Source organism: Oncorhynchus mykiss, chromosome 20, assembly GCF_057628025.1.
Source record: "Oncorhynchus mykiss isolate SJ-2025 chromosome 20, ASM5762802v1, whole genome shotgun sequence".
NCBI lineage: Eukaryota > Metazoa > Chordata > Actinopteri > Salmoniformes > Salmonidae > Oncorhynchus > Oncorhynchus mykiss.
In genome coordinates, this window is record NC_143041.1 from 31,057,402 (window position 1) to 31,183,669 (window position 126,268).

At 42.9% G+C, this 126,268-nt stretch overlaps 6 protein-coding genes across 21 annotated transcripts in view; 1 reads left to right on the top strand and 5 right to left on the bottom strand.

Moving 5' to 3' along the window:
* wnk4a (WNK lysine deficient protein kinase 4a) overlaps positions 1–3,230 on the bottom strand; it is a 75,618-nt gene extending 72,388 nt beyond the window's left edge. For 4 of the 7 annotated variants that reach the window (XR_016489465.1, XM_036956075.2, XM_036956074.2 and 1 more), the window contains exons 1-2: positions 2,737–3,203; positions 1,724–2,397 (exon numbers count right to left, since the gene is read on the bottom strand). Coding sequence is in view for 6 of the 7 variants with exons in the window: in XM_036956075.2 (XP_036811970.1) it covers positions 1,724–2,397; positions 2,737–2,770 (708 nt within the window). In the remaining variant the exon portion in view is untranslated. Of the gene's footprint in view, positions 1–1,723; positions 2,398–2,701 lie in introns of all 7 variants that reach the window. The other 3 variants (XM_090212884.1, XM_036956076.2, XM_036956077.2) reach the window with 2 other exon arrangements.
* A 2,255-nt stretch (positions 3,231–5,485) lies between these two features.
* Positions 5,486–9,308, bottom strand: vps25 (vacuolar protein sorting 25 homolog). The gene is made up of 6 exons (XM_021576279.3): positions 9,090–9,308; positions 8,372–8,517; positions 7,620–7,673; positions 7,452–7,540; positions 6,621–6,696; positions 5,486–6,489 (listed from the first exon to the last, which is right to left on the bottom strand). The coding sequence occupies exons 1-6, from the start codon at positions 9,134–9,136 to the stop codon at positions 6,377–6,379; spliced, it is 525 nt and encodes a 174-aa protein (XP_021431954.1). The 5' UTR covers positions 9,137–9,308; the 3' UTR covers positions 5,486–6,376.
* Positions 9,309–11,290: 1,982 nt separating this feature from the next.
* LOC110499261 (rho GTPase-activating protein 27) lies at positions 11,291–41,372 on the bottom strand. Of its 6 annotated transcripts, none has more exons than XM_036956082.2 (19): positions 40,854–41,372; positions 39,486–39,663; positions 38,470–39,289; positions 21,376–21,840; positions 20,672–20,911; positions 20,335–20,415; positions 20,065–20,190; positions 19,523–19,609; positions 17,157–17,224; positions 16,921–17,008; positions 16,692–16,793; positions 16,312–16,410; positions 16,031–16,139; positions 15,758–15,886; positions 15,470–15,568; positions 13,815–13,892; positions 13,586–13,717; positions 12,779–12,884; positions 11,291–12,616 (listed from the first exon to the last, which is right to left on the bottom strand). In XM_036956082.2, the coding sequence occupies exons 2-19, from the start codon at positions 39,563–39,565 to the stop codon at positions 12,439–12,441; spliced, it is 3,087 nt and encodes a 1,028-aa protein (XP_036811977.2). In that variant the 5' UTR covers positions 39,566–39,663; positions 40,854–41,372; the 3' UTR covers positions 11,291–12,438. The 6 variants fall into 6 exon arrangements, with proteins under 6 accessions (XP_036811977.2, XP_036811976.2, XP_090069013.1 ...); XM_036956081.2 differs by having other exon boundaries at positions 19,523–19,612; XM_090212887.1 differs by lacking the exons at positions 38,470–39,289; positions 39,486–39,663; positions 40,854–41,372 and adding an exon at positions 35,157–35,306 and having other exon boundaries at positions 19,523–19,612.
* A 168-nt stretch (positions 41,373–41,540) lies between these two features.
* hltf (helicase like transcription factor) lies at positions 41,541–53,381 on the bottom strand. 4 transcript variants are annotated; one of them, XM_021576285.3, is made up of 26 exons: positions 53,244–53,381; positions 52,458–52,642; positions 52,111–52,277; positions 51,832–51,965; positions 51,640–51,689; positions 51,306–51,377; positions 49,481–49,672; positions 49,318–49,386; positions 48,974–49,028; positions 48,717–48,783; positions 48,533–48,627; positions 48,400–48,444; positions 48,273–48,314; positions 48,107–48,187; positions 47,858–47,967; positions 47,611–47,754; positions 47,385–47,520; positions 47,163–47,298; positions 46,758–46,937; positions 46,502–46,617; positions 46,208–46,392; positions 45,995–46,114; positions 42,644–42,756; positions 42,387–42,567; positions 42,222–42,302; positions 41,541–42,100 (listed from the first exon to the last, which is right to left on the bottom strand). In XM_021576285.3, the coding sequence occupies exons 2-26, from the start codon at positions 52,635–52,637 to the stop codon at positions 41,954–41,956; spliced, it is 2,898 nt and encodes a 965-aa protein (XP_021431960.2). In that variant the 5' UTR covers positions 52,638–52,642; positions 53,244–53,381; the 3' UTR covers positions 41,541–41,953. The 4 variants fall into 4 exon arrangements, with proteins under 4 accessions (XP_021431960.2, XP_021431959.2, XP_090069016.1 ...); XM_021576284.3 differs by having other exon boundaries at positions 47,151–47,298; XM_090212890.1 differs by lacking the exon at positions 51,640–51,689 and having other exon boundaries at positions 53,244–53,346.
* Positions 53,382–53,729: 348 nt separating this feature from the next.
* LOC118942056 (solute carrier family 2, facilitated glucose transporter member 11) lies at positions 53,730–74,093 on the top strand. The gene is made up of 9 exons (XM_090212896.1): positions 53,730–55,392; positions 68,714–68,781; positions 68,889–68,942; positions 69,071–69,135; positions 69,275–69,312; positions 72,574–72,653; positions 72,736–72,798; positions 72,965–73,015; positions 73,189–74,093. Exons 1-9 carry the CDS (start codon positions 53,877–53,879, stop codon positions 73,240–73,242), a joined length of 1,989 nt encoding a protein of 662 aa, XP_090069022.1. The 5' UTR covers positions 53,730–53,876; the 3' UTR covers positions 73,243–74,093.
* Positions 73,687–82,141, bottom strand: LOC110499263 (protein phosphatase 1G). 2 transcript variants are annotated; one of them, XM_021576287.3, is made up of 11 exons: positions 82,041–82,141; positions 81,496–81,629; positions 80,915–80,984; positions 78,234–78,319; positions 77,881–78,010; positions 77,325–77,770; positions 76,845–76,964; positions 76,358–76,592; positions 75,113–75,242; positions 74,908–75,007; positions 73,687–74,770 (listed from the first exon to the last, which is right to left on the bottom strand). In XM_021576287.3, exons 2-11 carry the CDS (start codon positions 81,604–81,606, stop codon positions 74,582–74,584), a joined length of 1,617 nt encoding a protein of 538 aa, XP_021431962.1. In that variant the 5' UTR covers positions 81,607–81,629; positions 82,041–82,141; the 3' UTR covers positions 73,687–74,581. The 2 variants fall into 2 exon arrangements, with proteins under 2 accessions (XP_021431962.1, XP_036811980.1); XM_036956085.2 differs by having other exon boundaries at positions 81,889–82,063.
* Between the last annotated feature and the right edge of the window lie 44,127 nt (positions 82,142–126,268).

Here is a 126,268-nt window from a genome sequence, read left to right on the forward strand (position 1 = left end):
GGAACTCGTACACTTCTGAAAGCTCCATTAAAGCTACAAAAGAGTCAGCGTTCAACCGTAACATGTGATAACAATTCAACAGAACAGGTGCACCGTAATGACATTTACTCTCATGTGTGGCCAAACATTACTTACTGAAAGCCACGCCCCTACTAAGCCAAGCTTCCATTCTTCCTTGTTCTCCCCAATTTAGTGATACTACGATCTCGTCTTGTCGCTGCAACTCCCCAACAGGCTCGGGAGAGGCGAAGGTTGAGTCATGCGTCCTCCAAAACATGACCCACCGAACCGCACTTCTTAACACCCGCTCGCTTAACCAATGTCTCAGAGGAAACACTGTTCAACTGATGACCGAAGTCAACCTGCAGGTGCCCGGCCCACCACAAGGAGTCGCTAGAGCACAATGAGCCAAGTAAAGCCCCCCTAGTCAAACCCTCCACTAACGACGCTGGGAGGCCCAAGCTCAGGAGGCCCAAGCTTCCAGTTTTCTGATCACCTGGGTCATATCTTAATAACCCAGCATCAACAAACCAACCATGCTCTTTTTAAAAAACAACCCAACTAAGTGATCCAATCCCTGCTACCCAGCAGTTGGGTCATCCTAACACCTAACCAAGTATTTTTTTGAGCGTGAGCCCTGAACTCAAATAAGCCCTTATGATATACATATTATATTTTGTTAAATTTGAATGATAACATATTCACTTTGCATCTCACTTGGTGAAGTCCATAGGACTGAAAATGAATGTATGCAACCATATCCGCGAGAAGGCCCAGTGCACTACTTTTGTGAAAAAGTAGTGCACTGGCTACGTATGTATGCAACAAGCATGTCTCTGTCACTAACAAATTAATGAATGAAAGGCAAGGCATTCTGGGAAATATGCAAATAAATGTTTACACTAAGCAATGTGTTAATTCAATACTGTTCAGTGCCTAAGTACATTTCCTGCAATTGTACACATTTTGCCATGGGGCAGAGTGAATCTTTTCCAATTTTATATCAAATTTCCTGCAAATCTACTAATTTTGCGATGGGGCATAGAAAAAAAAGTTTACAGCTAATTTCCTGCAATTCTACACATTTTGCCATAACTTATGCCATGTTAATGATATCTGAGTGAGAGTGACTAACAAAATCAATGGGGACTCCATGGAGGTCAGGGCTCCTGGGCACGTGCCCTGCGTTACCGGTCGGTAATCGGCCATGTTTACTTCAAGTTTAGATAGCTGGCTAGACTAATTTATCAAACTAAAAATTGTTAACTGACATGGCCATTTGAGTGACTGTCAGTGACTAACATAACAAGATAAACATTGCTGAGGAAAACCAAATGTAGAACTTGCACCTTGTGTATTCTACTTTTCTAATTCTCAACAGTAACAGTTGTTTCAAAAAAAAAATGGGGGGGGGAGGCTCCCTTGCTGCCTGGGGCCCTAAGTGACTGTTTATGTCCTCCTGAGTGCCGCAGTGGTCTAAGGCACTGCTTCTCAGTGCTAGAGGTGTCACTACAGACCCTGGTTTGATTCCAGGCTGTATCATAACCAGCTGTGATTGGGAGTCCCATAGGGCAGTGCACAATTGGCCAAGCATTGTTCTAGTTTGGCTGGGGTAGGCCATCATTGTAAATAAGAATTTGTTCTTAACTGACTTGCACATGCTTTCAGTGTTGATTTAACACTGGGGAATTTGCTGTGTGACAAAAAAATGTCTGTCACTCACCTGCAGCTCGCACCATGCCACTTCCACAGTAGTCTCTGTGTCCAGTCCTTTATAGACGGTCTTGAACGATCCCCTCCCAATCTCAATGTTGAATTTCAGGTATCTTCCATCAGGTGAGGTGGCCACAGCTTTGGTCTCAATGTCCTCCCTCTCCTCCTGTTCACATTTGCTTTCATACGGACTGCGTGACAACACTTTGTGTGCTTTATTTTGAACAAGCTCATTGTCTGAGTCCGAGCTGGCATCTTGTGTGTTGGGGCTCGGGAGCGAGCTCCAGTTGTTGTCCAGCGGGGTGACGGGGTCCGAGACTTGGGTACAGGGGGGCGTGCTGCCGGTGATGCTCGCGCCCGGGCTGGAGACTGGAGATGGAGACGCCGGTGGAGTATCCGTTTTGTCGTCTTCTTCTACTCTGACCTCGTTTAACGTTAAAATATTCTCCGCTGACCAGGACAGAGCCTTTGAAAGCGCCCCGCCATATAGTTGTGGGTCAATGTCCATGTTAATTTTGTGAAGCCCATAAGAGTTTCTCCTGGTCCCCAAATTGTAGGTCAGTGGCATCGACGGGACTCTACCAGATAAGCAGTCGTCGTTTAGGTCGACGGAGAGGCTTGGGAAACCGCGTCCAGCTATTTCAACCTCCACTTGTGACATTGTAGCGGTTCTTATTCCAATTTCTAAGGATAGAAAATATATATTTTTAAACCCGAAATAAGAAAATCAAACCGGGCCGCTACTTTACTAAGACAGCATGCTATTTTACACGTCTTTCAGCAATGTATGCTATTTTACGATGTAGCCTAGTTTAAACGTTCGAGACATTAGCCTACTTGTGGAAAATAATGGTAAAATTAACTTGTGGCACGTAGCCTATTGGAGTACACGAGCTGTAAAAAAAGTACTTGTGGCACATAGTTTACAAGACAATTTTTAAATATTTAGGTTACTGTCAAAAAACTATTCTCAATTGAAATAGCCTACCTCAAAATGTGTTCAAATTCGGAAAATTCACATACTTCTCAGATAACCCGGGAAACCCGGACCGTCCATTGCCCTTGTACGTGTGAGTTGTCAACCGTATCTCTAGTAAAGAAGGCAAAACCGCTGTCTGTATCAAGAGGGTTGTTCGGATCGTGCGCTCACAGACCCGTGTGCGCTTTCAACGACGCCCCCATAGACAGTCTTCTGTAGCCTACCTGGACAATATCCTCTTCTTAAATAACTGACTTCATGAGATATAAATCCATTCGTGTGTATATAGCTTTTTTTTCTTTGGAATAGTTGGTAACACTATTTTCTTGTTCTGAATTAAGAGAAGTGGACAATAAATAAGCACGTCAATTACAAGACTGGTATCAATTCAATTTCAATTCAAGGGCTCTCTCTTTCTATGTACATTTAAGAAGTTAGGCTAAACAAGCCATTTGACAAGAAAACACAGTTTGAATTGAATTCCTAACAGAGCCCAAACCTTAGCTCTGCTACTTTTAATTAGCTCCCTACAGGAAACATGACTTGGATTATCTGGATTCGTGCCATGCCCTCACAGGCTCCCACAGTCCACCACATAGGCACAAACAGCGTGTTCGGGCAAATTACAAGATGTGCTATTCTGTTAAGGTTGTTGTTGTTTTTGTTACAAACTGGATCAAACTGATAGCTCATATGACCAATTATGTATTCATAAACTTTGTTTGAACTCTATTTTCAATAAGGAATGCATGAATGTGAGAGGGCACAACATGCTTCTGGCAACTCATTCTTCCCTCGTGGAGTTGTCCTTATTCAGTGAAAGAAAGTCAGAGTTATGTGATGTCCCAAACAGCAGTCTATTCCCTATAGTGCACAAATTTTGATCAGAGCACCACTACATAGAGAATACAGGGCCATTATGGATGCAGACAAAACAATGTGTGCCTTGATGAGAGTGGGAGAGAGACAGAAAAGGGAGAAAGAGAATAAGTGAGAGCCTGTAGAGGGAGCTTGACTCTAGTCGGCTGAAACAAGACACTTGTTATCAGTACGGCCACAGTTAGCCACACCTGTCACACAGACATGCACTACAGGGAGTTATCAGCAAACACACACAAGACTCCCTCAGCTCAGCTGAACCAAGGACCAAGCCTATGGAGACATACCACGTTTTTATTTTATTTTTTATTTAACCTTTATTTAACTAGGCAAGTCCGTTAAGAACAAATTCTTATTTACAATGACGGCCTACCCCGGCCAAACCCTAACCCGGACGACGCTGGGCAATTGTGTGCCGCCCTAAAAATGGTTAAGTGTGTGTGTGAACTGTCAGCTAAGCTTCCTGCCATCCAGGACCTCTATACAAGGCGGTGTGAAAGGAAGGCCCTAAAAATTGTCAAAGACTCCAGCCAACCAAGTCATAGACTGTTCTCTCTGCCACCGCACGTCAAGCGGTACCGATGCGCCAAGTCTAGGTCCCAGAGGCTTCTAAATAGCTTCTACCCCCAAAACATGACACTCCTGAACATCTAAACAAATGGCTACCCAGACTATTTGCACCCCCCCCCCCCCCCCTCTTTATGCTGCTGCTACTCTGTTATTATCTATGCACAGTCACTTTGAAAACTCTACCTACATGTACATATTACCTCGACTAACCGGTGCCCCTCCACACTGACTTTGTACCGGTATTTTTTGTATATAGCCTCGCTATTGTTATTTAATTTTTTGATACATTAATTTATTTATTTTTCTTAAAACTACATTGTTGGTTAAGGGCTTGTAAGTAAGCATTTCACTACAACTATTGTATTCGGCACATGTGACAAATAACATTTGATTTGAATTTGTGAGGTTCTCCAACCCAGCTGGTGACTGCAATAAGTAGCTCACCAGAGTAACAGCCCAGTCAGCTGTCTGTCTAGTGATTCCTGGGAAATTAGTAGCAATATGGTTGTGTAAGCTATATCTTACTTGCAATAGCTTGGTTACCTAGAGTCTCTGGGCTTGTTCTGATCTACAAATCACTGAGCATTATAAATAACCACTCATTATTATTTGTAGATCAGTCAGTCAGTCTCAAACACAACCTTTAGTATTGTTTTAACAAAATATTAGAAGTTGCAATGTTCTTTCCTATATAAGACTGGTGCACGGCAAGCGTACCGGTGCGCCAAGTCTAGGACCAAAAGGCTCCTCAACAGCTTCTACCCCCAAGCCACAAGACTGCTGAACAATTAATAAATTCACCATCACCACCCCCCCCCCCCCCCCCCCCCTTTGTGCACTGCGGCTACTCGCCGTTTATTATCAATGCATGGTCACTTCACCCCTGCCTACATGTACAAATTACCTGTACCCCCGCACACTGACTCAGTACCGGTGCCCCCTGTATGTAGCCTCATTATTGTTATTCTTATTGTGTTGTTTTTTATTATTACTTTTTATTTTAGTCTACTTGGTATACTTTTTATTATTACTTTTTATTTTAGTCTATTTTGAAAATATTTTCTTAACTCTTCTTGAACTGCACTGTTGGTTAAGGGCTTGTAAGTATGCATTTCATGGTAAAGTCTACACTTGTATTTGGCGCATGTGACAAATAAAATGTATTTGATCATTCATAAAGGTGTAGTAAACGTGTAACTGTATTCCTCTTTGACACTAGGGGGCACTATAATACAACTAATTAATCCAAGATCCCCAGAGCAGAGATAATGTAATACATGTTACCACTATTGACATATTAATTTAATATACAAAATTGATTGCCACTTGTAATAACTCAAATTAGACCTTGACATGTAGAGAATTGTCCTCATTCATAACTGCTAGTAGGACAACATTTCTCTCCTATTTATTTTCTTTCAGGATTCCATTGGTAAAAAAAAAAGGATGAATACAGAGACAGTGTACAGGAGTGTCATAGGTTATGTACTAAGGGTTTACAGCAGTCAGTCTGTACATGAGACATCCAGCACCATTATTACAGCTGAACTAAATCAGGATTCTAATACTCCCATGTGTGTCCTCTTCCTGGGAGGTTTTAAAACTCCCCAAATGTCTCCAGGGTGTCTTGACTGGGATTTCTTGAAGATTTTTGGAGGTAAAGAAGAACAGCAATACAGCAGAAGTCCATACCACCACCACACCTAATTGCTGCAAGTAGATTTGTTAATAATCGGGAGGTTAAGAATAAAAACAAGTTATAAATACAAAACAGAAGAAAATAGTAAGGGAAAGACACAGATTGTGGGGAAAGTCCCACATCAAACATCCCAGGTGACTACCACAGAAGTCTAAATAAAGTCACCTCCTAAACTGCTCCTGCAGATGGAATTTACTAGCGAGATTGGTTCCCTTCCAGTAAGAAAATGCTTTAAACTTAGGTGAACCAAATAAGGCAACTACCTAAACCAAATAATGACTATTATTATCATCAACCACTTAGATTGGGTGCTGAGGTGCAAATAATAGCCTTTTAAACAGCGCAACCCTCATTAACCTGGTCCCAGATCTGTTTGTACTGTCTTGCACCTCATTTGTCACGCCAATGACCACAGGGAGTTGGCAGGACAGCACAAACCGATCTGGGTCCAGGCAAGCAGTACTCTCACAGCCAATAAGGATGAAGGTTCCCAATCTGAGTTGAGCACTTGATCAATCCCACAATGCAATGTCTCTTCAGAAGAACTTGACCCCCTTCCCGTCGTCCATGGAGATGACCTCTGCCTTGCCGTCCATTTGCAGGGCCTGCAGCGAACGAATCAGCATCCAGTCTTCCAGCCCATGGAATTCTGGGGAAAATGGGTTACATCTAATTACATTTGCTGTACAGCTCAACAGAAGGCATAAAATAGTGCAGATGTCTTTAGGTACTAAAGAATAGAAGGAAATATGTCAGAAATGCACATATCTGTTGCTGTACCTTCGCTTTCTGTGTCGTCACCGTTGGCGAGCTCGTAGAGTGTAAACACTGTATTGACCATACCGTTTTTAGAGACCTGAAATGATAGGGAACATGAGCTCCTTTCATCAAGAAGTATCAACAGAGTACGGATGACACAAGGATTTAGACTATTACTTGCTGGAAAACTACATCATATCTTCTATAATGATGCTACATTGCATGATTCTTCGAACAATGTAAAATGAGCTATAGGCTACACCCCAGTGGTGTAAAGTACTTAAGTAAAAATACTTTAAAGTACTACTTAAATCATTTTTTGGTGTGTCTGTACTTAACTTGACTATTTATATTTTTGCCTACTTTTACTTCACTACATTCCTAAAGAAAATCGTGTACTTTGTACTCCATACATTTTCTGGACATGCAAAAGTACTCGTTACACTTTGACAGGAAAATGGTCCAATTCACTTATCAAGAGAACATGCCTGGACATCCCTACTGCCTCTGATCTGACGGACTCACTAAACACAAATGCTTTGTTTGTAAATTATGCCTGTGTGTTGGTGTGCCCCTGACTATCTGTAATATATATATATATATATTTAAAAATATATATTTGTGCCATCTGTTTTGCTTACTATAAGGAATTTGAAATGTTCTACTTTTACTTTTGATACTTAAGTATATTTAAAACCAGATACTTTTAATCAAGTAGTATTTTACTGGGTGACTTTCACTTTTTCTATTAAGGTATCTTTACTTTTACTAAAGAATGACAATTGAGTACTTTTTCACCACCGCCTATATAGTGCATTACTTTAGACCAGGGCCCATAGAAGACTTACTCACCCACTGGTAAATCAGCTTCCCCCATTCCTCTGGCCTCCTCCACATGACTAGACACCGCGTCTTGTTCTTGTCTAACCATTCCAGGTTCCCTGCAAACAATATCCAGTTCAATTATTTTTGTCAGAATAATTATCAATATCCATCCTTCAATTAAAGCTGCCCTGTTACCTTTTTTCCTCAATTCCTCAAAAACAATTAGTATGGCCTCCATTGATAGTTTTCCTGAAAGATCAGTTAAGGTTTCTGAGGAGAAACATTAAGTGGGTATAATTTCAGAGAACATCCTTATTATATTTCACTAGCCTCAAAGTCTTATTTATTTATCCCTTATTTTACCAGGTAAGTTGACTGAGAATACATTGTCATTTACAGCAACGACCTGGGGAATAGTTTCTGGGGAGAGAGATGAATCTGCCAATTGGAAGCTGGGGTTTGATTAGGTGGCCATGAGGGCCAGATTGAGAATTTAGCCAGGACACCAGGGTTAACTGCCCTACTCTTACGATAAGTGCCATGGGATCTTTAGTGACCACAAAGAGTCAGGACACCCGTTTAACATCCCATCCGAAAGACGGAACCCAACACAGGGCAATGTCCCCAATCACTGGCCTGGGATATTTTATTAAGGGCAATGTCCCCAATCACTGCCCTGGGAAATTTGGATATTTTGTTTAGACCAGAGGAAATAGTGCCTCCTACTAGCCCTCCAAAACCACATCCAGCAGCATCTGGTCTCTCATCCTGGGACCAACCAAGACCAACTCTGCTTAGCTTCAGAGGCAAGCCAGCAGTCTGTGCAGCTGTCCAACAACAAATAACAAGACAGTAGAGCAAGAAATGGCCTCCTGTGATTTATTTGGTTTGATCTATGAAATACGTGTCAGTAAGTGAAACTCAGAACATGGTAGATAAAAGGATACTATCAATATTCTTGTGGTTGAACACAGGGCTCTCTTGGGCTTCCATGATGTCCAGAGTGTAGAGCTTGTGATGGCGGCAGTAGGACAGTGCGAGGGAGCACCAAGCTGCAAGCTGTTTCTGTCTGGTGTCAACATTGGGCTGTAACCTGTCAACCACCAAAAGCAACCATTACTGACATCGCACCAACTTATATTGATTGACAAGTACCTACCTACCTGTAAGTCAAGCGCTAGAAGTAGCTAGCTATGTAATCACTCACTAACGGTTATCCAAGTTTCATTTTGTTTGAAAGAGATGTGAATAATAATCATAAACATTAGCTGCGAACACGACCACATCCTACAGTATTTGTGCAAGTTAGCAAATTGAATGTACATTCAAGATAATTTACAGTAGCTAGCCACGGATTGCAATACGTCATAACATTCGCTAACTAGCTTTAATGATAAACTAAGTAGCTACAACGTCAATACGAATGACTATCTATCTAGCTAGCTACATGTTGAGAAAATCATTGCCATTGCTATCATTCATATGTTCGCCGAGTGGCTAACGTTAGCTGATCCACATCACTAGCCAGCTAGCTTCAACTAGCATTATTTTTTTATTTTTTTTAAATAGGTCAACAAGTAACTAACGTAATGCAATGGAATCCACACAACACAATATTTGTTATACGTGGGTATCACCATTTAGTTGTGAAAATGGTTAACTTACGTAAAAAACGGAGGAAAATTATATTGCCAGGGCCACTCAAAACTCATTGCAAAATGATGTAAACACAAGCTGACACCCGGAAGTGCAAACTCTAAATCGTTCCCTACTAGAAAATCATATCACACCATAGAGATAGATAGAGGACTCCTCATTGTATCTGTGCCATTATAGTTTCTAACCGAAGAGGCACAACATCGCGAGACTTCCGGGAACGCTTGCAAAACAGACCAGGGTAGGGTTTGGGGATAGAGAAGTCAATGAGAGAAGTGAAACATTCTTCCTTAGTTGTTCATTTTCTCGAAATCTAAAGGCACAGCCTAGATTCGAGCCAATGTCTTAAGTAGTTCGGCTCTATCCTCGTGAAAGTGACAAACTGACATGTTTTCATTTCCGTCAAAAATAACTTTTTATGGAAGGAGTGCCTTTGATTTGACGGCCTGCACATGCGCAGTTCAGCGCGAGACGACCAAACACGCATGACATCGCATACAAGTGTGATGGGGGATTCAACTTTCTTTGGAGAAACCGTACCCATTACATTAGGACAACTGTTGTAATGAACACTTATGAGAATGGTGGACTGAATTTTCTGGACTTTACTACTTTAAATAATACTTTTAAGATCAATTGGATAAAACAATTCCTAAGAAGACCCACTTCTATCTGGAATTTTATTCCTCATCATGTCTTCTCTACTTTTGGTGGCCTTAACTTCATGTTGTTTTGCAATTATAATATTGACAAAGTTCCAGTGAAACTTTCTGCTTTTCATCAGCAGGTTTTCTTGTCATGGTCCTTAATTTATAAACACAATTTTTCTCCACACAGATATTATATATGGAATAATCGGGATATATTGTATAAAAATACCTCTCTGTTTTTAGAATATTGGTTCCGAAATAATATCCTATTGGTGAGCCAACTGGTAAATGCAGAGGGTCTTTTACTCAGTTATAAAGAATCCCTTATCACTACAAGGTCCCTGTAACACCTAAAGATTTTGCAATTGTTTTAGATGCCATTCCCTCAGGTGTTGCTATGTTATTCAGGAACATGTCAAGACCTGACCCTCAGAGCCTACCTTCGGTTGACCCTGTTGACTCATTAGTAGGAAAGATTTGTTTCTCTTTTGGTCCATTCAACAACAGAGCGATACGATCCTTGTTTCAGCAGGATGTTGTATGTCATGCCTTATTGGAATGCATTTATTGATAATATCTGTTGGGAAAAAGTTTGGATGTTGCCACACACATACCTACTTGTTAACAAAATTAAGGAAGTTTCCTTTAAAATTATTCATAAATATTATCCTGCCAACCACTATATGAAGAAGTTTAAGGAAAACATCAACTCAAATTGCTCCTTTTGTAATGACCACCCAGAAACAGTTGTGCATCTTTTTTGGCATTGTATGCATGTAAGAAAACTGTGGCAAGACATCAGTAGGTTTATAATTGAACACATTTATGAAGATTTGACACTATTGTGGAGAGATGTACTGTTTGGATTCTTTACATACAATATAAATAAGCGGAATCATTTTTATGTAATTAATTTCATTATTCTTTTGGACAAATTTCATATACACAACTGTAAATTTACAAACAGAAAACCACATTTTCGTACCCTACAAAAAGAAATTGAACTGTATTTTAAGACGGTTAAATGCTCTACTAACAAAAAAGCTGTTAGAATTGTAAGTACATGCATGTCCCTTAAGGTCCTTGTGTAATTGTAATGTGATATTGTACCCCCTAGCTCGATTGTCTATTATTTGTAATCTATGTATTCTTGTGTTCCCTCATGTGCTTTATGTATTGATTTGATATTAATTAAAAAAAATATATAATAATTTAAAGTGTGATGGGGGATTTCCTTTTGAGAAGCAATTTTAGGCTATCTCCATTTTGAAATAGTACATTTTCTTCACGATTGGCGGATCCCTCCTGATGACTCGGTTGGACGTGACTCCAATAGGGTCACCAGGATCAGGGAATGAAGTTGGAAGTCCCACCCATTTGACTACATTAAAATGGTGAAAGCCCTCAATCGCGATGCCCATGTTTATACGGCCTTTTGGCCACACAGGCCTCTTTCTTTCACACACATCAGTGGATAAGGGCCGGGCTAAGTTACTTTACGCAATTAACAATTTGAAACAATAAATGTTGACAAAGCAGTGAGTCATGTTAGGTGACATATTTTTACAAAGTTATTTTATTAAAGGAACATGTGCATTTTCAGTAATTTACAACATAAATATGCTACTTGATTTCTATGTACAGAAAAAAAAACAAATGTTATGCTGCTCACAACTGTCTAACTATTCATTTAGGTCTGGCCTTTTCCAGCTCTATTAATGCTACTAAACTTAATGAAATAGCATAGCCATATGTCATTATCATTCTGTGTGTTCATTTACAATGAGGCTTTGTTTAATTAACACTAAATGTGCCTATTTAAAAAAGGTGGCATCTGATTATCCAGTACAAAATCTAGAGAGGCTGTGCAAGGGAAGTTGGTGTCTAATTCATAGCAGGTTTTGGGTAGTACATATTTGATATATTTCTATATTACAGTTACAAAATGTACATTGACTGAATAAGACATTATTAGCATAACACAGGACTTCTAGGCTATTCAGAAACATGATATACAGTAACCTCAAACATTTCAGTAACTTTTAAACATTTTGATTTCATCTTTAAAATGCATCTAAAAGGGTTTGTTTGATCGTGTGTAAAAACAAAGTATCAAAGCATCTTCAGGTTGCTTTGCGAATTGGGGTGTTAAGATAAAATCATGTTATTGTGAATTAACATTTTTACATGAAAGGAAGATTTCAAAGTAGGCCTATAGCAACAAAAAAATGTTTTGAGACTGTACATAAGTGATGCCATAAGGGTGTGTGCTATTTTACATAATAAGGAATGCAGTGAAGAAGCAGAAATTCAGAGAACAATCTGAATTGGCAAATGAATATCCAACTAAGATATTAGAATAAATGCAGTGCAAATATTTGACATCGCTTTCAACTAGGCCTAATGCAAGCAGCTCCTCTATGGCTGCCTCCCAATAATCTCTAATTTCTCCTGAAGTGTGCACTTGTTCACTTCCCTTCATGATTTGAAAGGACATGACTGTTAGGCCTATATGTAAACCCCCTCTTGCCCATGCCTACACCAACCCAATGCTTTTAAATTTGTGGGGAATAGTGAATGAGTGCACACCTCAGAAAGAGACTATTTGGACGCACCCTCTGTCCGGTGGTGAGTGTGTGCTTTTTCTCCTACTGCAATATTACTTAAATTGATCACTGACCTCTGACTGACAGAGGCTTATGATTGTTTCAACTGGAATGGAAGAGGTATTCATATTCGTTCAGGACTAGCTCCACTATCTGGTTCTGGAAAACCATGTGCATGGCGATGTTGGCTGACTCCATCTCTGGCCGGAGCAGCGTGGGACCAAAGACGATAGCCACGTTCTGCACAGTCATACGGTTCTCTTCTCCATAGTTTATCACTCTGAGAGAGGGTGGATAGAGAGGGAGAGAGCCGAGAGAAGCAGAATACTTTACGTTATCATAATATCATCAATCAAATAGGGCTCTGGTCAAAAACAGAACTCTTTATAGCAAATAGGGTGCCATTTGAAACACAGGAAAAATGTGATTGTGAAAGACCTACTTGCGTAAATGGCTGAAGAGGAGTTCCATGGTGTCATGGTTTGGCCGAGGGAGAGACTCCACAAGCTCTCGCATGTAAGACACTTTGAGAGTGTAATCAACAGTTCCTGAAAACAAGACAAGATAGAACAATAAATGGTACACTAATGTATATCTCCAATAGTTCATAAAAAGGGAAGTGGGGGGCCTCCGAGTGGCGCGGTGGTCTAAGGCACTGCATCGCAGTGCAAGCTGTGCCACTAGAGATCCTGGTTCGAGACCAAGCTCTGTCGCAGCCGGCCGCGACCGGGAGACCCATGAAGCGGCGCACAATTGGCTCAGCGTCGTCCGGGTTAGGGGAGGGTTTGGCCGGCCGGGATGTCCTTGTCCCATCACGCTCTAGCGACTCCTGTGGCAGGCCGGGGGCATGCACTCTGACACGGTTTCCTCCAACACATTGGTGTGGCTGGCTTCCGGGTTAAGCGGGCATTGTGTCAAGAAGCAGTGCGGCTTGGCAGCTTCGTGTTTCGGAGGAAGCACGCATCTTGTATGGGAGTTGCAGCGATGGGACAAGACTAACTACCAATTGAATAGCACAAAATTGGGGGGGGGGGGGGGAAGGTGTAAAAACAACAAAAAAACAAAGGGAAGTGGGGTGGTAAACATGATTAGTCCTTCCTTGATAGTGTAGTAATAGCATAAATACACTGGGTAAGAAAACTGAGGTGTCAGTGTGGGGCCAAAACCTAACACAGTTTCAGGCTATCCTACACTGAGTGAGGAACGTGACGTGAAATTGTGGGGCCATGGCGTCTGGCCTGCTGCTTACTTATGGCCTGGATGAAGTGGCTGAAGTGGCTGAAGGGGAAGAGGGGTTCAGGAAGCTCCCTGAAGAAAAGCTTCAGAGCCCCAGTGATGACGTGGGTGTCCTCCCACTGGCCATCCTCCAAGTCCAGTTCCTCTGTAGAACAGAATCGCATCACACAACAGAGTCAAAGAACAGGACACACAAATACAGACACAGACACACATACAGAAGGTAAAGAGATGGGCATTACCATGATCTGCCTTGAAGCGTAGTTTCTGAATGACAGCTAGGTTCCCACTGACTCTGTAGAGTCCATCCATGTCCAGACCTGTGAAGACAGACACACATCAGCATTGGGTTCAATCAACTACTGTGGTAACTTTTTTCCTTTTACTGTATATATTGTGCTGAGTAATACACTGCTATTTCAATGTCACTACTGGCATTTAGTTGAAGCATAATACATTAAAACTCAGTTTTTCACAGTTCCTGACATTTAATCCTAGTAAAAATCCCTGTCTCAGGTCAGTTAGGATCACCACTTTATTTTAAGAATGTGAAATGTCACAATAATAGTAGAGAGAATGATTTATTTCAGCTTTAATTTATTTTATCACCTTCCCAGTGGGTCAGAAGTTTACATACACTCAATTAGTATTTGGTAGCATTGCCTTTAAATTGTTTAATTTGGGTCAAATGTTTTGGGTAGCCTTCCACAAGCTTCCCACAATAAGTTGGGTGAATTTTGGCCCATTCCTCCTGACAGAGCTGGTGTAACTGAGGCAGGTTTGAAGGCCTCCTTGCTCGCACACGCTTTTTCAGTTCTGCCCACAAATTTTCTATAGGATTGAGGTCAGGGCTTTGTGATGGCCACTCCAATACCTTGACTTTGTTGTCCTTAGGCCATTTTTCCACAACTTTGGAAGTATGCTTGGGGTCATTGTCCATTTGGAAGAACCATTTGCGACTAATTTGCGGCCGGTTGGGATGGTGTTATTCGGCTTGCAAGCCTCCCCCTTTTTCCTCCAAACATAACGATGGTCATTATGGCCAAACAGTTCTATTTTTGTTTCATCAGACCAGAGGGCATTTCTCCAGAAAGTACGATCTTTGTCCCCATGTGCAGTTGCAAACCACAGTCTAGCTTTTGTATGGCGGTTTTTGAGCAGTGGCTTCTACCTTGCTGAGCGGCTTTTCAGGTTATGTCAATATAGGACTCACTTTACTGTGGATATAGATACTTTTGTACCCGTTTCTTCCAGTATCTTCACAAGGTCCTTTGATGTTTTCCTGGGATTGATTTGCACTTTTCGCACCAAAGTACGTTAATCTCTAGGAGACAGAACACATCTCCTTCCTGAGCGGTATGACGGCTGCGTGGTCCCATGGTGTTTATACTTGCATACTATTGTTTGAACAGATGAACGTGGTACCTTCAGGCATTTGGAAATTGCTCCCAAGGATTTATTTAAGATTTTCCCATGATGTCAAGCAAAGAGGCACTGAGTTTGAAGGTAGGCCTTGAAATACATCCACAGGTACACCTCCAATTGACTCAAATTATGTAAATTTGCCTATCAGAAGCTAAAGCATAAACATAATTTTATGGAATTTTCCAAGCTGTTTAAAGGCACAGTCAACTTAGTGTATGTAAACTTCTGACCCACTGGAATTGTGATACAGTCTATTATAAGTGAAATAATCTGTCTGTTAACAATTGTTGGAATATGTACTTGTGTCATGCACAAAGTAGATGTCCTAACCGACTTGCCAAAACTATAGTTTGTTAACAAGACATTTGTGGAGTGGTTGAAAAACAAGTTTTAATGACTCCAACTTAAGTGTATGTAAACTTCCGACTTCAACTGTAACATAATCATCATCACTGTGATTACTAATCATTACCTCTCTTTTCCACTGCTCGGATACATTTCTCCACAAAGCTTGGGATAGTAGTTTTCTCCTGGGCACACAGTGCAGCCAGATGACAGCCAAACACATTGTCTGAGGGAAGGATGATGGATGTTGTTTACCCGTATCACAACAGAAGATATGTACAAACTCATTCCAATCTCAATCTCTCTGGATAAGTAACATAGTCGTGACAAATCCTGACAGTAAATGTAATGTAGCCTGATTTGGAGCAAGTTCGGCATGTGTAGCATTGTAGGAATGAAGACCCTATGAGCCCACCTCGGATGTAACCCTTCTCCTTGACGGACTGCAGCGTGGGTCGTTTCAGGAGGAACTTGATCAGCTTGGTACGAACCTTCTTCTGATCTGTCTCTCCCCCAGAGGAGGTGGCCGTGCTCGGTCTGGAAGCTGGGGAGGGGGGGGGGTCAAGGAGATCAAAGAGGAGAAGGGGGTTAAACAGCCACGAAACATGAGCAATTTGACCTGGTGGAGGCTATTGCAGCTGAAACGTCTGCTATTTGAAGCAGGAATAGTGTAGTTGGGAGAACTTACACATCCTCCCCTTGTCCAGGGTGCCTGGTGACCTGTCATCTCTGTCTGTACCGGAGGACTTCTCACTGATGTCCCCGTCCTCCTCCTCAGATTGGTGATGATCCTGGTCCTGCAATGTCATTGGCTAACATGCATGATGTTTGAACCAGCAGCCATTAAGTTAACCGTCCTAAATTGACCTTGATCAGGGAGTTTTTCTTCATTTGTATTCAGTACATATTTTTCTCCATGCACGTTAAGGTGTGCGAGTTCATTTACTTCTAAACATTCAAGAAACTTACCAGCTGTCGGATGGTGTCGACTAGAACTTTGTGCCAGTCGTTGATGATACTCTCAGTGTCGTACTGTATCAGAAACTCAACACCATTTTTGTTTTTCAACTGAAGAGACAACATACAACAGAGGTTATTATGACTTTAACATTTGCTTTACAGATTTATAGAGAGGGCAACAGTCTTAGACTAATGGAAAATATATTCTCACATGATGTTGCTTCCCAGAATCACTTATCACAATGGGCAGAAAATGGTGAATGTATAGTCAATTACATTTTTATTTAATAATAAATGGTACTCCCAAATGAATCATTATCTTTGATGTATTTAGTACAACTCCTAAAACACCTGTATTATGACTTCATAGCAACTAACTGTCAACCCACCTCTACAACATTCTTTTTGCTGGATTTATCCCTGGGAGCCCAGCCAATCGTTGCACCTCGTAGCTCCACTGTGACCTCTGGGGCGATCTGATTGGTCTTGTTCTGTTGAGAGAGAAAGACATCATGGAGGACAGTTGATGAACACTGACAGTACTGCATTCCATGAAATCAGACAGTGATGTAAGAGTTCTTTATCTGTGCAGGTAACAGTTGTGCACCTCTCACTCACCGAGGCTCCTGTGGCTGCAGACTTGGGGTCTTTGTGGAAGGTCAGAACCCCTCCGTGAAGAACCGTCCAAGACTGGGCCCAGTTTTTCCTATAGGAAGGCCACTGAGTGTGAGCTGTACTGTACTTCAGGGAATGTTGCAGTGTGGAAAATAATTTGGTAATGTAATGGCTGATAATTCCATCACTTGCTTCCATGTCAGTAATTATGCCCAGACTTTGGATGGGGTCAGAATTACCTTACTCTTTTCCCATTCTCTGACACTTTAGTTTTGTTGAGAATTCCAGCTTTTTCTAAACTCTGCACCTGAAAAAGGATCCAAACATAACATGCTTTTAATTATGCAAAGCCAAGTGTTCAAGTGAGACATAATTATTGATGCATTGATACAGTACAATCCTGTTAACCTCTACAAACAGAAATGCACCAAAAAAGCGACAGGAGGACAGTATTTGACAACTGTGGCTAAACTCTGACAACAAGCTCCTTTGTAATAGCTTGTTAACAGACACCTCTCCCTTTATGTTTTATAATGAACAGCATGAATGGTATAAAACCACAGGCACATTTTAGACTATTGCATGCTCTCTTTCACTGTGTAGTGAGGTGTGATGAGGTGGTACGGCGGTTGGTAGCTCTGGCTGAGAGTTTCCCAAAGGTGTTGTGACGTCAGCTGCCCTCAACAGGGAAAAACTCATCTATTTATATACCAGGAAATATACCATTTCCCAAGTGACATCTGTTTTCCACTCTCTCGGGTGTTAGCTATGCAACTACTATTCTGCTTACAAATTCATCACTATACGGGTACAACACACCATTAGCCCTTAGATAGATAGCATGCGGATGGATACAATATTTATCAGGGCAGTGGTGAGATGTATAAAAAAATATTTAAAAAACACATTGTGCCACTGAGGCTCTGATTGAAGGGGCTTCTTGCTTTTGTCACTTCTAGGTTAGACTACTGCAATGCTCTACTTTCCGGCTACCCGGATAAAGCACTAAATAAACTTCAGTTAGTGCTAAATACGGCTGCTAGAATCCTGACTAGAACCAAAAGAGTTGATCATATTACTCCAGTGCTAGCCTCCCTACACTGGCTTCCTGTCAAGGCAAGGGCTGATTTCAAGGTTTTACTGCTAACCTACAAAGCATTACATGGGCTTGCTCCTACCTATCTCTCTGACTTGGTCCTGCCGTACATACCTACACGTACGGTACGATCACAAGACGCAAGCCTCCTAATTGTCCCTAGAATTTCTAAGCAAACAGCTGGAGGCAGGGCATTCTCCTATAGAGCTCCATTTTTATGGAATGGTCTGCCTACCCATGTGAAAGACGCAAACTCGGTCTCAACCTTTAAGTCTTTACTGAAGACTCATCTCTTCAGTGGGTCATATGATTGAGTGTAGTCTGGCCCAGGAGTGTGAAGGTGAACGGAAAGGCTCTGGAGCAACAAAACGCCCTTGCTGTCTCTGCCTGGCCGGTTCCCCTCTTTCCACTGGGATTCTCTGCCTCTAACCCTATTACAGGGGCTGAGTCATTGGCTTACTAGGGCTATTTCATACCGTCCCTAGGAGGGGTGCGTCACTTGAGTGGGTTGAGTCACTGATGTGATCTTCCTGTCTGGGATGACGCCCCCCCTTGGGTTGTGCCGTGGCGGAGATCTTTGTGGGCTATACTCGGCCTTGTCTCAGGATGGTAAGTTGGTGGTTGAAGATATCCCTCTAGTGGTGTGGGGGATGTGCTTTGGCAAAGTGGGTGGGGTTATATCCTTCCTGTTTGGCCCTGTCCGGGGGTGTCCTCGGATTGGGCCACAGTGTCTCCTGACCCCTCCTGTCTCAGCCTCCAATATTTATGCTGCAGTAGTTTATGTGTCGGGTCAGTCTGTTATATCTGAAGTACTTCTCCTGTCTTATCCGGTGTCCTGTGTGAATTTAAGTATGCTCTCTCTAATTCTCTCTTTCTTTCTCTCTCTCGGAGGACCTGAGCCCTAGGACCATGCCTCAGGACTACCTGACATGATGACTCCTTGCTGTCCCCAGTCCACCTGGCCGTGCTGCTGCTCCAGTTTCAACTGTTCTGCCTGTGATTATTATTATTTGACCATGCTGGTCATTTATGAACATTTGAACATCTTGGCCATGTTCTGTTATAATCTCCACCCGGCACAGCCAGAAGAGGACTGGCCACCCCACATAGCCTGGTTCCTCTCTAGGTTTCCTCCTAGGTTTTGGCCTTTCTAGGGAGTTGTTCCTAGCCACCGTGCTTCTACACCTGCATTGCTTGCTGTTTGGGGTTTTAGGCTGGGTTTCTGTACAGCACTTTGAGATATCAGCTGATGTACGAAGGGCTATATAAATACATTTGATTTTGATTTGATTTGATTTCTTCTGAGTCTAAACCAATCAGCTTTCAGGAACAGAAACAAAACACCATTCAGAGGAAAGACAGGTCAGGTCAGAGTGGTCATAGCGCTCTAGCTGGGGCAACTTCACAGAACTGTCATTTTCAGTCGACTCAGGGCTGATCTAACCTAATGAGGATCAGCAGACTGGGGAGGACAATAAAGGAGGACAGGAGAGGAGGAGGGGGACTCACGTGATGCTGCCCCATCTCTGGAGAGTTGTCTGCACTGGAACCCTCGCTGCCGTAGTCCGAGGCCTTTCTTCTGTGATTCGGGAAGAACTTCTGACCAATAGGGGAATAAAGGACACTTTACTTTGTCACAATGTGACCAAAACGACATCCCATCTAAACAGAATTGTTTAAGTACACAATCTACTATTTTATATGCGTGGTATAGACCACTGTATTGTTACGACACCAAATGTCACTGGCTGAACACAGTGATCCTAAGAATAGAAGTGAAACGTAATAGGTGTTCCAGGTGCTTGGCTCTCTCTCGTTTAGGAAACGGTGTCAAAAGGGGAGCTGTATTAGAGCTGAGAGGGTCAGGTGTTTCATATGGTGTTCCCAGTCACTTCACTCTGCCTCACTAAACACTGCTGTCAGAGCCAGCTGACAATCCTACTGTAGCTCTTATAGCTCTATTGTGGTGGGCTCTGGCTAGGGGGATGTGAGGTGTGTGTGTGTATTTGTGTGTGTGGGGGGGTATGGGTATGTGCACTAGCAACACTAACCCTTTCCTCCATGGTTGAGCTGAAGTGAGCTGGACCCATGGTGTGTCTCCAGTTCTTCATAGATAGAGACCCCCCGTCCAGCGCAACACCATTTCCCACCTTAGACTGGCCTGATGCTACAGGGGCCTGGAGGGGTCAAATGATAGAGGAGAAACTCTATACAAGAAACTCCAAAATAAGTCATTCATGAATTAGAAATTAGGCATTGATTACCTATCTAAATCTGTATGGTAGAAATAATTGCCATGGGTGTTTAATCTTGATCTCTACCTCAGGCAGGTTCCACTGGGATCTGGAGCCGTCTCTCAGGTAGTAGTACGTCTGTCCTCTGTCGTCCAATGATTTGATCCACTGTTACCACACACACACACCACACACATAAATATCCATATTGCACTGCATCATCATGGAGAAAATGTACTTCATATACTGTAGCGGTATCTGACTGAATGCCACCCGAATCAGGTGGCCCGGTAATATTCCTTCAAGCTGAGTGGCATGGTCTCCCCCTAGATTTCATTCCTGGACAGGTCTCTCTTGAAAAATATATTTTTACCTCAATGAGACTAACCTGAATAAATAATGGCTAAATAAAGGGTCTGTGTACCTGCTCAGGTGAGTGTTTGCTGGAGAACACCCATGTTCCATCAGGGTCTACATTGAGGTTCCAGCCAGTTGGAGCGCTCCTGTCCAGGCTGGCCCTGGGGATGACTGCCTGGATCACATGGCTGGGGTTGTAGTCGTTATGGAAGGAGTGAGGGTCCACTGGGGACAAAGCCAATGGCTCCTCTTCCAGGGATTCAGGTAGGTCAGCCTCGGCTGGGTAGTCCTCCTCAGGCAGGGGAGGCTGGACACACACATGCATGTGAACACAGAAACACACCCACAGACAGGACAGACAACACAGAGACACACACACACGTTGTGAGAATGTTACATTCAGTGTTCTCATTGTGCTGCTTCAAAACAGATCGAGAACAGGACAATGGATAACCTTCCTCCTAGGTTCCTTTCAGCTTTTCAAAGTTCCTCATTTCAACTAAGCAGTTTAAACAGCTTTTAGCTTATTCTTTCACAATTCTTTAGAATTGTGAAAACACAAGAATGCAGTTCGCAAAAAGTTCACAATAAGGTCAACGAATGCATTGCCTAATAGTTTGAGGAAACTACATGTATGAAAAATAACTGTCTGCTATGTACTGTAGGAGCTTAACTTAATTAAAAAGATGAGTGTTGTATTATTTGTAGACTTCCCATGGGTGAAACTATAATAGACGAAGTAAGTGAGTGTCTAAGTGGAGCAGGCCTTACCGGCCCTTCCTCCAGAGAGCTGTGCCCACTCAGAGGCTCCATCAGAGGGGGGTAGGGGCACTGTGGCTCTGGGGGCTCCCAAGACGTCTCTCCCGATACTGGGTTGTAGAAGTACTGGCGGCCGCTAGTCACATCCAAACACTGCTCCCAGTCAGCGGTCCATGCAGGGTGGGAGACAGAGGTGGAGGTGGGGGACTGAGAGGAGGGCGAGGGAGACGAACACACAGGCTCCTCAGCGGGAGCCTCAGGGTCTATGTGGGGGTTGTCCCAGGTGGTCTGCCCTGATTCAGGGTGGTAGTAGTACTCCTGTCCACTCTCCTGGTCAGTGTGCACCTCCCATCCCTCAGAGTCCAGGTAAGGAGGAGAGCAGGGAGGGGAGGAGGCCGAGAGAGGGGACTCAGAGACGTTTCTGTGGAGCTCCGCTACATTGACGTACACAGCGTTCTGGGCACTCTCATTGTCAACCTATGGGAAGAGCAGGAAATATGGTTCAGGGGTCATCTGGAAAAGTTTAGAACTACAGAGTGACGCCAAGCCTTGTCCCAGATCTGTTTATGTGTTGACAATAACCATAGGAGTTGGAAAAACAGCACAACCAGATCTGGGACGAGGCTGAGGTCAAGTGACACTGATTCTAGGCTGTCAGAATACTTAATGCAGCAGAGAGACAAACCTGTGAATAAAAAACTAACATCAACTTTAGTCTCACAGCTCTATAGACAGTCAGTTGGTTCTGAGTAGATAAAAGAAGCTGTGATATTTCTGGAGAGAAAAAAAAGCCACTTTCACCTATAGCACTCAGAAAGAGGGTGACAGAACAGTGTTTCTTCCAGTGCAGTCAGCTCAGAAAGTCAAATCTAAAGCTAAACAGAAAGCAATGAGCTCCAGACCACAACCCACTGCCTCGTTTTTGTCTAAATATACAGACACCCACTATTACCCAGTTACCCACAGACACGGACTCTGCATTGCCAAAAGTAGAGGTGCAACACTCGACAAACTAAAACTCTGTGCCTACTTCACAGTCCCGCCCAGGCATTCCTGTGTGACATTGTCTTTCGTCTAAGGGTGGTGGTAATGTTCCAGAACAATAACAACTGTCCACAAACAAACATAGAAGGCCAATATTCAGGTTTCATTCAAAAGTTCAACAATGGTTACTAATCAACTACAGCAGGCGCACTTTCAATTCTTTCACATTACAGAACTGAAAAAATATAATTATGACTCACACTTTCACTGAATATAATCAAATTCAACTGTTGACTGAATATAAGTTAATAGTACATTTTATTCTTCCTTTTATCTGCGACCCACAGTTATAGAAACCATTTTACAGTAGGAGGCTAAATATATCACCAGTATGTAAATATAGGCCTAGTCAAGACCAATACACATGGTTAGGTTAGTTGAGTTAGCCTACATGTTAGTCTTGTTGTCATTGTTGTTGCAGACTGCCCCAAGAAATTGCCCCTCAGATAAATAGTTTTAATTGTAATGCCTAAAGTAAGTCTGTGTTCATCATTCCAGAAAACATTGGCACACTCACTCACTCCTGCTAAAATCAATGTTTTTCATTTATATTTTGGTCATTTATCCAGAGCAACTTATAGGAGCAATTAGGGTTAAGTGCCTTGCTCAAGGGCACAGACAGATTTTTCACCTAGTTGGCTTGGATATTCGAACCAGCAACTTTTCAGTTACTGACCCAAAACTCAACCACTAGGCTACCTACTTCCGTTGAAATGACCCCCATCTAAAATAGACGATCTGATCCTACATTTTCAGAGGCCCGAGTCTAACCTGGAGTCTTTTCTTATCTGTTCCAGTGGCCTAAGTTTCACCTGCTGTATTCCAATGAGGAGGTGTCTGACTGACTTTATAATTCCTGGGACGTCCCTCTGGGAACCCTGATGGATATGTTGTCATCATCATGGCACTGTGAGAGGGACTGTTGATCTCTCCCTTCCTCTCTCATAGCCTTCTGGTTGGGTCTATCACACCAGGATCCTTTAGACTATGAAAACCTACCACTGGTTTGATGAACGGTGACAGGTCGGAAGCCTATTTATATGGGTCAAAGGTCGGAAGGCAGATATGGATAGAAATGAGTAAATTTGACTATTTTCCTCTGGTTAATAATAATACATTTTGTATCAGATATGGACTCGGTGTCCCATCTAGAGGTTTTTGGCCTGTCATTAGAATCATTATTGATCTCATTATCAACACAAGGTTATCAATACACATGACCAGGCGATCGAATCAAAAATAGATCAACAAAATACAGACAAGCGAGAGGAAATTAGAGAGTTGCATCATTGATCTCTCGCTGTGTTGATTCTGAAATGCCCCCTCCCTTGCCCACTGGAAAATATATCTACCCAGAGCAAACACCACACAGTAAACACACACTAACCAGAAGTGAGAAAGTCGGTCTTTGTGTGGGCAAAATGTCAGTGTCACCAATAAACATAAACAGGCAAAACCCTCAAATCTACCCATTTCATCAACACACACAGTAAGCACCTCACAGTAAATGTAATACCCATATGTGAGAAACTATGGTTTTGTGTTGGCAAATTTGTCAACTTACACCTGGCAAAACTCTAACGTCAAGAGTGCTTAATGGATCTATGCACTAACCATGCGGAAGGCGGCGTTACTTGAGTTACTGAGCATGCTCTCTGGGGTTGACATACACGGCAACAGAGGAAAACAAAGTTGAGCTGAAGCAATATATCCGCAGAAGGGTGAGACTAAGTAGACTCAACAGGAAGCAAGAAAGTGATAACAAGGTAGACGTAAACACTGTCAATGTTGTATATACACTGTACAACAAACCCAACACACTCTGATCTACATTCAGAACCAGACAATTTAGCCATAGATCCATCAAAACCAGTGCACTGACAGTTTTGGTGAGGCTGCATTGTTGCATTTAGAGACATACGCTATACAGTTTGTTCTGGACCTACCTGGTTTGCAATGGGTAGAGCCAAGCCCCCCCGGGTCTGATACCCATGCCGGGGCTTTGCATAAAGATCCACCATGTTTATGTAATCCTAATTAGTAGAGCCATATAATACAGCTGACCAGAGCACAGCTACACTAGCTACCACAGGACTGAACTGACAGGAGCAGAGGCAGGCAGACAGGCACACACACCATGCAGTGTGCGCACACTCACCAATGACAGAGATGCCTCCGAAAGGAGAACTGCCTCCTCTGTTACAATGACAGGGGGAGGGGAGGGGTGTTTCAGATGGAGGGAGGCAGAGAGATAGACAGCGAACAAGAGAGAGAGAGAGAGAGAGAGAGAGAGAGAGAGAGAGAGATAGACAGTGAACAAGAGAGAGAGAGAGAGAGAGAGAGAGAGAGAGAGAGAGAGAGGAGGAGGCAGATAAAAAGAGGACAGGTCATTTGAACCCACTTCCTTTCTGTCTTACCAATGATGAAAAAGGAAATGTCGGCATGGAAACAAAGCTTTAGGAGAGTGCATTCCTTTACTCAAGTGGTGAATTAGATTAATTAGTGAGGAAGCCAGGGCAGAACTAAGAGGAAACTGAAAAAAACCTCTGGGTTTATAGCTAGTCCACTGTACTCACAAAGGTCATGGTTTGACTGTTATAACTCTGGTTTGGGTTATATCTCCTTCTCTAGTCTTTACATTAACATTATACATTTTGTAATCAGCCTGAAAGTAGCATTAACAGTAAGAATCTGACTACTACTATTGGTTTCCAAATCAAATTACAACAAATGTTTAAGAATTGCTTGATAAATGTACATAGAAAAGTACAATTGTGCACTGTGTAGAGGAGAAATGTACACATTTTAATGGACAATGTTGCTGTAAAACTAGGAGGAACCCAGAGTGGCTGAAGCTCAGACTGCAGAGTAGGTGGGTGTTTGACTTGAGACAGGAAACTTTAGTGAAGGGACAGTTGCTCAACCATTACTTCCTTCCAGGGAGGATCAGACTGTTCACAGATCAGACTGCTGACTATCTGAAGCCTTTGGCTGAAATGTAGTACCATAACATCCATACTAACACAACTAATAGTATGATAATACGTATCATACCACTGCAACCAATAGCATCATCCTAATTCATCAACGAATAGTATCATAACACACAAAACCATAAGTACAATGCCTTCAGAAAGTATTCAGACCCCTTGACTTTTTCCACATTGTTACTTTACAGCCTTATTCTGAAATTGATTAAATATTTTTTTTAATTACACACAATACCCCATAATGACATTTTTGCAAATGTATTCAAAAAATAAAACATAAGTATTCAGACCCTTTGCTATGAGACTCGAAATTGAGCTCAGGTGCATCCCGTTTCCATTGATCATCCTTGAGATGTTTCTACAACTTGATTGGAGTCTAACTGTGGTACATTTAATTGATTGTACATGATTTGGACCTGTCTATAAAAGGTATATAAAAGGTCTATAAAAGGTCCCACATTTGACAGTGCATGTCAGAGCAAAAACCAAGCCATGAGGCCAAAGGAATTGTCCGTAGAGCTCAAAGACAGGATTGTGTCAAGGCACAGATCTGGGGAAGGGTACCAAAAAATGTCTGCAGCACTGAAGGACCAAGAACACAGTGGCCTCCATCATTCTTAAATGAAAGAAGTTGGGAACCACCAAGACTCGTCCTAGAGCTGCCCGCCGGGCCAAACTGAGCAATCGGGGGAGATTGGCCTTGGTCAGGGAGGTGACTAAGAACACAGTGGTCACTCTGAAAGAGCTCTAGAGTTCCTCTGTGGAGATGTAGAACCTTCCAGAAGGACAACCATCTCTGCACCAAATCAGGCCTTTATGGAAGAGTGGCCAGACGGAAACCACTCCTCAGTAAAAGGCACATGACAGGCCGCTTGGAGTTTGCCAAGAGGTACTTAAAGACTCTCACACCATGAGAAACAAGATTCTCCGGTCTGATGAAACCAAGATTGAACTCTTTCACCTGAATGCCAAGCGTCACATCTGGAGGAAACCTGGCACCATCCTTATGGTGAAGCATAGTGGTGGTAGTTTTTCAGCGGCAGGGACTGGGAGACTAGTCAGGATCGAGGCAAAGTTGAATGACACAAAGTACAAAGAGGTCATTTATGAAAACCTGCTCCAGAGCACTCAGGACCTCAGACTGGGGCGAAGGTTCACTTTCCAACAGGACAATGACCCTAAGCACACAGCCAAGACAGAGCAGGAGTGGTCTCTGAATGTCCTTGAGTGGCCCAGCTAGAGCCCGGACTTGAACCCGATCGAACATCTCTGTTGAGACCTGAAAATAGCTGTGCTGCGACGCTCCCCATCCAACCTGAGAGAGCTTGAGAGGATCTGCAGAGAAGAATGGGAGAAACTCCCCAGATACAGGTGTGCCAAGCTTGCAGCATCATACCCAAGAAGACTCAAGGCTGTAATCGCTGCCAAAGGTGCTTCAACAAAGTACTGAGTAAAGGCTATGAATACTTACAGTTGAAATGAGAAGTTTACATACACTTAGGTTGGAGTCATTAAAACTAATTTTTCAACCACTCCACAAATGTCTTGTTAAAAAACTATAGTTTTGGCAAGTCGGTAAGGACATCTACTTTGTGCATGACACAAGTACATTTTCCCAACAATTGTTTACAGACAGATTATTTCACTTATAATTCACTGTATCACAATTCCAGTGGGTCAGAAGTTATACGCTAAGTTGACTGCCTTTTAAACAGCTTGGAAAATTCCATAAAATGAAGTCATGGCTTTAGGAGCTTCTGATAGGCTAATTGACAAATTTTTTGAGTCAATTGGAGGTGTACCTGTGGATGTATTTCAAGGCCTACCTTCAGACTCAGTGCCTCTTCGCTTGACATCATGGGAAAATCAAAATAAATCAGCCAAGACCTCAGAAAATAAATTGTAGACAAGTCTGGTTCATCCTTGGGAGCAATGTCCAAATGCCTGAAGGTACCACGTTCATCTGTTCAAACAAGAGTATGCAAGTATAAAACACCATGGGACCACGCAGCCGTCATACCGCTCAGGAAGGAGATGTGTTCTGTCTCCTAGAGATGAACGTACTTTGGTGCGAAAAGTGCAAATCAATCCCAGAACAACAGCAAAGGACCTTGTGAAGATGCTGGAGGAAACAGGTACAAAAGTATCTATATCCACAGTAAAACAAGTCCTATATCGACATAACCTGAAAGGCCGCTCAGCAAGGTAGAAGCCACTGCTCCAAAACCGTCATAAAAAAGCCAGACTATGGTTTGCAACTGCACATGGGGATAAAGATCGTACCTTTTGGAGAAATGTCCTCTGGTCTGATGAAACAAAAATAGAACTGTTTGGCCATAATGACCATCGTTATGTTTAGAGGAAAAAGAGGGAGGCTTGCAAGCCGAAGAACACCATCCCAACAGTGAAGCACGGGTGAGGCAGCATCATGTTGTGGGGGTGCTTTGCTGCAGGAGGGACTGGTGCACTTCACAAAATAGATGGCATCATGGAAATAGAAAATTATGTTGGTATATTGACGCAACATCTCAAGACATCAGTCAGGAAGTTAAAGCTTGCTTGCAAATTTCTCTTCCAAATGGACATTGACCCCAAGCATACTTCAAAAGTTGTGGCAAAACGGCTTAATGACAACAAAGTCAAGGTATTGGAGTGGCCATCACAAAGCCCTGACCTCAATCATATAGAAGATTTGTGGGCAGAACTGAAAAAGCGTGTGCGAGCAAGGAGGCCTACAAACCTGACTCCATTACACCAGCCCTGTCAGGAGGAATGGGCCAAAATTCAAACAACTTATTGTGGGAAGCTTGTGGAAGGCTACCCAAAACGTTTGACCGAAGTTAAACAATTTACAAGGCAATGCTACCAAATACTAATTGAGTGTATGTAAACTTCTGACCCACTGGGAATGTGATGAAAGAAATGAACGCTGAAATATATCATTCTCTATTATTATTCTGACATTTCACATTCTTAAAATAAAGTGGTGATCCTAATTGACCTAAAACAGGGAAGTTTACTAGGATTAAATGTCAGGAATTGTAAAAAAATTGAGTTTAAATGTATTTGGCTAAGGTGTATGTAAACTTCAACTGTATGTAAATGTAATGTTTCAGTTTTATTTTTAATAAACTATCAAACATGTCTAAAAACCTGTTTTTGCTTTGTCACTATGGGGTATTGTGTGTAGATTGATGAGGAAAACATTTTTGGACCAAGGCTGGAACCTAACAAAATGTAAAAAAGTCAAGGGGTCTGAATACTTTCCGAAGGCACTGTATCATAACACCCCAACCAATAGTATAATGATAATACCCCAACCAATAGTATAATGATAATACCCCAACCAATAGCATAATGATAATACCCCAACCAATAGCATAATGATAATACCCCAACCAATAGTATCACAACACCCCAACCAACAGTATCACAAAACACCAACCAATATTGGGGTTGGTGTACAATAGTAACACTACATCTCCATCAATGACTGTAGTGTTTTTCAGATTCAGGCTGGCGGTTGCAGTTGACGTTTGAATAGTTATTTTTTACATCCATTGGCTTGGATTCACCAAGCAAGAATATTATCTGCAGTAAACATCAGAGATGCCGTGTCAACCAGTTGGCAAGACAGCAGAAACCGACTGGCACCCTGGCGAATACAGTTCCTGGAACATCCCAAATATTTCACCCCTATATTTGATACCTGGGCACAAGGTGTTTTGCTATTCAAATGTGCCCGGGCCAGCAGCCTCACACTATGCTTATGCTATTGCATAAGCACAGAGGAGGCCTTTATTTCAGACTCACAAACAAGGACCTGAGTGGACAACACACTTCATTGATGCAGACAGATAACTTAACAGGGGATACGGCCAATTCAAATGTAAGTAGTTTAATTCATGATTTTTTTAAAAGTTTGTCAAAGATCACATCCTCTGTTTTGTGAGTGTTTAAAATTGAAATGCCAACCAAAAGAGTGAAAGTGAAGCACTGCGGAAGAGGAAACATTGTTATGTTGTTGAACTAGGAGACGATTGCAATATTTTGCATAGTCTTTAATTGCCCTAAAGGAGAAAAAGCTGACATTTCTCTCATACTGTAGCCTTGAGCAATGCTATGAATCAGCAATCTGCCTGATTACTTAACCGATTTACCAATCATCCAATCAAACAATAGGGAAGCAAATTGGGGCCCTAATCACACCACAAAAACAGTTGGCCTATTGAATGAGTCTGACTCCTCCCCCATTACATCACTCCTCATGGCCCAGAATCCTGGTTTACCCCAGAGAATGCTGTGTGGAATTCTAGTTCTACCTTCTACAATCTACATACAGCACACCAACCTTATCACTTCCCTACCCATCTCCTCAGACCAGGCTGACTGACGCTCTTCTGACTGCCCCGACGCAAAAAAACAGCTCCAGTAGGATCTGCAGGAAAACAGATCTCTAGAACATAGATGGTACATAGAGATGAATACAAAGGAGAGACAATATGGTAATGTCTGAATATACTGTGGTAACATTATAAGAGCCCAAGTCAAAGATACGTGATAACAACTGCTGCCCAAGAATGCCTGCAGTACTGTACACAGTAAAGCTACTTAGCTAAAATACATATTTACTTAAGGTAAGCAGATCTCAGGAGCTTTGATATCCAAGTCCCAAACAGTTAACCCTATCATTACGAATATAGAATATGTTTAAAAAAAAAATGTTTTATTAAAAACATGCATCAAGACAACATGAAAGACATTCCGGGTCTAATATGATTACTTGACCAAGGAGACAAGATACTTGAGACATTGGCTGCGTGTAGACGGGCAGCCCCATTCTCATATTTTATTCACTAATTGTTCTTTTGACGAGTCACATCAGGTCTTTTCACATCAGAACTTTTTCAGCACTGATCTGATTGGTCAAAAGACCAATTAGTGAGAGAAAAAACATCAGAATTGGGTTGCCTGTGTAAATGCAGTCATTGAATTGTCTCATTACAGCTGAGGAGCAGTCAATGGGAGCTGCTAGAGGAGATACTACACAAGTACAGAGAAAAATGATGACTTTCCACCTCCCACTCAAGTGGTGTGTGTGTTTACCAAAGCAATACATCTAGTGATGCATGAACATAACACCATTACTATTCTTTTTCACAAGAATAGTTTGTTTACAACAATAGTTAAGGAATTGCTGATTAATTGGATCATATAAGCAATGCATTCCTACATTCACTTTCATGTCAATTGAGTTAATTTGTATTTAACTAGGATAGTCCACTCCACTCGATAGTCCAACCATCATGACAGCCTCGGGATCATGACATTGCGTGTTAGCCTAAATGTTGGATTCATCTAAATCTATTCACCCATCCTTACTCTCAAATAACCTCCACATGATTTCAGTTTAGAAGCCATGCCTAGGATATGTCCCAGATGACCTCCTATTCGCTTTGTAGTGCACTGTTTTTGACCCTATGGGCTCTGGTAGTGCTAGAACTGTTGCTCTGGTTCACACACTAGTACCAATAAACCAAGACTAACCACTCACCACTACCAAGGCCTAATGACCACAATAAAACATAATATCCCTGAGCAGCACAGCTATAATTCAAGGACAACCACTTCAATGGAATCAGAAAACATCTCACTCACAGACAGTCCCAAATGGCACCCTATTTCCTTTAAAGTGCACTACTTTTGACCAGAGCCCTAGGGTGCCATTTGGGACTGTCTGTGAGTGAGATGTTTTCTGATTCAATTGAAGTGGTTGTCCTTGAATTATAGCTGTGTACAGTAAGTAAAGTGCACCATATAGGGAATGGGGTGCCATTTGGCCAGTGTTGCTGCTGAGGAGGGGAACAATCAGACAATGGACTCACCTGTATGTCCTTTCCCTGAACAACACGCTACCTGGTGTTCTATTCTGTCAGAGAGCAGGAACAGAGAGTTTCCTGGCATGTGACTTTGGTCTGCAGAACAGAGCAACTTACAACAGCTGCTGTACCGTCTGTCTCTAGGTTACGTTGTGATCTGTTCAGACTCAAGAGGCTGTCTGTTCAGGCTCCCCCAGTGCCTCTCAAAGTCCCAATCCTTGTCCCAATCACAGCACGGGAGAATGGACATGCACACACAAAGGTGCACACACACAGTCAGCTGAATGGACAGCACACCCTGCCAAAACCACAGAGGGGTTGAGATACTGTATGTTGAGTCGAAAATACATTTTGGCGTCTCCTTTAAAAGATCTTTGGGACATTGGTCCTGTTGACACATGAAAACATTGGACCGACATCGACATGTCTAGTTTGGATGATCAAGGCTATAGACCAACAGTGGTCAATATTCAATCAAAACTTTCAGGGAAGGGTTTTCCCACCAAAAGTCTCTGATCAAATGCATGCATTCTTCTTGACAGTAAATTTAATTAGGAACTGACAGCGCTTATTTTAACATTCATGTGGCTTCTGCTTAGTTCTAAACATTATATTAAAGATTGCATCCCAAAAGGCACCCTATTCCCTACATAGTGCACTACTTTGATCAGAGACCTATGGTACAGTGTAAGTGAAGGCTACAGTTACAAGACATGTAAGATGATGCAAGTCAGACACTAAGGGCTCAGACACACCAACAGCGTTTGCTGGCCGAGAGTACTTAGCACCTCTGAGCGTAATTTGCGAACCAAGGGCGCACCGAGTCAGGCGTCTACAGCGGGTAGTCCATAAAACACCGCGGGCTGAAAGATCAAGATCAGCAGAAGAACGCTAGATCCACTTTTGGTGCGATGTGTGCGAGCCTTAATACACCTTGTCACTTACTCCTGTAAAACCTACAGGACTGCTATCCAGTTGCACCCAAAATGCTGCTTATTTCAGAAATCTGTTGCACATGGCACATTTTATTTCATTAAAAAAAATGTTTAACTAAGCAAGTCAGTTAAGAACAAATTCTTATTTTACAATGATGGCCTAGCCCGGCCAAACCCGGACGATGCTGGGCCAAATACAGCTTGGGATAAAACCAGGGTCTGTAGTGATGCATCTAGCACTGAGATGCAGTGCCTTAGACCGCTGCGCCACTCAGGAGCCTTTGCGGCTCTAGAACACAGAGAATACAGGTTGGAGGTTCTCTGTACAGTCTGTTTGATTAAAGCCTCTATTCCTTAGCATCATCCTGTACCAGCCACTGTCCTACAACTTAAATTCTACAAATATATATATATATATATATATATATATATATATATATATATATTTTTTTTACATATAACGATTTTTAGATTGCACGAACATATCCCTTAATCAACAGTGGATGGATCCCCATGCCAATAAGGGGCAGAACAGCCCTAGGTTCTGTCCCAAATGGAACCTTATATTCCCTATATAGTGCACTAATTTTGACCATAGCCCTATGGGCCCTGGACCATTCATTGCCACTCATCCAGAACAGTTTAGCCAACCTACCAATATCAGATGAACCAAAGGTATGTACACTGAAAAAAAATATGCGCAACATGTAGTGTTGGTTTTATGAGCTTCAAATAAAAGATCCCCGAAATGTTCCAGAAGCACAAAAAGAACATTTCTCTCAAATGTTTTGCACAAATTTGTTTACATTCCTGTTAGTGAGCATTTCTTATTTGCCAAGATAATCCATCCAACTAACAGGTGTGGCATTTCAATAAGCTGATTAAACAGCATGATCATTGTACCAGGTGCTGGGGACAATAAAAGCCCACTAAAATGTGCAGTTTTGTCACACAGCACAATGCCACAGATTTCTCAAGATTTGAAGGAGCGTGCAATTGGTACACTGACTGCAGGAATGTCCATCAGAGCTTTTGCCAGATAATTGAATGTTAATTTCTCTACCATCAGCCGCCTCCAACGTCATTTTAGAGAACTTGGTAGTACGTCCAACCGGCCTCACAACTACATACCAAGTGTATGGCGTCATGTGGGTGAGCAGTTTGCTGATGTCAACGTTGTGAACAGAGTGTTCCATAGTGGCGGTGGGGTTATGGTATGGGCAGGTATAAGCTACGGACAACGAACACAATTGCATCTCCATCGGGCACAGCCAGAAAAGGACTGGCAACCCTTCATAGCCTGGTTCCTCTCTAGGTTTTTTCCTAGGTCCCTGCCTTTCTAGGGAGTTTTTCTTAGCCACTGTGCTTCTCCATCTGTATTGCTTGCTGTTTGGGGTTTTAGGCTGGGTTTCTGTATAAGCACTTTGTGACATCTGCTTATGTAAAAAGGGCTTTATAAATAAATGTGATTTGATTTGCCAAACAGAAGCATATCTGTATTCACAGTCATGTTAAATCCATTGATCAGGGTCTAATGAATTTATTTCAATTCACTGATTTCCTTATATGAACTGTAACTCAGTAAAATGTGAAATTGTTGCATGTTGCATTTATATTTTGGTTCATTATATTTACCTAGAGCGCTTCAATTCAGGAAGCAATGGAACTAGCCTACAGTACATGTCATGTACTGATAGAATGAGTAAAGACTTGACAATTACCTAAATGTGAGTTTGATTGCCAGTGTGCACATTGTGCATAGCCTATTCACACACTGCATGGCATGGTTGTCAATGCCACCTAACCTAAGCCCTAGCTAGCTGCTTCTTCTGAGTTAAACTCTAAACCCCCACACATTACCATGGAGACGGACCTCCATTTGGGGAAGTGGGGCTCCACTTGAGGGGTCCTGGCACGTCCACATGAGTTGCAACCTTCGGAGTCCTAAATGGCACCATATTCCCTATACATTTCATTGCTGAGCACTATGGGTCCTGGTCAAAAGTAGTGCTCTACACAGGGTGTAGAGTGCCATTTGGGATGCTTCCCCCATTGTCCCGACAGACAGGGGAAGTGAGGGTGTCATTCATTCCACTGAGGATTATTGTTGAAAGCCACACACCAGCTCTCTGCCTTTCTGTAAATTGGGGATAGTTTACTATGGTAAAACCGATTTTAGAAAATAAACCAGTATCTGTGGTGGCTTTATCTAAGCTTTTTAAATAGTCTTTCTACATTTACACGTTTCAGTTTGCAAACTAGATAAAGTTCTATTATAGCAATTTAGGCCTAATATACTAGTTTAGTCAGCAATCATAATGTTTTCACATCGCAACAATGTAATAACTTTAAAATCGTGAGCGGAGCAGATAAAATGTAGCCAATTTATAGGCTACACCCAGATGGATACAAATAGTTCCATGCTTGACTGTACATCCCGATACTAGAAGCGGCCTACGTCACTTTACCTCGGAACAGGTGAATCAAAGATGACATCGGACTCGTGGAAAGTTAAAGGTTTCTCCGAAAAACGATGTTGCGCCTGTCAAGCCAACCAACTTTATTCAATGTAATTTGCATTCGCTAAATTTCCATATTTTTTTTAGGTTGGATAATTCTCGTCAACGTCACCGGTGCTCTGGCAACATGCAGCAACTGGAAGCAACTACAACCAGCAGTTTGGAAGTGGTTGTTGGTAGCCTACATTTCGGATGAACTCTTTCCTTTCTGGTTACAGTATGTATGTAGCCTATCGATTCGAACCAGCAGAATTAACCAGTTTCTAACCTGTTCTGTGGTTGCCCCAACAACTCTCCCCAAAACCCGACTTACATTCACGGTAATAAAAATAAAATGTAATAAATGATAGAAAGACGATTCCACTTTTGTGAAATCGGACAGATACTTATAATTGTTCCAATCAAATTGTACAGGTCCATACGCACCTAACAGTGATTTGGTCCCGCTTAACGTATTCCAGACAGTTGCACCAACCTGACCAGATAGAACACTTGAATCAGCTGGTCTGGACACTACAGTTGCATTCTAGGGGCACCCCCTTACCCCGTTGGACTGGCACACAAAAGAGTGTGTGTGTGTGTGTGTATTCATATGTAGATGAGCTGGCATAGAATAATAAATTGAGTCTACTACAGCCAAGATATGCCATGCTATGTTGGGAATCTTTCCATACATTAGCAGGGATTTTATCATCTCATGCATGTTTTATGGATACATTTCTTATGGATAAACCAAGTTAACAGCACAACTTTCAACCAAACACATTGCATTCTGTTAACAACAATATCACCATGCATCTAGGTGGCTCACTGGGTCTGCCTCTGGAAATCAATGAGCAGTTCTTTTGTTCGTTGATGTTGAGTGTGAGGTAGTTTTGCACCAGTCATGAACCCTTCATTGTAGTTACCCTGTTGTATTTATTTGATTTTTGATTTATTTTTTTGTGGTGAAGCGAGTGTGGGGAGTTAAGTACATGGGAACCATCATGGACAGCACATACTCTTTTAATGCCAACACTAAGCATATCAATAAAAATACAAACAACGACTACCTCCTGCACAGACTGAGACAACCGAATGTTAACACCCGGATACTCCCGGATACTCTCCAACACCTGCCATATAGAGAGAGTGTGCCAACGTTCTGTTTCCTGGCCTGGTACGGTGGCCTGTCAGTTTATAATAAGGGTATCCTTAGGCGGACTGCGAATCTGGGGTCCAAGCTCTGTGAGCTGCAGTGCAGGGGGCTTCAGGGCCTCTATGATAAACAGGCAATGGACAAGGCCAAACGCATCATAGATGACCCCACACACAATCTTGCCCTATGTTTTGAACTGCTGCCCACCAGAAGGAGGTTTTGGGTCCCATTGCTTAGTAAGAATAGGAGCAAGGCATGTTTCACTCCATCAGTCATTGGGCTGCTGAACAATGGGACATAGGACAGATGCAAGCCAAATAAACAGTTAGACAGTAGGCCCCAGAGACTTTGATTATGTGGAAATGTTTACTGACTTTCCAGTTTTCTGTACTGCATGTACACTGAACAAATATCTAAACACAACATGTAAAGTGTTGGGCCCATGTTTCATGAGCTGAAATAAAATAGTCCAAAAATGTTCCCTACGCACAAAAAGCATATTTCTCAAATGTTTTGCACAAATTTGTTTACATCCCTGTTATTGAGCATTTCTCTTCTGCCAAGATAATCCATCCACCTGACAGGAGTGGCATATCAAGAAGCTGATTAAACAGCATGATCATTACACAGGTTCACCTTGTGCTGGGGCCACTAAAATGGGCAGTTTTGTCACACAACACAATGCCACATGTCTCAAGTTGTGAGGGAGTGTGCAATTGGCATGTTGACCGCAAGACTGTCCACCAGAGCTGTTCCCATCTTTAATGTTTATGTCTCTACCACAAGCTGTTATTTTACAGAAATTGGCAGTAAGTCTAACCGGCCTCACAAACGCAAACCAAATGTATGGCTTTGTGTGGGCGAGCGGTTTTCTGTCAATGTTGTTAACAGAGTGCGCCATGGTGGCGGTGAGATCATGATATGGGCAGGCATAAGCTACAGACAACGAACACAATTGCATTTTATCAATGTCAATTTGACTGTGCAGAGATACAGTGACAAGATCCTGAGGCCCATTGTCGTGTCATTCATCCACCTCCATCATGATAATGCATGGCCATGTCACAAGGATCTGTACACAATTTCTGGAAGATGAAAATATTCAAATTCTTCCATGGCCTGCATACTCAGACACGTCACTCATTAAGCACGTTTGGGATGCTCTGGATCGATGTGTACGACAGCGTATTCCAGGTCCCACCAATAGCCAGAAACTTCGCACAGCCATTGAAGATGAGTGGGACAACATTCCATAGGCCACAACAACAGCCTGATAAACTTTATGAGAAGGAGATGTGTCGCGCTGCATGAGGTAAATGGTGGTCACATCAGACACTGACTGGTTTTCTGATCCACGGCCCAACCTTTTTTTAAAGAATCTGTGACCAACCTATTCAGATCCCATCGACGGGGGCTGTAGTGGAGTGTGTTGAGAGCTTCAAGTTCCTTGGTGTCCACATCACCAACCAACTATCATGATCCAAACACACCAAGACAGTTGTGAAGAGGGCACGACAAAGGCTATTTCCCCTTAGGAGACTTTAAAGCTTTGGCATGGGTCCTCAGATCCTCAAAAACTTCTACAGCTGTACCATCGAGAGCATCCTGACTGGTTACATCATCACCTGGAAACTGCTCGGCATCTGACCGCAGGGCGCTACAGAGGGTAGTGCGTACGGCCCAGTACATCACTTGGGACAAGCTTCCTGCCATCCAGGAGCTCTATACCAGACGGTGTCAGAGGAAGGCCCTAAAAATGGTCAAAGACTCCAGCCACCCAAGTCATAGACTGTTCTCTCTGCTACCACATGGCAAGCGCTACCAGAGAGCCCAATCTATGTTCAAAAGGCTCCTTAACAGCTTCTACCCTCAAGCCATACGACTGCTGAACAGTTAATCAAATGGCTACGTGGACTATTTGCATTGACCCCCTTTTTACGCTGCTGCTACTTGCTGTTTATTATCTATGCATAGTCACTTTACCCCTATCTACTATGTACAGTGCCAGTCAAAGGTTTGGACACACCTACTCATTCAAGGGTCTTTATTTTTGACTATTTTCTACAATGTAGATTAATAGTTTAGACATCAAAACTATGAAATAACACATATGGAATCATGTAGTAACCAAAAAAGTGTTAAACAAATCTAAATATATCTTATAGGTGAGTTTCTTCAAAGTAGCCACACTTTGCCTTGATAGCTTTGCACACTCTTGGCATTCTCTCAACCGGCTTCATGAGGTAGTCACCTAGAACGCATTTCAATAAACCGGTGTGCCTTGTGAAAAGTTAATTTGTGGAATTTCTTTCCTTTTTAATGCATTTGAGCCAATCGGTTGTGTTGTGACAAGGCAGGGTTGGTATACAGAAGATGGTCATTTACCAAATAGGACTAAGTCCATATTATGGCAAGAACAGCTTAAATAAGCAAAGAGAAACAACAGTCCATCATTACTTAACAACCTCTTAAGGATCTGACACTTTTTTCAGATTTTCGCAAGGATATGCATTTCTTGATACCATTTGAAAGGAAACACTTTGAAGTTTGTGGAAATGTGAAATAAATGTAGGAAAATCAATCACTGACTCTCAATCTTACCTGATCCGAAAGAGAAGGGGCTGTAACATCAATCGGACCACAAGTTTGATCCAGGCTTCGCGGTTCTGCTGGTGTTTTCGTTGCACCCAGAGATCCAGTCGGTTCTGTTCCCACTATGTCTGTCATCTCTGAGTGTGGTATATCTGATATAGTCTCATAGATATCAGGGTCCTGATTTAAATGAGATTGCCCACTAGGATCCCCTGCCAGTGTTTTCATCATCCAGCCGTCAGAGTTCTGCTGTTCAACTGGATCCTTGATAAACGGAGAATGGCCTGACTGCAACTGAGGAAGTACACTTGTGGGCTCGGGTGGGACAAGGAGCTTTTGGGAAGGGTGCTGCAGCAAATTGCCAAGTACTGGAGTGTCTGAGGCTGAGTTGAATGAGGCTCCTGGAACTAAACTATGCTTCTTCATCACTTCATCACATGGCGGGCTATCTCTAGTCTCGTTGTTGGAGGTCTGCAGTCCCACCATTGTCTTCACGTGCTCATACCGCTCGATATCATTGATGTCTTGTGAGACACTGAACGTGGACTTCCTGTGAGTGGAAAGTGATCTCGCAGAGTGATCTGTGGACACGTGGACCCTGATCACAGTGCCTGGCCTTTGACCTTTGTTAGACATCTTCGTTGGCTCTCTGTCAGTCGTTGCCTGCGGGGATATGTGACTCTGAGTCCCAGGATCGGTGAGGTCCAGTTGGCCCTGGGCCTCCACAGAGAGCTCCCTCACATACTTTGCAGGGATGTAGAAGGGCTTGGTGCTCTGGTCCTTCTGGACGTGCCACCAGTGCTCGTTGGTCCTGGAGACCAGGATGTACCTGTGAACATTACAGGCCCAAAAAGGCAATGTAAACAATATGTTTGGGGGCTGTGCAAAACACACAGTACATCTATAATCTATATCATGTTGTCCGATCTGTTTGTTTGTAATTGTACTCATTTTACCATGAGCTGATGACTAATTTCCATCTTGTGAAATATTTTATGGACAATAAATATTTTCAGTTCAATTACATGTCGTTGGGCTTGATGGAGACCAGAGCCCCGTCCCTGGCTGTGTACTCATACTCAAACTCCACCTGCACCATCTCCATGTTACTGTAGGTAGGCCTCTACAGTCAGCCGCTCCCCTGGCTGGGGCCTCTGTATTGAGTTGCAGACAGTCACATTTCAGAAGAGGTCATCTTGGGAGCTGGAAACAGTCAAAAGGGTACATTTAAAACTGCTGTATCTGACTTTGTGCATCTCAAATGGCACCCTACTTTTTTTTACCAGGGTCCATAGGTAGAGTGGCATTTGGGACATACACTTTATTTGCATTAAAAACATAAATTCAGATCCAGTAAACTGAGACAGGACTTTGCTACACTGGCCATACAGTAATAGGCGTTGGGGAACCTCAACATTGTGTGATTCACAGAATTACATATTAGAACTAATTAATAGGATCTATGATTAATTAATAGGATCTCTGTTGTGGAAGTACTCAGTTACTAAAGTCCATCTTTGTCCTCTAGCAACATGATGCACATCTGCCTTACAGATTATTATCATAAAGAATGCAGGCTGACAAGTATGGCCGTTTTTGTTCCATGATTTTAACTTGAAAATGGGCAGGCAGACACCATTAAATGTTGGTTCCCATCGCTGTGCATGAAAATACTGCTACAGGAAGTTGCTGACAGCAGTCACTGCAGTACGCCCTAACCCCAAATTTAGAGCACTAAAGACACACAACACAGGCACACACACACACAGCCCACAGAACAGGAAGCCTGTAGCCCTGCACCACCCTGGAGTGACGATTCTCAGATCACCCCATAGTCAATCTGCAATCTCAGTTTCCCATATAAGGCCTCCAGAGGCCAATGGAGAACTGCAGAAAACACAGGACTCAGTTCCTCCCTCTAATTTTATTATTGTGAAATCATTGACAACCAGGACCAATTACTAGTCAGAAGTCAAATTGGTCCAAGTTGATTCCCTCTCCATTCTTACCCATTCAAAGTGAGTGAGCCATCTGATCTGTCATCATAACAATTGTATTTTGTTGACATTGGATATTGTACTTGGATCTAATGTCCTGGTGAAAATACATTTTAAATATCTTCTTTGAGTTCGAGTAACTTGATTGATATGGTGTTGAAATAAAGTTTTGGTCTTGATAAAGCCAAGGGTAAAAACCAACTCTACATTATAATGAGTCAGAGATGTTATGCAGAACAAGTTAAACACATTCTGATTGAATCCCCATTTACAGCGGAATAGCCAGTGTCATTCAAAGGGAATCCCATGTCACAATAATGCACACTAACATCACACCAAACTTTTACAATAAAACCAATGTAATTCAAGGCTTGACGATACAATAAATGTGCCTACCTGGAGATGCAAGGCTTGTACCAACTTTGTCCTCTTCTCTCTGAATGTTCAGCGGCTCCCAAATGTCAGAGGGAGTTTAATAACTTCCATTTCCATTAATACCCATCATATTAAACCTGGTAAATCTCTATTTCACCATCTAGTTTCCATCAAATTAGTTCACTTGTCCAAGAGTCCTATGTTCAGAGGTCCTGTGGTGTCCGTTATAAATCCTAGTAGTCTACCACTGCCCTGTGTGCGCACACAGGTTTCAACTTGCCTGACTGCCTCTGTATCATTTCCTGTTCTACCAACTGTGTATTGGAACAACACAGTGAATGGTGAGACTGGGTGACAGGAACAAACACTCACAGAGTGCTACAGTATGGCAAATGGTAGTGACTCAGGTTAGTCCTATTGTCTCATAAATAAAAAATGGTTTCCATTTAGTCTGTGACCATTACTTCTGTTTAGAACTACAGTAGTGAACAGTCTCTGGTTATAGGCGAACAGCCCAGAGAAATTCCCCCAAAATTGTGCATCAACTATGGGCCCTGGTCAAAAGTAGTGCACTATATAGGGTGCCATTCGGGACACAAACATTGGCTATTAGTGTTAAATACCATCTAGCCTGCATGCCAGTGTGCATTCTGCTGGTTTGGTATAACAACATGACAGTTGGACAAAAAAGGGACGCAAACAGAATGGTCAAGATTATTTCTAATCTGAGTTTTATTAGGAATTACACCTGTGACACACATCCTTTTATCCTCATATATTCCTCTGCTCTGTAAAGTAAAGCAAGTTAGTCAAGTCTACAGTAAACTCATGTCTCACCTATTCCCTAGACCCCTAGAGGATGTTTTACAGAGGTTTGAACCCTGAGCTATGAATTTCCCTTTGTGGGGAAATTTAGGACCAAAAACAAATAAAAAAGACTAATGTATGGTTTGTCACAGATTCTTTATTCCCACACATGCAGTACTGCTCTAAACAATGGGCAGTGTGTGTGTGTTTGGTCCCACAGTTGGGAGAACATTACCTCTAAACTTAAAGGACAACAATGTTGGCCTGCCAGAGAGGGCTCTGTTCAAAATAATTGCTGTTTTTAGTGCTGGCATCTACAGCTCCATCAGGGCTCGGATTTCATCAACACGTGACGTCTTCCTCTCACTGGGGTTCTTGGTGCCAAAAGCCTTCTCCACCAGATCCTGCTTCTGCCTCTGAATCTTCACCATGTTCTCCTCCACGGAGCCCTTCACTATGAACTACACACACAATAAATATTTGTATGTACACACACACACCACTTCTGCCTCTGTGTCCATGATAAAACTACACACTTTAGTGACTACATTCCACACAACCCGCAGCCATGTAACCTCTGACCTTAGTAATGACAACATCTCTCTTCTGGCCGAGGCGGTGACACCGGTCCACACACTGGTCCTCTGCTGCTGGGTTCCATGCCTGTGGACACACAAATGTCAGAGTGTGTACATGTATGTCTGTGTGTGAGGAAAGTGTAGATTACTGAACAGTTGAAACACTTACTGGGTCCATGAGGAAGACGCGGGATGCAGCGCTGAGGTTTATCCCCACCCCTCCGGCTTTGAGTGACAGCAGCATGATCAATGGGCTGCCAGGGGCGTCGCTCTGGAACTCCTGAATGACCTGAGCCCGCCTTTTCTGGTTCATAGTGCCGTCCAGACGTACAAACTTGAAACCCTCCTCCCTAGAGGCAGAGCGTGAGAGAGTGATCCGGGGTAAAATATATTTTTAAGTGTTCTGTGTGTGTGTGTACATGTTACCTGAGTGGAATCTCCAGAATAGTGAGGAAGCGTGTGAACTGAGAGACAACCAGACTCCTGATGCTGTCGTCCTCACTGCGCAGTCTGAGCAGGCTAGACATTAGAGCCTCCACCTAGACACACCGTTTGTTGATCAGGGGGTGTCTTACAGTAGCTAGAAGCCATCACATCTTATAGCACATGAAAACCATTCAACAGGAGTACAGATTCTATGAACATACAGTAATAAATCAATTATACACACAAATTTTACACAAATTTTATTTGTCACATACACATGGTTAGCAGATGTTAATGCGAGTGTAGCGAAATGCTTGTGCTTCTAGTTCCGACAATGCAGTAATAACCAACAAGTAATCTAACTAACAATTCCAAAACTACTGTCTTGTACACAGTGTAAGGGGATAAATAATATGTACATAAGGATATGTGTGTGTGTGTGTATTTGTCTTGTCTATATTGAATACATCATTTAAACACTCACAGTGTAGGTTGGAAAAAGTATGTGAACCCCTAGGCTAATGACTTCTCCTAAAGCTAATTGGAGTCAGGAGGCAGCTAACCTGGAGTCCAATCATTGAGACGAGATTGGAGACGTTGGTCAGACCTGCCCTGCCCTATAAAATCTCACAAATGTTTTTTATTTGATAATCACAAGCATTGCCTGATGTGAACCATCCCTCGAACAAAAGAGATCTCAGAAGACGTAAGATTAAGAACGGTTGACTTGCATAAAGCTGGAAAGGGTTACAAAAGTATCTCTAAAAGCCTTGATGTTCATCAGTTCACGGTAAGACAAATTGTCTATAAATGGAGAACGTTCAGCACTGTTGCTACTCTCCCTAGGAGTGGCCGTCCTGCAAAGATGACAGCACGAGCACAGTGCAGAATGCTCAATGAGGTTATGAAGAATCCTAATGTCAGCTAAAGACTTACAGAAGTCTCTGGAAAATGCTAACATCTCTGTTGCCGAGTCTACGATACGTAGACCCCCCCCCAAAAAAAAAGTATAGTGGAGGGAGCATCATGGTTTGGAGCTGCTTTGAAGCCTCAGGGCCTGGACAGCTTGCTATCATTGATGGAAAACTGAAATTCCCAAGTTTATCAATACATTTTGCAGGAGAATGTAAGGCTGTCTGTCTGCCAATTGAAGCTCAACAGAAGTTGGGTGATGCAACAGGACAACGACCCAAAACACAGAAGTAAATCAACAACAGAATGGCTTGAACAGAAGAAAATAGACCTTCTGGAGTGGCCCAGTCAGTCCTGACCTCAACCCGATTGAGATGCTGTGGCATGACCCCAAGAGAGCGGTTCACACCAGACATCCCAAGAATATTGCTGAACTGAAACAGTTTTGTAAAGAGGAATGGTCCAAAATTCCTCCTGACCGTTGTTCAGGTCTGATCCGCAACTTGGTTGAGTTCATTATTAAAACCAAGGGTTCACATACTTTTCCCACCCTGCACTGTGAATGTTTACACAGTGTGTTCAATAAAGACATGAAAACGTACAATAGTTTGAGCAGACTGTTTGTCTATTGTTGTGACTTAGATGAAGATCAGATCCAATTTTATGACCAATTTATGCAGAAGTCCATGTAATTCCAAAGAGTTCACATACTTTTCTTGCCACTGTATGTATGCGTACACACATACACAAAACCAGTCAAAAGTTTTACAACACCTACTCATTCAAGGGTTTTTCTTCATTTTTACTGTTTTCTACATTGTAGAATAATAGTGAAGACATCAAAACTATGAAATAACACATAGGGAATCATGTAGTAAGCAAAAAAGTGTTAAACAAATCAATATATTTTATATTTGAGATACTTCAAATAGCCACCTTTTGCCTGGACAGCTTGTACACTCTTGGCATTCTCTCAACCAGCTTCACCTGGAATGCTTTTCCAACAGTCTTGGAGTTCCCACATATGCTGAGTACTTGTTGGCTGCTTTTCCTTCATTCTGTGATCCGACCAATCCCAAACCATCTCAATTTGGTTGAGGACGGATGATTGTGGAGGCCAGATGATCTGATGCAGCACTCCATCACTCTCCTTCTTGGTCAAATAGCCCTTACACAGCCAGGAAGTGTGTTGGGTCATTGTCCTGTTGAAAAACAAATGATTGTCCCACTAAGCCCAAACCAGATGGGATGACGTATCGCTGCAGAATGCTGTGGTAGCCATGCTGGTTAACTGTGCCTTGAATTCTAAATAAATCTTTGCTTTACGGTGGGAAATATACATGTGGAGATCATCCGTTCACCGATACTGTGTCTCAAAGACACGGCGGTTAGAACGAAAAATCTAAAATTTGGACTCAACAGACCAAAGGACAGACTTCCACCGGTCTAATGTCCATTGCTCGTGTTTCTTGGCCCAAGCAAGTCTCTTCTTACTGGTGTCCTTCAGTAGAGGTTTCTTTGCAGCAATTCAACCATGAAAGCCTGATTTACTGTCTCCTCTGAACAGTTGATTCTGTGAAGCATTTATTTGGGCTGCAATTTCTGAGGATGGTAACTCTAATGAACGTATCCTCTGCAGCAGAGGTAACTCTGGTTCTTCCATTCCTGTGGCGCTTGTCATGAGAGCCAGATCATCATATCGCTTGAAGGTTTTTGCGACTGCTCGAGGAAACGTCAAAGTACTTGAAATTTTCCGTATTGACTGACCATGTCTTAAAATAACGATGGACTGTCATTTCTCTTTGATTATTTGAGCTGTTCTTGCCATAATATGGACTTGGTATTTTACCAAATAGCACTATCTTCTGTATACCCCCCTACCTTGTCACAACACAACTGATTGGCTCAAACGCATTAAGAAGGAAAGAAATTCCACAAATTAACTTTTCACAAGGCACACCTATTAATTGAAATGCATTCCAGGTGACTACCTCATGGTTGAGAGAATGCCAAGAGTGTGCAAAGCTGTCATCAAAGCAAAGGGTGGCTATTTGAAGAATCTCAAATATAAAATATTTTTTGACTTGTTTAACACTTATTTGCTTACATGATTCCATGTGTGTTACTTCATAGATTTGATGTCTTCACTATTATTCTACAATGTAGAAAATAGTAAAAAAAAACCTTTGAATGAGTAGGTATTCTAAAACTTTTGACAGTTAATTAGTTAGTTAGTAATAAGTAAGTATGTATATGCATGTATGTATACACAAAATGTTTATAGGCACAACAACTTTCTACAACAGGGTGGTTGGTATTCACTAGGAATCAAACGGGTCCAAACAGGGAGGGACTACCTGAACGTTTACAATAAATGTATTGCTAGTTTGCACAAATGAATATACCCCAGAAGTGGTTCTCCAGGTGTGTCTATGTTACCTTGGAGCTGCTCCTCCAGTTCTCCAAGAGGTTACTCTCCTCCTCCTCCTCCTCCAGAGGGAACTCCACTAGTTCACTGGCCTTGATCTGGCCTCTGCACAGAGGGCACCGTGCCTGCTCCTACACACAATAAGTGTACCTGGTCAATGCCTGCAGCGAGCAAGCGATCGCGAGAGAGCAAGAGAGACACATGGCGTGTATGTAGTTAACTACCTGCTCACTGCGTATGACCTCTGCGATGCAGGGTCTGCAGTAGACGTGTGCACAGTGTGTGATGACGGGCAGACGAACAGAGTCCAGACATACAGCACACTCTTCATCCGAGCCAGTGCCCAGCACCAGCCTCAGTTTCATTATCAGACGCTCTCTCAACTCTGCAGGAGTCACAGCTACCACACCTGGCGAGGGGGGGGGTTCATTAGAATGGTATGTGGCTTATTTAAAATACCAACAAAACAATCTGCTACAAATGTGTATACACACACTTTACCCATATATGTGTGTTACCTGTGTGTGTAGTGGTCTTTCCCAGTAGGCCAGGGTGGCAGCAGAACTGTCTCAGCCTGACTAGGATAGCCAGAACATCTGCGTAGTTCCTGAGGACGGTCCCCTCTGCAACGTACCTAGACACACACAGGTGACAACACACATGGCCACACACAGGTATAAACACACACGGCCACACACAGGTATAAACACACACAGCCACACACAGGTATAAACACACACAGCCACACACAGGTATAAACACACACAGCCACACCTGCTGATGGTGGTGCGTCCCTCTGTGCGTGCCAGCTCGTATTCCTCCCTCTCCTTCTGTGTCAGCTCCACTTCCTCTATTCTGACACTCCTCTCTGGTAGAGAGACCAGAGGCCGACCACACACACGGCTGGCCTTCGTACGACGCAGCGTGACACACTTCACCAGAGCCTGCAGATTCCTAAACACACACGCCGGGTCAAACACACACATTTGAGTTGTCAGCTTTGGCAGCCAGTGAAAACATAAACACAGCCATTGTTACAAATGTGAGATGCTGTAGTCGAGATCAGTTGTCGCTTTAGCAGGAGGGTTCTAATAACCATGAGTCAGCCAGCCAGTCAGTCAAGCTAGCATGACTGTGAATGACTCTCTCGCTGTTGTGTGTGCGCACGCGTGTACTGACTGCAGGCCCGTCTTGTCCCCCTGTGTGACAGGTCTCTGTATGACTCTGTTCCACCACTCTCTCACGTCGAATGGCTTCAGACGCAGAAAAGCCACCAGCATCCACAGATCCCTCAGGTTGTTCTGGATGGGAGTGCCTGGACACAAATGACACTGAGCTCTTCACATGTTCTATGTCAGCAGTTGACATTATCCACTAGCAGTGTGTGTGTGTGGCTAGTACCTGTGAGTATCCAGCGTCTCTGTGTGTTTAATTTGAGTACAGCCTTGCTCTGCTGGGTGTTTGGGTTTCTGATAATATGGCCCTCGTCCAAGACCACTCTCAACCAGCTCACTGTATGGAGGGGACTAGCACTGCCCTGAGACAGAGAGGAGTGAGTGAAAGAGAGAGCGTTGCAGTTTACCAGTCCCAAATCAAGAGCGATAACACACACCCACCCTCCACTCACCGAGTAGTCAGCAGAAAGCACGTTGTAGGTGGTGAGGACCATGTGCTGCGAGGACAGGAAGTGTGTGTCCCTGTTGCGTTCCGAGCCATAGTACAGATACACATTCAGCTTGACGTCCGCTCGCACATGTTGATCCAACTGGTCCTACAACACAAGTTAACATGTTAGTGTGTGTGAGAGTGACTGACCGTTTGACTGACTGACTGTTTATGTGTGTGCACGAATGTGCAAAATAATGTGTTCTCACCAGCCAGTTGCTGAGTACCGATAAGGGGCAGATGATGAGAGTGGCTCTGGCTGCTGGGTCGTCTGTGCTCTGGGAAGAGGCAGCTTCCACCGGCGAAACTACACTTTTACCTTAACTCACACACACACCAAATAATGCAGTCATCAAATGGGTGGGGATGCGTGTAGCTTTATCACAGATCATCAGTATATCAATGATGCATGGCAGAGCAATATAATATATCCACCATATATTGACCACTGAACTCACCGACACTCTTTTTCTGAGGAGCTCCCTGTGTTAACCCACTCAGTGCTGCTGCAAAGTCCAGGTCCTCCAACACAGCACCCCCTAGACACACACACACCACCCAGTTTTGCACGCAAACTATGTTTCAAATCCTAAATGCCAGTACTTGTAAAGACGGCTGTCTTACCTTTTCTTGAGGTGCTGACTGCTTTCCCTTTGGTCTTAGCAGCTGAAAGGACAGATTTTATTGCAGCACAGACCACCACATATACATGGCATCAGGAGGGACAAAATCACACACACAGCCAATTTACCTTTCTTTGTTGTGGTGGCCTTGCCTCCCTGTGGCCTTCCCTTCGCTGTGTGGTGAAGGACAGATATATTAGTTCAGCTGAGTCTGCATGTCCTCACACAAATAGTAGTAGTGTGTATATTAGGGACTTCTACCTTTCTTTTCAGACACCCAGTCCTCGTCTCCATCCTCCACCACATCCTCTTGCACCACGTCCACTGACTCCACCTGGGTTTCAGCCTGATTGGCGCTGAAACACACACACACAATTTGTCCTGACAGAAACCAGAGGTGATAACATACGCAAGCAGAGAGCTATGTGCTAAGGCTCTAACCTACCTCATACAAGGGGAGTGACCAGCGGGACCCACAGACACTTCTGCCTGATCCCCGTCGCCACTCTTCCCTGAGAGAGAGAGAGGAACGAACGAACGAACGAAAGAACGAAAGAACGAACGAACGAACGAACGAAAGAACGAAAGAACGAAAGAACGAAAGAACGAAAGAAAGAGAGAGAGAGAGAGAGAGAGAGAAAGCGGAATCAACATTAGTGAGCGAGGAGCAGGCACCTGAAATGTCTGATCACACACACTTACCTTCAGGGTTTTTCCTTGCGGTGGTAGAGGCCTTAGGTTCAGGGGAAGACTTCTCCTACAGAGACATATAGACACAGCTCACTGACAGGACATTCAGAAATCCACGCACAGAGGCTGTCATCTTTTCACTTTACGACAGGTGATCTGAACCAGTGTTGGGGTCAATTAATGAAAAAGAACTTGAAATTGGGTTTACTTTTTGAATTGACTGGAGAAATTAAAATTGAATTGACCCCGCCCCCCCAACCCTGATCTGAACAGACATGACAGTGTCAAATCTATCACCTAATCATTTCACCAATCAGCAGCCACGAAGGAAGCCCACTTCAGATCGTAACACTTACCGGTTCACACAGAGGTTTCCCGTGGTGGAAGTTGGAGAGGATCAGAGCGATGGTGGTCAACGTTTTCCCCTGAAAACACAAACCACAGTGGTGATGGTGAAGGGTGTGTGTGTGTGTTCATGTACTGTACATGGTCAGTAATCAGTGTGTGTGTTCGTCTCACCAGTCCCATGTCGTCAGCCAGTATGCCGCCCCGGACCCTCTGCGGTCTCTCTCTAACAGAGGAGTGTGTGAGTGTGTTATAGAACAGTTCCCCCTTAACCTCCCAGAAGTGGGGCAGCGCAGCGTTGTTTTCACACACACACATCCAGCTCAGAGCCTGCTTCTGGTGGGGCAGCAGCGGAGTACACACTGCCTGTAGATCGAAAGATACACACACAAACAGCAATGAGTCTATTCCGATTTCAACCTCCTCCTTCCTGTGTATATACACACACATATACACACATACATATACACACACATATTTATATATATATATATATATATATATATATATATATATACACACACACACACACACACACACATACACACTGGAGTTCAAAATGTTGGGGTCACTTAGAAATATCCTTGTTTTTGAAAGAAAAGCAAATGTTTTGTCCATTAAAATAACATCAAATTGACCAGAAATACAGTGTAGACATTGTTAATGTTGTAAATGACTGCTGCAGCTGGAAATGGCTGATTTGTAATGGAATATCTACATATGCGTACAGAGGCCCATTATCAGAAACTTTAAAACATCAACAATGTCTATACTGTATTTCTGATCAATTTGAGGTTATTTTAAATGGACAAAGAAAATGTGCTTTTCTTTCAAAATCAAGGACATTTCTAGGTAACCCCAAACTTTTGAACAGTAGTGTGTGTGTGGGTGTGTACACACAGTACCAGTCAAAAGTTTGGACACACCTACTCATTGCAGGGGTTTGTCTTTATTTTTACTATTTACTATGTAGAATAATAGTGAAGACATCAAAACTATGAAATAACACATATGGAATCATGTAGTAATCAAAAAAGTGTTAAAACAATTCAAAATATATTTTACATTTGAGATTCTTAAAATAGCCACATGAAGGTCAGTCAATCCAGAAAATTTCAAGAATTTTCAGCTCCATAATGGGCTCAGGAGAGGGGAAGGTCGAGTCGTGTCTTCCGAAAAATGACCCGCCAAAGCCTTCTTTTTATTATAATTTTTACCATTTTTATTTACCCCTTTTTCACAGTCTCCAATTAGTAGTTACAGTCTTGTCTCATCGCTGCAACTCCTGTACGGACTCGGGAGAGGCGAAGGTCGACAGCCGTGCGTCCTCAGAAACACAACCCAACCGCACTGCTTCTTGACACAATGCCAGCTTAACCCAGAAGCCAGCCACACCAACATGACGGAGGAAACACAGTACACCTGGCGACCGTGTCAGCGTGCATGCGCCCGGCCCACCACAGGAGTTGCTAGAGCGCGATGGGACAAGGACATCCCTGCCGGCCAAACCCTCAACTAACCCGGACCAATAGTGCGCCGCCCCATGGGTCTCCCGGTCGCGGTCGGCTGCGACAGAGCCTGGACTCGACCAGGATCTCTAGTGGCACAGCGATGCAGTGCCTTAGACCACTGCGTCACTCGGGAGGCCCCCAAAGCGCGCTTCTTAACACCCACACGATTACCCGGAAGCCAGCTGCACCAATGTGTCGGAGGAAACACTGTTCAACTGACGACGGAAGACAGCCTGCAGGCGCCTGGCGCACCACAAGGAGTCTGTATAGTGTAATGAGCCAAGTAAAGCCCCCCACCAGCCAAACCCTCCCCTAACCCATATGACGCTGGGCCAATTGTGCGCCACCCTATGGGACTCCCGGTCACGGCCAGTTGGGCTTGAACCCCAGGCTGTAGTGATGCCGCAAGACCGCTGCGCCACTCAAGAGGCCCTCCATTCCTGACTCTCCCGCTTCTCTTAAAAACACACAAGTATACATGCACTCACCTCCACTGCCTCTCTCTCTCCAATCTTATCCTCCATCAGGTTTTCAAATAAATTGTCAAATGCATTCTTCAACTGCAGGAGAGGGGAGGAAACGGCGTGATACGACAACCCAGAAGTAGGTAATCATAATTTCCAAAATCTTGGTGTACATCTTTATACTGTACATAGCCTAAGCCTATTTGTTTTTAAGTGTATTGTGTCTGATCAAAATGCACCATATTCCGTACATAGTGAACTACTTTTGACAAGAGCCCCATGGGTCCCGGTCAAAAGTAGTGCACTAAATAGGGAATTAGGGTGCTATTTGGGAAGCAGATGGTTGGAAGTATAATACCTCTTCTGCAGTCAGTAGGACACTCTTCCTGGGCAGACCTCTAGAACCATCTACACACATGAATCCATTCCCAAATGACACACACACACACACACACACACACACACACACACACACACACACAGTGAGACAAGAGATTGCCCAGGAGGAGGCTATGAGTGTACCTGTGTCAGCATGTGTGTGTGTGTGTACCTGTAGGCCCACTCTGCAGTTTGAAGCTGCGGGAAGTTATCTGCCTCAACACTGCATCTCTGTTCTCCTCTCTCCCCCAGAAGGACAGAACTACAGACATGGTGAACTGGTTTGTCACCCCGAACGGCACCACCCTAAACACACACAAAACAGTTCATTACATTGGCTTGTACACACACAGCTGCATATCAGTTATAAACACTGATCCATGGACCTCTACATGAACTATGACAGGACCCATGGACACTGTCAGCCCTGCTCTCACACACACTCACTCACCCTTCCACCCTGGCCAAGTTGTTGTCCATGATGTTAGCCAACAACACGGCTAGCTCTCGTTTGATGTGCCCCACCTGACTGCCATAGACGTTAGCCACCATCACCGCATTACAGTCGTATGGGTTCTGAGGCTGACGCACCAGAGACACCATCTCCCCTTTGTTCACCTATACACACATAATAGGGTCATTCATTCTCAAGGCCTATTTGTGACGCATAAGTTAAAGTAAAACTAGTAAGAAGTTAGTTAGCCTAAAGCCAGGACTGGTCAGGACAAACCCTTGGACCAACTTAAGATTAATGGATTTAGCAAGTTTTTCTTTACCTTTTGGTAGATAGCTACTTACCACGCCAGTATAATACCGGAGGCCTACCACGCTCCCACGTAGGCTGCCAAACAGCACCCCAGTGTCTGGCTCTCGGTCCAGCTCTTCTCCTGTGCCTCGGATGGCCTGGGACAACGTCTCTGTGACCTGGTCATCTGCAAAGCTAAACCCAGCCCCTCCAAACCATCGCCTGGACTGCATGGTGCCTGAAACACATACACACAGTTGACAAGTAGACCCGTGTTTCCCCAAGGCCCTACCCCAGGGTGTGCACACATGTTTTGTTCTATCCCAGCAATAAGACTCCTGATTAAACTAGCCAACCAGTTGTATATAGTTGAATCCGGTGTTTTATTTGCAAGTGCAAAATTAACTCCTAACATAACTAGCTGACATTCGAGCTAGTTTGCTGGCTACTGTACTGGATTAATCAATCAAATGTATTTATAAAGCCCTTTTTGCATCAGCAGACGTCAAAGTGCTTATACAGAAACTGAGCAGAAAAGCCCAAACAGCAAGCAACGCAGACATAGAAGCACGGTGGCTGGGAGGGGTGGTCTCTAGTAAGACTGATTATCTCAAGTTCAAGCAGCTACAACAAACATTTGACTAGTAGTGGGCACTAGCACGTGAATGGCGTTTTGGTCTAACCTTAAAAACTAGCAAGCATTAGCTGAGCTTGTTCTAAGCTAACTAGCCAACGCTGGTTAATGACCTAACTAGCTAGGTCATGATTGGCCTATGCATGTATTTCACAATATATACAAATGTTAACAATAGGTCAAATATAGCGGGGTTTGGATTCACCTTGAAGATCAACAACTTATTTGCTAAATGTTAGTTTCGTAATGTTTCAGTCCTTCAACGCAGGCTGCGTATTTAAGCGCCTTCGTCTCTCTCCTGAATAGCCAATGAGCGCGGACTCTCAGCTTAGTCTAGCGTCACAAGAAAGGAACACGCCCACCAAAGTATTCTGCGTTTTTGATTGGCAAACACGTATTCTGAATTTCCGATTCATTGAGGTACCCGTATTTGCTATATCCTTCAACATCAAGTGGACACCGGTAGCTAGCGTCATCCCGAATCAGAAATACGCTTTCTTTCAATATACATGTTGGTCTGTGCCAGATTTGTTTATCTGTTCCATCAATATGGTAAGACTCCCTCCCTAATTCTTATTTTTCCAACGGTTGAGTTACGTTTGGGCATAGAATTTAGCGTCCTGTCCAGTAGCTATCAAGACAAGATCCCTCACGCTACAGAAACAGGTGAAATATTGGCCTACCATATCGGCCATTCTGGCTCATACATTACTTTATTTACCGTGTGTCTGAAAAACACAGCTGCTATCAAACCAGTGTTCAGTAAGCTCTGAGCCTGATGCATCTGTCCTCTTAAGGAATAAATTCTTATTAGAATCAACAGTCTCAAATCTTGCAAATGAATGTTAGAGAGGATGATGACACAGAGACAGATAGGCCTGCAGGCAATTCCAGAGCCCTCACCTTGGCGGTGTGCTCCGCTGCCATCGGTGGCACCTTCCAGTACGGCTACAACCTCTCCATCATCAACGCCCCCACCAACCACATCCAGAGGTTCATCAATGACACATACTGGGAGCGCTGGGGAACCGGCCTAGACACCTCCCAGGTGACCCTGCTGTGGACCGTGATCGTGTCTGCCTTCTCCCTGGGTGGCCTGACCGGGGCTCTTCTGGCAGGACCCATGGCTGTCCGCTGTGGCAGGAAGAACTCACTACTTCTCAATAACTCTTTCTTGTTCCTCGGTGCAGTCCTCGCCCTTACCAGCAGGGCGGCGAGGTCAGTTGAGATGATTATTTTTGCCCGCCTGCTAGTGGGGGTCAACGCTGGAGTGAGCATGAACATCCAGCCCATGTATTTCGTAGAGAGCGCCCCCAAACACCTGCGTGGCGCTGTGGCCTTCTCCTCGGCCGTGTTCACTGCATTCGGGATCTTCCTGGGCCAGGTGGTGGGTCTAACGGAGCTGTTGGGTACCGAGCCCCTCTGGCCCTACCTCCTGGCCAGCAATGCCCTCCCAGGCCTCCTCCAGCTGCTCACCCTGCCCTGGTTCCCTGAGAGCCCCCGCTACCTGCTCATGGACCGGGGGAACAAGGAGGCGTGCGCCCGGGCTCTGGGTAGGTTCCGCGGCGGGGCTGACTTCAGCCTGGAGATGGAGGAGATGCTGCAGGAGCAGGCTGACGCCGGTGGGGCCACGGCCAAGATTCAGACTCCCTGGGACCTGTTCTCCAACCGCTCCCTCCACCCCCAACTACGCACTGTGATGGCTGCTAGCAGTGCCATGATGCTGTGTGGTAATGACTCCATCTACTTCTATGCCTCGTACATCTTCCTAGCAGCAGGAATCCCTGTGGAGAAGGTCCAGTATGTTTCTATTGGCACTGGGGCCTGCGAGTTCACTGCTGCCGTCGTGTGTAACCTGCTGATTGAGCGTGTGGGCCGCAGGATGCTCCTCAGTGGCGGATACGCCCTGATGGCGGTCTGGGCGCTGGTCTTCACCCTGGCCCTGACCCTCCAGGGCTACTCTGTCCCAGGGATGCCCTATCTCAGTATGGCCTGTGTGTTCTGCTATATCCTCAGCTTCGGTATGGGCCCTGCCGGGGTTACGGGAATCTTGCCTGCTGAGATCTTTGACCAGACGGCTCGGCCTGCGGCCTACATGGTGGCTGGGTCCCTCATGTGGATCAACCTCTTGATAGTAGGCATGGCTTTTCCGTTTCTAGTGAGTTACCTCAATGCGCTCTGCTTCATCCCGTTCTGTTGCGTCTGTGTGGCGGCCTCTTTGTTTGTGGGCCTCACTCTGCCCGAGACCAAGGGCAGGACACTGGCTGAGATCACAGCAGAGTTTGATAGGAGTCTTTTGAAGAAGGGCCCAGAGAAGCAGGGGCCCGAGCCCATGAAGGAGCAATATCAGCTAGGTAAAGCTCTCTCTCTCACCACCATAGACCCAGAGCCCCTCTCTCATCTCCTAGACCCAGAGCCTCTCTCTCTCACAGCCCTAGACCAGAGCCTCTCTCTCTCACAGCCCTAGACCCAGAGCCTCTCTCTCTCACAGCCCTAGACCCAGAGCCTCTCTCTCTCACAGCCCTAGACCCAGAGCCTCTCTCGCTTACAGCCCTAGACCAGAGCCTCTCTCTCTCACTGCCCTAGACCCAGAGCCTCTCTCTCACCACCGTAGACCCAGAGCCCCTCTCTCATCTCCTAGACCCAGAGCCTCTCTCTCTCACCACCCTAGACCCAGAGCCTCTCTCTCTCACTGCCCTAGACCCAGAGCCTCTCTCTCTCACTGCCCTAGACCCAGAGCCTCTCTCTCACCACCGTAGACCCAGAGCCCGTCTCTCACCACCTAGACCCAGAGCCTCTCTCTCTCACCACCGTAGACCCAGAGCCCGTCTCTCACCACCTAGACCCAGAGCCTCTCTCTCTCACCACCTAGACCCAGAGCCTCTCTTTCACCACCGTAGACCCAGAGCCCCTCTTTCATCTCCTAGACCCAGAGCCTCTTTCTCTCACCGCCCTAGACCCAGAGCCTCTCTCTCTCACTGCCCTAGAACCAGAGCCTCTCTCTCTCACCACCTAGACCCAGAGCCTCTCTCTCACCGCCTAGACCCAGAGCCTGGGGGAACAGTCTGGGGGTCTGAGGGTGGTGTATTATATTAATTATATTTAATTATGGTGTATGAATGTGGTGCCTTGGGCCCTATACCAAATAGCCTATACCTCTTTATGAACTCACTGTAATCAAGACTGCTGTTATAATGACAAATTAAGGCTGTCCCCGACTAAAAATAAAATCTTGGTCGACCGAGAGTCTCCCTGTGACATTGAGTGCCTGTGTGACTAGCACACTTTGTCTCGTTCTCCACCCTACTGCAGTGAAAAGGAACCACAGCAAGTGTTTGTTGCGCTGTCCGTGCTGAAACTGCAACATCATTTCAGCCATTTAGTTTCTTACTTGTTTCTGACTAAAAGTTATGTTATCGAAATCCCTAATTTGTTTACAAAAAATATTCCCTATTCCCTCAACCCTTGCTCTCTTTACATGAAGCATGTAAGCATCGCATGCATGTGATCAATAGGGCTTATAGCCTATCATAATCACATCAATAAATTGCTTATAACAAACTCCAAACCCATAATGTCAACTAGTAAAATGGATGCGGAGGACATGGAAAAAGAAACTCAAAATGGGAAAATATTTACTGGTTGCTCAGGAGGGAAAGGGGAAGTCAGATCTGTCGAAGACATTTGACTTAGTTGTGGAAACTACTGGAGATTAAGAAATATGTGGGTATAAGCGCAAGCGTTGTGAGTATCGTGTTCCAAGCAGTTGCTGTTAGATTACAATATTATCATTTTTTATAACCATTTGGAACAGTCTAAACAACACTAAATAAATAAGTGTACCAGAGAGTCTGTACTAATAAAAAAAACAAATATATAAAGCCTTTATTACATCAGATTAAAAACATTTGCATGCATTCGTGAATTGCGGTTTATTTATTGATTCGGTAAATTATTCAAAGCTTACGTTATTTAATTGTAAAACTAAAATGCTTGATTGCATTTCAAAGCATGTTTGTCTCGTATGCTTTGTGATGGCATGAACGAACGAAGAAATGATTGATTGATTGATACAGTGGCCTATATAATGAAATATAGGCCTAAGTTATTTATGGTATTAAGACTAAACAGGACGCGCTCTTAGGCCTACACCTCGATGGTGGTTATACAAGGTTAAAATACAAAGCCTACTAATGATGACGACATTACTCATTATTATAATGATTGAAAACAGCCAAATCTGTGAAATTGCTTTAGCCGCCATTTTGCCGTTGCATGAGGCTTGGTGCTCATGGAATTAGTAGGCTGTTAAAGAAACGCTCAAACAGGCAACAGAAGCAATATCTGTCTTATTTCTGTAGATGTATATGAATGATTTATAAAGCCAGGCACATTTAACAGTTAGGCTCTTCATTATAGACCTAATTAAATTGTGGTTTCCTCGCTCCTCAATTTTCTTAGACAATTAGGCTAGGGCTGTTTCCCCATCTCTGCTGCTGCCTCCACCGCATTGTTCTCAATCCCAATATGCTGTTTAACTTTGCTATTATGCACATAGCAACATAGGGAAAGGCAGCAATTCTATGGCGCACTGAAGATTGTTTCAGAACTGCGGACAGTGACCGTATCCAATGCGGGAGAAAACTAATTTGTTCTAAATTAATATTTGATTCATTAATGTTGCACCGTTATTTTTACCTAATATAACCATATAAAATGTCAGTATCACGTCTTAGAGTGATGGATTGTGCCCTCCCCTTGGCCTCTGCAATGGATTAGTCCACTGAGACAGACGTGAATCAGACAGGTCTTGTGCACCATGAAAAAAATTACAATAATTGCTACTGCTTGACTAAAGAGATCTCGGTCGACCAACAGCTTATCGGCCAATTAATTGACCAGTCGACTAAATGGGGGGTCAGCCCTATAATGAATAATGATTTTGAATAATGATTTTGCACTATATTATTGCTATGATTTCTTTATCAAAACTCCATTACCTCCATTATGTTTAGACTGATGTAACTGATGTAATTATGGTGCAGTCAGATATGCAGTCAGATATGTTCCTTCCATGCATGTGTGATATGGGGAAAGGGCATTGTCTGTTTATACTTGAATATCAGTACTGTACTACTCTCATCAAGTCCAGTCTCTACAGTTATGTACAATTTAGAATGTTGTAAGCTCGACCTATTTTGCTGTAAATGCCAAACCTTAATTGATATTGATTGTTGCAGTATGTTTACAGTATATAATGCATGTTTTATTTATCACCAAAAGGAGTGTTGGATTATGTATTTTCATCCTATTTTGTCTGTTTGATCAGGAAATCACCAGCTATTTTCACTCTTTATGCCACAACACAAACACTTAAAACACATAATATAGGCTATAATGTTACTATTTAAATGACTATCCAGAATGTCCATTAAGTGGCATCATTGCGCTGAGTAAATCCTTTGTTTTAGGGTTTAATGTATGTACCTTCAGTATCAGGTCCACCCTACTCTTGGTTACTCTTGGGTACCCAAAGGTTATCTATGCACTTTCAAGCATGACAAATAAACTCTATGAAGCCATTATTTGCAACTCTTGCTTTGTATGTATTTGAGTGTTAGACTGAAACAAGTGCTGATGTCAATCCAGCAATCTTTTTCTGTCATGAAACAACTACAGTGCCTTGCGAAAGTATTCGGCCCCCTTGAACTTTGCGACCTTTTGCCACATTTCAGGCTTCAAACATAAAGATATAAAACTGTATTTTTTTGTGAAGAATCAACAACAAGTGGGACACAATCATGAAGTGGAACGACATTTATTGGATATTTCAAACTTTTTTAACAAATCAAAAACTGAAAAATTGGGTGTGCAAAATTATTCAACCCCTTTACTTTCAGTGCAGCAAACTTTCTCCAGAAGTTCAGTGAGGATCTCTGAATGATCCAATGTTGACCTAAATGACTAATGATGATAAATACAATCCACCTGTGTGTAATCAAGTCTCCGTATAAATGCACCTGCACTGTGATAGTCTCAGAGGTCCGTTAAAAGCGCAGAGAGCATCATGAAGAACAAGGAACACACCAGGCAGGTCCGAGATACTGTTGTGAAGAAGTTTAAAGCCGGATTTGGATACAAAAAGATTTCCCAAGCTTTAAACATCCCAAGGAGCACTGTGCAAGCGATAATATTGAAATGGAAGGAGTATCAGACCACTGCAAATCTACCAAGACCTGGCCGTCCCTCTAAACTTTCAGCTCATACAAGGAGAAGACTGATCAGAGATGCAGCCAAGAGGCCCATGATCACTCTGGATGAACTGCAGAGATCTACAGCTGAGGTGGGAGACTCTGTCCATAGGACAACAATCAGTCGTATATTGCACAAATCTGGCCTTTATGGAAGAGTGGCAAGAAGAAAGCCATTTCTTAAAGATATCCATAAAAAGTGTCGTTTAAAGTTTGCCACAAGCCACCTGGGAGACACACCAAACATGTGGAAGAAGGTGCTCTGGTCAGATGAAACCAAAATTGAACTTTTTGGCAACAATGCAAAACGTTATGTTTGGCGTAAAAGCAACACAGCTCATCACCCTGAACACACCATGCCCACTGTCAAACATGGTGGTGGCAGCATCATGGTTTGGGCCTGCTTTTCTTCAGCAGGGACAGGGAATATGGTTAAAATTGATGGGAAGATGGATGGAGCCAAATACAGGACCATTCTGGAAGAAAACCTGATGGAGTCTGCAAAAGACCTGAGACTGGGACAGAGATTTGTCTTCCAACAAGACAATGATCCAAAACATAAAGCAAAATCTACAATGGAATGGTTCAAAAATAAACATATCCAGGTGTTAGAATGGCCAAGTCAAAGTCCAGACCTGAATCCAATAGAGAATCTGTGGAAAGAACTGAAAACTGCTGTTCACAAATGCTCTCCATCCAACCTCACTGAGCTCGAGCTGTTTTGCAAGGAGGAATGGGAAAAAATGTCAGTCTCTCGATGTGCAAAACTGATAGAAACATACCCCAAGCGACTTACAGCTGTAATCGCAGCAAAAGGTGGCGCTACAAAGTATTAACTTAAGGGGGCTGAATAATTTTGCACGCCCAATTTTTCAGTTTTTGATTTGTTAAAAAAGTTTGAAATATCCAATAAATGTTGTTCCACTTCATGATTGTGTCCCACTTGTTGTTGATTCTTCACAAAAAAATACAGTTTTATATCTTTATGTTTGAAGCCTGAAATGTGGCAAAAGGTCGCAAAGTTCAAGGGGGCCGAATACTTTCGCAAGGCACTGTATATAATATAGATACAGTACCAGTCAAAAGTTTGGACACATCCAGTCATTCCAGGGTTTTTCTTTATTTTTACTATTTTCTACTTTGTAGAATAATAGTGAAGACATCAAAACTATGAAATAACACATGGAATCCTGTAGTAACCAAAAAAGTGTTAAACAAATCAAAATATATTTGAGATTCTTCAAAGTATCCACCATTTGCCTTGATGACAGTTTTCTGCACTCTTGGCATTCTCTCAACCAGCTTCATGAGGTAGTCACCTGGAATGCATTTTAATGAACAGGTGTGGCTTAATTTGTGGAATTTCTTTCCTTCTTAATGCGTTTGAGGCAATCAGTTGTGTTGTGACAAGGTAGGGGTGGTATACAGAAGATAGCCCTATTTGGTAAAAGACCAAGTCCATATTATGGCAAGAACAGCTCAAATAAGCAAAGAGAAATTACAGTTCATCATTACTTTAAGACATGAAGGTCAGTCATTCCAGAAAATGTCAAGAACTTTGAAAGTTTCTTCAAGTGCAATCACAAAAACCATCAAGCACTATGATGAAACTGGCCCTCATGAGGACCGCCACAGGAAAGGAAGACCTAGAGTTACCTCTGCTGCAGAGAATAAGTTCATTACAGTTAACAGCATCTCAGATTGCAGGCCAAATAAATTCTTCATAGAGTTCAAGAAACAGACGCATCTCAACATCAACTGTTCAGAGGAGACTGTGTGAATCAGGCCTTCATGGTCAAATTGCTGCAAAGAAACTAGTACTAAAGGACACCAATAAGAAGAGACTTGCTTGGGCCAAGAAACACGAGCAATGGACATTAGACTGGTGGAAATCTATGGCCTCGCGGGTGGCGCAGTGGTTAAGGGCGCTGTACTGCAGCGCCAGCTGTGCCATCAGAGTTCCTGGGTTCGCGCCCAGGCTCTGTCGTAACCGGCCGCGACCGGGAGGTCCGTGGGGCGACGCACAATTGGCCTAGCGTCGCCCGGGTTAGGGCTTGGTTGGTAGGGGTGTCCTTGTCTCATCGCGCACCAGCGACTCCTGTGGCGGGCTGGGCGCAGTGTGCGCTAACCAAGGTGGCCAGGTGCACGGTGTTTCCTCCGGTGCATTGGCTGGCTTCCGGGTTGGATGCGTGCTGTGTGGCTTGGTTGTGTATCGGAGGACGCATGACTTTCAACCTTCGTCTCTCCCGAGCCCGTACGGGAGTTGTAGCGATGAGACAAGATAGTAGCTACTACAACAATTGGATACCACGAAATTGGGGAGAAAAAAGGGTACAAATTTTTACAATTTTTTTTTTAAAAAGACTGGAAATCTGTCCAAATGTGAGATTTCTGGTTCCAACCGCAGTGTCTTTGTGAGACGCACAGAAGGTGAACGGATGATCTTCGCATGTTGTGAAGCATGGAGGAGGTGCTTTGCTGGTGACAATGATTTTATTTAGAATTCAAGGCACACATGCATCCTGCATCTGGTTTGCACTTAGTGGGACAATCATTTGTTTTCCAACCGGACAATGACCCAAAACACACCTCCCAGGGCTATTTGACCAAGAGTGATGGAGTGCTGCATCAGATGACCTGGCCTCCACCATCACCCAACCTCAACCCAGTTGGGTTTGGGATGAGTTAGACCGCAGAGTGAAGGAAAAGCAGCCAACAAGTGCTCACCATATGTGGAAACTCATTCAAGACTGTTGGAAAAGCATTCCAGGTGAAGCTGATTGAGAGAATGCCAAAATTGTGCAAAGCTGCCATCAAGGCAAAGGGTGGCATCTTTGAAGAATTTCAAATATTTTGATTTATTTAACTTTTTTTTTTTTTTTTACAACATGATTCCAAATGTGTTATTTCAAAGTGTTGATGTCTTCACTATTATTCTACAATGTAGAAAATAATGAAAAACCCTTGAATGAGTAGGTGTGTCCAGACTTTTGACTGGTACTGTCTATAACCTATAAAATACTGCATGCTGTACTCTACCATTTCTGTAATGATGATAATATTTTAAAATGCAAGAAATCTATCCTAATTAAAATCTAATGTCTTGAGAAGAACTGTTACAATAATTTTCAATAAGGCAATCAGCTCAGGTGCCTACACTCACCATAGACATATAAATGTTTACATTTTTGTAATTTAGCAAGGTGCTCTTATCAAGAACGACTTAGTTATTAGCACATTCATCTTAAGATAGATCGGTGAGACAGCCACATATCACAGTTGTAGTAAGTACATCTTTCTCCAAGTAATCAGGAAAAGGCAAGTGTTGTTGACATTTTTTGTCGCTGTGCGATGTAATGAAGATTCTTTGAAGAGGTAGAACTTCCACTGAGAGCCAGTGGAAAGTGCAGAGGAGCTGGGTGACATGGGATAACTTGGGAAGGTTCAACATCAGGCGGGCTGGCTGCGGCGTTCTGAATAAGTTGCAAGGGTTTGATGGCACAACCAGTGAACCCAGCCAGCAGAGTTGCAGTTGTCCAGATGGGAGATGACAAGTACCTGGATTAGGACCTGTGCCGCTTCCTGTGTGAGGAAAGAATTTTCTATGGATGTTGTAGGGCATGAACCTGCAGGAGAGAGTCACTGCTTGGATGTTTGCAGAAAACAACAGGGTGTTGTCCAGGTTCACGCTGAGGTTCTTTGCACTCTCGGAGGGGGACACCATAGAGTTGTCAACTGTGATGGAGAGGTACTTGAGTGGGCTGGCCTTCCTGGGTGTGTGTGGTTCACTTTAAACCTGACATGCTGTGGAAACTCAACACACAAAGTGCAACTGGGAGCAGAGCAGGGCGGACAGATGCAACGTAGAACACAAACACACCGAGTAAGTGGATCCTCTCACAGAGAGACTGCATGCTAAGCCAGACCTCATATCTTGCTTTCTCACGTTTTCTTTGTCTGAATCTTTCCTCTCTTTTTTCCCCGTGTCTGACATCATCAGTCTCTTCCTCTCCATCTCTTTATTTCTCTGGATAACTTAATTTCCCCCCTCTCTCCCTTCTGCCTCTTTCTTTCTCCATATATCGCAGTCTCCCTCCTGATACTGATCTCTTCTCGCCGTCTTTCACGCTCCAGGCAAATGCTGACTCCAGGCAACAACAACAGAAGAAGCAGCAGCAAATGCAGTAGTAGCAGAAAGAAGAAAACCACCAGAGGAACCCCCCTCACTGCTCTCCTCTCCCCAGGACCTCAGTTCTGAGATGGGCTGCTTCTCGGGACACCAACCAATGGCTCCTGTGCTTCATACAGACCTGGACTGTGGCAGCAGCAGCCTGCCTAAAAACTCTGTGGTTTGAATGCTAAAGGTGCTACTGAGAGTAATTTTACAGTACATTTTACAGTGCAATATGAATGGTTGAAACACTGGTCTTTTAAAGTATTTGCTAAAGTTGATTATAATTACAAAAAACAATTTAGTAGTATTATAAATACATTTTATTTGTATTACTTTTATCAGTATTACTGTTTTTCATGATGTTTCACGAGTCGTGGCTGAACGACAACATGAATAACATAGAGCTGGCGGGTTATACACTGCATCCGCAGGATAGAACAGCAGCCTCTGGTAAGACAAGGGGTGGCGGTCTATGTATATTTGTTTTAAAAAAAAACAGCTGCTGCACGATATCTAAGGAAGTCTCAAGGTTTTGCTCACCTGAGGTAGAGTATCTCACGATAAGCTGTAGACCACACTATCTACCAAGAGAGTTTATCTGTATTTTTTGCCGATGCTGGCACTAAGACTAATTAAGACTCAATTAGATGTATACCGCCATAAGCAAACTGAAAAACACTCATCCAGAAGTGGCGCTTTAATGCAGGGAACTGAAATCCATTTTACCTCATTGCTATCAGCATGTTAAATGTGCAACCAGAGTGAAAAGAAAACTCTAGACCACCTTTACTCTGCATACAAAGCTATCCCTCACCCATTTGGCAAATCTGACCATACTTCTATCCTCCTGATTCCTGCTTACAATCAAAAATTAAAGCAGGAAGCAGGAATAAAAACATCCTCACTGAGCTAAAGAGTAGAGCTGCCGCTTTCAAGGAGCGGGACTCTAAGAAATCCCGCGATTCCCTCCGACGAACCATCAAACAGGCAAAGCGTCAATACAGGACTAAGATCGAATCATACTACGCTGGCTCCGACGCTCATCGGATGTGGCAGGGCTTGCAAACTATTACGGACGACAAAGGGATGAACATCCGAGAGCTGCCAAGTGACACAAGCCTACCAGACGAGATGAATTACTTATATGCTTGCTTCGAGGCAAGAAACACTGAAACATGCATGAGAGCACCGGCTGTTCCGGATGACTGTGTGATCACGCTCTCCGCAGCCGATGTGAGTAAGACCTTTAAACAGGTCAACATTCACAAGGCCGCAGAGCCAGAAGGATTACCAGGATGTGTACTCCGAGCATGCGCTGACCAACTGGCAAGTGTCTTCACTGACATTTTCAACCTTTCAACCTCGAGAGCAGCCTGACTGGTTGTATCACTGCCAAACTTTCTGCCATCCAGGTCCTCTATACCAGGCGGTGTCAGAGGAAGGCCCTAAACATGTTCAGACACCCTAGTCATAGACTGTTCTCTATGCTACCACACGGCAAGCGGTACCGGAGCACCAAGTCTAGGTTGAAGAGGCTTCTAAACAGCTTCTACCCCCAAGCTGTACATCTAATCAAATGGCTACTCAGACTACTTGCATTGCACCCCCCCCCCCCCCATTTTACGCTGCTGCAACTATCTGTTATTATCTATGCATAGGTCACTTTAATAACTCTACGCATATGTACACTACCGTTCAAAAGTTTGGGGTCACTTAGAAATGTCCTTGTTTTGAAGGAAAATTACTTTTTTTGTCCATTAAAATAACATACAATTCATCAGGAATACAGTGTAGACATTGTTAATGTTGTAAATGACTATTGTAGCTCAAAACGGCAGATTTTAAAAAATAAAAAAATAAATGGAATATCTACATATGCGTACAGAGGCCCATTTATCAGCAACCATCACTCCTGTGTTCCAATGGCACATTGTGTTAGCTAATCCAAGTTTATCATTTTAAAACGCTAATTGATCATTAGAAAACTCTTTTGCAATTATGTTAGTACAGCTGAAAACTGTTGTTCTGATTTAAGAAGCAATAAAGCTGGCCTTCTTTAGACTAGTTGAGTATCTGGAGCATAAGCATTTGTGAGTTTGATTACAGGCATTTCTTCTGAAATTAGTCAGTATTTTCTTGTTCTGCAAAATGAAGTCTATTCCATGCAAGAAATTGCCAAGACACTTTAGATCTTGTACAACTCTGTGTACTACTCCCTTCACAGAACAGCAAAAACTGGCTCTAACCAGAAAAGAAAGAGGAGTGGGAGGCCCCGGTACACAACTGAGCAAGATGATAAGTACATTAGAGTGTCTAGTTTGAGAAACAGACACCTCACAAGTCCTTAACTGGCAGCTTCATTAAATAGTACCCGCTTCTAGGCAGAGTTCCTCTGTCCAGTGTCTGTGTTCTTTTGCCCATCTTAATCTCTTTTTTTTTATTGGCCAGTCTAAGATATGGCTTTTTCTTTGCAACTCTGCCTAGAAGAGTGTGCTTCTGATCAATTTTATGTTATTTTAATGGACAACAAGTGTGCTTTTATTCCAAAAACAAGGACATTTCTCAGTGACCCCAAACTTTTGAACGGTAGTGTAAATATTACCTCGACTAACCGGTGGCCCCGCACATTGACTTTGTATCCCCTGTATATAGCCTCGCTATTGTTATTTTACTGCTGCTCTTTAATTATTTGTTACTTTATTTCTTATTTTTCTTAAAACTGCATTGTTGGTTAAGGGCTTGTAAGTAAGCATTTCGGCGCATGTGACAAATACAATTTGATTCCTAATATCTAGTAGTCATTCATCTTGATGCTGTTAATAATTGTCAATTACGTCATATTATTTGTGATATTAAGGCTAATTATTTTCCTTATTTGAATGTTGTTAAACAATATTCTATGTATGTTAACATTTTCTAGTAAATTGTTACGAATTTCGACCATTGTGTTCTTTTTGTATTATTACATCTTCATCGCGAGACTTTTTTGTTCTTGTGCAAACTTGCTGGCATCTCAGAGGTTGGTAGTCCAAAGGTTCAGAGCCCACCCACTGCGGAAACGACAGACGATTTGTCGCGAGAGAGGGTTTGTTTACATAACAGGTTAAGTGAATTTACGTAGTAGGTTAGAAGAATTACGTTAATGTTAGGAAAAGAGTTAGGGTGAGATTTCGCCTCAAAATTACAGTCAAGTGTTATCCCCGACTCGACCACTAGATGAAGCTGTAGGCCAAATCCTTCTAGCCATAACGCTAGAAACAAAAACATACTATCTGTGGCGACAAATCATCATTATCAAAACACGGGCTTGCAAGACATTGATGTATAAATACATTTAAAAACGGGGCTTCCTTCAAGCTTGATTTGGCCGGCGCTGCGTTGATAAAATGACAAATATTCGTCGTGATAATTCTCAAAGTTTATCAAAAGCTTGGATTGCACTGAGGAGACTTGATAAAAACGGTTGGTCTATTTTTTAATTCATCCTTTTGGTTGGAGTTGCGTAAACGTTAGGTTTCTTTTTATTTATTTTGCTTCTACACCTGCATTGCTGTTTGGGGGTTTTAGGCTGGGTTTCTGTACAGCACTTTGAGATATCAGCTGATGTAAGAAGGGCTTTATAAATAAATGTGATTTATTGTTGCTCCCTGACGCTGTGTTTATACTGGTTTCCATATAAAGTCTCTGGGTTTCATCTCTGGGTTACATTTTAGCTCGTGCTAGTCGTGGGTTGCATCTGAAATGACATACAAATCTAGCTACCCCCTTATCAAGATCAAAACGGCAGCCCTAAATATTTACACGTAACAAAAATATAAACGCAGCATGCAACAATTTTAAAGATTTGACTGAGTTAGTTTATAAGGACATCAGTCAATTTAAATAAATAAACTAGGCCCAAATCTATGGATTTCACGACTGGGAATACAGGTATATACAAATCTGTTGGTCTCAGATACCTTTAAAAAAGGTAGGAGCGTGGATCAGAAAACCAGTCCGTATCTGCTGTGTCCACCATTTGCCTCATGCAGTGTGACACATCTCCTTAACATAGAGTTGATCCCGGCTGTTGATTGTGGCCTGTGTATGTTGTTCGACACGTCTTCAAAGGTTGTGCAAAGTTTCTGGATGTTGGCGGGAACTGGAACATGATGTAGTACATGTCGCTCCAGAGAGCGTGAGTATCCAGGCCATAGAAGAACTTGGACATTTTCAGCTTTCAAGAATTGTGTAACAGATCCTTGCGGCATGATCCTTCAGCATTATCATGCTGAAACAGAGGTGAATGGCACGACAATGGGCCTATAAGGATCTGTGCATTCAAATTGACATCGATAAAATGCAATTGTGTTCTTTGTCTGTAGCTTATGCCTGCCCATACTGTAACCCCACCGACACCACTCTGTTTACAATGTTAAGCTAACTGCTCGCCCACACAACGCCATGCACACTCTGCCATCTGCTTCCCTGTGACGGTTTCTGACAGTTTGTGCAGAAATTCGGTTGTGCAAACCCACAGTTTTATCAGTTGTCCAGGTGGCTGGTCTCAGACAAGGGTTACACATGGTCTGCGCTTGTAAGGCCGCTTGGACTCCTGCCAAATTCTCAAAAAGATGTTGGAGGTGGCTTATGGTAGAGAAAGTAACGTTAAATTCTATGGCAACAGCTCTGCTAGACATTCCTGCAGTCAGCATGCCAGATGCACTCTCCCTCAACTTGATACATCTGTGGCCTTGTGTTATTTAACAAAACTGCACATTTTAGAGTGGCCTTTTATTGTCCCCAGCACAAGGTGCACCTGTGTACTGATCAAGCTGTTTAATCCATTTCTTGATATGCCACCTGTCAGGTGGTAAATGAGAAATGCTCACTAATAGGGATGTAAACAAATTTGTGCTACATTTTTTTTGTTGAGAAATATGTTTTTTGTGCATATAATTTCTGGGATCTTTTATTTTAGCTCATGAAACATGGAACCAACACTTTACATGTTGCTTTTATATTTTTGTTCAGTATAATACAAATGTAGTACATTCTTCCAGCCCAACTTCAACCAGCGGGAAGCAGGTGGATTTGACATCTTTGTTGATGCACAGTTCACTGAGAAATGATAGCCAGCAAGGCTACTTGAAATTAAATGGAAGCCCCCTATCAAGGCTTCACATTATAAACCATCTGTGATTATTTCTTGCAGTTGCACACATAAAAAGCTGAATTCATTACAAATTAGATGTGTTCCTCCTATTCCAGATGACAGAGTCATTGCATTGCAAGAGGTCACCATTCCAAAGGGTATGGAGGCCACTACAGTTAAACAGGTAGGCAGAGTGGTTCAGCAGTAGGCCAAATTGTCAGGTCAGGTTTCTCCCCCATACTAATAGCTCTCTCGCTCTCTCTTTTTCGCCCTCTCTCTCTCTTCTTCAAGATCATAACACATTTGTTTGGATTGAATTCTGCTAATGTGACACAGACATTTAAGGTATGCCATATATCTTCTTTTATAAAGTTCTGTTTCCTAAAATTCAGTCTCAAATTATTGTACCATGTACTGTATACTGACTGACACTATTATAATGTATCCCTTACCAAATGATGGCATATTTCTAGATAAGAAACCACAAGGGCTGTCTGATTCCATTCAACAGCTTTATACCAGTGAACAGCAAGCACATGTAAGTACTGCAACATTCAGTATGTTACTGTGAGCCAATCATTTACTAAAATGTATATTTCATGTAAAAATAAAAAATATTCAAGTGTAATTCATTCTATCAGTGCATAACATTAATGTCAATATATTTTGATTCATAGGCCATATGTGCTGGAAGTGGCAACAGTCTTTCAGCATGGTACACATTTAACTTATATCCTCACATTTCACATTAAAATATAATTTAAATAACAGATATATGATGAGCTACAAAAGTATTAGGACAGTGAAACGTTTTGGGGCTCTGTAGTCCAGCACTTGACACTCTGAAACAACAGCAATTTTTGTACAGTGCCTTGCGAAAGTATTCGGCCCCCTTGAACTTTGCGACCTTTTGCCACATTTCAGGCTTCAAACATAAAGATATAAAACTGTATTTTTTTGTGAAGAATCAACAACAAGTGGGACACAATCATGAAGTGGAACGACATTTATTGGATATTTCAAACTTTTTTAACAAATCAAAAACTGAAAAATTGGGCGTGCAAAATTATTCAGCCCCTTTACTTTCAGTGCAGAAAACTCTCTCCAGAAGTTCAGTGAGGATCTCTGAATGATCCAATGTTGACCTAAATGACTAATGATGATAAATACAATCCACCTGTGTGTAATCAAGTCTCCGTATAAATGCACCTGCACTGTGATAGTCTCAGAGGTCCGTTAAAAGCGCAGAGAGCATCATGAAGAACAAGGAACACACCAGGCAGGTCCGAGATACTGTTGTGAAGAAGTTTAAAGCCGGATTTGGATACAAAAAGATTTCCCAAGCTTTAAACATCCCAAGGAGCACTGTGCAAGCAATAATATTGAAATGGAAGGAGTATCAGACCACTGCAAATCTACCAAGACCTGGCCATCCCTCTAAACTTTCAGCTCATACAAGGAGAAGACTGATCAGAGATGCAGCCAAGAGGCCCATGATCACTCTGGATGAACTGCAGAGATCTACAGCTGAGGTGGGAGACTCTGTCCATAGGACAACAATCAGTCGTATATTGCACAAATCTGGCCTTTATGGAAGAGTGGCAAGAAGAAAGCCATTTCTTAAAGATATCCATAAAAAGTGTTGTTTAAAGTTTGCCACAAGCCACCTGGGAGACACACCAAACATGTGGAAGAAGGTGCTCTGGTCAGATGAAACCAAAATTGAACTTTTTGGCAACAATGCAAAACGTTATGTTTGGCGTAAAAGCAACACAGCTGAACACACCATCCCCACTGTCAAACATGGTGGTGGCAGCATCATGGTTTGGGCCTGCTTTTCTTCAGCAGGGACAGGGAATATGGTTAAAATTGATGGGAAGATGGATGGAGCCAAATACAGGACCATTCTGGAAGAAAACCTGATGGAGTCTGCAAAAGACCTGAGACTGGGACGGAGATTTGTCTTCCAACAAGACAATGATCCAAAACATAAAGCAAAATCTACAATGGAATGGTTCAAAAATAAACATATCCAGGTGTTAGAATGGCCAAGTCAAAGTCCAGACCTGAATCCAATCGAGAATCTGTGGAAAGAACTGAAAACTGCTGTTCACAAATGCTCTCCATCCAACCTCACTGAGCTCGAGCTGTTTTGCAAGGAGGAATGGGAAAACATTTCAGTCTCTCGATGTGCAAAACTGATAGAGACATACCCCAAGCGACTTACAGCTGTAATCGCAGCAAAAGGTGGCGCTACAAAGTATTAACTTAAGGGGGCTGAATAATTTTGCACGCCCAATTTTTCAGTTTTTGATTTGTTAAAAAAGTTTGAAATATCCAATAAATGTCATTCCACTTCATGATTGTGTCCCACTTGTTGTTGATTCTTCACAAAAAAATACAGTTTTATATCTTTATGTTTGAAGCCTGAAATGTGGCAAAAGGTCGCAAAGTTCAAGGGGGCCGAATACTTTCGCAAGGCACTGTACATAGTCCCCCCATTTTAGGGGACCAAAAGTATTTTTGACAAATTCACTCATACACTGAGTGTACAAAACATTAAGAACAACTTCCTAATATTGAGTTGCACCCCATCTTTTGCCCTCGGAACAGCCTCAATTCGTCAGGGCAAGGACGCTACAAGGGGTCAAGCTCTCCACATGCAAGCTGGCCATTGTTGATTTCAATGCTTCCCATAGTTGTGTCAAGTTGGCTGAATGTCCTTTTGGTGGTGGACCATTTTTGCTACACATGGGAAACTATTGAGTGTGAAAAACCCAGCAACATTGCCATTCTTGACACCTGGCACCTACTACCATACCCCGTTCAAAGGCACTTAAATCTTTCCCTTACTCGTTCACCCTCTGAATGGCACATATATACAATCCATGTCTCAATTGTCTCAAAGCTTAAAAATCCTTCTTTAATCTGTCTGCTCCCATTCAACTACACGGATTGAAGTGGATTTAACACGTGGTATCAATAAGGGGATTGTAGCTTTCACCTGGATTCACCTGTGTGTCAGTCTATGTCATGGAAAAAACACACTCAGTGTATATTCATTAAAGTAGCCAAAAGTTTAGTATTTGGTCCCCATATTCCTAGCATGCAATGATTGTCAAGCTTGTGACTCTACAAACTCGTTAAATGCATTTGCTGTTTGTTTTAGTTGTGTTTCAGATGATTTTGTACCCAATATAAATTAATGGTAAATAATGTATTGTGTCATTTTGGAGTCACTTTTATTGTAAATAAGAATGTTTGTAAACACTTCTACATACATTAATGTGGATGCTACCATTATTACGGTTAATCCTCAATGAATCGTGAATAATGTGTGAGAAAGTTAAATGCACAATTATCATACCTCCCGCTAACCTCTTTTATTATAATGGTGAGAGGTCTTCGTGGTATGATATTTGTGCATCTGTAACTTTGTCACTCATCATTATTCACAATTCGTGTAGAAGTGTTTAGAAACATTCTATTCTTACTTACAATAGAAGTGACTGCAAAATGACAATACATTATTTACCATTAATTTCTATCTGCACAAAATAATCTGAAAGACAACCAAAACAAACAGTAAATGCATCCAACAAGTGTGTAGAGTCACAAGCTTGATGTAATAATTGCATGCTAGGAATATGGGACCAAACTAAACTTTTGACTACTTTAATACACATGTAAGTGAATTTGTCCCAATACTTTTGGTCCCCTAAAATGTGGTGACTATATACAAAAAGTGCTGTAATTTCTAAACGGTTCACACGATATGGATGAAAATTAAATTAATATGATTTTATGCACTTTAACATGTATAATTTGAAATCCAAAGTGCTGGAGTACAGAGCCAAAACAACAAAAAATGTGTCACTGTCCCAATACTTTTGTAGCTCACTGTATATAAAATCTATGTCTCCCTTCTTGTTATAATGCGTGATTGATGTTGTGTGGTGTATTTGTTGATTCTAAGTCATTCCAAAACCACGGACCATTGCCATGACAGTAATCAATAAAAGTATGCGAACAAGACTACAAGGTGTTGTCAGAAGGGTAAGACAATATTTCTAAGGTCTTTCTATATTCATAATCCAGAGAGGAAAAAGCATTGATTTGTCATTATTTATTTTTTCAGATAGTGAGACTTGAAGAACTGTTTCCTCAGATTAAATTAAGACGTCATGAGAAAATTTATCAGGTACATCATAAGAATCCATCATGTTGTACGAAAAAAGTATCAAAATGTTTGCACTCACTAATGTAAGTCGCTCTGGATAAGAGCGTCTTCTAAATGACTCATGTAAAATATTGGAACTACAGTATCATCATACATATGTCGGCTGAATTCTGTTTTATTTTAATAGGAAATAGAGTTGCTGAACCAACAGTTGAGATTTCTTCATAAAAGAATGCAGGTAAGCATAAGTATTGCTTATGACAAATATAGGCAGAAGAAAATAAATAAAAAATAGATTTTCTGTTACTGCACATAAGATGAGGGTTTACTTTAATCGAGCACAAAGAGGTGTGTACCACAGTCTACGTTACATTCAGATTGTGTTTATTATAGATGCAATTATTGTTTCAGATGGCTGATTCTCACAGCTGGATGGGGATGTTCATCAGAACCCCTATGTGGTAAAACAAAACACCTAGGCCCAACATGTTTTATGTACTTTCCATTTGTTTATACTGTCAATTTTACCATAGCCATATGAGCAATGGTAAATCTGGTTAATATATACCTAGTATGACATTGTATTATTTAATGTTATCTGCAGTGTAGCATATCTTGAAAATGTATGAGTTTGAGTGGTGTAGAAAATCAATTTGCGGTTGGAAATACTTGGTATAAAATGTTCACCCCCCCCCAAAAAAAATAAACTGAGCTATCAGTATTTTGGGAACAGTAGTTCCAACTAGCCTTTGTACAAGTCTGTTTGTGCAATCATTCCATCACCTAACATGACAAGGGGAGTGGCAAGGAGTAGAATGATCGCACAAACAGACTTGTACCCACCCAGGCTAGCGGTATGAAACAATTGGCATGATGCTTTGCTACATGATTGTGCAACCTTTCCATTACTGATTAAATAAAAAGGGTTTTTGGCAACTTTATTGATTTAGGGGGAAAAAAATACTTCATGTGATTTTTCAAGTGAAATGTTCTCAAAAAGTACCAAAATAAAATGTACTAAAATATTTGGGTTAACCTTTTAACTGGACATTGAAGTCAAGCATACAAAGATACATGAGAAGCTTTTCTCATGAATAGTTATACTAAATCCATCAAAAGCATTTGCTAAATTTGGAACATAATTAACTACATGTAAGGCAGTGTTCCCACCATCTTTATGCGCAAACCAAGTCATGAGACAAAGGCAGATATTTAAATAGCATAGTGGCCTCAACTCAGAGGTGGTTGGCAAATTGTTCTGTGAATGTGAGTGCAAGGAATGTAAAATGTATTAATTAAATACAGATAGTACAAAATGTGAATTGAGTAGTTTCAAATCTACTGAACTGTTGAGAGGATTTTCAGTGTTCTTTGCCTAGGGACATTTGACTCATGCAAACAGTGATTGTCCTTTTAAAGTAAGTAGACAAGATGTCACTTGTCACACAAAAAATAAAAATGTATTTGTATGTAATTACAGAATGGTGTCAAACGAGTATGCACCAAATGTCACATTGATCCACAATTACAAAGATGCATTTCGTCCATCAACAAATATTGAAAATTATATACATAAAGGGCATGGGTGACAAAAACAGTACACTAGGATTCACAGGACACGTTTCCAGTAGGACAGTTAAGCAAAATCAATAATTACAAAGAGGCCATTTTACTTTTATACTTTCTCTTCAGTCCCGGAACATTAAACTAAAACTCATCCTATCCCAGAGACCATGGTCTTTAAACTTTTCAGAGATGGGAAAGTTCTGGCTTGTGAAAAGGACTGGAGTACTTGTTGGCAGTTCTATTCGCTTTTTGACTTTTTGCTGTCATTCCCGTTCTTCTCTGGGACAATCTCTTCAGGCTTTCTCTTCTTGGTGCCGTCGGCCATGCTGCTGCCAGGGTGAGCGCTGAATGTGATGATGATGCAGGTCATGTTGTCACAGCCTGTGCCATCTCCAGATGTATCAGGTGCCAAGCAATGGTCAAGTAGCTACGGAGACAAAATAAAGTTTGAGAGCGCTAGTTCATTGTTAAATAAAGAATGAGTAATGTCATGATTACAGGGAAGTGGTGGATCTCAGGTACATCAGAGGTTTCCCAACACAATAAAAAAGTATATAATCTTACTTCTTCAACTATGGAGGACAAAGGCCTGGCAGTATCATCGGCATTAGGCTTTATTCTCTGACTGACAAAGTCTACAACCTCTTGACTGCTCATGACGTTCCTGTGGATGACACTCATTAATGAAGGGAAATATAGCTGTGCATTCATTTCACACATTGATTATTGAAGTATGGCCTTAATTTAAGAAAAAAAATTAACAAACTACCAGATTCCGTCGCATGCAATGATCATGAAGTCATGCTCTGGGTTGAGGGTGAGCTCTTTGACATCCGGCATTGAGGAGATCATCTGCTCCTCTGGGCCAAGGGCCTTGTTTCGTTTGTAAAAGTGATCGCCTGAAAACACAAAGGCCCTTTCAATCTAATGTCTTTTCTTCAACAGCAAAAGTACCGTAATTTCCGGACTATAAGCCGCTACTTTATTCCCACGCTTTGAACCTCTCGGTTTATACAATGACGCGGCTAATTTGTGGATTTTTCCCACTTTCACAAGATAGATGCCGCCGAAAAACTGAGCACCGTCACATAATGTGACGTAAATCGAGCGCGCTCAAACTTCCCATCATTCTGATTACGGTAGTCAATTTGTCACCCTCATCATGGCAAAGACGCGGATAAATGCACATGATGCAGCTTTCAAGTTGAAGGCGATCGATCTGGCTGTTGGAAAAGGAAAAGAGCTGCTGCACGGGAGCTTGGCCTTAATGAGTCGAAGATAAGACGTTGGAAACAGCAGCGTAAGGAACTAATGCAGTGCAAAAAGACAAAAGCTTTCAGAGGGAAGACAAGCAGATGGCCCAAAGTATTTGCAGCCACTCGACATCAGTGTAAATCGTGCATTTAAGGTGGCGCTCCGTGTTCAGTGGGAGGCTTGGATGACAAGTGGGGAGAAATCCTTCACTAAAACAGGTCGCATGCAAAGAGCAACTTATGGTCAAGTCTGCCAGTGGGTCCTGACAGCGTGAAGCACTGTCAAAAAATCCACTATCATCAACGGGTTTCGAAAGGCTGGACTGCTGTGTGTTGAAGAGGGCAGCATGAGCTCAGCGGGGCATTTGCCTCCGGATGAAAGTGACGAGAGCGACAATGAAAACGATCCAACATCGGATGAAGCAATTCAACTCCGACACCGAAGGAGATGACTTCAGTGGTTTCAGTGCACAGGAGGAAGATAGTGACCAATGACTTTCTTTGTAGGCTACTATTTTTTTTATTTTTGTTACAAGCCGTGTTTCATTTAAAGGCTGTGTAAAGTTAATTTGTTTCAATGTACCGGTAGGCACCTGCGGCTTATAGACATGTGCGGCTTATTTATGTACAAAATACACATTTTTAAATAATTCAGTAGGTGCGGCTTATAGTCCAGAAGTTACGGTATATATTTCTTGAAACAATGCCTGATAATTCAAATCAAAATTTCAGGGCTAGGAAATACAGGAGGATCGATTTACCGATGGCCCTGGAGAGGTTGAGTCCTCCGTTGACGCGACCGTCCATGGTGACCTTTCCACCAGCATTCTTTATCCGGGCCAGCTCCAGCTCATCCTCTGGCTTGTGGTCGTAGGACATGTCTATGGCCTTGCCCTTCTCAGACACCACACAGCGGGAGTCGCCGGCGTTTGCCACAATCAGCTGTTTCCCTCTGATCAGAGCCACCACTGCTGTAGTGCCACTGTCTGCGCCAGGCTGGGGGAAAAGGGCACAGTTTATCTGAAAATTGCCACCTTCAGTTTAAAGGGCCTGTGATTAACCCACTACACAGCTAAGGAGATTAATCCCAGAATAATATTTTGCATTTAGGGAGGCATAGAAAGTAGTCACTACTTCAGACACAAAACACCCCATTACCTTTCAACAACCAGGGCTACTCAGAAATCCTTTTAAGAAAGCGCTCTCCATTCAAGGTTTAAGTTGAAAATTAAGATGAGTGTATTCTACCTCTTCTTTTCCATCCATTCCAGGGTAGCACATCTCCTCATTCTCTTCATCAGAGTCCTCCCCCTCTTCAGTGTCTTCTTCCTCGTCACTGTTTTCACCTTCATCTTCCTCACTGGCATCCTGTGGAAGCGTAATTACATAATTAACACAAAGCATTCTTACCAAAATTACAAAAATATTTTAAACAGTTCTTGTTGAAAAATCCAGTGGGGGAAATCTATGAACAGCAAATGTGAGTTACAGCAGAGGTGCCCAACCCTCCTACTGGAGAACAGTCATTCTGCAGGCTTTTGCTCCAACCAAAATCTATCAACTGATTCTACCAATAGCTCCTCACCAGGACCTCTAAGCTTAATCAGGTGTGTAAGAACTGTGTTTGGGCAAAAGCCTGAATACCCAGTAGCTCTTCAGGCAGAGGGTGGGGCACCAGAGTTAGAGTAACAGGAACTTAACTCCTGAAGGAGAGTTCTTCCCCCTCACCTCCTCTTCGCTACCCTCCTCGTCTTCCTCTTCCCCCGACTCGTCACTGTCCTCAAAGAACTTGGAGCTGGTGTCTCCTGGAGCCGGAGCTGCTGAGGAGGAGCAGGAGGGCCCGGTTTCCTTTTCTCCTTCAGAGGACCCTGCTGCTCCTGTCACTGAAGAGCTGTCCCCTCCTGCTCTCCTGGCCCGCAGCTTGGAGAATCCCGCACCACCAGCTGCACTTCCAGCACCATCAGCCTTCCGATTGCTGTCCACCTCACTCTCCACTTCTCCGTTGATGCCCTTCTCCCCATGGGAATGTGGTTCACCTTCCCCAGACTCTTTTTTGCCCTCCGGACAGAGCTTCTTGTGTTTAATCGCATTGAGGTTCTGTCCATAGCGGACGAGTAACTCTTCAATGGTCAAGGTGGCCTCTTCGTGCAAAAGTTCTGCCTCCTCATTGTCCACTAACAGACAGAAAGGAACACATGGGTTTGAATCAAACTATTTGTTTTGAATAAAGCACAAGGAATGACAACTACATATTTAACGTGGTCAGCTGTTACAGCGTACTTACAATCATCTTCTTCAGCCACTTTTTCATTTGGTGCTTCCTCTTGTGGGCGGCCAGCTATCTGAACAAGCTCTTTGATCACTTCCTCTGTGGTCACCCTGCTATCAATGGCCAGAAATGCATCCTCCAAAGCCTGAAACACATCCACCCACCTAAGACAAATGTATGCTGCTACGGAGTAGATTTTGACAACAAATACAAGAGCTACTGAACCAAAGTTGGTTGTACTCACTTAACAATGTGAGATTATACCCAATAAATATTGTGCACTTTCTATATTCACTCTTACATATAATGTTCAATTGTCCATGTCAAGAGGATTCCTTTCCATACCCCAAAATAATTATTGCACTCACCTTTTGCAGTTTGCCATCTTTGTAAGTCTTCTGTTCCTTAATGATTTCAGGAAGGTACTTGGAACAGTATAATGCTACTTCCTCACCTGAGAAAGCAAGTATTGATTACTTAGAATAACTTGTTTAATAATGTCTGACATTAACAAAAATAACATACAATCAAGGTACGCACAAAAGTTAATATTCAGGATAAAAAATGATTTTTTTTTATCAATTTCAACATCAATATTTTTTTTTAAATGCCTTCCTAACCATCTTAAATAAACATGCCCCATTCAAGAAATTTAGAACCAGGAACAGATGTAGCCCTTGGTTCTCCCCAGACCTGACTGCCCTTAACCAACACAAAAACATCCTATGGTGTTCTGCATTAGCATCGAACAGCCCCCGTGATATGCAGCTGTTCAGGGAAGCTAGAAACCATTATACACAGGCAGTTAGAAAAGCCAAGGCTAGCTTTTTCAAGCAGAAATTTGCTTCCTGCAACACTAACTCAAAAAAGTTCTGGGACACTGTAAAGTCCATGGAGAATAAGAACACCTCCTCCCAGCTGCCCACTGCACTGAAGATAGGAAACACTGTCACCACTGATAAATCCACCATAATTGAGAATTTCAATAAGCATTTTTCTACGGCTGGCCATGCTTTCCACCTGGCTACTCCTACCCCGGTCAACAGCACTGCACCCCCCACAACAACTCACCCAAGCCTTCCCCATTTCTCCTTCTCCCAAATCTGCTCAGCTGATGTTCTGAATGAGCTGCAAAATCTGGACCCCTACAAATCATCCGGGCTAGACATCTGGACCCTTTCTTTCTAAAATTATCTGCCAAAATTGTTGCCACCCCTATTACTAGCCTGTTCAACCTCTCTTTCGTGTCGTCTGAGAGTCCCAAGGATTGGAAAGCAGCTGCGGTCATCCCCCTCTTCAAAGAGGGTGACACTCTTGACCCAAACTGCTACAGACCTATATCTATCCTACCATGCCTTTCTAAGGTCTTCGAAAGCCAACTCAACAAACAGATTACCGACCATTTCGAATCTCACCATACCTTCTCTGCTATGCAATCTGGTTTCAGAGCTGGTCATGGGTGCACCTCAGCCACGCTCAAGGTCCTAAATGATATCTTAACCGCCATCGATAAGAAACATTACTGTGCAGCCGTATTCATTGATCTGGCCAAGGCTTTCTACTCTGTCAATCACCACATCCTCATCGGCAGACTCGACAGCCTTGGTTTCTCAAATGATTGCCTCGCCTGGTTCACCAACTACTTCTCTGATAGAGTTCAGTGTGTCAAATCGGAGGGTCTGCTGTCCGGACCTCTGGCAGTCTCTATGGGGGTGCCACAGGGTTCAATTCTTGTACCGACTCTCTTCTCTGTATACATCAATGAGGTCGCTCTTGCTGCTGGTGAGTCTCTGATCCACCTCTACGCAGACGACACCATTCTGTATACTTCTGGCCCTTCTTTGGACACTGTGTTAACAACCCTCCAGACAAGCTTCAATGCCATACAACTCTCCTTCCGTGGCCTCCAATTACTCATAAATACAAGTAAAACTAAATGCATGCTCTTCAACCGATCGCTACCTGTACCTACCCGCCTGTCCAACATTACTACTCTGGACGGCTCTGACTTAGAATACGTGGACAACTACAAATACTTAGGTCCCTGGTTAGACTGTAAACTCTCCTTCCAGACCCATATCAAACATCTCCAATCCAAAGTTAAATCTAGAATTGGCTTCCTATTTCGCAACAAAGCATCCTTCACTCATGCTGCCAAACATACCCTTGTAAAACTGACCATCCTACCAATCCTCGACTTTGGCGATGTCATTTACAAAATAGCCTCCAATACCCTACTCAACAAATTGGATGCAGTCTATCACAGTGTTATCCGTTTTGTCACCAAAGCCCCATATACTACCCACCATTGCGACCTGTACGCTCTCGTTGGCTGGCCCTCGCTTCATACTCGTCGCCAAACCCACTGGCTCCATGTCATCTACAAGACCCTGCTAGGTAAAGTCCCCCCTTATCTCAGCTCGCTGGTCACCATTGCATCTCCCACCTGTAGCACACGCTCCAGCAGGTATATCTCTCTAGTCACCCCCAAAACCAATTCTTTCTTTGGCCGCCTCTCCTTCCAGTTCTCTGCTGCCAATGACTGGAACGAACTACAAAAATCTCTGAAACTGGAAACACTTATCTCCCTCACTAGCTTTAAGCACCAACTGTCAGAGCAGCTCACAGATTACTGCACCTGTACATAGCCCACCTATAATTTAGCCCAAACAACTACCTCTTTCCCTACTGTATTTTATTTATGTATTTATTTAGCTCCTTTGCACCCCATTATTTTTATTTCTACTTTGCACATTCTCCCATTGCAAATCTACCATTCCAGTGTTTTACTTGCTATATTGTATTTACTTTGCCACCATGGCCTTTTTGCCTTTACCTCCCTTATCTCACCTCATTTGCTCACATCGTATATAGACTTGTTTATACGGTATTATTGACTGTATGTTTGTTTTACTCCATGTGTAACTCTGTGTCGTTGTATGTGTCGAACTGCTTTGCTTTATCTTGGCCAGGTCGCAATTGTAAATGAGAACTTGTTCACAACTTGCCTACCTGGTTAAATAAAGGTGAAATAAAATAAAAACAGTACCTCCATGTCCATCATACACAGCAAACATAGCCGTTTCATCATCCAGTTCTGGAATGCAGTTGTGAGCATCCTGTTGAAAGAAACAAAAACGTTACTCTCATGAAATGCCATTTCTATGAGCAGTAGAACAGATACATCATAGAAATCAGACCGTGCCACTTGAATGTGAAATGAATAATGATGCATTTACATTGTTAATGTTAACGGCCCAGTCTTGCCCATCTTACATATTTATATCAATACATGCAGGAAAGCTACCTAGCTACATTGTTGGATAATTACAAAACTATATAGTTAGCCACAAACAAAAAGCATTCATGCGCAAATAAAACTTAGCTAGCTGGCCAATGTTGACGTTGATAGTTATTAAGCCACGTGTTTAATGGTTGGATAGCTAAGCCAAGCCCCATATGTTTGATAACCTGTAGCACATTATAGACAACTTACACTACTTTTTGTTGTCTGAACCACATCATTTCGTTAGCATTCTAGCTAACTGGTAGCTAGTTAGTTGGACACCATACTGGCAACGAATGACTGCGGAATCCAATCCAGCTAGCAATTTGTTTAGATCATCTTACCTCCATTGAGACACGCCAGCCCTGCATGGCCGCAAAGCCATAGCTCATATTTTGGTTTCCCCCATTGGAAGAGGACTTCACTGTATTGGGTTGCGACAAGTAAGCTCCCATGATGGACCAACAATGGGTTTCAACTTCGTTGGTGTTGGAAAATCCGATGTAGCAGGGAAAAAAACAAGATGACGATAATAAATTACAGATGCTCCAACTTCACCGTACAGTTCATTATATCATACAGTAGAGTACAAACATTTATATCATGCAGTAGAATATAAACATTGCAATATTTTTGATAAAGGGCCAAAGACTAGTTAGCCGGTTTATTGCTAGCTTGGATGGGGTATCTAGCGACTGTTGGCTAAGCTAACAAACGAACATAGACACCGTTCTCACTCGTAAACTATATTTTTTTTAAGCGAAGGCAAATGGGACATCATTAACCGGAAGATAATACTTGATATCAAAACATTTCAGGCTTAAAAGTGAGACCAATTTTAACATTTTACAAGAAAATAGCAGCACGTGTAACTACAAACACAACAGACCTCTCAAAAATAATCGGATACATAAAGGAAGCGGAAACGATGTGATGAATGAGAAGTGCGCATGTCTACTTGTGAGTAGCGGCGTTCAGAAAGGGCGCCAAAACTTTAGTTGCAGAGAACGAGTACGTCCTCGAGGTGTCGCTAAAGTCTCCGATTCTAGTGTGGCCAACAAACTATGTCCTTTCTCCACTTTCCTTTTAACATGAAAAAAGGCGACAGGCAGCAGTTCGGTAAAAACATGTTTAGTTCTTTAATCAGTAGACACAAAAGAGATTTTAAATACCCAAGAATACATAACAGTAGGGAAAACAAAGGAGATGTGTATTGCCACTATCTTGTCCTGTGCTGTTATTATTTTTGTAACTATTCTAACCCCCTATGCAAAGTCAAAAAGGATCAGTGCCAAAAAGATTAAAACGTTTGGCAAAAAATGAAATTGAGTACGTTTTCTTCCAATACTGAGCTTTTCCTTAAACTTTTACAACATTTGAGATTCCCTTCCTCTTGAGGTAGATTGTCCTGTCCTGTGAACTGGAACAAACACACACACACACACAGTCGGGAAGAAAGCAGTGCCTCTTCCCCCTCAGGAGGTTGAAAAAGTTTGACATGGGCCCTCAAATCCTGAAAAGGTTCGACAGCTGTACCAGTGAGATCTGGCTGCATCACTGCTTGGTATGGAAATAACACCACCCTCGATTGCATGGCAATACAGAGGGTTGTGCGGACATCCCAGTACATTACTGGGGCTGAGCTCCCTGCCATCCAGGACCTCTATATCAGGCGGTGTGAAAAGAGGGCCCGGAAAATCATCAAAGGCACCAACCACCCAAGCCATAGACAATTCTTTTCTGCTGCCTCATGGCAAGAGGTGCCGGTTCCTGGACAGCTTGTATCTTTATTGACCTTTTATTTCACTATTTGCACTGTCTCCATGCACACTCACAGGGACCTACACACTCACACACACTGTCACTCCAACACACACACACACACACACACACACACACACACACACACACACACACACACACACACACACACACAAACACTCACTCCATCATTTGCTCACTCACACATAATATGCACATACATTTATACTGACTCTACACACCCGCACACCCACTCACATGCAAGCTGCTGCTACTCTGTTAATCTTATATCCTTTTGCCTAGTCACCTTACCCCAACACATATCTACAGTTGAAGTCGGAAGTTTACATACACTTAGATTGGAGTCATTAAATCTAGTTTTTCAACCACTCCACAAATTTCTTGTTTGGCAAGTCGGTTAGGATATCTACTTTGTGCATGACACAAGTAATTTTTCCAACAATTGTTTACAAACCGATTATTTCACTTATAATTCACTGTATCACAATTCCAGTGGGTCAGTAGTTTACATACACTAAGTTGACTGTGCCTATAAACAGCTTGGAAAATTCCTCTTTGCTTGACATCATGGGAAAATCAAAAGAAATCAGCCAAGACCTCAGAAATAAAATGGTAGACCTCCACAAGTCTGGTTCATCCTTGGGAGCAATTTCCAAACGCCTGAAGGTACCACGCTCATCTGTACAAACAATAGTACGCAAGTATAAACACCATGGGACCACCGCTCAGGAAGGAGATGCGTTCGGTCTCCTAGAGATTAACGTCCTTTGGTGCAAAATGTGCAAATCAATCCCAGAACAACAGCAAAGGACCTTGTGACGATGCTGGAGGAAACAGGTGCAAACGTATCTATATCCACAGTAAAACAAGTTCTATATCGACATAACCTGAAAGGTCGCTCAGCAAGGAAGAAGCCACTGCTCCAAAACCGCCATAAAAAAGCCAGACTACGGTTTGCAACTGCACATGGGGACAAAGAACGTACTTTTTGGAGAAATGTCCTCTGGTCTGATGAAACCAAAATATAACTGTTTGGCCATAATGACCATCGTTATGTTTGGAGGAAAAAGGGGGAGGCTTGCAAGCCGAATAACACCATCCCAACAGTGAAGCACAGGAGTGGCAGCATCATGTTGTGGGGGTGCTTTGGTGATGAGGTGGTGAGTGTAGGTAGCAACACATCTGCCACGCTAATCCTCAAAACTGGAGCTCCACAGGGGTGCGTGCTCAGTCCCCTCGTGTACTCCCTGTTCACCCACGACTGCATGGCCAGGCACGACTCCAACACCATCATTAAGTTTGCCGACGACACAACAGTGTGTGAGTGTGCCTGATCACCGACAACAACTAGACAGCCATAGGGAGGAGGTCAGAGACCTGGCTGTGTGGTGCCAGAGTAACAACCTCTCCCTCAACGTAACCAAGACTAAGGAGATGATTGTGGTCTACAGGAAATGGAGGACCGAGCATGCCCCCACTCTCATCGACGGGGCTGTAGTAGAGCAAGTTGAGAGCTTCAAGTTCCTCGATGTCCACATCAACAACAAACTAGAATGGTCCAAACACACCAAGACAGCCGTGAAGTGGGCACGACAAAGCCTATTCCCCCTCAGGAAACTAAAAAGATTTGGCACGGGTCCTGAGATCCTCAAAAGTTTTTTTTTTTTTTACGCTGCTGCTACTCTCTGTTTATCATATATGCATAGTCACTTTAACTATACATTCATGTACATACTACCTCAATTGGGCCGACCAACCAGTGCTCCCGCACATTGGCTAACCGGGCTATCTGCATTGTGTCCCGCCACTCCTCTTTTACGCTACTGCTACTCTCTTTTCATCATATATGCATAGTCACTTTAACCATATCTACATGTACCTCAATCAGCCTGACTAACCGGTGTCTGTATGTAGCCTCGCTACTTTTATAGCCTCGCTACTGTATATAGCCTGTCTTTTTTTACTGTTGTTTAATTTCTTTACTTACCTAACACCCGTTTGCACTATTGGTTAGAGCCTGTAAGTAAGCATTTCACTGTAAAGTCTACCTGTTGTATTCGGCGAACGTGACAAATACACTTTGATTTGATTTAACTTTGCTGCAGGAGGGACTGGTGCACTTCACAAAATAGATGGCATCATGAGGCAGAAAAATGATGTGGATATATTGAAGCAACATCTCAAAACGTCAGTCAGGAAGTTAAAGCTTGATCGAAAATATGTCTTCCAAATGGACAATGACCCCAAGCATACTTCCAAAGTTGTGGCAAAATGGCTTAAGGACAACAAAGTCAAGGTATTGGATTGGCCATCACAAAGCCCTGACCTCAATCCCATAGAAAATTTGTGGGCAGAAATTAAAAAGCGTGTGCGAGCAAGGAGGCCTACAAACCTGACTCAGTTACACCAGCTCTGTCAGGAGGAATGGGCCAAAATTCACCCAACTTATTGTGGGAAGCTAGTGGAAGGCTACCTGACACGTTTGACCCAAGTTAAACAAATTAAAGGCAATGCTACCAAATACTAATTGAATGTGTGTAAAGTTCTGACCCACTGGGAATGTGATGAAAGAAATAAAAGCTGAAATAAATCATTCTGTTTACTATTATTCTGACATTTCACATTCTTAAAATAAAGTGGTGATCCTAACTGACATAAGACAGGGAATTTTTACTAGGATTAAATGTCAGGAATTGTGAAAAACTGAGTTTAAATGTATTTGGCTTATGGAAACTTCCGATTTCAACTGTATCTCCATCACTCCAGTATCCCTGCACATGTAAATATGGTATTGCAATGGACTTTTTAAATATTTCCTGTATATAATATACTTACGTTTTTTTTTCTAGTAATACATTGTTATTGCTTATTGCATTGATGGGTTTTGAGTTTGTGAGAAAGGCATTTCACTGTACTTGTGCATGTGACATTAATATTTGAAACTTTAGTCAGTGGAGCCTCAAGGGGTCAGTCACCTAGTTCCTCATTAAACACAGGGGGGAGACACACACCAGTGCTCAGGTTGTTTTTTCTAGAATGCCAAAAGCCTGCTGGTGGCCAATAACACCTCAAAGCCTTTCATCATTTTTTTTTTTTTTTTTTTTAACCTTTATTTAACTAGGCAGGTCGTTAAGAACACATTCTTATTTACAATGATGGCCTACCAAAAGGCAATAGGCCTCCTGCAGGGACAGGGGCTGGGATTAAAAATACAAATATATCACGACAAGTGAGATGCCACAACACTACATCATGTAGGAGTTAAATGTGTCTGAATAACAAATACTAGTGTCAATGAGTCACATTGATCTCTTTCTGATTCTCACATTCAAAATCAGATTCTGATTCTGACATACTTTTATTTACTGTATAAGTAAAAGCAGCAAATGTATCACCTAGGCACCACTGCCATTCATTCCAATTAGACTGGTTTTTGATTTGCCATTCATTCCAATTAGAGTGGTTTTGGATTTCTACTTGACCAAGATGGCTGCAATCTTCACCCCATTATGTTACTTTGAGGATTTATGACATAGCCCCTCTAGTAATTTAATAGGATCTCTATGGGCTAGACTGAGCCTCTTCAAATGACAGTCAAGCCGATCTTACTAAATTGACCACATGTTATGGTAAAATATAGTTTATGGATCTCTGTAGGCCTATCATTGATCGATATAGCAGGTGGCACATACAACTCACAGATTTACACAGAAAAAGCTGAGTTGATCAGGACTCAGTGCGCTTTATCATGGGTCAAAGTTTAGCTTAGAAGGTCATAGGGTTTTAAAGACCATTGCTTTATCCCTACGCAAGAACAACACAATGTTTTAAATATGGAATGCATGTGTGGTTAGTCTAATAAAAGTACTTATGTAGTCTTATAAAAGGTCCTGTAAAGTAGGTTAATTGTCCTTTAGTTTTGACACAGCGTAACTTGTAATGTGGAAATTGTTGTTTATTTCAACACTACTTTATTGATGACAGTGACAGTCGGTGCCGTTTAAGATTTTTTATATGAGCATGGCCTTATTTTTTTCTATTACATCATATTGAATGACTGACATTCATATTCTATTCACCCAGCTCAATGTAACATCGATAGGTTTAGGCTACTGCATGATACTCAAATTTTCCCTGTACCCATCATGAGGTTGCTACAACCTAGCCTATGAAGGAAAGTTTACAACATAAGTGCACAGGTCGAGAGAATTTTGAGTAATCAAGGTGACAGACAGTGACACATACTGCCTTGCACACTCTTGCCTGCATCTAGCTGATCTAGGATGTAATCATTAATCCAACAGTTGCAAATTAGAGTTTATATTGGACAAATGCAGGTATGTACATCCCCGTTTCGTTTGCTTCTGTTTAAGAATTTTTTTTCAACAGAATCTGTAGAATGAATACACCCTTGATCATACTCAAGCACTGTTCACTTTCATAGCAGCCCCATAAAAACACATGATCACTTTGCTAGTTGTATAAATCATTCCTTATTGCTGATATCTGTGCTCTCTCCTTTTCTCACCTTTTCCCTTCGCTTGTGGACTTCAGTGCACAACACATCCGCTGTATGTGACCAGGCGAAAAAACCTTTCCAATCCTTCATATCATGACCGCTAACATACACACAGGCTACATCATTGTAACATCATAGCAGGGGCACAACTTTGGTTTTAGAAGTGGGGGGGACATAATTATTATTAATACATATTTATCCAGTCGGATAAACACTCGAAACAGCCTTCCCATGACCACATGGTCCTAAAGCACACCGTTGCCTCATTTTGTATCACAAAGTGAAAGTTGCGCTCCTGCGTCTTGGTCAACATACTAGAACTGACACGTTAGTAAACCCGCTACAATCATGCAGTACATTGTACAATCAGAAAGCAATTTAGCAGTTACATCGGCGGGCCTCGTGGCAATAAACATTTTTTTATTTAATTTTATTTCACCTTTATTTAACCAGGTAGGCTAGTTGTGTCACACCCTGACCATAGTTTACTTATATTTCTATGTTTTGGTTGGTCAGGGTGTGAGCTGAGTGGGCATTCTATGTTTCATTGTCTAGTTTGTCTATTTCTATGTCTGGCCTGATATGGTTCTCAATCAGAGGCAGGTGTTAGTCATTGTCTCTGATTGGGAACCATATTTAGGTAGCCTGGGTTTCACTGTGTGTTTGTGGGTGATTGTTCCTGTCTCTGTGTTTTCACCAGATAGGGCTGTTTTGGTTTTCGTTACGGTCTTTGTTTTTGTAGTGTTTGTATCGATTTGTGTTTTACGTTTGTTTATTAAACATGGATCGCAATCTACATGCCGCATTTTGGTCCGACTCTCCTTCACATACAGAAAACCGTGACAAGTTGAGAACAAGTTCTCATTTACATCTGCAACTTGGCCAAGATAAAGCAAGGCAGTTCAACACATACAACAACACTGAGTTACACATGGAATAAACAAACATACAGTAGAAAATAGTCTATATACAGTGTGTGCAAATGAGGTAGGATAAGGGAGGTAAGGTAATAAATAGGCCATGGTGGCGAAGTAATTACAATATAGCTGTCACGCCCTTACAGATCCTTTAAATTCTCTATTTGGTAGGTCAGGGTGTAACTAGGGTGGGAAATCTATGTTTATATTTCTTTGTTGGCCGAGTATGGTTCCCAATCAGAGGCAGCTGTCTATCGTTGTCTCTGATTGGGGATCATACTTAGGCAGCCCTTTTTCACACCTTCTGTTGTGGGATCTTGTCTTTGTTTGTTGCATGGGTAGCACTCCTAAGCTTTTCGTTCGTTGAGTTGTTTATTGTTTTTTTTTGTGGAGCATTTTAATAAAGAAAATGTATGCCTACCACGCTGCACCTTGGTCTTCATTTAACGACGGACGTTACAATAGCAATTAAACACTGGAATAGTAGATGTGCAGAAGATGAATGTGCTAGTAGAGATACTGGGGCGCAAAGGAGAAAGATACATAAATAAATACAGTATGGGGATGAGGTAGTTGGGTGGGCTATTTACAGATTGGCTATGTACAGGTGTAGTGATCTGTAAACTGCTCTGACAGCTGGTGCTTAAAGCTAGTGAGGGAGTTATGAGTCTCCAGCGTCAGTGATATTTGCAGTTATTTCAGTCATTGGCAGCAGAGAACTGGAAGGAAAGGTGGCCAAATAGGAGTTGGCTTTGGGGATGACCAGTGAGATATACCTGCTAGAGCACGTGCTATGGGTGGGTGCTGCTATGGTGACCAGTGAGCTGAGATAAGGTGGGGCTTTACCTAGCAGAGACTTGTAGATAACCTGGAGCCAGTGGGTTTGGCGATGAGTATGAAGCGAGGGCCAGACAACGAGAGCATACAGGTCACAGTGGTGGGTAGTATATGGGGCATTGGTGACAAAACGGATAACACTGTGATAGACTGCATCCAATTTGTTGAGTAGAGTGTTGGAGGCTATTTTGTAAATGACATCGCCGAAGTCGAGGATCGGTAGGATGGTCAGTTTTACAAGGGTATGTTTGGCAGCATGAATGAAGGATGCTTTGCTGCGACATAGGAAGCCGATTCTAGATTTAATTTTGCATTGGAGATGCTTAATGTGAGTCTGGAAGGAGAGTTTACAGTCTAACCAGACACCTAGGTATTTGTAGTTGTCCACATATTCTAATTCAGAACCGTCCAGAGTAGTGATGTTGGACGGGCAGGCAGGTGCGGGCAGCGATTGGTTGAAGAGCATGCATTTAGTTTTACTTGCATTTAAGAGCAGTTGGAGGCCACGGAAGGAGAGTTGTATGGCATTGAAGCTCGTCTTGAGGTTAGTTAACACAGTGTCCAAAGAAGGGCCAGAGGTATACAGAATGGAGTCGTCTGCGTAGAGGTGGATCAGAGAATCACCAGCAGCAAGCGTGACATCATTGATGTATAGAGAGAAGAGAGTCGGCCTGAGAATTGAACCCTGTGGCACCCCCATAGAGACTGCCAGAGGTCCGGACAACAGGCCCTCCGGTTTGACACACTGAACTCTATCAGAGAAATAGTTGGTGAACCAGGCGAGGCAGTCATTTGAGAAACCAAGGCTGTTGAGTCTGCCGATAAGAATGTGGTGATTGACAGAGTAGAAAGCCTAGGCCAGGTTGATGAATACGGCTGCACAGTGTTGTCTCTTATTGATTAAGATATCGTTTAGGACCTTGAGCATGGCTGAGGTGCACCCATAACCAGCTCTGAAACCATATTGCATAGCGGAGAAGGTACGGTGGGATTCGAAATGGTCAGTAATCTGTTTGTTAACTTGGCTTTCAAATACCTTAGAAAGGCAGGGTAGGATAGATATACAGTGGGGAGAACAAGTATTTGATACACTGCCGATTTTGCAGGTTTTCCTACTTACAAAGCATGTAGAGGTCTGTAATTTTTTATCATAGGTACACTTCAACTGCGAGAGACGGAATCTAAAACAAAAATCCAGAAAATCAAGTAATTTATTTTATTTTATGACAATAAGTATTTGATCACCTACCAACCAATACGAATTCCGGCTCTCACAGACCTGTTAGTTTTTCTTTAAGAAGTCCTCCTGTTCTCCACTCATTACCTGTATTAACTGCACCTGTTTGAACTCGTTACCTGTATAAAAGACACCTGTCCACACACTCAATCAAACAGACTCCAACCTCTCCACAATGGCCAAGACAAGAGAGCTGTGTAAGGACATCAGGGTTAAATTGTAGACCTGCACAAGGCTGGGATGGGCTACAGGACGCATGTCCAGGCCTGTCTGAAGTTTGCCAATGACCATCTGGATGATCCAGAGGAGGAATAGGAGGAGGTCATGTGGTCTGATGAGACAAAAATAGAGCTTTTTGGTCTAAACTCCACTCGCTGTGTTTGGAGGAAGAAGAATGATGAGTACAACCCCAAGAACACCATCCCAACCGTGAAGCATGGAGGTGGAAACATCATTTTTTGGGGATGCGTTTCTGCAAAGGGGACAAGACGACTGCACCGTATTGAGGGGAGGAAGGATGGGGCCATGTATCGTGAGATCTTGGCCAACAACCTCCTTCCCTCAGTAAGAGCATTGAAGATGCGTCGTTGCTGGGTCTTCCAGCATGACAACGACCCGAAACACACAACCAGGGCAACTAAGGAGTGGCTCCGTAAGAAGCATCTCAAGGTCCTGGAGTAGCCAGTCTCCAGACCTGAACCCAATAGAAAATCTTTGGAGGGAGCTGAAAGTCTGTATTGCCCAGCGACAGCCCCGAAACCTGAAGGATCTGGAGAAGGTCTATGTCGAGGATACAGACCTTTTTGGAGTGGGCCAAAATCCCTGCTGCAGTGTGTGCAAACCTGGTCAAGAACTACAGGAAACGTATGATCTCTGTAATTGCAAATAAAGGTGTCCCGTCCTGACCTTAGTTCCTTTTTTTATGTCTCTATTTTTGGTTTGGCCAGGGCGTGAGTTGGGGTGGGCATTCTATGTTTTTGTTCTATGTTTTGTATTTCTTAGTTTGGCCTGGTATGGTTGTGTGTCTTCACCTTCACCTGTTTCGTTTCATTCACTCTCTCTTTGTTGTTTTTTGGTTATTGCAGTGTTCAGTTTATTTATTAAAATTAACATGGACACTTACCATGCTGCGTTTTGGTCTGATCCTTCCTATTCCTCATCGCGTCCTCTGAAACACGTCCCAGCCAAGCTGCACTGTTTCTTGTCACATTGCCCGCTTAACCCAGTATCCAGCTGCGCCAATGTGTCGGAGGAAACACCATACACCTGGTGACCGTGTCAGTGTCAGTGTGCATGTACCCGGCCCGCCACAGCACGATGGGACAAGGATATCCCGGTCGGCCTAACCCTCCCCTAACCTGGACAACGCTGGGCCAATTGTGCGCCGCCCCATGGGTCTCCCGGTTGTGGCCGGCTGCGACATAGCCTGGACTGAACCAGGATCTCTAGTGGCACAGCTATCACTGCAATGCAGTGCCTTAGACCACCGCGCCACTCGGGAGGACCCCTCAAAGTCTTCTAAAATGGGTTTGTCCCTGATGTCAGTTGAAAACTGGGGGTCCCTGCTGTGATTGACATTTGGAAAGGGGCAAGTCCAGATGGAGAGGTGTGAATCTGTGAGAACTGCTCTCTCAGAGAAGGGGGATGAAGGAATTACTCCTTCAACTGCTGAGTCACAGAGAGCTCTGGATTATATTGAGACAGCAGCTGATATGTCTCAACACACACTCACATACATGACTCCTACATGATACGAGTGTCAGACATTGCTCCATGGTAAAATAATTCATAACTGGAGTGTGACAATCTTTTTTAAATCATGATATTGATGCACCACTATTGGTGGCCTTGATTTAGCGCTCTTGTGTTTTTGGGATAGACTTATGATTCCTGTTTATTTGGGATACTTGTCGAGTGTGTCTTCCAAAGAGCCGTCATTGTAAATAAGAATTTGTTCTTAACTGACTTGCCTAGTTAAATAAAGGTAAACATTTTTTTTTACAAATTTGCCTGCAGCTGTCAAAACGACAAGTGGGTAAAAGAACTCTACTTGGGTGTCCGTAATTATTCATGGACATCCCTATCAACCGGCGGCTGATAAGATAGAGGCCTAATCAGGGTTGGGGAGAGTCTTAAGTCCCCCCTTTTGCATATGCAGAACTCTAAAATGTATTTGCTCAATTTGGGGGATTAAGGGCGAACAAGAGTCTTCTCTATCTTTTTCTCTCACTCTCCCCCTCTTCCTTGGTGTGAGCAACTGATGACCCAGGGATGCATGATCCCCCTTGGGGATTAGGGCTCTAAGTCTATGGGTTATGGAACGCTGCCATCTGCCACCAGGCACATTCATATACTCAGCAGTGGTCGGCATCATTTGTTGATTTAAAGGGATAACTTAACTTTCCCAGGACAGTATGACCTCATCAGTCGCCTAGAAAGAACTACTGTCTGCACATGAGGCGCTGAACCAGAAGAATCAGGCAGAATTTTAAGTGCCACACTAAAATAAAAGCCACCTTTCCACAAAATGATGGATGTCCCTCTGGCAATACTGCATCCTTTTTGTGGACTGAAGGATCTTGTTGATGAGAGAAATAACAAGATTGCATAAGATGATGAAACATATAGGATGTCACAGCACCAGTGACAATCGTTCATTGTTGTAGCAGGCCTACAATTCATCAGTGATTGATGTTGGTCATGTGTTTGTGAATGCACCCTCAAACTGATACAAGAGTCCCAGTGTTCCATCACATCTCCTTATTGAAACTTAAACAAGCGTTGCCTGGGTTGAAATAGCTATAAAACAAAATTTAAAAGCTAGAGAACCCTTAATTCACTCAGTGGACACCTGTGCGTCAGGCCTTTGTCCACTCACCAGCTGGCTTTGGCCAAAGTGTGAGAAAAAAGAGATAGACTAATTTGAATGGAAAAGCTCTTAGACACCATAAAGCCATACTTGGGAGAGAAAATAACACACAAAAAGCCGTCCAAGTCCTTGAGAATGCCACAAGGTATTCTTGTCTGGGTTGAAGTATGGGAGCAAATCCTTACATATCAGTATGGTTGGGTGACCCCGTGGGTAGTCAATGGGCAAGTTGATGGAGACATCATTTTATTACAGCCTTATTCAGTATAGGACACTCAAACCTTTATGAATTTGATTTAAACATTATTGTTCCCAAGAGCTTAAAGTCAACATTTGTCTCAACATTCAATACATTGTCAAGAGCCAGCACACACACACATGTTCAAGAACCCATCTAGTGTTTGGGGGACCGGAAGCAGGAATTATTTGTCCTGTCCACTTTGGTGCCAGTGGTTTTTTGTTCTTTTTAAGGCGACGTGGCATGCGAGGAGGATCTTGGAGGGGATTAAAAAGTGACAGGCTTGAGTGTCCTACTATCAGGCTGAGCTCATGCAAGGAATTTGGTGGCTTAGGGGCTCAGATACCATCTTTCCACTACTGCTCCATTTGCTCTTGCTTGGCGTCACTGTTTAGCTTACATGTGCCAAATGACAACTATCTCGCACAAGATGCTCAATTGGTGTCAACACCATTTGTGGTCGATGTGTGAATGGGTTAATACTGAGCTAATGTGGACTCTCTTTTTTGGAAGAGTATGGAGGAACATTCTTTAATAAGTTTGTTTTTTGCACCTCTTATTCAACTGGCTGAGTCTGTTGAATAAGATTCCTGTGAATTGCTGTGAAAAGTAGCAGGTCAGATGTTTGCCCACCTCTGCTGATAGTCAAGGGCCTATTCAGACTGACAAGAGTTGTAGGAGAGTCTGAGGAGAGGTGCCGCAAAGGGATTTCTACTTTTCCTTGCCTTACAGTGGCTTGAGAAAGTTTTCACCCCCCTTGGCATTTTTCCTATTTTGTTGCCTTACAACCTGGAAATAAAATTGATTTTTTTGGGGGGGGGCACATCATTTGATTTACACAACATGCCTACCACTTTGAAGATGCAAAATATTTGTTACTGTGAAACAAACAAAAAATAAGACAAAAAACTAAAAACTTGAGCGTGCATTCTTCAAGGCAAAACTGCTCCAGCTCCTTCAAGTTGGATGGGTTCTGCTGGTGAACAGCAATCTTTAAGTCATACCACAGATTCTCAATTGGCTTTGACTAGGCCATTCCAAGACATTTTAAAGGTTTCCTCTTAAACCACTCAAGTGTTGCTTTAGCAGTCCTGCTGGATGGTGAACCTCTGTCCCAGTCTCAAATCTCTGGAAGACTGAAACAGGTTCCCTCAAGAATTTCCCTGTATTTAGCGCCATCCACCATTCCTTCAATTCTAACCAGTTTCCCAGTCCCTGCCTATGAAAAACATCCCCACAGCATGATGCTGCCACCACCATGCTTCACTGTGGGGATGGTATTCTCGGGATGATGAGAGGTGTGTTTGCGTCAGACATAGCGCTTTCCTTAATGGCCAAAAAGCTAAATTTTAGTCTCATCTGACCAGAGTACCTTCTTCCATATGTTTTGGGAGTCTCCCTCATGCCTTTAGGTAAACACCAAACGTGTTTGTTTATTTTTTTCTTTTAGCAATGGCTTTTTTCTGGCCACTCTTCCGTAAAGCCCAGCTCTATGGAGTATACGGCTTAAAGTGGTCCAATGGACAGATACTCCAATATCCGCTGTGGCCACGCAGTCATGGGTGAACAGGGAGTACAGGAGGGGGCTGAGCATGCACCCTTGTGGGGCCCCAGTGTTGAGGATCAGCGAAGTGGAGATGTTGCTTCCTACCTTCACCAACTGGGGGCGGCCCGTCAGGAAGTCTAGGACCCAATTGCCCAGGGCGGTGTTGAGACCCAGGGCCTCAAGCTTAATGATGAGTTTGGAGGGTACTATGGTGTTGAATGCTGAGCTATAGTCAATGAACAGCATTCTTTCATAGATATTCCTCTTGTCCAGATGGGAACGGGCAGTGTCCAGTGAGATGGCGATTGCATCGTCTGTGGACCTATTGGGGCGGAAAGCAAATGGAAGTGGGTCTAGGGTGACAGGTAAAGTGGAGGTGATATGATCCTTGTCTCTCAAAGAACTTCATGATGACAGAAGTGAGTGCTACGGGGAGATAGTCATTTAGTTCAGTTACCTTTCCTTCTTGGGTACAGGAACAATGGTGGCCATCTTGAAGCATGTGGGAATAGCAGACTGGGATAGGGAGAGATTGAATATATCCGTAAACACACCAGCCAGCTGGTCTGCGCATGCTCTGAGTACGAGGCTAGGGATGCTCTCTGGGCCGGCAGCCCTGTGAGGGTTACACGTTTAAATGTCTTACTCAGGTTGTCCACGGAGAAGGAGAGCCCACAGTCCTTGGTAGCGGGCCTCGTCGGTGGCACTGTGTTATCCTCAAAGTGGGAAAAGAAGGTTCAACGTTGCACACCGTTCTTTCATAATCAATGCACAACAGGCTTCATTTAATCAATATCATACAAATTATTACTTAAAATGTTGTTCATTCACTGGGGAGTTGACCCTGTTTGCCTTTGCATTGAAATGATTGAACTCTGAGATTCCTTTATTTCTTTTTTATTAAAGCTACGTCGAAAATGTCAGACTGTAACAGGCTATAACTGGGATTGTAGGTAAAAACTCAGTAAAACATGACTCAAATAGAGGCCTGAGAATAAACAGAGGCCTAAGAATAAAGTCTACTGGTCCTTAAAATAAGGGAGTGTGGGGAGGGGCTGGAAAACGATCAAATTATGTCCTTTTGCTCTCTTCCACCCGGGGTTTGTAGTTATTTTTGTTTTCTCACCCCTGTTGTATGTGGAGAGGGCCAGTCTACTCAATGGGGTTTGCTGTTAGAGAACAAACAGATGCGGGCTGTGGGAACCCCACTGCTGATCCATCTAAATCAATTACAGCCTCTGGGAACACCAGTCTCCAGAGGGAAATATAATAACTGCCATCCACCTTTCCCTGCTCCATTCACAGTGTCTTTTCACACTGTCACTGGGCTCATTTATTCAATTAGTGTTTGAAACGCCTGCCCAAGTCTTTGTCTTTGTATGGACAAGGGATTGTTTTCTCGGTTTCTCCATCACTCTCTCTCGCTCTCTCTCTCTCAAAAAAAAAAAATAAACTCAAATAAAATTGTATTTGTCACATTCGAATACAACCTTACTGTGAAATGGTAAGAAATTATTTACTAAATAAATAAACAGTAACACAGTAAAATAACAATACTGAGGCTATATACAGGGGGTACCGGTACTGAGTCAATGTGCGGGGGTGCAGGTTACTAAAGGTAATTTGCACATGTAGGCAGGGGTAAAGTGACTATGCATAGATAATAGACAGCAATGTAGCAGCAGCAGCTCTCTCTCTCGCACACACTCACACAAATCCATGCGCATGCACACACAAACTGAACTGTTCATTTTGTTTTGTCTTTAATTTAAAGAACTTCCCCAGCACTTAAGTGGGGCTCCTTCTGATGAGTTATTAATACTTTTTATTTTAATTTGCGACAGGTGCAGGACACGGGCCAAACCCTCTATCCAGGATATCCTCTACCGGACTTGTTATACACAGAGGCTCTCCAGTGTTCCCTCTCTAGTCTCCACCCACACACCATGCCTTCATATCAAGTTTAGAACTGTCATCAAGTTTAGAACGGTTAAACATGTTTTGCACATCAGTTTTCAAGATAAAACATTCAAAATGCAGAAAGTGTCACAGTATCTGTATTTTGAAAGATCTATATCTTGAAAACTTGATTGCTGACATGAAAAACATTTTGGGACTGTTTCAACAGTGAACTAATGACACAAATACTAAAAGACACTTTTCCTTTAAGGACTGAGTCCTTGGTAATGTTAACTTCTCATGAAAGAGTGGGGATAATGTGATTAATGTTCTTCTTTCATGGCTTTTGGTGTAAAGGAGAGTGGGGTAAGTTGAGACTTTTTTTTAGGTTCAGCATCAATCCGTCAAGGGAAAAATAATATTATTTCTAACAAAGATACCATCTACATATATTTCAGGATGTTGTGTATTCCTGGAAATAATCGGAATTCATGTAAATATTAAGATTTTGTATGTGCCCTCAAATCCTCAAAAAGTTATACAGTTGCACAGTTGGCTGCAAAACTGCTTGGCATGGCAACTGCATCTCCCTCGATCACATGGTGCTACAGAGGGTGGTACGGACATCCCAGTACATCACTGGGGCTGCACTCCGTGCCATCCAGGACCTCTATATCAGGTGGTGTGAAAGAAAAGACCGGAAAATTGTTAAAGACTCCAGCCACCCAAGCCATAGACTGTTCTCTTCGCTTCTGCACGGCAAGTGGTACCAGAGGTAGCTACGTCTGACACCAACAGGCTCCTGAACAGTTTCTATCCCTAAGCCATAAGACTGCTAAATAGATCAAATGGATACACGGACTATCTGCATTGACCCTTCTATTACATTTTTTGGGTTTTGCACTGATTGCACACTCACTCACACACACTCACTCACACACACTCACTCACTCACACACACTCACTCACACACACACACACACTCACTCACACACACACACTCACTCAACACACAAACACGCACGCACGCACACACACACACACTTAATTTGCACACACTACACATGCACACACATTCATACTGACTCTACGTACGGTACACGCACACACACACTCACATACAGTGCCTTGCGAAAGTATTCGGCCCCCTCTAACTTTGCGACCTTTTGCCACATTTCAGGCTTCAAACATAAAGATATAAAACTGTATTTTTTTGTGAAGAATCAACAACAAGTGGGACACAATCATGAAGTGGAACGACATTTCTTGGATATTTCAAACTTTTTTAACAAATCAAAAACTGAAAAATTGGGCGTGCAAAATTATTCAGCCCCTTTACTTTCAGTGCAGCACTCTCTCCAGAAGTTCAGTGAGGATCTCTGAATGATCCAATGTTGACCTAAATGACTAATGATGATAAATACAATCCACCTGTGTGTAATCAAGTCTCTGTATAAATGCACCTGCACTGTGATAGTCTCAGAGGTCCGTTAAAAGCGCAGAGAGCATCAGGTCCGAGATATTGTTGTGAAGAAGTTTAAAGCCGGATTTGGATACAAAAAGATTTCCCAAGCTTTAAACATCCCAAGGAGCACTGTGCAAGCAATAATATTGAAATGGAAGGAGTATCAGACCACTGCAAATCTACCAAGACCTGGCCGTCCCTCTAAACTTTCAGCTCATACAAGGAGAAGACTGATCAGAGATGCAGCCAAGAGGCCCATGATCACTCTGGATGAACTGCAGAGATCTACAGCTGAGGTGGGAGACTCTGTCCATAGGACAACAATCAGTCGTATATTGCACAAATCTGGCCTTTATGGAAGAGTGGCAAGAAGAAAGCCATTTCTTAAAGATATCCATAAAAAGTGTTGTTTAAAGTTTGCCACAAGCCACCTGGGAGACACACCAAACATGTGGAAGAAGGTGCTCTGGTCAGATGAAACCAAAATTGAACTTTTTGGCAACAATGCAAAACGTTATGTTTGGCGTAAAAGCAACACAGCTGAACACACCATCCCCACTGTCAAACATGGTGGTGGCAGCATCATGGTTTGGGCCTGCTTTTCTTCAGCAGGGACAGGGAATATGGTTAAAATTGATGGGAAGATGGATGGTGCCAAATTCAGGACCATTCTGGAAGAAAACCTGATGGAGTCTGCAAAAGACCTGAGACTGGGACGGAGATTTGTCTTACAACAAGACAATGATCCAAAACATAAAGCAAAATCTACAATGGAATGGTTCAAAAACAAACATATCCAGGTGTTAGAATGGCCAAGTCAAAGTCCAGACCTGAATCCAATCGAGAATCTGTGGAAAGAACTGAAAACTGCTGTTCACAAATGCTCTCCATCCAACCTCACTGAGCTCGAGCTGTTTTGCAAGGAGGAATGGGAAAAAATGTCAGTCTCTCGATGTGCAAAACTGATAGAGACATACCCCAAGCGACTTACAGCTGTAATCGCAGAAAAAGGTGGCGCTACAAAGTATTAACTTAAGGGGGCTGAATAATTTTGCACGCCCAATTTTTCAATTTTTGATTTGTTAAAAAAGTTTGAAATATCCAATAAATGTCGTTCCACTTCATGATTGTGTCCCACTTGTTGTTGATTCTTCACAAAAAAAATACAGTTTTATATCTTTATGTTTGAAGCCTGAAATGTGGCAAAAGGTCGCAAAGTTCAAGGGGGCCGAATACTTTCGCAAGGCACTGTATATATACTGAAAGAGAAAATAGAAACGCAACATGTAAAGTGTTGGTACCATGTTTCATGAGCTGAAACAAAAGATCCCAGAAATCTTCCACAAGCACAAAAAGCTTATTTCTCTCAAGGATCATCTGAATCTGTCAGTACAAAAGCCCTTTTATGGGGAAATTCTAATTAGGATTGGCTGGGCCTGGCTCCTCAGTGGGTTGGCCTGGCTCCCAAGTGGGGTGGGCCTATACCCTCCCAGGCCCAGCCGTGGCTGCACCCTTGCTCAGTCATGTGAAATCCATAGATTAGAGCCTGATGAATGTATTTCAATTGAATTTGTTTCTGATATGAACTGTAACTCCAGTAAAATCAGTGAAATTGTTGTGTTGCGTTTATATTTTTGTTCAGTATAGCTTACTTTCTCTTGTTCTTCATATTTCAACTTCTTTTGTGTTTTTGTTCTAAGTAAGACTTTTTATAAATATTGTATAGTACTACTGATATTGATTAATGCATTCTTGCTAAGAGCAAGCAAGAAAGGCATTTCACTGTACTTGTTTGCGTGACAATAAAAACTTTTGCTATTATTGTTAATCACTCCCTGTTCAGTTACTTTTACCACTGCACTAACTTGCTATGGTGAAACCCCTTCTGACGAAATGCCATCTAGATTCTTCAGCATCTCCAACCTTCCATTCTTAAGTAAAATTCTGGAGAAATGGTTTTTTAAACGGCTAAATGATTTAAGTGGCAACTGTATAAAAAAAAACACAGATGCCTAGAAGCTATCTGTCCTTGTATTCTTGGATTTATGTGCTGCAATTGACACTGTTGACTACGATGTCCTTCTAGACCACATATGTCAGAGTCAAGGCCCGCGGGCCACATCCGGCCCGCAAGAAGGTTTTTTACGGCCCCTGGGATGATCTTGATTTATTATTAGAACCGGCCCGCAGCAAGCCGGCAGCCCGCAGATCTTTTACACGCACCAATACTACATTTCCCACAATGCAAAGGTGACGCACCGAGCAGTAGGCTGCTTCATTTCAATATTTATTGGCACAGCAGTCGTCAGCATCACAGTAAAATTAACTTTCAGATACCCATCAAAAATGGCAAAACGGAAGGTGGATACTGAGAACCGGGGGTTTCAAACAAGGTGGGAGTCGGAGTATATGTTCACGAAGGTAGCTGGAAAACCTGTGTGTCTTCTGTGTGGAGAAAGTGTGGCGGTACTGAAAGAGTATAATCTGAGACGACATTATGAAACGAAACACGCGGACACACACGCGGACGCAACTGTCAAGGCCAGTTTTATTTTGGCAGAAGAGATCGCTAAATCAGCCCGGCCATTTACGGAGGGGGATTTCATCAAAAACTGCATGATTAAAGTTTGTGACGAAGTTTGCCCAGAAAAAAGGCAACTCTTTTTAAATGTGAGTCTGAGCAGAAACACCATTGCCGAGAGAGTAGACCAGTTGTCCATCAATCTAAAAGAGCAGCTTGTGAAAAAGGGAAAAGATTTTATTGCATATTCCTTGGCTGTGGATGAGAGCACCGACATTTCTGACATTGCCCAGTTGTCAATTTTCATCCGCGGAGTGGACTCCAACCTAAGCGTGACAGAGGAGTTTTTGGCTTTACGTCCTATGCATGGCACAACTACGGGGCATGATTTGTATGAAGAGGTGTCAAGATGTGTAAATGAGATGGAGCTGCCTTGGGAAAAACTCGTGGGTTTGACAACCGACGGAGCACCTGCGATGTGTGGACACAGGAGCGGACTGGTGGCGAAGATACGGGAAAAGATGCAAGAGGAAAACGCGACAGGTGAGCTGACAGCTTATCATTGTATCATACACCAGGAAGCGTTGTGCGGTAAAGCCTTGAAAATGGAGCATGTAATGAGCATCATCACGCGCACAGTTAACTTTATCAGAGCCAAAGGTTTGAATCACCGCCAGTTCAAGGCATTTCTGACGGAGTTAGAAACGGAGCATGGTGATTTGCCTTATCACACAGAGGTGCGATGGCTAAGCCAGGGAAAGGTGCTTCAAAGATGTTTCGAGCTTCGTGAGGAGATTTGTCTGTTCTTGGACAGCAAAGGGAAAGACACAACACAACTCCGAGACGAAATGTTTCTGTGTGAAATGGCTTTTCTGTGTGACATTACGAGTCATCTGAATGCAATAAACTTGCAGCTGCAGGGTCGGGATCGTGTCATCTCTGATATGTACAGTACAGTGAAGGCATTTAAAACCAAACTGACTCTGTGGGAGACGCAGATGCGGAAAGAAAATTTGAGCCACTTTCCCAGCTGCCAGACCATGAAAGAGAAGCTCTCTACCAGTGCGTTCCCGAGCACACAGTTGGCTGATAAAATAGGTATGCTTGCCGCTGACTTTCGACGCCGATTTGCTGACTTTGAAGCACAAAAAAGCAGGTTGGAACTGCTCGGTAACCCATTTGCTGTTGACATGGAAAGCTCACCACCAAACCTCCAAATGGAGTTGATTGACCTCCAATGCAATGATGCACTGAGGGCAAAATATGCGGCAGTGGGTGCTGCGGAGTTCGCCCGTTTCCTCCCCGGCACAATGCCCCAGCTGCGCATCCAGGCTGCTCAAACGTTGTCTATGTTTGGCAGCACATACCTGTGTGAACAACTGTTTTCTTTGATGAACCTGAACAAAACATCACACAGAAGTCGACTTACTGCTGAACACCTCCACTCAATTCTGAGGATTTCTTCAGCTCAGAGCCTTACCCCGAACATTGATGAACTTGTGGAAAAGATGGGACACCACCAAGTATCACCCTCAACCTCAAACAAGTGAACATTACTGTGCAATCACATATTTAGAGTTTTTACTCAGTTCAAGTTTAAAAGTTAAAATTTAATATTTGTTTTCACTGCATGTTACTTCTCCTTAAACAAAGTGTTGTTTTTGATTAATAGATTTTTGCACTTTATTTTTTTGTATTTCAATCCAATTATATTTTAAAAATATTTCAGTTGAGTGGATGATAGAAAATTGCTATTATTGTTTTTTCTTTGAAGTAAATTTAGCCCACTTTTGCTAAAATAGAAAATATAGTCTACTGATGGTGCCTTGAATACCGGTTTCTTTCATTTAATGTTCATGTTATGGGGATATTTATATAAAGGAAATTTGTCTTTTGTGTCTGTTGAAAATTAAAGATTACTGACAGAGCCATAAGAAAATATTGCTTTATTTATCTGATCATATTGTAATATATTTGTTAGGTTTTCAGTAGGTTCAATTAGGTTCACTAGACTATATGCGTCATTTAAAAAAATTTCAATGAACATTCGAACAGTCCGGCCCTCGTCTTGTAGCTGATTTTTTTATTTGGCCCTCCGTCCATTTGACTTTGACACCCCTGTTAGACAGACTGGAGAGGTGGATTGGCTTCTCCGGGCCAGTTCTAAATTGGTTTAGTACCTATTTAACCAATCAATTTTTTTGTCACCCTTGGTGAACATAACTCAAAGAAAATTGATATGATGTGGCTTTCCACAATGTCTGATTTTGGGTCCATTACTGTTCAGTTTATATATGTTACCCCTTGGCAGCATTATCAGAAAGCACAGGTTTGATTTTCCCTGCTACACAGACGACACACAACTTTACATCTCTGTGTCACCAGAGGATTTTAGCTCCACGAATAAATGATTAGACTGTATTGATGATTTAAATACTTGGATGGCTCACAACTTCTTCCAGCTAAATCAAGATAAGACTGAGGTACTTATTGCTGGAGCCAAAGCACAGAGAGAGAACCGCACATTTTAATTCACGGGCTATAAAGATAAAACACAAGGTAGAAAACCTAGCTGTCATTTTAGATTATTATGTCAACGTTTGGGTGCAGAGTGAAAGCGGAGTCAGGCGCAGGACACAGGTATGGAGTAATCCAACTGAGTTTACTCAAAGAATAAAGCAAAATTCCAAAATGGAACATACAACAAAACTCTAACACAAACACAACCACTAACGACATAAACAATCACGGACAGAACAGAAATGTATGTCAGATGGTTAAATAGGGAATGTAATGACAGGTGTTTGTGTAATCAGACAAAACAAAACTAAACAGAAAAATGGATCGGTAGTGACTAGAAAGCCGGTGAGTCGACCGCCGAACACCAACCGAACAAGGAGAAGGGCCGACTTCGGCGGAAGTCGTGACATATTAACTCAGTTTCAAAACACACATTAGGAATTTGACCAAAATAGCTTTTTTACCACCTGAGGAACATTGTCAAGGTGGGCCGCTTCTCTCTAAGGCTGATACAGAGAGACTCATCCATGATTTTATTATAAGCAGGCTTGACTACTGTAATGCTCTCCTGTCTGGTCTACCCAAGAAGACCGTTGGTCAACTGCAAAACATACGGAAGGAATGCTGCAGCACTGGTACTGACGAAGACCAGATTGAGAGCACACGTTTCACCGGTTTTAAAGTGTCTGCACTAGCTGCCTGTGAGTTTTAGAATAAATTGTAAGATTCTTCTATTGGTTTTGAAATCAATCCACAATTGTGCTCCCCAACACATGTCAGACATGCTTTTAAGTTATGTACCCAGTAGGTCCCTCAGGTACTCCGGCTCTGGCCTTTTAACTACCCCAAAGCCTAGGACCAAGAGGCATGGAGATGCAGCCTTTAGTTACTATGACCCCAGCCTCTGGAATAGCCTGCCAGAGAACCTGAGGGGGGCCGAAACTATGGACATATTTCAAAGGGATCTTAAAACACACCTTTTAACATCTGCTTTTCCTTATGGTGCTTTTTCTGCTTTCAGTGTGTATTCTTATAATACTTTTATCCTCTGTTTGTGTATTAAATATTTTTTTTAATTGTGTTTTTCCTGTGAAGCGCATTGCGTTGCATCCATGTTTGAAGTGTGCTATATAAATAAAGCTTGATTTGACTTGAATACCAGCCATGTCTGCAAAAACACTACTGTAAATACTGCAGTATACCACAGCCATGTCCGCAAAAATACTACAGTAAATTATACAGTATACTACAGTCATGTCCACAAATACACTACGGTAAATATGACAGTTTATGACAGTCATGTCCACAAAAACCCTACAGTGAATATTATAGTACATAAATAGAGTAATACTACAGTATTTAGACCATGGTGTAATATTGTATATTGCATTTCTGGCATGTTGACTTTGTGTTCTTAGTTTATTAGGAGATTTTACTCAGCTTTGCAACATACCACACATATCTGTAACTTCACAGGGACCATTCTAGTAATCTCACTCCCTCACCATGATTGTTTTGAAGGAAATACTCTGGTTACAATGGTTCAGGTAGACCTGTAAGGGCACATCAACAGAATTTTCACCTTGTCAGCTCAGGGATTCAAACCAGCAACTTTTCAGTTTCTGGCCCAACACTCTTAAACGCTAGGCTAACTGCCGCCTGTAAGGACTGCCTCTGACCATCAGTATTTTTTTATGTTTAGAAGCTTACCTTCTTTACATCCTTGTAGGGAACACAGTCAATGTGGGTGTTAGTGTTTGTGAAGTTTTTTGTTGTTGCAAATAACACAGATTATATAGGACTACGGAGAAAGGAGATAAAGTAAGGTGTTGTAGAGGTAGACAGTGGTTGATTGACTATATCAAATACTGAAGTGCTGCATTTGGACATGGGGGCACTTGAACTGTTCCCGTTCGCTTCAAATTCAAAGTCCAGAGTCCAGATTAATGAAATAACTTAACTGAGGTCTACACTTGTCTTGTGCTTCCATTTCATCATCTACACCAATCAGAAATGATCACAGAGGGCCACGCCACTAATTACACACATGGCGGAGCCTAACTGCATGCCCCCATCCACATCGACCGGGCTGCAGTGGATCAGATAGAGAGCTTCAAGTTCCTCGGTGTCCAAATCACTAAGGACTTCAAATGGTCCACACACATGCACACAGCCGTGAAGAAGGCGTGACGGTGCCTCTTCACCCTCAGGGGGTTGAAAAGGTTTGGCATGGGCCCTAAAATCCTCTAAAAGTTCTACAGTTGTACCATTGAGAGCATCTTGACTGGCTGCATTACTGTGAGCTCTCGTTCTCCATGGCCAACATGAGTGAGACGTTTAAGTGTATTAACCCTCGCATGGCTGCCGGCCCAGATAGTATCCCTAGCCTCGTCCCCATAGCATGCGCAGACCAGCTGGCTGGAGTGTTTATGGACATACACTATATGTACAAAGGTATGTGGACACCCCTTCAAATTAGTGGATTTGTTTACTTCAGACACCGTTGCTGACAGGTATATATAATTGAGCAAATATACAAACATTGGCATTATAATGTCCTTACTGAAGAGCTCAGTGACTTCAACGTGGCACCCACATAGGATGCCACCTTTCCAACAAGTCAGTTCACAAAATGTCTGCCCTGCTAGAGCTGCCCTGGTCAACTGTAAGTGCTGTTATTGTGAAGTGGAAACGTCTAGGAGCAACAACGGCTCAGCCGCAAAGTGGTAGGACACGCAAGCTCACAGAACGGGACTGCTGAGTGTGGAAGCGTGTAGCGCGTAAAAATCGTCTGTCCTCGATTACAACACTCACTACCGAGTTCCAAATTGCCTCTGGAAGCACCTTCAGTCAGCACAAGAATTGTTCATCGGGAACTTAATGCACGCACACAAGCCTAAGATTACCATGCACAATGCCAAGCGTCGGCTGGAGTGGTGTAAATCTCACCGCCATTGGACTCTGGAGCAGTGAAAATGTGTTATCTGGAGTGATTAATCAAATCAAATCAAAGTATATTTGTCACGTGCGCTGAATACAACAGGTGTAGACTTTACAGTGAAATGCTTACTTACAGGCTCTAACCAATCGTGCAAAAAAGGTATTAGGTGAACAATAGGTAAGTAAAGAAATAAAAACAACAGTAAAAATACAGTGAAAAACAGTAGCGAGGCTATAAACAGTAGCGAGGCTTTAAAAGTAGCGAGGCTACATACAGACACTGGTTAGTCAGGCTGATTGAGGTAGTATGTACATGTAGATATGGTTAAGTTACTATGCATATATGATGAACAGAGAGTAGCAGTAGCGTAAAGAGGGGTTGGCGGGTGGTGGGTGGCGGAACACAATGTAGATAGCCCAATTAGCCAATGTGCGGGAGCACTGGTTGGTCGGGCCAATTGAGATAGTATATGTATATAAATGTATAGTTAAAGTGACTGTGCATATATGATAAACAGAGAGTAGCAGCAGCGTAAAAGAGGGGTTGGGGGGGGCACACAATGCAAATAGTCCGGGTAGCCAATTCATCATCTGACAGTGAGACAGGCAAATCTAAGTTTGGCTGATGCCAGGAAAACGCTACCTGCCCCAATGCATAGTGCCAACTGTAAAGTTTGCTGGAGGAGGAAAAATGGTCTGGTGCTGTTTTTCATGGTTCGGACTAGGACCCTTAGTTCCTGTGATGGGAAATCTTAACGCTACAGCATACAATGACATTCTAGACAATTCTGTGCTTCCAACTTTGTGGCAACAGTTTGGGGAAGGCCCTTTCCTGTTTCAGTATGACAATACCCCCGTGCACAAAGCGAGGTCCATATGGAAATAGTTTGTTGAGATTGGTGTGGAAGAACTTGACTGGCCTGCACAGAGCCCTGACCTCAACCCCATCAAACACTTTTGGAATGAATTGGAATGCGGACTGCGAATCAGGCCTAATCGCCCAACATCAATGCCCGACCTCACTAATGTTTTTGAATGGAAGTCCCACAGCAATGGTCCAACATCTAGTGGAAAGCCTTCCCAGAAGAGTGAAGGCTGTTTTAGCCGCAAAGGGGGGACCAAATCCATTTGAAGGCCCATGATTTTGGAATGAGATGTTCGACGAGCAGGTGTCCAAATAGTTTTGGTCATGTAGTATATTCAATCTCTCCCTATCCCAGTCTGCTGTCCCCACTTGATTCAATATGTTGACCATTGTTCCTGTACCCAAGAAAGAAAAGGTAACTGAACTAAATGACTATCACCCCGTAGCACTCACTAACTGTCATCATGAAGTACTTTGAGAGGCTAGTTAAAGATCATATCACCTCCACCTTACCCGACACCCTAGACCCACTGTAATTTGCATACCGCCCCAATAGATCCACGGATGATGCAATCGCCATCACACTGCCCAATCCCATCTGGACAAGAGGAAAACCTATGTAAGAATGCTGTTGATTAACTACAGCTCAGTCAACAAAACGAAGGAGCTGATTGGGAACTTCAGGAGACAGCAAAGTGAGCATGCCCCCATCCACATCAACTTGGGGAAGGGGAAAAGCTTCAAGTTCCTTGGCGTACATATAACTGACAGTCTGAAATGGTCCACCCACACAGACAGTGTGGAGATGACGGCGCAACAGCACCTCTTCAACCTCAGGAGGCTGAAGAAATTTGTCTTGGCCCCTAAGACCCTCACAAACTTTTACAGATGTACCATTGAGAGCATCCTGTCGGGTTGTATTGCTGCCTGGTACGGCAAATGCACTGTCCCCAACCGCATGGCTCTCCAGAGGGTGGTGCGGTCTGTCCAAGGCATCACCAAGGGCACACTGCCTGCCCTTCAGGACATCTACAGCACCCGGTGTCACAGGAAGGCCAAAACAATCATCAAGGACCTTAGCCACCCAAAACACGGCCTGTTCACTCTCAAGGCCATCATTCTTCAAACAAATCAAACTATATTTTATATTTGAGATTCTTTAAAGTAGCCACCCTTTGCCTTAATGACAGCTTTGCACACTCTTGGCATTCTCTCAACCAGCTTCATGAGGAATGCTTTTCCAACAGTCTTGAAGGAGTTCCCACATATGCTGAGCACTTGTTGGCTGCTTTTCCTTAACTCTGCGGTCCAACTCATCCCAAACTATCTCAATTGGGTTGAGGTCGGGTGATTGTGGAGGCCAGGTCATCTGATGCAGCATCATCACTCTCCTTCTTGGTCAAATAGCCCTTATACAGCCTGGAGGTGTGTTTTGGGTCATTGTCCTGTTGGAAAACAAATTAAAGCCTTGAATTCTAAATAAATCACTGACAGTGTCACCAGCAAAGCAACCACACACCATCACACCTCCTCTTCCATGCTTCACGGTGGGAACCACATATGCGGAGATCATCCGTTCACCTACTCTGCGTCTCACAAGGACACAGCTGTTAGAACCAAAAATGTACAATTTGGACTCATCAGACCAAAGGACAGATTTCCACTGGTCTATTGTCTATTGCTTGTGTTTCTTGGCCCAAGCAAATCTCTTATTATTATTGATGTCCTTTAGTAGTGGTTTCTTTGCAACAATTCGACCAGGAAGGCCTTATCAAATCAAATCAAATGTATTTATAAAGCCCTTCTTACATCAGCTGATATCTCAAAGTGCTGTACAGAAACCCAGCCTAAAACCCCAAACAGCAAGCAATGCACGTGTAGAAGCACAGTGGCTAGGAAAAACTCCCTAGAAAGGCCAGAACCTAGGAAGAAACCAAGAGAGGAACCAGGCTATGAGGGGTGGCCAGTCCTCTTCTGGCTGTGCAGGGTGGAGATTATAACAGAACATGGCCAAGATGTTCATAGATGACCAGCAGGGTCAAATAATAATAAGCACAGTGGTTGTCGAGGGTGCAACAGGTCAGCACCTCAGGAGTTAATGTCAGCTGGCTTTTCATAGCCAATCATTCAGAGTATCTCTGCCGCTCCTGCTGTCTAGAGAGTTGAAAACAGCAGGTCTGAGACAGGTAGCACGTCCGGTGAACAGGTCAGGGTTCCATACCCGCAGGCAGAACAGTTTAAACTGGAGCAGCAGCATGGCCAGGTGGATTGGGGACAGCAAGGAGTCATCAGGCCAGGTGGTCCTGAGGCATGGTCCTAAGGCTCAGGTCCTCCGAGAGAGAGAAAGAAAGAAAGAAAGAAAGAAAGAACGAAAGAAAGAAAGAAAGAAAGAAAGAAAGAAAGAAAGAAAGAAAGAGCATATGATTCACACAGTCTCCTCTGAACAGTTGATGTTGAGATGTCTCTGTTACCTGAACTCTGTGAAACATTCATTTGGGCTGCAATCTGCGGTGCAGTTAACTCTAATGAACTTATCCTCTGCAGCAGAGGTAACTCTGGGTTTTCCTTTCCTGTGAATGTTCTCATGAGAGCCAGTTTCATCATAGTGCTTGATGGTTTTTGCGACTGCAAGTTCTTGAAATTTTCTGGATTGACTGACCTTCATGTCTGAAAACCTGTTACGGCTAGACGTTCCGCTAGCGGAACCCCTCGACAACATCCGGTGATATGGCAGAGCTCCAAATTAATATTAAATTACTATAAATATATATTAAACCTCCATGAAATCACACATGCAATACACCAAATTAAAGCTACACTTGTTGTTAATCCAGCCAACGTGTCAGATTTCAAAAAGGCTTTACGGTGAAAGCAAACCATGTGATTATGTGAGGATAGCACGCCACCAAACAAACACATGACTTTCGTATTTCAACCCGCCAGGCGCGACACAAACTCAGAAATAAGGATATAATTCATGCCTTACTTTTGAAGATCTTCTTTTGTTGGCACTCCAAAATGTCCCATAAACATCACAAATGGTCCTTTTGTTCGATAAATTCTGTCGTTATATCTCCAAAATGTAAATTTATTTGGCTCGTTTGATCCAGAAAAACACCGGTTCCAACTCGCGCAACATGACTACAAAATATCTAATAAGTTACCTGTAAACTTGTTCCAAACATTTCAAACAACTTTCCTAATAGAACTTTAGGTATTTTTTTACGTAAATAATCGATAAAATTTAAGACGGGATAAACTGTGTTCAATACCGGACGAAAACAAAGTGGAGCGAGCATTCAGGTCGTGCACCCCAACCACAACAGTACACTAGACTTGACCCTCGTTCTGAACAGCCCTACATCTTCATTTCTCAAAGGAAAAACATCAACCAATTTCTAAAGACTGTTGACATCTAGTGGAAGCGATAGGAACTGAAAGCAAGTGCCTTAGAAATCTAGATCCCCCATAGAAAGCCCATTGAAAACACTGTTACCTCAATTTTTTTCCCTGGTTGGATTTTTCTCAGGTTTTTGTCTGCCATATCAGTTCTGTTATACTCACATACATTGTTTTAACCGTTTAAGACACTTTACAGTGTTTTCTATCTAAATCTACCAATTAAATGCATATCCTAGCTTCTGGGCCTGAGTAGCAGGCAGTTTACTTTGGGTATGCTTTTCATACGGATGTGAAAATACTGCCCCCTAGCCCGAAGTGGTTTAAAGTAATGATGGACTGTCGTTTCTTTTTGCTTATTTGAGCTGTTCTTGACATAATATGGACTTGGTCTTTGGTCTTGGTCTTGGATAGTACATTATTCCATATGTGTTATTTCATAGTTGTGATGTCTTCACTATTATTCTACAACTTAGAAAATAGTAAACATAAAGAAAAAACATTGAATGAGTAGGTGTGTCAAAACTTTTGACAGGTACTGTATATATATTCGGGACTCTGACATTGCTCTCCCTAATATTTCCATATTTCTTAATTCCATTCTTATACTTTTTTGGACTTGTGTACACTTGTGTGTGTATTGCTGTGTATTGTTAGATATGACTGCACTGTTGGAGTTAGCAACACAAACCTTTCACTTCACCCGCAATAACATCTGCTAGATATGTATGCGACCAATAATATTTGTTTCTCTCTAAGGCTGATACAGAGAGACTCTTACATGCTTTTATTACAAGCTGGCCTGACTACTGAAATGCTCTCCTGTCTGGTCTACCCAAGAAAGCCATTGGTCAACTGCAAAACATACAGAATGCTGCAGCACGGGTACCGACCAAGTCCAGACGGAGAGCACATTACACTGGTTTTAAAGTCTCTGCACTGGCTGCCTGTGAGTTTTAGGATAAATTGTAAGATACCTCTATTGGTTTTGAAATCAATCCACAATTGTGCTCCCCAACACATGTCAGACATGCTTTTTAATTATGTGCCCAGTAGGTCCCTCAGGTACTCTGGCACTGGCCTTTTAACTACCCAAAGCCTAGGACCAAGAGGCATGGAGAAGCAGCCTTTAGTTACTATGACCCCAGCCTCTGGAATAGCCTGAGGCTGGGGTCATAGTATACTACAGTCTACTACTGTTCTTAGTTTATTAGGAGATTTTACTCAGCTTTGCAACAAACCACACATATTTACTACAGTACCTCACAGGCACCATTCTAGTAATCCCACTCGCTCACCATGATTGTTTCAAAGTATAGACTCTGGTTACAATGGTTCAGGTAGACCTGTAGGCTCCCATATATGCCATGCTGTGGCAGACAGACTGATTGGAGACAGATTTTTGTGGCATTCCTCCAAAGCTTCAGGAAGCCCATTGTTGTTGTGGGATGGTAAAGGACTTAGTGGGTCCATATTACAGGTCCACAGTTTAATCAAACTCCAAAGTAGAACCACCTTTGATCTGCACACCTCCTCTCGAGTCTCTGTCCTCCACACACACAAACACACCCACACACACATTCCACGTGCACACGCACACACACACACACACACACCATTGCTCCTCCCTACTTATCACACTGCATCTGTACATGGGCGCTTTCTATTCATCATCCCTGTTTTGACACTTGGGCTCATTAAAGAGGCACAGGAGATAGCAGTGGGGGTAGAGGGAGGAGGAGGTTAGGGGGAGAGGTAACACCCCGGTGGTGTGAGGCTGGAGCTCAGCCCTGTCTGCTCTAACGGCACCTCTCACCCACATGCTGGCTGTTATCAGGGCTCTTCTACACTTAGGGACAGGGGAGCGTTACTGTTGACAGGGCCCAGTTACCTTCTCTCAGCAACTGCACAAGTAGAGCCATGCTGCAACATGGCCCGTCGCCATTCTTTGTGCTGCTGACTTACTCATTCCTGTTCGCTAAAATAAAAGATCTTTGCTAGTTTTATAGTGAAGTGTAATGTCTTGATTGTTTGGACATAAGATCATCATCATTCTTCAGACTACTGCTGTCAACAAGGTGTCATATAATATACCAATATTGCATCTCTCTCTCTCTCTTTCTCTCTCTCCCCTGCCTCTCTCTCTTCCCCCTTCGCCACTCCCTCTCTCTCTGCTCATTGCAATACAGTGAAATTGAATTACCAATTTCAATGCTTTCTCTACCCTGCTAGCTGGATGGCTTTTCCCACAGACAGTTCCAAAGGGAAGGACAGGGGGGCAAAATGTACACGGAGACAACAGCTTGTGGGAAAGAGATATAATTAAATCAGATCCACAATGCAGCTTCTCTTTTCATGAAACAAATCAACAGAATTCTAAGTAGTTCATGCATTAATGAAAAACTAAAGAAACAGATGTACACTTTATTAAGTTAGAATGTTGTATTTTGTGGTAGAATGCTGGGTCACTAACAACCAAAGTATGCACTCAAGAAATTAAACCAAAGCTCAAAGAGAACTGGGAAAATCTGCTGATTGCATAAGCAAAAATGGAATGACTTAATGGAATGAAATGTTTAGTGGATAATGACAGATATGTTTTAATTGATTTACCAACAAAACAATTATAGCACATGCATGTTCCAGCATGTGTAAAACTTGACAAATGAGAATTGTCATCACATATTTCAGATGACACAATTCATTTTCTGTATTTTGAGAAATGCAATACACCAAGACCCTCTATTTAAACAGCCTAGCCATCCCTCCCTGTTGGAAAGATTTCCACTTTACATCCTTGCCATTATGAGTGTAATGATCCCAAAGACAGTGAACCAGAGCCCTGTGAAACACACAGGGCTTCATTAGGAGTGAGAGTGTGAGACTGATCTGTCCCTCTCTCTCCTCAGAATCAGTTGCAACTGTGTTATCATACGTAGCTCATCATAAGCCTAACATCCCCAGCACTTAACCTCCCTTGAACAGAATGAATGACAAAGGTATCAGTAATAGGAAAGGTGGGGGGGACATGGAGCAGGATGCAGAGTTTCTAAAAACAGCACTCAATCAAGTGATCAGAGATAGGTGCGTGGCTCCAGCTTCCCTTGACAAACCTCAGGGTGGCTACTGAGACACACAGACACTCCCTTTAACTTTGACAGGATGAGATACCCTATCATTGACATTTTATCTAGTCAAGGATACTGGTGAATGATACTGTCACACGTTTGGAAATAGACCATTGTCTGTACTGGAATGATGTAATGAATTTGTTTGAATCTCTTGGTCTTTGTCTCTCTTCAACTTGCAATCCTGTAGCAACTAGAACCATTTATAGATATCTATATACAGTACCAGTCAAAAGTTTGGGCACAACTACTCATTCAAGGGTTTTTCTATATTTATACTATTTTCTACATTGTAGAATAATAATGATAACATCAACACTATGAAATAACACATATTGAATCATGTAGTAACCAAAAAGAGTTAAACAAATCAAATAGATTTTATATTTGAGATTCTTCAAAGTAGCCACCCTTTGTCTTGATAACAGCTTTGCACACTCTTGGCATTCTCTCAACCAGCTTCACCTGGAATGCTTTTCCAACAGTCTTGAAGGAGTTCCCACATATGCTGAGCACTTGTTGGCTGCTTTTTCTTCTATCTGCAGTCCAACTCATCCCAAACAATCTCAATTGGGTTGAGGTCAGGTCATCGTGGAGGTCAGGTCATCTGATGCAGCACTCCATCACTCTCCATCTTGGCCAAATAGCCCTTACACAGCCTGAAGGTTTGTTGGGTCATTGTCCTGTTGGAAAACAAATGATATTCCCCAAGCGCAAACCAGAAGGGATGGTGTATCGCTGCAGAATGCTGTGGTAGCCATACTGGTTAAGTGTGTCTTGAATTCTAAATAAATCACTGACAGTGTCACCAGCAAGCATCCCCACACCATCACACCTCCTCCTCCATACTTCATGGTGGGAACCACACATGCAGAGATCATCGGTTGTAACCAAAAATGGACTCATCAGATGAAAGGAGAGATTTCCACCAGTCTAATGTCCATTGCTTGTGTTTCTTGGCCCCAGCAAGTCTCTTCTTATTATTGGTGTCCTTTAGTAGTAGTTTCTTTGCAGAAATTCGACCATGAAGGCCTGATTCACGCAGTCTCCTCTCAACAGTTGATGTTGAGATGTGTCTGTTACTTGAACTCATTTATTTGGGCTGCAATTTCTGTGACTGGTAACTTGGAGGGAGGTAGCTAGTGGTTGGGCCAGTAACCAAAAGGTTGCTAGAATGAATCCCAGAACTGACAAGGTAAAAATATGTAATTCTGCTTCTGAACAATGCAGGTAACCCACTGTTCCTAGGCTGTCATTGTAAATAAGAATTTGTTCTTAACTGACTTGCCTAGTTAAATAGAGGGTTAAAAAAAATCTCTAATGAACTTATCCTCTGCAGCAGAGGCAACTCTTGGTCTTCCTTTCCTGTGGCGGTCCTCATGAGAGACCGTTTTATCATAGTGCTTAATGGTTTTTGCGACTGCACTTGAAGAAACTTGAAAGTTCTTGAAATGTTCCGGATTGAATGACCTTCATGTTTTAAAGTAATGATGGACTGTTGTTCCTCTTTTCTTATTTGAGCATGTTCTTATCATAATATGGGCATGGTCTTTTACCAAGTAGGGCTATCTTCTGTAAACCACAAATGCCACTTTTAACTTTTGACAAGGTTAATTTAAATGCATTCCAGGTGACTTCCTTATGAAGCTGGTTGAGATCATGCCAAGAGTGTGCAAAGCTATCATCAAGGCAAAGGGTGGCTACTTTGAAGAATCTCAAATAAAAAATATATTTTGACATGTTTAACACTTTTTTGGTTACTTCATTATTCCAAATGTGTTATTTCATAGTGTTGATGTCTTCACTATTATTCTACAATGTAGAAAATAGTCCAAATAAATAAAAACCCTTGAATGAGTAGGTTTGTCCAAACTTTTGACTGGTATTCTATATGGCTGTCATATACACTATGCAATAGTCATCTAAATAAAGAAAGGATTGCTTATAAACCTTCAGGTGTGCTCTTCCGACAGCCCTCTTCTTGGAGAACCCTCTACTAAACCACTTCATCGGTAATCTGGGTCAAAAACCTGAATCATGTTGTTCCCTACTTGGTAAAGCACAAGTTAAAATATAAACACCATGGCCTTAAAGATGGAATCTGCATTAAGGGAACCAGTGCCACTGTTCTACCCAGTCCCTCTGTTATTATTTTGTTGACGAAATGGTGTTGAGGAGAGTACAAACGGAAGTGAGCAGCGTGGTAAAGAAAATTGAAATGGTGTCCGAGGGAAAAAAAACTGTTTGTTGTTTGCAGTAACTGCTTTGTTGTTGTAATATCCCAAACGGACGTGGCAGTTCCACAACTAAGGATTCCAAACAATGGATGTCGAAGTCACTGTATGCGTAACCTTGTGTCCCTCCCTACTTCCAGGTGTCCCTCTGTCTGTGTTGTTTCTGCCTGGATCTTTCCCAGGCCTCTGTGATGTGGCTGCCCAGCAGGCCTTTGGCACTTGGGGATGGTCCAAGGTGAGAATGGGGGTTATTCACACCTTCCTGGCAGCAGGGGTTTCTCCTCCACAGTGGTTAACGATGTGGCAGCCAGCTCCTGAGTTCCTCCTCATTGACCCCCCAATTTACTCACACGCGCACACACACACACACACACACACACACACACACACACACACACACACACACACACACACACACACACACACACACACACACACACACACACTTCCCTTTGGGTCTATTATGGTCAGTCTGCTTCATTAGAACATGTATTACGATCACCTAGAGTACAACAAGCAGAGCTTGGGCTCCTCCCTCTAAAAGGTATATTAGGGAGTTCCTGGTAGGATGCTGTTTGACAAGATCCTGTCAACGGGAAGCTTGTCTTCTTATCAAAGAAACAGGCTGATGGCATGTACCTGCCTATTAGGAGGGATTCCTGTTTACTGCTCAATTACCCAGCTCATCTGAAGGACGGCATCTGTCCTCAGGATGCTGTGGTAGTTTAGGATGGGATGAGTAGGTGCCCTTTACTGCTACAGTAGCAGTGGTGATTTAGATAACTAAACTCAGACCCCACTATTTAAACAGTGGCATTATAAGGTCCTTCCATTACAGAATCCTCACACCATAGAGTTTGTGTGGAATTCCTCCTTGTTCTGCATTGGTCTACTAGTACAAAACAGTTTATTCTCTTTAGGGACAAATATCACGAGGTGATGTTGATTCCTTTGTGACTAACTGTCTAGATGAGAAACTAAATAAACGAGTAAGCCCGCTTTTGAAGTGGTAAGTATTAGCAGCATACCATGGTTACCGTACAGTGTAATATATTACTAGGCCTATGTCGCTTGGTATCCTGTGGAAAGATACATCTGGATCAAAATTGGAGGTTCTCATTAGCACAACTAAAGGAGGACAGGATGGCACCATGGCCGACTCCAAGCACTTCCACTGACTCTCACCTAACAGTAGCCAAGGAGGCCACGTCCCTTTAAGATGTAAGATCAAGGCAACACCTCTATTCAGAAAAGCTGTCTTAGCTTGGAGTCTGACAATGTGAAACATGGACAGTGCTAAAGCAGCATCAAAGCCTTTTATTGCCACAGAGGCAGGATCAAAGGGTCTTCTCTGTCGAAGAGCGGCAGTCACTTCCCCATTATTTATCATAAGGAACCCATGGGAGGGAAAAAACACCTGAGTGACTCTCCTCATGCTGATCCTCCTCAGCTCAGGTCATGGAAGAGAGGACCCTGGCCCTTGGTGACCCCTGCACCTCCCTCTTAACCCAGAGCTTGAAGCATGTGATTGGTCGGGTCAGAGGAAGTGCATGGCATCTCCTCTCCAGGTGCCATTTCGGTGGAAATACTGTAGCTAGTCCATTTATAACCCGGTGTTACTGAGTGTGGGGCCGGCTGGCAGGGGCAGAAGTTTCCATGAAAAAAACCCAGGAGAAGGAAGATGCAGGGGCATTTGAGGTTGAGACTGGGTAACCTAGCCATGTTCGTTGGACCTGTTCAGTTCAATGGCTTTTAAATGTACATGTAATTGGCTCTTTGTGGCATGACTACTTTGTGGCCCAGGAGAGGGTGACTCCTTGCCTAACTACAAAGCCATATGCAACTGGGAGTCAGTCTCGCAGCTCCTCAGTCACTGGCCCTGCTAAAGACTTGCTAAATGATCACAGGGCTCATTGGATCCGCAACGCTGCTTAGAATGTTCCAGATGTCATCTTCGAGCCAACAGCAGTATGTCCGTTTCTCTCACATTATCCAGAAAACAATCAGAGATAATGATTGCCAAAGGAAAGGGCCACCAATTCACATTTCCAATAGCATAAATACATTTGTCAGATGAAAGTACCTTGATTTGTATCATTTCACCTGTGTCATTAATAATAATTAGGGGATCACGGTGGGAAAGAGGCAACAGTCCAAATCCTTGGTGAAATCTTCCTAAAGGGGAGAGAATGGCTCCAGTGTTCTATTGACTACATAGCCTACTATCATCCCACTGCACCATCTTTCTGGTGGCAAAATTTTACAGAATACAGTAGCTGTAAAGAGAAAGAGAAGGGACATTTAAGTGTAAGAATCGAAGCCACACTGGCCTTCTGTGACCGGGAGAAAGCAGCCGGCTGCAAGCCTGCCATCCTCCTCCGGCTGGCAGAATGCTGCCACAGTGACCCCTGATCCACAGCGACCCCTGATTAGTGCCTGAGCACAGAGAGAAAGGGTGGCTGGGCAGGCTGCTTGCCTCCAGTAAGGGCGAGCTTGAGTCAACACATTTGTGAAGGGATGCAATTTATAAACACTGACATCTAAATATAGTGGAGAGGAACGAGACTTTGCCCAAGCCTTCCTGTTAGGAGTAAAGTGATTTAAATGTTGCTGTGTTGGGACTGGGAGCAAAGCAGAGCGTTTCAGCTGAAAAGGCCAGAGGGAGAAGAGGGGACTTCATAATGAGAGGGTTGGTACTGGGCTAAGCACCATTTTGCCCTCTTTGTTACTTTTTATTGTCTTTTCTTGTCCTTTTGGATGACTCAGTGTCTAGCATCAAAATACACTCAAGTATAATTTACAGAAGTCCCTCGAATGTGGGGGGAAAATAAGACTGGTTTGGATCAGTTTGCCACGAGAACCCTGAGGATTTTGGGGGTAAACCACAGCATAGAATCTGTGAGGTTTCTTTCTTTTGTTTTCCTAGGGGAGGCTCTATGGCTGTGACTGGACTCACAGTCTCCAGTAAATCACAACTCTGCTATACTTAATGCTTAGCTTGTCTGAGGACATGTGCAGGCAATTTTGGCAGAATATGAAAGACAGAGCTGTTTTTTTTTATGCAACAAAATGATTCCCCCAACAAGCAAAACGATACACACGCGCTTACAGCTACTATGCTGTACGTTATGTGTCCTTGTGCCTGTTGCATCAACACCGTTTTTTTCTGAGTGATTAGTGATCTGGTTGATTACAATCAAAACGTCACTCATTGCTAATGTCAACCCCAATACATTTGTGCATTTATCAGATAACTAAATATTGTTTAAGATATGGCCATTACTTCTGTTTGCTAAGATTATGTGTGCTTCAGTTAGCACGGTTGTTGATCCAATCCAATGGTGAGATCTGGGGATGACGTTGGTGGAAAGCGAATCAAGCCATTGTTGTCACTATTTGACGATGCTGGTTCAAAATGAACAGATCCAGAGACCTGTTGAGGTTTTACTTGACTTCACATTCAGTAAAATACTGTGAACCTGGACTCCAAACCAGCAGTTGATGGCTAAATCAAATGTTAGTGGGATGGGTGGATTGGCATAGAGATCAGTGTTTACAGTATATAACTGGGCCTTCTATAGGCCACAACACCCTTACTCCTCATTAATATGCAACCTAGGCACCTCCCTCTGTTAACCCTCAATATAGATCTAGACAAAAAGCCTGCCAGCGAGGGCAATGGTTGGTGACAGTCAGTGGCACATAAACCCAGATCCAACACAATGCTGTGGGAATGAGCTGTTAATATACTGTATGAGAGCACATCATGGGAATTGTAGCTACTTGCAATAGCACTGCCATAATAAATAAGATTCACATGTTTAACACAGAGTCGAGGGCAGGGTTTATTCTCCGGAGAGAAGAGAGGCCTTCACACCGGCCACATTAATTGGCCTATTAGCAGTTCTAATAGAATGTGCCTCAGCACTTGCCCTTGGTGGCTGGCTGTTTATAAAATCTGCATAGTTAATTAGATGATAACATTCTATTCATGCTCAATATGAGTCTGAATCAGTGACCTAAGCAAAAAAATATATATATATTTTTAATACACTGCATATAGCCATTATTATTTTTCCCTAGGTCAGTGGGTCAATTAAAATTGAATAGAAACTTTTAATGTTTTTCTCCTCAATAAATAACACTCCCAAGTTACACTGATATTACATACTGCATAACTGACACATGTGGGAATGTGATAATGTTGTCATAAACATAATGACTTTGACATCAGCAAGTCTTGACCATTGATGTGACCTACAACTGTCATAATGCAGTAGATAATACCAAGCTCGAAGTCATATGAATGATAACCTATGGTAGGGATTATGATACAACATTCAAATAAAGCATCACTAACAGTTGACTCTACATAAGACAAAGCTACAGCAGGAGGTCAAAGTAAAAATATCATTTTTTGTTGTTGGGAAAGTGCTGTATTCTAAAAACATCCTATAATCAGCAGGGATGGTTTGCCGGTCCCTTGAAGACCTGATAGAGATCTTCAGCAGCACAGGGTCAACAGCCAGAACGCACCACGTGAGACTGTGAAAGTCAGTCATGACCGTGCAGGCTAAAGGAAGCCCACGCCTTCCCCTCTGTGCTTGGTCTCTCACATCTCTGACCTCCATGGCAGAAGCTCGCTCCATGTGGTACTTCCATCTCCCCTGCTCTGCCCTCTGGGGGCGGGGGGGGGCTCTCATGTGGTGCAGGGCCCTCTGCCGTGATTAGTTCGTACATTGTTTTTACAAACTCTGAACGAACCTCCTTTGGCAGCTACTGTTTTTATTGCTTTCCTCATCCTTGTCATTAAAAACGTTTTGACACGTGAAGCCCACTACCACTTCACATTCTGACATAATTGGCACACACCCATTCACAATTCAACTACATGGAAAGTTTTTTTTCTGTGTGTGTGTGTGCTGGTTGGTATGGGTACCATTATGTTAGTGTTGGGGTACAGAGAGGCCCTTTTGAGGCCCTCAAAAAGAAACAATTATTTCAGGTGTATATTTGTTCAGGCTCTCATGAACCTATAATAACATCCCCCAATTTAGAAGAATCTAAAAGTAGGGTTTAAAAACTGAAGATGTTGTAGCCTCTTGTTTTTCTGGCCTGTTGTTCCAGGTATTTCACGGAACCCTGTGGTGCTGAGATACTGTAGTCAGTTGTGTGAGAAAAGAGCTCATGCAGCAACAATGCAAGTTCTGTCCTTCCTTACACTCATCACACTACAGACCACAGCTGAAGGCAACTTTCTCCTTTGTATGTTGAATGACTTAATCTCCACCTGTATGTCATTTTATCTGTCACTGTTTCATTCAATTAGTCCACAGAATTTCAGCAAGTCACAGCTGCAACCCATAGCCATGTCCTTGTATTCACTCAGACAAGGTTACCCAAAGAGTTCGGTGCACTTTTGAGAACTTTCCCTGCTTTGTGACTGATACAGTAGTAAGTCACGCGTGGGGCTGACATATGGCCACCAGGCATGTGGAATGGAAGGTGGAGTAGGGGGTATAGGGGTTCCTTAAATCTTTTGACTGAAGTCAATACAGCATCAGTTAGATACAGTTGAGAGCAAAGTAGACGGCCAAACGGTGGCATAAGTCTTGAGGATTGGGTTTCAAATGCTTTGACTTTCTCCCTGGTCCTTTGTTTTGGGGCGCTCTTTTCCTCTTTGTGTCTCAGGTTCACTGGAACGATGGCAGTTGAAAGAACAGAAATCAGACACGGCTTGGCTCAACGGCACACCAAACCAGAGTGTGCACTGAACAACTCTCGCTCTATCTCTCTGGGAATGGCCTTCCTTTAGGATACATGCCTGAGCCCTATACCCGAGAGCCATACCTACATGAATATAACGGAAAACAAGAGTATAAGTGCTTTGAATGTGACTTTCAATTCGGGAGAGACTTAACATGTCTAAATATGACAAGATATTAAATCATCTTGACAGCAGCATTATTTTGATGATCTAAATGTAGATATTGAAAGCTCCTGATAACAGTTTGGTATTCAGACTAATTGTATTATGCACAAAATTGTTAGGTTGTTACTTTACAAAGACGCTTATTGTCTTCAAAACCCTTTCCACTGACAAACGTTGCTCTAGGTAACATGCAGTACCAAAGACATTCCTACGTATTAGAAACACCAAACTTGAGAATAAATGTTTGTAGGCAGGGCTATTTCACTGAATGGCCCCATCACCCTGGCAACAGGATCACTCCATCAGTTCAGCCAACAGATGGTGGGTGTGCAACAAGCAGCATATGTTCCAATAAGCACCGGCTATTACTACAGATGGAGGGTGGGAAGGAGGCTGGCACTGAAACATAACCTGACATTTCCTCCTCATTTGGTGCTGCATTGTTACATACCACAAAGCGAGATTAGCCCTACGAGGTGAATAGCACTGGAGAATCTGAAGGCAAATTACTGAAGGTCCATTGCATTTTTAGACTGAACGTTAACCAAACTGGGTTTGACAACTGGCTGTATATTACTAGGCAGGATGAGAAATAGGAGGAATGGTTTGCTCATGCTGACATACTGTATGTATGTATGTATGTATGTATGTATATATATATATATATTTACTTCCCCTTGCTGGGTTTTATAGCTCTGTAACAAGGGAGGGTTTCATGGTACAGATGTATGATCTTAATTTGATCAACCTGTTGCAGGGAATTTAAAACTTGTTGTCGATCTGAGGTTTAAAAAGGCTTCTGAAGTTTGTTAATTTTGTCACGCCCTGGCCATAGAGAGGATTTTATTCTTTATTTTGGTTAGGCCAGGGTGTGACTAGGGTGGGCATTCTAGTTTCTTTATTTCTATGTTTTCTATTTCTTTGTGTTTGGGCGGGTGTGGTTCTCAATCAGAGGCAGCTGTCTATCGTTGTCTCTGATTGAGAGCCATACTTAGGTGGAAAAAGGGCTACTTTGTTTAGGGCACATAGCCTTTGAGCTTCACGGTTTGTTTTGGTAGTGTTATTTGTTTTGTTCGGCGTCATTTTGATTAATAAATGAAAATGTACGCTTACCACGCTGAACCTTAGTCCTCTCCTTTTAACAGCCGTGACAAATTCCCACTTTGTAATTTCAGACTTCATTATCCCTTTGGAAAAATGTCCATTAATTCTAATACACATTTACTGTTACTGCGGGATTATTTTCCTGCTGTAGCAAACTGGCTCAAATTAAGATCCTAAATCCGTAGGGTGACTTTATTCAAAGCAACAGGTGACTTAACCAATTCCCATGGTTTGTTAAGAATGTCCTCTTTTAGTTCCTTCCTAGGACACGATTTAACCGACGTACATTGAATTCAATGGTGGTAGGGCATCCTTCTAAAGTGAGTTGTCACATTAACACCAACTAAACCATGCTTAGTGCTGTCAGGCAGACAACACAGAGCTATTAAAAGAGCTGTTTCAAAGTCAATACTATTACTCAAGCGATTTCATATTACAGTTCACACTTAACTGTCATCATATGAACAATTGGTGCCATCGGCAGCTTAGATTCCAAATACAACAAAGAGAATACCGAAAGCTATGGGCTACAGTGTTGGCGAGGGCATGATACTGTTTACTCGACATGCACAAAGGCAGACTAGCACTCACACTCACCTCAACCCACTAAATATATGCCAACATTCAGCCAGCACACTACGTGTTCTTTTTTTCTTCAACATTGGTTTTTGACTTTGCGGAAGTCCATCCACAAATGCAGCATCAACAAATCTGGGACCGGTTCCAGACTTTTTAAAGAAAGGTGTCTATTTATTGTTCAGGCTATAAATATCCCTGGCTATATTTGCTCACTTTGGCTCTTGACATTTGAAACTATTTTTACTATTGTAGTATTCTATAGTTGTCCTATCCCAGCAGCGCGTCATTTTTTATTCGTAAACTGTGTTTTGACTCAAGTTATAGGCAGTCCTAAAGGGGCTTATTATAGAAAACAGATTGGACATTCTATAATTATCACCAACACTATAAGTAAACATATTTGACATTTTGATTGTTTATATTTTCTAAACATACACACAAAATGTTAAATTCAAGCCACAACTAACGGGTACTTGTAATCAACACCTTGATAATGACAATCGAGAGTAGGCAACCAACTGCAGTAAAGGCCCTTTCACAGTTTTTGGCACATGCTACCATCTTCACTATCCCCCCTCCCCTCTCTTCCCACACCCAACCGCCAAAACACAAAGTCAAACTGAAAACAGCAGTGTGCAGGCTTTCATTTCTTTGGGTACAGCAGTCTCGGGGCTCTGGAACGGTTGGCTGTGCCGCCGCGCCTGCAGGCCCCACCCATTCCTCTGTTCCATAGAGGAAACAGAGATGACAGTGTGCCAAGTCCTCTGGTTCCTGTGGCAGAGACCCGCCGCTCTTGCCCTCCTGTCTCTCCCCCGGCCTGGCGCACAACAGGCGACTTGCTCCCTGTTGTGGCCATGAGGATGGGTGCGCCCTGCCCGTCACGCATTCAGCCACCACAGCCCCCACGCGGCACCTTCAGTTCTGGCCCACTTGGCCTTGACCACAACCACAGAGCCTCTGGGGCAAAGAGACTATATTTACCATTAGGGCACATGAAGCCATGCCATAATTAAATGGGTAATTGGGGACTGTGAAACTCAAAAGGGAAGATGTGTTGCTGTTGCAGCTCCTTTGCCTCTTTCTAGGCTGCTTTTTAACTTACATGCACATATATGCTTCATTTAGCATTGTGTATGGGGGCCAGATTTAAAGACCGTGGTACCAAAATTAATCTTAATCTTCCATAACTCCACATCTGAACTAGCAATCTTCAGGCTAATGGTCCTCCTCTAGGCTACCTGCTGCTACACCTTTGACATCATACTAATCGCAGCTAAGACAAATCCCTGTGGGTTACTCATGGATTCAGTCCACTGTTTTCCATAATCAGATTATATGAAAAAGGCTTGTGCAGTAGTGCTCTAACCAGCAGTTTCCCTTCATGGTGACTTCACAGGACTTTCATTGTATTTTGTCTAAAAGCCCATCTAGCTCAGTATCATACTGAACCCTGTGACATCGCCGTATCAACAACCTGGTCCTTTTCTCCTTTCTTTTTTCTGGAGAAATCGATCGGATCTCTTTCCTGCTCAGTCTATATGTTGCTCTGCCACCAAGGTCAAGACATCTGTTTATATTGCTTTGTTTTTAATTTCAGCATGTGCTTCATTTTCTGCAGATAAGAGGAAAGAGCTGTGCTTTGACCACTTTGACCAGGCAATGTGAATTACCACTTGTAGCAGGTGTTCTCCTTGTCAGGAATAGGGAGGCCCTGCACGGTACACCATGCATGTCATCACCCAGCTTAGATAGACCCAAACACTCTCTCCCCATGGGTAGCCCCAGAGATTCTGAGAGTGTAAGCCTAGCTCTGCTCGCTGCCTTCCGTCGGGAATGTGGCAGCATTCTAAACACTGATAATGGCAGTGGAGCATGGCAGTTGGTTTTGATAGCATTGGATGTTGCTCTTGCTCAGGGTCTATGACTTCTTTTGAAATGTGACATTTTGAAAATGATGACAATCACATCTGCGTGAATATTCAGTAAATTACATTGAAATTATAAAATACCCTAAGTGATACTTGATATAAATACAGCAACAAAGTCAAGTTATCTCTCACCACATCTCTGAAGTGATGCTTTGGAGTTTGCTCAGATTCAGAGTAACTTGAACACTACCTCAGATCCCACTGGCCCCAGACTAACATCCTAGCAAAGGGAGAAAATGTAGGGGTAAGAAAGTAGGGTCAGGGCCTCCCGGGTGGCGCAGTGGTTAAGGGCGCTGTACTGCAGCGCCAGCTGTGCCATCAGAGTCCCTGGGTTCGCGCACAGGCTCTGTCGTAACCGGCCGCGACCGGGAGGTCCGTGGGGCGACGCACAATTGGCCTAGCGTCGCCCGGGTTAGGGAGGGATTGGTCGGTAGGGGTGTCCTTGTCTCATCGCGCACCAGCGACTCCTGTGGCGGGCTGGGTGCAGTGTACGCTAACCAAGGTGGCCAGGTGCACGGTGTTTCTTCCGGCGCATTGGTGCGGCTGGCTTCCGGGTTGGATGTGCGCTGTGTTAAGAAGCAGTGCGGTTGGGTTGTGTATCGGAGGACGCATGACTTTCAACCTTCGTCTCGTAGCGATGAGACAAGATAGTAGCTAC

Coding starts and splice junctions, on each gene's coding strand:
- vps25 (XM_021576279.3), bottom strand. CDS start 9,136: ATGAGTTTTGAGTGGCCCTGGCAATATAATTTTCCTCCGTTTTTTAC. Junction 8,518..9,089: donor AATTTTCCTCCGTTTTTTAC/GTAAGTTAACCA, acceptor GGTGGTTGACAG/GTTACAGCCCAATGTTGACA. Junction 7,674..8,371: donor CAACCACAAGAATATTGATA/GTATCCTTTTAT, acceptor CTGATCTTTCAG/GAAAACTATCAATGGAGGCC.
- LOC110499261 (XM_036956081.2), bottom strand. CDS start 39,565: ATGGAGATGGTGCAGGTGGAGTTTGAGTATGAGTACACAGCCAGGGAC. Junction 16,140..16,311: donor TCGACACCATCCGACAGCTG/GTAAGTTTCTTG, acceptor ATGACATTGCAG/GACCAGGATCATCACCAATC. Junction 13,893..15,469: donor CCGAGCAGTGGAAAAGAGAG/GTAATGATTAGT, acceptor CTGTCTTCACAG/GTCTGGACATGGATGGACTC.
- hltf (XM_021576284.3), bottom strand. CDS start 52,637: ATGCAGTCCAGGCGATGGTTTGGAGGGGCTGGGTTTAGCTTTGCAGAT. Junction 51,690..51,831: donor ACTGCAGAGTGGGCCTACAG/GTACACACACAC, acceptor TCATGTGTGTAG/ATGGTTCTAGAGGTCTGCCC. Junction 48,445..48,532: donor CTGGGTGTCTGAAAAGAAAG/GTAGAAGTCCCT, acceptor TTCACCACACAG/CGAAGGGAAGGCCACAGGGA.
- LOC118942056 (XM_090212896.1), top strand. CDS start 53,877: ATGAATGTTAGAGAGGATGATGACACAGAGACAGATAGGCCTGCAGGC. Junction 72,654..72,735: donor TACAAGGTGTTGTCAGAAGG/GTAAGACAATAT, acceptor TTATTTTTTCAG/ATAGTGAGACTTGAAGAACT. Junction 72,799..72,964: donor GTCATGAGAAAATTTATCAG/GTACATCATAAG, acceptor TTATTTTAATAG/GAAATAGAGTTGCTGAACCA.
- LOC110499263 (XM_021576287.3), bottom strand. CDS start 81,606: ATGGGAGCTTACTTGTCGCAACCCAATACAGTGAAGTCCTCTTCCAAT. Junction 77,771..77,880: donor AGTGGCTGAAGAAGATGATT/GTAAGTACGCTG, acceptor TCTGTCTGTTAG/TGGACAATGAGGAGGCAGAA. Junction 75,243..76,357: donor CAACCTCTCCAGGGCCATCG/GTAAATCGATCC, acceptor TTGTGTTTTCAG/GCGATCACTTTTACAAACGA.